At 46.1% G+C, this 128,570-nt stretch overlaps 8 protein-coding genes across 9 annotated transcripts; 5 read left to right on the plus strand and 3 right to left on the minus strand.

Moving 5' to 3' along the window:
* Nucleotides 1-10,120: 10,120 nt before the first annotated feature.
* On the plus strand, nt 10,121-35,498 carry msrab (methionine sulfoxide reductase Ab). The gene is made up of 6 exons (XM_062469709.1): nt 10,121-10,314; nt 14,326-14,394; nt 14,651-14,770; nt 17,381-17,485; nt 27,409-27,515; nt 34,458-35,498. Exons 1-6 carry the CDS (start codon nt 10,140-10,142, stop codon nt 34,638-34,640), a joined length of 759 nt encoding a protein of 252 aa, XP_062325693.1. The 5' UTR covers nt 10,121-10,139; the 3' UTR covers nt 34,641-35,498.
* Nucleotides 35,499-55,360: 19,862 nt separating this feature from the next.
* On the plus strand, nt 55,361-56,718 carry id3 (inhibitor of DNA binding 3). Its single transcript, XM_062469867.1, has 3 exons — nt 55,361-55,772; nt 56,005-56,086; nt 56,594-56,718. The coding sequence occupies exons 1-2, from the start codon at nt 55,476-55,478 to the stop codon at nt 56,056-56,058; spliced, it is 351 nt and encodes a 116-aa protein (XP_062325851.1). The 5' UTR covers nt 55,361-55,475; the 3' UTR covers nt 56,059-56,086; nt 56,594-56,718.
* Nucleotides 56,719-60,303: 3,585 nt separating this feature from the next.
* e2f2 (E2F transcription factor 2) lies at nt 60,304-70,136 on the plus strand. The gene is made up of 7 exons (XM_062469240.1): nt 60,304-61,085; nt 66,291-66,390; nt 66,660-66,879; nt 67,020-67,181; nt 67,331-67,445; nt 67,571-67,778; nt 67,945-70,136. The coding sequence occupies exons 1-7, from the start codon at nt 60,822-60,824 to the stop codon at nt 68,244-68,246; spliced, it is 1,371 nt and encodes a 456-aa protein (XP_062325224.1). The 5' UTR covers nt 60,304-60,821; the 3' UTR covers nt 68,247-70,136.
* Nucleotides 70,137-70,728: 592 nt separating this feature from the next.
* LOC134026463 (mitochondrial basic amino acids transporter) lies at nt 70,729-76,916 on the minus strand. 2 transcript variants are annotated; one of them, XM_062469238.1, is made up of 5 exons: nt 76,603-76,916; nt 75,221-75,264; nt 74,283-74,326; nt 73,961-74,044; nt 70,729-72,911 (listed from the first exon to the last, which is right to left on the minus strand). In XM_062469238.1, the coding sequence occupies exon 5, from the start codon at nt 72,909-72,911 to the stop codon at nt 72,147-72,149; it is 765 nt and encodes a 254-aa protein (XP_062325222.1). In that variant the 5' UTR covers nt 73,961-74,044; nt 74,283-74,326; nt 75,221-75,264; nt 76,603-76,916; the 3' UTR covers nt 70,729-72,146. The 2 variants fall into 2 exon arrangements, with proteins under 2 accessions (XP_062325222.1, XP_062325221.1); XM_062469237.1 differs by lacking the exon at nt 74,283-74,326.
* Nucleotides 76,917-77,754: 838 nt separating this feature from the next.
* Nucleotides 77,755-80,598, plus strand: slc25a47b (solute carrier family 25 member 47b). Its single transcript, XM_062470467.1, has 6 exons — nt 77,755-78,060; nt 78,218-78,261; nt 78,368-78,439; nt 78,526-78,708; nt 78,887-79,148; nt 79,265-80,598. Exons 1-6 carry the CDS (start codon nt 78,024-78,026, stop codon nt 79,540-79,542), a joined length of 876 nt encoding a protein of 291 aa, XP_062326451.1. The 5' UTR covers nt 77,755-78,023; the 3' UTR covers nt 79,543-80,598.
* LOC134027206 (tryptophan--tRNA ligase, cytoplasmic-like) lies at nt 80,580-84,944 on the minus strand. The gene is made up of 11 exons (XM_062470465.1): nt 84,813-84,944; nt 84,347-84,478; nt 83,995-84,202; nt 83,798-83,906; nt 83,533-83,652; nt 83,176-83,358; nt 82,849-82,949; nt 82,381-82,493; nt 81,911-82,084; nt 81,587-81,727; nt 80,580-81,117 (listed from the first exon to the last, which is right to left on the minus strand). Exons 2-11 carry the CDS (start codon nt 84,458-84,460, stop codon nt 80,959-80,961), a joined length of 1,422 nt encoding a protein of 473 aa, XP_062326449.1. The 5' UTR covers nt 84,461-84,478; nt 84,813-84,944; the 3' UTR covers nt 80,580-80,958.
* wdr25 (WD repeat domain 25) lies at nt 84,928-95,310 on the plus strand. The gene is made up of 8 exons (XM_062470464.1): nt 84,928-85,257; nt 85,468-86,167; nt 86,390-86,504; nt 89,350-89,497; nt 93,184-93,314; nt 93,480-93,650; nt 93,921-94,061; nt 94,537-95,310. The coding sequence occupies exons 2-8, from the start codon at nt 85,473-85,475 to the stop codon at nt 94,756-94,758; spliced, it is 1,623 nt and encodes a 540-aa protein (XP_062326448.1). The 5' UTR covers nt 84,928-85,257; nt 85,468-85,472; the 3' UTR covers nt 94,759-95,310.
* A 1,064-nt stretch (nt 95,311-96,374) lies between these two features.
* Nucleotides 96,375-120,727, minus strand: LOC134027204 (uncharacterized). The gene is made up of 8 exons (XM_062470463.1): nt 119,024-120,727; nt 116,532-116,560; nt 107,133-107,294; nt 106,538-106,604; nt 101,525-101,632; nt 100,212-100,295; nt 98,419-98,702; nt 96,375-98,237 (listed from the first exon to the last, which is right to left on the minus strand). The coding sequence occupies exons 1-8, from the start codon at nt 120,701-120,703 to the stop codon at nt 96,971-96,973; spliced, it is 3,681 nt and encodes a 1,226-aa protein (XP_062326447.1). The 5' UTR covers nt 120,704-120,727; the 3' UTR covers nt 96,375-96,970.
* Nucleotides 120,728-128,570: the final 7,843 nt, after the last annotated feature.

Here is a 128,570-nt window from a genome sequence, read left to right on the forward strand (position 1 = left end):
CCTTTTAAATCTGGACCACTGTGATTGGTTCCCATCGCTTCTAGAATACTAGAACAGGAAGGAATACTGCTGAGGTAAGAGAAGATCCTATAGAAGAAGAACAAACGGATGAGTATTTCCCCTGTATCCTCTGTCTTCTTGTTGTAGTTGTTGTTGTTTCGTGTCCTTCCTCTGGTGTTCCTCTGGGGGGGAGAGCAGGGATGCAGGGGACAGAGGGGGGAGCGGGGTGCTGAGGGATGCTGAGGGTTTGGGAGGCAGGCAGGTACCACGCACGCATGCAGTCAGAGAGGACAAGGGAGAGAGGAAAGCAGGGAGACGGCTGGATAGGTGTCAGTCGTTACCCCAAAAAATCACCAGATTTCAACCCAAATCCCCCCACCCCCCAAAAAATCCATTAATATCTGCTCAAATTCAAAAGATTTTTTTTTTTAAATGTACATATATAAGCCGAGAGGTATATATATGTGAGGATCCAGGGAGAGGGAGGACGAAGGAACAGGCAACACGCTCACACACAGACACACTGCGCGAAACTAAGGCACGGGCTTCAATTTATGCTCTCTGGTCGACACCACCCCCACCTCTCTCACACACACATACACACACACACACATGCATACACACACACTCACACACTGCGTCCCGCCCCTATCTGCCCCTGTCCCTGTCCTGTCCCGTCCTGGATGTGAGGCCCAGCTGATCTGTGTGAGGGATTAGCTAGCAGGGCCAGCTGGCAGGGATTACACAGGCAAAAGGGGTGGGGGGAGGGGAGACCCTCTCTGTCCTGCACACACACACACACGCACATCCATGCATCCATGCATGAACACACATACGCGAACATGCATGCTTGCACGCACACACACACACGCTTGCAGGGGAAGCCTATCATTCGACGTTGCCGAAGAGGAGGTTTCTAATAAATGTATGTAAATATGTCGGAGCCCCACAGTGGAAGGGTCATTTCACAATGCAGGACCTGACCCCTGACCCCTGACCCCTCCCTGCTCCATCATCCACGGCAATCAGCGGATCTCGGGAAACGGCCTGCTGCCATATCACGCTCCACAGCACACAAACGCTTTAATTTAGCCTCCACTTTATCCGGATATCTGTGCTCCTATCCTTAAACCTTCGTTTTTAGATTTTGTTAAAACCTCTGTAAATATTAACCCCTTTTTGACTGCACAAATGTGGCGGAATTGGGCTGTATTTTTTCGATATAAATATTTTTTTATCAGGAGTATAGCATATATATTTTAGGGATGTATAATTTAAGACCTGTTAGCCACAGCCATAGCCTTCTATAAGCATGAAGCTTCATACTCTATGCGAAGACAGAGACAGCGGCTTTCATTTTTTGTTGGACAGGCAAAGCACTGTAATAAAATAAAACATTTGATGGCAAAACACAAAAAAAAATCATGTTGATGGTTTGCACAAAATAAATGAATAGCTTTACTCATTTAAGGGAATTTGGGGAAAATATAATTAGATCATATTTTAAGTAGTTAATAACCTTACTTTATCTAAGTGATTGGTTGTAGCCCATGATGTGTGGTTGGGGTGATGTTGGGTCTGTCATGCCAAATCTGGTATGGCTGAACACAGAACCTTAGTCATTTGCATGAAAAATCCCTGTCTTGTTCTACATAATTATATCATTTGGATGCAGAAGAAGTTAATGTCATCTGTGGTGCAGTTTCCTTCAGGAGGCACAGTAACTGTCTCAGCGCAGGCCATCTGATTCAATGTTATTTTCTGAGAAGCTGAATGTCATATAGAGCCTGACTGTGTTCCCTTCGGCTGTCACCAGGGGTTACAGCTATAGGAGACACACAAGCACACACACTGCATATCATGCGCACACACTATCATGCACGCATGCACACACCCTCACACACCACACATCCCCACACACACACTCATATACACCCCAGCATTGTATCGAGAATGATCTTGTGAAATCAAAGAGACATTTGGAGGGGCCTCGCAGGCAAAAGACAGCGCTAGGATTTTAGAGCTAAAACACAGACATGCCATATCTGTGACCTAAAGGACAGAAGTTGAGCTCTGCTCACATGAGTAATAATGAATTACTGTCAGAGTGGAAACACACGGAAATACTATGTTTGTATTTACACCGTGGACAATGTAGATGAGTTTTGAATCTGTGAATAGTGTGACTAAGACGATGCGGCCTTTTAGATGTGTGTAAAACAGTGGGGTTTTGTCATCCCTCTTGCAGGTTATTGAAAAGGGAAACCAAACATGTTTATTCTTTCAGTTCTGGCAACATCATTTCATGGTAGGAAAGCTGTATCCTTTTGTATGAAATAACGCATGCCTGTGTGTACATGTGCCTGTACAGATCCTGTGTGCATTCATGTGTATGTTTCTGTCCATGCACGGGAGGGGCGGGGGACAGATTTAGGATTTCTATATTGATGCTGCATCTGCTATCCCATCCTCCATTTTAGATAGGGCTCACACAGAGACACACTCACATGCACGCACACACACACAGGCATGCACACAGGCCGGCCGGCCGGCCGGCTTGGTTGGTTCATGTCCTGGTAATCTGATGGGGAGATTAGCACATAGGCAGCATTTGAAGCAGGATTATGGTCTCATTAGAAATGACTAGTGCCGTGGATCTTCTCTCATGTGTTAATGTGGCATTACTCACATTCTCATTTCATTCTTGCTATGCTTCTGTAACAGAACAGACAGATAGATAGATCACGGAGCACAGGGAAGGACTGGTCTTGAAGCATATTCTCTCTGACTGGTGGCTGTGTGGATGGATATGAGCGCCAATCAAAACATGAAGTAAAAAATAAAAAAAATCTTCATGTTGTCCATTCTCCTCTTATTGTTTAGTTCTTTAAGATATTACATTTTTCTTGAATAGTAATTTCTCAGTATTTTAAATTTGATATAGAATTTTAACTATTTAGAAATTATATTTCAGTGAACATATGCAAAACAAAACCGCAATTTTATAAAAGTATGTCAGAAGGATGATCCTACATTAAGGACAAATTTGGTGGTTTGAATATTGGTTTCAATACTTCCCTTCCAGAAAATCTTTATGTAAAAACCAAAACACAATTTCTCAAAATCCATACTTGAAAACAGATAGTGTGGAATTCACATCAGTTTTCCAGCACGACCCCATCCATTTACAGTCACATACTGTAGATTTTCGTTGATAGGCATTCTGAATGATGTAATTGTGTGTTCTACTGATTGCAGCTGATTGTGGACCATAGGATTCTGAGCCTGAGGCATTACAAATACAATATATCTTTATCGACACGTCTGAGACTGAACGCAGGAACAGACAGGCTCCGCAACCCTCCTATATGAGCTCACACTGCTAGCTGCAGCGGCTAACTGGAGAATAAAAAGGACATGGCCTTGCGTTATTCTCCAAAATATACACAGTATTCAACTAGGATGTTAGATAGACGTGTATTGTAAGACATATTCGAGGATGTGTGTGCGTGTGCATTGATGCATGTGTGTGCACATGCATGTTTGCTCGTTTGTGTGTATTTGGATGTACATTTTTTATCCATGTGCATATAAAGGTAGCATGGGCATGTGTGTGTGTGTGTGTGTGTGTGTGTGTGTGTGTGTGTGTGTGTGTGAGAGAGGAAGGGACATGAAGGAAGGTGATGGTGGATGGCAGCCGTGGTCTCTGGCTGACACCACAGAGCAGCTCGGCAAAATGGCTGAGGGCAGCATGAGGCGGTGTGACGGCTAGAGGACCAACACCAGTGTGCACCGCCTACTCACAGTCAAGTCTGTTTGCACACACACAAATACCCAATACACACACACATAGATATATACATGTGAATATATATAATTACACATAATATGATATCGTTCCATACACAGACACCTTCACCGATTAAAGGTAGCATGTCTTACACAAGAATAGTGCTAGTTTAAATAGTTGGGTTGTTAGGTAAAGTATCAAAATAACTCAAATGTAAACCTAGTTATTCCTTTGTGCTTTAAGTCAGGAGTATTTACTGAGCAAATTTCACTGTGTGTATATGTGTGTGTGTGTATTGTGTGGACAGCAGTTCATTGAGATCTGATCGATGCCCCGGTCTCTCTAGGTCAGCCACTGATGTGGTCCAATGACCGGAATATCCGTTTCAATTTCATTACCGTGAGCAGTGAGACGACTGAGGGGGAGCTGCATTTGTGTGTGTGCATGTGTGCTGATGTGTAATATGTACATTGTGCACAGACACACATACAGTACACAGTGATGGTCCAACAGCTCAGCGTTCATCACATCAGAGCTCCCCAAACTTAGCTGCTGCTGCCTCTGCATGAACGCAATGACCCAATTCCCCACCCCCATCCTTTCCTCTCCTCCTCTCCTATCTCCCTCCTCTCCTCTCTCTTTTTTCTCAAATAAACCGCTCTGTGACCTACTTCTTATTTTTCAGCATTTTTCATACTCTGATATCATTGTCTGAAAAGGAGAGTTACACTGCAGGGCATCATCAAATATAATAAGGTGTGCGTGGGATATACATTTATATTTACATGATTATTTGAAATTATTCCACAAGGAAATCCTAATACGATACTGTAGACTTTCACTTTTATACATTTTTGCAGTTACAACTTGATCTTAAATGTGGGGCAATATGTTATTTTTTATGGCTTATAATTTGCTCTTGTGCTGTTAGACTTGTAATTAAAATACATGGTTCATGGATGATGTACTTTCTGATTAACACATTTAATAATATCCCTGCTTCTAATAATAACAATATGTCATTGTGAATGTCATAGACGGGGGGGGGGGGGGAGTTGAAGGTAAATCAATTTTGCAGCCTAGTTGAGCAGAAAGAAGACTTGTAATTCTCAATAATAAGCCAAGCCTTGTCAATGGGACACACTTATTGAGATAGGATTGAAGCAGTTGGCATCGCACTACCATATTTTTATGACCGTATATTAAGATTTTTTTTAAGACATAGGCTCACTCCACCGTATCCTGTTCCTCGTGTCCGGCAGTGAAAGACTACACTTAGGACAATTCTGACCCTGATTGATTGAAATAAATACAAGACAAATGGACGAATGGATCCCTTTTGTCCATTTACCACAATTTGTATGTTTTTCTCTGTATTTCTCTCTATGTCTGGTATTCTCTTTCTTTCCCTATCTGCACCTTCCCTCTTCCCCTTTGCCTGGCTGTGCATAGTTATGGGAGCCCTTACACGTGCTCCCTCTACAGAGGAGCTTCCCCAGCACTCCCTCTCTCATCATGTCTCCTCCACACCATAGACAACGTTTAATACGTTCTACAATAATGAGGGAACAAACCCTGGGTTAACATCTCTGGTGTCCAAGGGCATTGGTTGGGCTTGCACCTCAGGACTGACTCCACATGACTGTGTGTGATTACAGACCATGTTGCTATACATCAATTGATATTATCTTCATGAACAAGAGACAGCCAATAAGAGTTATCGTGGTCCCTTGAGGCTCATCTAACGAAACACTTCTGCTTAATCTGGAACGTCTTTGATATGAACCAAATCTTTTCTCCGTATGTCATAATTAGCCTTGTGCTGTGCTTTAGTCACTGACGCTATAACATCAACTCCACCTTCGTGCAAATTCCAGCATCATTTCTAAACTGGAGTAGAAGGGTTGCATGCTGTAGGGGGTCTCTATATGCCCCAAAGAAAAGAACACTTAAACATTGGCCTATATCTTTTATTTCTGTTTGCTCTGCTTCTCTCTCTCCTTCCTAACTAGAATGGTTCTCCCTGGCTTTCAGCTCAAAAGGGAGTGCTCCGCTGCAGGGTGAATTTGCCATTCATTTGCTGAGACAAAAATAAAAAGGTTGTGCGTTTTTTTGTGTTCTTCACATCTTTGTGTGTGTCCCCCCCTGCACAGGCAGGCCTAGCCAGCTTCGGTCTCTCCCCAGGGCGCCAGCACCGAGAGAGCAGCATAGATGAGTTGGTGTGCTGGGGGTTAGTCGACTGGGAATGGTTGTGAGGGAGGATTTTTAAATCTTCATTCAACTCCCATATGTGTAGTTCTTACGAACAGGGCAACACATTTAGAAACATTCTATTACACACTGGCATGACACACACACACACACACTCAAACCCTTGTACTTGCATACACTCACTCTGTTCTGTGTCAATCACACTACATGGTATTTCAGTTTGTGCTAAATCCAGTCAAGCCAAATGATCATTGCTTGTGCTCAAATTGAAGCATTCCATATATGCAATGAATACTGACAAGGAAGAATGCGAGGGGAATATATTATACAATGCAGTTTGAATGGGTTCAGGTTTGTGGGCTCTTGATTGGTTAAGGCTTTAACGAGTTTAGAGGAAAAGTTGGTGGAAACAACAGTCCGACAGAGGAGTTCTGCAAAAAGGATTTCATCCAAAGCCTCTTTTCCAAAGAGGAGGAGGGATGTGTAAAGAAGGAAGGGAGGAATGGAGGGATATGGGATGACACAAGGTCCAGATTAACCCTAATCCCAGGTCTGGTGTTCCATTCAGGGTTTAGGTGAGGTGGCTGGTCTATAGGAAGGCAGCAGGACCAGGTGGTCATGAGAGGGTTAAAACAAGGGAGGGGGGGGGGGGAGGAGGGCGATGGAGAGTGTTGCTAGGGAAGAAATAGAGAGATGAATGAGGAAGGACATGAACACAGGCTCCGGTCAGGCTATATGTTGGTTAGATGGGTGAAAGGATGGAGAGATTGAGGAAACTGATGAATGAATGAAATGCAATGGGTGGGTGGGGGTAGAAGAGTGGAGTACTGGAGGGAGTTGGATAGAGGGATGGAGAAATGGAGGGATGGCCGGGTGGTGACAGTGGCACATGCCTGTGTGTGTGGGATTATGTGCAGGGTGTAATCTGCCTGCCTGCTGTATGTAGGGCAAGAGTGGCTTAGCCCAGCCACTCTTAGCGCGGGTTGCCGGGTAGGGTTGGGGTGGGGCAGCCGGCCGGTTGGGGTTAGGGAGGGGCAGCTGGGGTGGGGGTGGGGTTACGGTGTAGGACTGGATTTCATCTTCCTCTTTGTAGATGCACTTGGGCCTGCAGTTATCTCAGACACCACGACAACTAACATAGAGCGAGAGACAGAGAGAGAGAGAGAGAGAGAGAGAGAGAGAGAGAGAGAGAGAGAGAATGAGGGAGAGAGAGAGAGAGAGAGAGAGAGAGAGAGAGAGAGAGAGAGAGAGAGAGAGAGAGAGAGAGAGAGATGAGAGAGAGAGAGAGAGAGAGAGAGAGAGAGAGAGAGAGAGAGAGAGAGAGAGAGAGAAAGAAAGAAAGAAAGATAAGGAGAGGAATGTCACAGTGACTTAAGTTGACTTGGCTTGCACCATAAGTGGCCTGTATTGTATGGTGTGACTGCATGTGGTTAATGCTTTAGCGTAAGTGACTGAATGGGAGTGACACACATGACCGGCACATCACCTAAATATACAATACTTTGACTATTGGATCATTCACATAACCCTCTATCCTGCACCACACTCTCTCCATGCCTCTCTCTCTCTCTTTCTCTCTCTCTCTATGTCTCCCTCTCTCTCTCACTTCATCACACAACAGCCATGGAGTTTGTCAAGTGTCAATTTGAATATGAAGGTCATCTGAGGCTAATTGAGTTTGGCAAGCAAGTCACCTAATGCAGAGAGAAAAAAATGTCAGATTTGTGTATATAGTATATGAATCTAAATGAGTCTTGTCAGATTTGGACAATCACGTCCACATAAAGACAGTAACACCAATCACATCCCTTTATAGAATAAGTCCGCCCAATCATGCCCCTTTATGAAGACATTTGGGCCAATCACTTCCTATAGACACCTTAGGGATATCTTTCCTCAGACAGAACTATGATGGTTTTACCACCCATTGCCACGACGGCGTAATCAGTCCCTTTGTTTGTTTCGCGCCTTCCCACAATCCCACCTGCCTGGCGAGACGAGGGCTCTTTAGAAACGGCGAGGCGGTGTGATTTATCATTCTAATTACATTCCTAGCGACTAGAGTGAGACGTGCAAAGCAACAATTACACCAAAACGCCAAACAGTTTATTTGTTAAATTGTTAATCAGAGGCGGGTGTAGATTCAAGTTGCAAACTGAGTGTTGCCAGCGAGCAGACATTATTGTGGCTTACTGCATTTGTTTCGACAACCAGACCAGGCCGAGGATGCATAGGCATTCAACCCAAAACTATTTAAATGCTAACAATTAGAAACCAGACGTTCTAAGTCTCTCTATCTTTATTTTTCTTGCTCTCTGTTGCTAATTCAATTAACTGAATTTGTCAAGTTCTAAGTAAATCTAAAGTGTCAGCACATTAAATTAGTAAGATTAGGAATATGAGTTTCCAGTTTCCAGTTCTTCCATTACTAAATGATAACTCTCGTTCATTTAGTTGAAACAGAACACTGGTAATGGTGCCAGAGGACCTCCTAATGACTTCATTCATCTAGTTAACCTGGTTTTTGAAATGGGCCGAGATTTTATGCAACCTACTCTAAACAGAACCACATGGCCCCCACATACAAGCACACACACTCAAACACAGCCTACTGGCACACAAGCCCACACTCACATTGGGAGGATTAATTTATCTAGAGTTCCATTGTAAAACAACTGGGATTGTTAATTCCAGGTCAGTTCATAATCTCTCTGGTACCCACTCACATCTGCAGCCCCCCCACTTTCTCTCTCTTTGTCTCACTCCCTCACCACCTAACAGCTGCCAGCCTGCCCACCCCTCCACCAAGATACTGTGGTAGTATGTGTGGTAGTTTATTCTCTATAGATTGGTTTCTCACCGTTAACCAGAGACTTGGTTACACTGTTCACTATCAGACCCATACACGTTCACGAAAATCCTCCTTGGACTGATCATTTATGATGGAAGGAGACAAAGAGGAGACACACAGGAAATGAACACGTCTGTGCTTCTCTTCCTACAGCACATCCCTCCTTCCTTTTCTCCACAACCCTCTCTACTCCTCTCTTCTGAGTTCCCTGATCATCCAGCATCAACAGGCCTGTGAACTTCCCAGACCTCTTCATCTCTCTTATCCCGTCCACCTCGATCTTCCCCCTCTCTTCCTGTACTTTCTCTCCATTCCTCTGCTCTTTCACGTCTGCTTCCACTGTCTTGGTAATTACCTCACATTTGCATGGCAAAGTCCCCCGAGCCCCCCTCAGCTCCTCCGCAGGTGATTGAGCCTCATTTCCACCACGGCAGACAAAGAGACAGAGGGAGTGAGTGAGATAAAGAGAGAGACAGAGAGAGAGAAAGAGAGAGTTAGTTAGTGACGGAAGAGAGGGGTAGTGGAAGAGTGGGTTGTGGAATAAGAGGAAGAGGTGAGAGAGGTGGAGATCAATTGGCATCCTCTTGGTCATCATTTGGGTTGGTGTGGATCCACTATGGAATGCTTGGTTTAACACTTTTGAGCAGGTCACCCTCTCGATCCGCACAACCCTCACTTCCTGCTGCAAAAACCTTACAAGAGAACCTCACAGAAAATGAACATCGCCACAAATATGGACACAAACAATGCTTCAGGTTCCCTACATTTAAAGGCAAATTTTTCTAAAAGCCTCCATTAGAACCTTCCATATCCTAGTTTATATTTTGCAGATGTTAAGCAGCTGCTCATTTGCAATCATTCCACCCATGTCAATATTTGTGCCATTTTGTTTAGTAAATTGCAGAAATGATTCTCAAGATTAACCTCATACACAAAACACATTAATTACTTGATTTGAAATTACCACACACACAAAAAACTATCCTCTAAGACCATCAGTATTATCAGGAGCACCTCCCTGAAACGGAATGAGAGATGGAGTATGGCGTTAGAAGCACATTTGCATGCTGAACGGCGTGCTTAATGTGGATATTTATTTAAATTTAATTTCTTTCCCGCACACACCGCACTGTAGGCTTTTGTGCCAAAGTCATATTAACCCCTGACTATTTAATATTCAGCGCACGACGTCCCACACGCACGATGAATATTCATATCCATGGCGATTCGCTCGCTGTCACCTCACTCCTCCCTCCCTTGCAACGTGAACGACGCAGCTCAATAGGAATGAAGGGTGTTCATAGGCAGCCATTTTCGCTGTTATTCTCTCAAGCACATAAACAAATCGTCTGGTGCTTTCTTTTCTCCGTGTTACTCGCTGTCGCAGAAATGGCAGATAAGACACAGTTACCCACGAAAGACCGGGCTCTTAAGGGAAGAGAGGAAAAAATGGTCGTGGCAGGTAAATCATACACTTCTTCACTGGCAACAAAAAAAATCTCCTGCCACAAGCGGGAACATGAATTCCACCCCCATATTTGTCATTATTCACCGTATTTGCATAAGCGGCGGGTTCTTTTCGTGGCCAATAAGGGGTGGTCCTGAGCAAAACTAAACCAAGGCATACAGCCCGTTTACTCTTAAATCACTTGAACCCTGTTCTGTTTATCTCAAGTCTGTCGTATGGATCATCATATGTTTAATCACACTGATACTAACACATACGGTACTCTTGTGATACAATCCAATGGATGAGGCTAAACAGAAGTTATGTTTTATGGTGTTTTATGGTTTGAACTGAAATGTTAGCATTATACTCTCACAATGCTTTTCAATGATGACTTATATTTCAGCGTGAGACAGTGAGTTTAGAAGCATGAGAATCTGCACTCCTGATAGAGGCCTACCTATCCATTTAACTATAGGCTATCCTGGTGATGCTATTTCTGACAGTCACATATGTAAGCAGGGCAGGCAGGCTACATTTGGAGGTGGACTCCAGTCTAGTTTATCACCTCAGCCAACCTCCCTGCCTTGAGCCCCTCAATGCATTCTGGGACCTCCATGTTTCACACCATAGCGTCCAGGCGTCCATATGTGCATTATGCGCATGAAAGCTCCGCCCCGTCGTAAAGTCCCGGGCCGTCTGTCGGAGCAGCCCGGAGACGCAGCATGGCGGAAATCTGTTCCTCCCCTCTCACACCACGGGAGGTGGGGTGGGGGGAATTTGGAGACAAGGGAGGGAGGGGGGGGGGGGGGGAGAGAAGCTTAGTCCTGGCTGCCGACTTCTTAAACACATCCATTTTGTTGGCAGTGTTGAATCAGAAATGTAAACAAAAAATATTGTAGATGACAGTGTGGATGAGTGTAATAGTAGATCACTGTATGGGCTACAATCTCCTGTCCCATCTTGTCCTAGAAGTGTGGTATTAAGTATACCACTATCTACTATGAATACCAGTATTCTACTTTGTATACCTGTGTATAGTAAGGCACCACACAGGAAGTATTCTTCTGGGTAAACCAGCTTTATTTTACGGCCACCGGTAGTGTGGTGTTAGGGAAATCAGTATTCTACTGATGCCAGTATTCTACTAGATCAGAGGAGTTGTACAGAATGTGAAGCTCAGGATCTTGTACCAGGCTAAGGGTGGTAGTCCTCGCCATAGCAACTGGATCTGGTTGCCTGGAAACCCATTTGTATGAGGGGAGTATATATGAATGTTCTACCTAGAGTTCCTGGTCTTCTGGCTGTGTCTGTGAGACAATGCAGGGACAGGCCTGGAAGGGCTTGCATTGACCCTGACTGTGGTCACCTTCCTTCTCTCTCGCTGACTATATATATTTGTGGTGAGCTGTGTAAGCCACATGGAGACTCTTATATTTCAGTTGGGTGATTCAGAAGAGATTATTGGACCATCCTCTGTCTTCCATGTTTAAATAGAACAGGTTTCATCTCACCCCACCCTCACCCTCACTCCCATCCTCCCATAGCTGTGTTGTAGTGGAGTTGGCAACAGTTTAAAGCCACAGCTTCCTTCTTCTCCTCGTGCCGGATAGTGTGCCAGCCTGTGGGGACAGAGAGAGAGAGAGGGGGGTGGGAAAGAAGAAGAGTGACTATCACAATGTCACTTGGGGACAAAGTGATCAGCGCTGGGGAATACGACCTCTCGTCTCCAGCCCTGGCGTCCCTGGCATCCCTGAACCCTCTCCTGCCGTCTCTCAGAGGGCAGGAGAACTCCGCTTTATGGGCACGAGATGAAGGAAAGCAGTGGCAAGCCGCCCTGAGAGGGAACAAAAGAATACGCCGGTCCGAAGCACAACTGGACCTGGTGGTTGGTGGACAAAAGACAGGCGGTGACTGCGGGTTTGGTGGAATGCAGTCGCCACTGGTTGTAGGTGCTGGCATGGGCATAGCGACCAGTCCACCACAGGTTGTAAGGGCAACAAACAATGTTTGAATTCCGCTTTAGTCCTGACAGTTTTGCCCCGGCAAACACGGTTCTTCCGTCCCCTCAATAACCAAACAACGAAAGAGAGAAAACAACCGGCCATGTTTTATCCAAGTAGAAAAAATCCTTTTCACACGTATTCTTCTCCTGCGGTATTATGCCGCCTCTTTTGTACGCTCATTCGGCCCTCCCTGCATGTGTTTTTTCGTTTTCCCTCCTGTCTGTGTCCTTAGCTGGCGTATTCAGCTAGTTCTTTATCCTCTGTGCTGGTAGAGAGGTGGGCTGTGTTTCTGCCAGAGGAGTCTGGGTGCTGTGTGGGATGGGTGGGGTGGGTGGGGGAAATGGGGGGTGGGGGGGCGGGCGCAGTGAAAGGAAGTAGCCTGGCACCGTCTGGACTTCTGCCAGGACTCCATTGGAGAAGTGTGTGTGTGTTGTGAGAATGGTGGAAGGGGGGTTGCAAGATGGCAGGATAAGAGTGAGCTCAAAATGAGAAGGGGATGAGGAGATGGAAGGAGAGCAAGGTAGATTCTGGCATGGAGTGGCTCTCTCTGGACACCTCTCTGTGTTGGCGTGTTCTTGGCTCCATTCTCTCTCCTCTTATAATTTTTTTCTCCCCCTGTGTTTGTTTTTTTTCTTCTGTTTTGGACCGACCCAGCGCTCATGTGTTCATCTGCTGCCCGGAGGCACGCCGCGCCCAACGCCAAGAGAATCTCTCCGTCCCTCTGCTACAGTCATCTGTTGATCCTCACCGCCTATTTTCTGGTTTCATCACTTTGGCAGCGTCCACACATCCTTTACCTCCCACTCTTCCCCTCCCTCTGTCCATCCTTCCTTCTCTTTTTCATCCCTCCTTCAGGGTTAGAGTTACGCCGAACATGGCTCCCTGCAATGCTACACGTCAAGATGGACGCTTTTTTTTTTACTTTGAGCAAATTTTTCATAAAGGTCTTACCTACACAACAGTTAGTACTGATAGGGCTACAGTAGGACGTGAGTCCATTGGACCCTGACGTTATTCAGGACAGGGTCACATCGCATCTAACTCACACTGACCAGATTAGGTGAGTTGCGACATTGTGTACGTGTGCGCATGTGCATGGTCTGTAGGCCCCCTGTGGGGGTGTAGGCCCCTTCACTCATGCGGCCCATTTATCCATTGACTAACATTAGTCTGTGCAGTCCAAACCAGCCTTGCTGAGTGGAGATTTACACACTAAGTCACCTCAGTCTTCTTAGCCCTTAATCCTGCCCTCACATCTGTGTGTGGGCTTGTCTTTCCATTTTAGCGTTCTAATTCCACACGGCACAGTTGGCATTGCCACACCAACGCCACCAAGCAGCCCTTACAGACTCCCTTTATTAGGCTTTGCCTTCAGCCCTGGATCCTTCAAACCAGCTTCTTTCTGTCTGTCTGTCTTTCTTTCTGTCTTTCTTTTGGATTGAGTTGGTTGGAAGGGTGTGCATGTGTTTTTATGTGGATGCATTAGAGAGTTAGAAATGGGGGTCAAAACCATTTAATCTTGTAAGCGTCTTCCAGTGTAGACCCAACCATGTTGATCCTGCTTAGCAGCCAACCAGTGCAGAGCCAGGCTGAGCCGGGCCGGGCTGGGATAGGCCAAGCCATGCTAATCTAGCATGGTATCAGTCACTTACCTGGAGAAAGGAGGAGGGAGCGAGGGATGAGATGGGTAGGACCCCTCCTTGAACACTGCCCTCTACTGTCCTCCTCTCCAGGCCATGGTTATTAGGATATTAGGATTCACAACGGCACAATGACTTTGGGTTCACTGTATGGCATATGGCTGGGGGGGGGGGGGGGGGGGGGGGTGGAAACACAGAGAGCACAGAGAGGTGCTCCAGGTATCGTTTAACCTCTATCTTTCTCTCCCTCTCTCTCTCTCTCTCTCTCTGTCTCTCTCTCGCTCGCTCTCTCTCACACACACACTCTTTCTATCCTCTCTCTCCCCTTCTCTGTTTTGTTCGGCCCTCTCTGCCGTCCCTCCTTCTCTCACCCCAACTAGAGAAGCATGCAGTCAATGGCAACCCCACCGTGGAGCCCTTCCCTGAGGGCATGGAGACTGTCCTTTTTGGTGAGACCTCCAACATCTCCACCACCACCTCCACCTTCTCCACAACCTCTGACTCCGTCCCTGTCCCCCCCGAAATCCATAAGTCTTCACCCACACCTCCATCACATCCTCCAACCTGCTGTATCTGGCCTGTCCTTCAGCATCAATTCCCCAGGTGGTTTTAGACCAGAAACACAGAACACTGCTGGCCTAGTTAGTTCATAAGATCCTGTGTGGTTGCTTGGTGAACACGTGTGTGTGTTTCTCTCTGTTCCAGGTATGGGTTGTTTCTGGGGAGCTGAGAGGCGTTTCTGGATGAAGTCAGGTGTGTTCTCCACCCAGGTGGGCTATGCCGGGGGGGTCACGCCCAACCCCAACTATGAGGAGGTTTGCTCAGGTACTCTACACCACTGCCTCCTTAGGATGTCGCAACACTCGAAACCTAAACATTCAACTTTTGGTCAGGCACACAATGTTCTGCAAACTAAGCCTGTGTATCTGTGCCGTTTTACCTTGAATGCAAGGCCTACACTAGCCGCACCGCTAACACAATTCCATAACGCTAACCCCACTTCAAGAAGGTCCAAGACTGAGATGCTTGCGAGGGCGAGGCGGATGAAGAGTGTGTCATGGGTAGAGCTTTTTGCCTTGAAGAGTGTGAGACAGGAGGAGAGCGAGAAGGAGAGAGGGAAAGGAGAAGAGAGGAAGCATTCTAAAACTCTTTGGTCGTCCCAGCAGCCTCCTCTTCATCTGCAGTCAGTTTCCCAGCATGCTCCTCTCTCCGGCTGCAGCCCCCCTCCCCTCCTCCCAGTGACCTACTTGTAGGGATTGGGCTCTTTCCCCCTCTTTCTCTCTCTTTCTCTCCCTCTCTCCCTCTCTCTCTTTCTCTTCCTCCCTCTCTCTCCCTCTATCCTCTATTTTCCTCTCTCTCTTACTGCGGCATTTTTGACTACAGAGATTCCACTGCTGTTCAGCACCACCATAGCCCTTCCCTGCTCTCTCTCTCTCGCTCTCTCTCTCTCTTTATCTCCTTTATTCTGTATGTCTCTTTCTCGCTCTCACGCTCCTAAGACTTTACATTTGAAATGGGCTCATCCCGGTTCTTTTTTTCCCTACACCCAGTGTCACCCACCCCTCTTCCACTTCTTCTCTTACTGGGATTCCTGTCCGTATCCTCCTCTCTCTCCCTCTCTTTCTGTGTCTCACTCCATATTGTCTCCAGGATATGGAGTGAGAGCCGGGCGCCTGTTAGTGATGAAGATAGTAGCCAAAGCTGGAGCCAAGCCCAGTTTTAAACTCCTCTAAAGACCCTGGCTCCCATTCTAGAGTCACCCCTCCATCCCTCAATCCCTCTATTCCCAGAGTCACTCTGGGAGTACTAGCTGCTAGCTTCAGACGTCTCCTCTGCTTGGGGCATTGGAATGCAGGCAGGAGCGCGGAGCGATGGAGAACGAAGGGATGGAGAACCAGGGCTGGCCACTTCTGGCTTGGCTGGCAGACCTTCTGAGTGGAATACCCCCGAGCCAATCTCTCTTCTTCTCTCTCTCTTTCTTTCCTTTCCTCTCTCTAACTTTTATTTTCTCCCTCTCTCTTTCACTCATACACACAGAAGCACTCTCTTTCTCTATCAATCCCACTTTCTCTTTCTTTCTTTCTCTCTCTCTCTCTCTCTCTCTCTCTCTCTCTCTCTCTCTCTCTCTCTCTCTCTCTCTCTCTCTCTCTCTCTCTCTCTCTCTCTCTCTCTCTCTCTCTCTATCTCTCTATCTCTCTCTTTCTCTCTCTCTCTCTCTCTCTCTCTCTCTCTCTCTCTCTCTCTCTCTCTCTCTCTCTCTCCTTCTCTCACTGTCAGAAACAAACTGGGGACCTCAGAGAGTGGAAAAGAGGGAGAAAGGGGTCTGTAGAAGAGCAGGCGTCGCTTCATTGGTGGCTCGTGACAGAGCGGAACGGTACTCTGGAGACTGAGAAGCTGTCAGGAAACGACAGAAAGAGAGACGGACAGGGGACATGGACAGACAGAGAGATGCAGAAATAGATATAGACAGTCCAGAGAAGGAGGGGGGATATTAGAGATGAAGTAAGTTGAAGTTTCCGAGTAAATAGCTACACAGGAGAGAGAGACATCTAGAAAGACATCCAGGAGTTCAGTTGTCGTCAAATGTGTCCTGAAAGTCTAGTAGAATCAGGACTGACTGAATGTCAGCTCTAATCGTAACTGGGTACCTCCTGTGTGTGTGTGTGTGTCCTCTGTGTATATATGTGTATATGTGTGTCTTTGTTCTTGTGTCCTGTGCGTGTATGTGTGTCTGTGTACATGTTTACTTGTTCTGATTCCTTTTCTTGTGTGCATGCACGTGCATGTTTATGTGTCGTTGCTTTCTGGCTTGTTTTCTGCACGCGTGTCTGTCTGCGTGTGTGTGTGCAGTTAGCAGCTGACCCTGAGCAGGCCCCTCTCTCAGGAAGCCTCCAGGCAGCATGTTGAAGCTTGGGGGTCCTGGCAGCTGCAGGCAGGCAAGGGCTGCCCCCAACCGTGCCTGTCTTTTTGGCTACTTCCTGATAGAAACAGTTGCTATGCTCCCACGCTGCCTCAAGCCGTACACATCTCTGAGGCCTTTTTTTCTCTCTTGCTCTTTTTCATTTGCTACTTCTCTTTCCTTGTCCCTCCTTTTCTCTGGAACCCGGCACAAATTCACACAGCTCTCTACAAATCTGTATGGGCTCATATCCAAATACCAGCTAGTCATGCACTAATCTCACAAATCCACACCCATCTATAGATCATGTTGAGATCATAGCAGAGAGGGAGGGAGGGCGAGAGATGGAAGTTAAACTTGTTTTTTCTAACCAAATATCGACCTGTTCCCAGTACACAGATTAAATAAACTGCAGTCCGTGGAGATTCCAGTGATTGAGCCCACTGTGACTGATAGTACTGTACAATGCTTTGTTGGGATGAAAGATGTTGCTTGCTGCTGTTCTCAGCACGCGTGTTGTGTGTGTGTTGCTGCAGGTCTGACTGGCCACACCGAGGTGGTCCGGGTGGTCTTCAACTCCAGCCACATCCATCTGAAGGAGTTACTCAAGCTGTTCTGGGAGAGCCATGACCCCACTCAAGGTAGCACCTCTCTCTCTCACACACACACACACACACACACACACACACACACCTGTCCACGCACGTGGTCACACGCACAAGCACACACGAGCATGCACACACTTGTGCAGGGACACACACGCAGTTGCCCCCAGACAAGACCCTTCCCAAGGGGCACTAGGTGTATTAGAGCAGAAGGAAGATGCTCAGATGACTGTGTCTGTGTTTTATCCATGTGTGTATGTGTTCTATCCTAAGGGAGTTAGTCCTAGCCAATGCCAGAATGTGTTAATGTGTCTGCTATCCAACCATCCATGATAAGGTAGACCAGCAGGGTGTGGGCTCAAATTCAAGCTGCCTGAAAACTACTACAGGTACACAAACATACTGTTCTGTTTTCTGGTGAACTAGACTAATTGCAGTTCTAGAACCTGAGCATGTTCCTTTTTTTAATAAACACAGGTATAAACCCAGGTACATTAGTCATTTAGCAGACACTCTTATCCAGAGCGACTTACAGTAAGTACAGGGACATTCCCCCGAGGCAAGTAGGGTGAAGTGCCTTGCCCAAGGACACAATGTCATTTGACACGGCCGGGAATCGAACTAGCAACCTTCAGATTACTAGCCCGATTCCCTAACCGCTCAGCCACCTGACTCCTTTTGCAGTTCTAGAGTTGGAACATGTCTTTACACCTGGGGGCTTGGTGCTTTAGTCTTACCTTTAATCCTCCTAGGAAGAAGGAGAGATAGATTAATACTTAAAAAAAATGGCCACAGTCATGAATAACCATTTGCTTTGCTCCTGGTTTTTCTCCTCCAGCTCCCCTCCCTCTTCTCCTCTCCTCTCCTCTCCCTGGTTCTCTCCACCTCCGTTTCTACCGCTCTCGGGAGGAGTGGAGGGGTGATGTAAGAGCATTAATTCACCATGAGGCCGAGAGAAGGAGGCACTCTGCTCAGTCACCCAGAAGTGAGGGGTTTGGAAGGGGAGAGAGCGAGAGAAAAAGGGTGGAGAGAAAGAGAGCGAGACGGAAGGAGAGCTGAATCAAAGATTGATGAGGACCGACCTCCTGCCTTTAACCACGTCAGTTAACGCTGATGTTAGCTGCTCATGGCACTCTGTGGCCATCGTCATGAAAACACACCTACACACCTACACACCTACACACCTACAGCAACCAGGTATAGACTGGCTGGGCTCCAAACCCTACAGACTGAAAGGTGCTGAACACTCAAACATTCTGTCTGCAAAGAGCTGCTTTTCCTCAGGGTTTCCTTTCGAGAGAAAACTGTCGTTTGTAGCCTGACTCATAGTTCCTCTTTTCCTTGTCACTGTCACCCACACCCGGGGCAGCTACGGATCAATACACTGATCAATACATTTGCATTTATGTTTCCGCTCAGTTGGGACTGATCCATGGACACTCTTGTTGTCATGAATTGTTAATGACAGTTATTACTGGGGAGTTTTTGTGCGTAGACTCATGCTCTAAAATGCTGGGTGTTGTGGATGCCCTGTAGGTACAGTAGACCCCTTACCTATACGGAACATGTAGGGAACATCAGCTTGAAAACCTTTGGAGAACAGTTTTTGGGGTTCCTAGTGGAACTGTGTCTCCTATAATATTTTGTACCGTGAACCATGTTTTCCCAAATCGTTCCCTCACCGAGTGTAGAGAAGACAACTCGCTCACGTGACTCCGTTCTGACCGCCCCCTTTTCGCCCCCCGCCCCAGCCCCCTCCCAGTCCCCCGTGTGGGTTCACGTGCAGAATCGCTCTCATTTGACAAATGTGTCGTAGAGAGGTGGACGTGGGCCTCAGGCTCTTCCTCGGCGCGTGCTTAAGCTGCAATTTATTCTGTCCACCTAGGAGGTTGTGTTTGAAGAGAAGGGAAGACATTAAGGAATATTCCCTCTGATATCACTGGCTGCACTGATTCGGGCTCACTCACACATGAATGCACACACACACACGCATGCACACACACACGCATGCACACACCCAGGCACACACACGTATAATCACGTGGTTCATCTCAGTGTGTGTGTGTGTATGTGTTGAGAACTCTGCCTTTCTGCTTTGCCTCAGTTCAAAAGGGTTTCAGTCCCAACAACGTGATGTCGAGCTGCGTCTGCTCTTCCAATCACGTCTTGGATAGCAACATTAACAGCCAATCAGAAACTCCCAGCAGCCTCTTCTTTGTGCCCTCTTTCCATATTCAGAAACAGACACTGTCTGCTGGTTTTCCCCGCTAGGTTGCAGAAAGAACAACCCTGTACACAAATTACAAGTTTGTTCTGTCTTTCTAACACTGCAACTCGTACAGTAAATACATACACACACACACACACACATATATATACAACTACACACAGTGTGGTGATCAAGTGATCAAGGCCATAATGTGGCAGCTGCACCAGTCAACAACAGAAACTGCTGTTTTAAATTCACACTTGGAGTTTTTCCTCCTACATATTGCCATAGGAAGCTGAAAACTTTTCATCTAAATGAAGGGCATGTTTTCAGGATAGAACAATCTTTGTGAACAAAATTCACCAAAAGTAGGCTATTTCTAAAACATTTAATTGGTCCAAAAGCTGTGAGACAAGAAGTTGCCAGGATAGTCTCTCATTTCAATAAACGCTCAAAAAGCCTCACTAGAATTGCGCAGCTATGTTAAGCTATGCTAACACAGCATACGTCTTATTATCGCACGCACACACACATGCTTTACGTGGACAGACACTCATCAAACACGTACATGTGATACATACACACAATGGGATGCACACACACATGCTTGCGGTGCACCGACATGCCAGCCTTGGCTGTTGGGATGTTCGTTACTTCCTCGTTAAAGTGGGACCCAACCCCCTGTTCCCTGAGGACCCTGGGGCTTTCAGGCTGTCGGGAGGATAAGAGCATCTTATCTCCCCCTTCCTTACCCCCCCACCCCTCCCCTCCTCCTCTCATTCCCCCTCCCCCTCCTCTCATCCTCTCACCCCCCCCCCCCATCCCGTCAGCACATCCGCGGAGCAGCGCTGCGAGTCTCCCGTTCCCCCAGGCCGCTCGCTCACCCTCACGCGCGCACACATGCGAACACGCGCTCCTCTTTTATCTCTTAGTCACTCTCTCTCTCCATCCGTCCCTCCCCGCTCCTCCCCATCCCCCTCCTTCTTCTCCCTATCTTCCTCCATCATCTCCCTCTCCACCTTCATCCCAACAACCTGGGTTTCCTCCCCCCCCTCTTTGTTCCTCCTTCCCTCCCTCCCTCCCTTTTTTCGCTCTACCTCCTCCCTCCTCTTCTTTGAGGCCATGCAGTATTTATGTCACATACGGCTGATGCTGCGTCAGTGAGCAGACGGCAGGAGGGCATGCCGACGCGTGCACACACAACATGGCCGACGCTGTCGTCCTTCGATGGGAGCGCGCTAGGTGTTGACAGCCAAATCAAGACTGCTGATCACAACAGACGAGAGATGCGTTGTTTATACAAGCACCGGGCTGACTAAAGAGCCAGCCTCTTGTCATGTTTGTATTAATGCCTGTAAAATGATGGTACACTTGAGAAGGATTATTTAAATGTTTCTGTCTTTTTCCACTTACGATTGCTGCTTTGCCTACTATATGTGAGCTAGCTTTGCCACAGCCAGACAAAGCTGTCTTATTTCTCTAAAGGCCATTGGAAAGGCCGTGTATCTTAAGTGGTATGAATGGAATCTGACCCATTTGATCAAGTACTTTCTTCCATCAACTGTTTTTATACAAGCCTATCAATCCATGAGCACTTCATAAACTTATATATATATATATAACCCTGTCATATATATGTATATGAAGAAACACACACACCACACACACACCACATACACACATGCACATACACACATGCACATGTTCCCTCCAGCTGGAAAAGACACCCCAACCCCCCTTTTGGGGAGTTGCGTCCCCGATGTCACCACATTCGTCATTTTAGGGGAGCCCCTCGTATCTGCAGAGACCCCCAAGAGGGTTGACCTTGACCCCTCACCCCTGCCCCCCAACCCCCTCCTTCTGGTTGGCTGAAAAAGGCCCGCTCATTATCTTGTGTCACTTCATTACAGCTCCACAACTGACAGGTCTAATTTATGGAGATTGCGTGGCGAGTGGGTGGTTGAGGGAAGAGTGAATGTGTGTTTGTGTTGTGTGTGTGTGTGTGTTATTAGTGAGTGAGTGTGTGTGTGTGTGTATAAATGTCTGAAGTGTGTGTCAGCGGTTTAGTAGCAGCGAAAGATAGGAGTGTTTACGCAAAATATTGCAGTTACGAATGTGTGCTTTCTGTGTCCATGGTGTAATTTCAGTGTGTGTGTTTTACCTTTCTGCAGGAGAGACGGGGAGAGGCAGTGTGTGTAGGCAGGTAGAGGCCCGGTGTGCTGATTAGTAAGGGTTCCCAGTCTCAGTGAGGAGCATACTAATTACCTTCTGAAGAGACAATGAGACAGACACAACCAGACGCTCTGTCTCGCCACACACAAACACACACACACACACACACATCCCATGTCCACCCCCAACCACACATATACCTTGCTCAGAGCGGGTGGGATGGGGGGGGTCAGGGCCTCATTTGGTTGGTCTGTAATTAGTCATCTGGCTGGAGGAGGGGAAGGGGTGGTTGTCTGGAGTCTGGAGGTATATCTGTGGCCCCAGTGGAGTGGGACGCCTCACAGTCCTGTGTTAGGCTGGAGGCTGGAGGCTGGGCCTATTAAAACTCCCCTCAAGACTCAACACAGCAATCCAAGTCTGACTGACATACGACACTAACTACTGTTTACAAGTCGAGATGATAAAGGTTAAGGAAATTACAAAACCAAAACAGAAGAAGGGGCGTCTCGATAAGACTTTCTTTCAGAACACACACACACACTCTCAGTTAGTGTTTTAGGGTAGCCCTAAACATGCAGTGACGGAATCCGAAGAGCATCTTCTCCTGTCTGTTCCTATGATGATCACAGCATAACCTAACACACACACCACACACACACACACCACACACTGCTCTGCTGCCACAACTAAACCCCTCTACCACTTCACTATGCTTAGCTGCAGGGCTAGGCTACTAAACCCTTAACTTGTGTGTGTGTGTGTGTGTGTGCTGGGAGGTGCTCTCTCTACCACCCCTGCTCCTACACTTCTTCACGTCAGCAGCAGCTTACATAAGAAGGGCAAAAATAGCAGCGATCTCTGCTGGCACGCACATAGCAGTAGAACACACACACACAGCAGTAGCACACACACTTAGCAGTAGCACAGAGACATGCACACAAGAGTAGCTCACACATACTCAAACACAGCAGTTGCACACACACACACACACACACACACACACACACACAGCAGTGGACACACACACATAGAAGTAGCGCAAACTGCTCTAGTGCACAGGCCACAGTACCACCCTTGGTGCTATCCTAGCAACAGGGAATCACTGCAGTTCTCGCCACACACACATACACACATATTTAAACCCTTTATCTGTAAATGGCAGGGGTTGCCATGCACAGCAGAGACAACAGAAGGGACCCTGACTGTCCTGGTCCAGTCCTGCAGCTCAGGTGATACAAGTTCAGGTGAGAGAGGCTGTTGAGAGAGGCTGTTGAGAGAGCTGTTGATAGAGGCTCAAGTGATAGAGGCTGTTGAGAGAGGCTGTTGAGAGAGCTGTTGATAGAGGCTCAAGTGATAGTGGCTGTTGAGAGGCTGGTGATAGAGGCTCAAGTGATAGAGGCTGTTGAGAGGCTGGTGATAGAGGCTCAAGTGATAGAGGCTGTTGAGAGAGGCTGTTGATAGAGGCTCAAGTGATAGAGGCTGTTGAGAGGCTGGTGATAGAGGCTCAAGTGATAGAGGCTGTTGAGAGAGGCTGTTGATAGAGGCTCAAGTGATAGAGGCTGTTGAGAGAGCTGGTGATAGAGGCTCAAGTGATACGGCTGCTGAGAGGCTGGTGATAGAGGCTCAGGTTATAGAGGCTGTTGAGAGAGGCTGTTGATAGAGGCTCAAGTGATAGAGGCTGTTGAGAGGCTGGTGATAGAGGCTCAAGTGATAGAGGCTGTTGAGAGAGGCTGTTGATAGAGACTCAAGTGATAGAGGCTGTTGAGAGAGCTGGTGATAGAGGCTCAAGTGATACGGCTGCTGAGAGGCTGGTGATAGAGGCTCAGGTTATAGAGGCTACCGAGAGAGGCTGGTGATAGAGGCTGCTGAGAGAGGCTGGTGATAGAGGCTCAAGTGATAGAGGTTCAGAGCTCCGGAGCATCAGAGAGGATTCTCTTGTGGGCCGGTGGTGACATAGAAGCTGGAGATGACAGGCTAATCTCAGCACTTACAGAAGTTAACAGGATAAAGGCCTTTGTGTGTGTGTGTGTGTGTGTGTGTGTGTTTGAGATGAAGGATGGCAGGTTGTGAAGATGCCAGAGGAGACTTAGCTGTCCAGGGTCAGACAGGCTGTAGGTTCAGCAGAAAGGGGAGGGGGTAGGGGGGCAGGTTAACACACTAACACCTACTGTACAGAAGAGTGTGCCTGTTTCTCCGCTTTCCCCCTCCTCTGTTTTGAGATGTACTATAATCGTTGCCATGGCACAGAGAATGTGTCGCCATGCTCTCCTAAATGAATGGTGCATCATCATTTCAACCCCCACTTCTTCTACCCTTCCCTCTCTCTCTCCCTCCCTCTCTTCCTCCCTCCCTCTCTCCCTCCCTCTCTTCCTCCCTCCCTCCCTCTCTCCCTCCCTCTCTTCCTCCCTCTCTTTCTCCCTCCCTCCCTCGTTTGCCATCCCGGTCTTTTCATAGCAGCCGGCAGCCCTTTTAATCTGATTACCTTCTTACCGTTTCAGACCCTTTTTTGCCGGCAACTGAAAAACACAAATCTGTGCATAATGCCGGGCCTCCCCCTTTACTCCCTCCTCACACACCCACCCACCCACCCACCAACACACACACACACACCTACACACACGCATGTGCACACACACACACACCCACACACATGCACACACACTCATACGCATAAGTAAGTACATGCACACACACTCCCACTTATATACTTATTGCACATGCACACACACAAAATATGCACCCAACACAGGCGTCCTATCCACCATCAGTGGCAAAATGATTGGTGGAATGGAAAGAAAGAAAAGCAGAGAAAATAGACAGGAGAGGGAGTTGACAGGAGAAAGAGGTGGCTTTTAGGCTGTAAGAAAGCCTGCAGTATGAAGCTATGGCTGTCAGGGTGTGTGTGTGTGTGTGTGTCTGTCTATGCGTGAAAGAGACTTTGCAGAGAACTGAGTTGCTGCAAAATCTCAGAGGGGGATTGTAGCCCCAGCAGTGATGTGTTATTGGTGAGTTTGTGTGTGTGTATGTGTGTGTGTTAAGGAGAGTAGCTCCATCCATCTCCCTGACGACTTCCTCTCTGCTACCCACAACCTGCCTGTCTTGCTGCCTTTTAAAAGGGTTTTCATTTTTGGGCAAAAGAGAGCTACTTTTACATTAAGTGGGGAGGTTAGGGGTGTGTGGATGTGTGGATGTGAGGGGTGTGTGGATGTGAGGGGTGTGTGGAGGTGAGGGGTGTGTGGAGGTGAGGGGTGTGTGAAGGGGTGAGGGGGTGTGGAGGTGAGGGGTGTGTGGAGGTGAGGGATGTGTGGATGTGAGGGGTGTGTGGGGTGTGTGGAGGTGTGGGGAGGTGAGGGGTGTGTGGAGGTGAGGGATGTGTGGAGGTGTGGGGAGGTGAGGGATGTGTGGATGTGAGGGATGTGTGGAGGTGTGGGGAGGTGAGGGGTGTGTGGAGGTGAGGGGCGTGTGGTGAGTGGGGAGGTGAGGGGTGTGTGGAGGTGAGGGATGTGTGGAGGTGTGGGGAGGTGAGGGGTGTGTGGAGGTGAGGGGTGTGTGGTGAGTGGGGAGGTGAGGGGTGTGGGGAGGTGAGGGGGTGTGGAGGTGAGGGGTGTTTGGAGGGGTGAGGGGGTGTGGAGGTGTGGGGAGGTGAGGGATGTGTGGGTGTGTGGAGGTGAGGGGCGTGTGGTGAGTGGGGAGGTGAGGGATGTGTGGAGGTGAGGGGCGTGTGGTGAGTGGGGAGGTGAGGGGTGTGGGGAGGTGTGGGGAGTGGGGAGGTGAGGGATGTGTGGAGGTGTGGGGAGGTGAGGGGCGTGTGGTGAGTGGGGAGGTGAGGGGTGTGTGGAGGTGAGGGGTGTGTGGAGGTGAGGGGTGTGGGGAGGTGAGGGGTGTGTGGAGGTGAGGGGTGTGTGGAGGGGTGAGGGGTGTGTGGAGGGGTGAGGGGGTGTGGTGAGTGGGGAGGTGAGGGGTGTGGGAAGGTGAGGGGTGTGGGAAGGTGAGGGGTGTGTGGAGGTGAGGGGTGTGTGGAGGTGAGGGGGTGTGGAGGGGTGAGGGGGTGTGTGGAGGGGTGAGGGGTGTGTGGAGGGGTGAGGGGGTGTGGGGGGGTCTTGTTAGGTTTGGGCTTTGTGGGCGTAGGTCAAGAACCTTCTCAAAAGGGTGGCGTGGTTCTGAGACCCCTGCCCCTCCCCTCGCCCCCTCCCACCCTCCCTCCCTCCCCTCACCCCCCATCAGCCCCTCTGCTTTCAGAGGCAAGGCAGCATGAATTATGCATGAGGAATGGGGAGGGTCTCATTAATAATTTCTCAGCCCTTTGATGGATGGAGGGAAAAAACAGGGGTCCTTAAAAATGAAGAGAGGAGAGGGAAAAAAGAGGTGAATTTTCAGTGTGTTTGTTTCTTCTTATTTTAGGGGCCCTTGCAGGTTGTTTTGAGAAGTTAGGAATGTCCTGCTATTTGAAAGAGACTGAGTCCCTTTTGGATGACTAATAATCCTCTCTATAGTTTCATTATTTCAATATGCTTCAAAGCCTCTTCTCTCTCTTTGTATTCAGTGACGTCTTACCGCTTCTAGAATGTTCCAGTGTTCCGTCCTACTCTGGTGGTGAGGCACTAGCGGTTGCCGTAGAGGCCAGTTAGGACCTCAGGGTCATACAATAAGGTCACGGGGGTAGAGTGATGAGCCAGAGCAGCGTCGGGCAGCCAATGGCAGAGCGGCATTGTGCCCTTTGATGGAGGGGCAGCCATGAGCCTGGTCAGAGAGACGAGAGCTGGGGGAGATGGCTGGCATCCAGCACTGCAGAAATGGAGGGATGTGGAGGAGAACAGAGAACGAGAGAGGGAAGGAAGAGGGAAATGATGTAAAGGCAAAAAGAGAAAGAGGTAGAGAGTGTACCGTAATGACTGAGGAGGTGGAGATGGAGAGCAAGGTTGGGGAGTTGAATGAGATATTTGGAAGGAGGGACAAAGAGAAAAGAATGAGAAAGATATATTGAATAGAAGGAGGGAGAAGGTGATATAAGGTTGAATAGAAGGACAAAAACAAATCTAAAATTGAAAGAAAGCAAGAAAGAAAGAAAGAAAGAAAGAGAGAGAGACATTGAGGGGGTGGGTGATGAGAGCGAAAGAGGGAGGAATGAGAGGAAAAATGGACAGACAATCATGGAGGGGCTCCTGCTTACCTCAGGATGACATTTGAAAAGCAGAAAATAGACCCGAGCCATGTGTCCGCTTACCACAAAACACACAGCCTCCTCGCTGGCTGGCTGGCTGACTGATGCAAAGCTGATGAAAATGATGACAGTATGGTTATGAATATGGGAAATCAACACACGTACGAGTGAAGTACAAGATGACACAGACATGGCTGACATACTGTACCACAATATGGCATTTTGTCTACACCATATGTACGTTTGTGTTCATGTCTGACGAGTTCTGCATGTTTGTGTCTATGTCTCTGTGTGTGTGTGTGCATGTCTGTCTGTGTGTGTGTGTGTGCATGTCTGTCTGTCTGTGTGTGTGTGTGTGTGTGTGTGTGTGTGTGTGTGTGTGTGTGTGTGTGTGTGTGTGTGTGTGTGTGCATGCAGGAATGAGACAGCAGAATGACAGAGGGACCCAGTACCGTTCAGCCATCTACACCTCCAGTCCCGCTCAGCAGGAACTGGCTCTAAACACCAGAGACACCTACCAAGAGGTACACACACACACACACACACACACACACACACACACACACACACACGATCCACACCCCTCACATAGACACACCACTCGCAGACACACACACACACACCACATACACAGCACACGTCTACACATTACACACCACCACACAGAAAGACATACCATACACACGTACTACACACGCACGCACACACACACACACACACGTCTCTGAGGACTGCAGAGTTCTACCAGAAGGCACTGATACCTAATCACACAAGCACACAAACACAGATGCACAGGGGTGTCAGTCGTGTTTCTCCTATTTGAATGACAATACCAGAGGTGTGCTTCTGTGGTGTTCACCTCTAGCCTAGCACATCAGCTAGTCAAGCCAAGCCACTCACCCCTAACCTCCCTCACCCTCCTCACCCCTCACCCCTCATCCATCCATAAGTGACACCCAGCATCCCCTCCATCCCCAGAGACGAGGCGGGTCAGTAATCCATCTCCACATCTCCTGCTCGCACATGTGTCCCTCTGTCCATCCCTTCACTCCTCCACCCATCCCTCCATCCCTTCACTCCTCCACCCATCCCTCCATCCCTTCCTCCTTCTTTTCATCCCTCCCTAAATGGGATTCATAGGAAACGGGATTGCCATGGTTACTGACGACTCCTGGGGTCATGGAACAGGGGACTGTCAGGTTGCCGTGACAATCCCCCCCCCCCGCCCCCAGACTTGGCCTTGGGCAGGGGTGAGAGGTCAGGGGGGATGGCAGCTGGGTCCAGGAAGAGGAGTTTAGGAAGGAGGTTGGGGGGGGGGGGGGACGCAATCAGACCAGAGGGCCAAGACTGATGGGTTGTCAACGGCCACAGACCCCGCCCCCTTGGTGACCTGCGCCCCTAAACCCCCTCCATACACACACGTGCCGTGACCCCCTACAGAGTACCTAGCCCCGGGGCCCGGGGGAAGGACCTTCTGCCCCCACACGTGCCACAGTCCCTGTGGGGTTCAGTGTCATAATGCCGCTGCGTCACCAGCGGCTGTCACACGGTCACCTCCCTGTCAGGGACTGACTGATCTGACTCAACTCTGACGGGAGGGACAACAGTCCTGCTGACACACCATAACTGTCAACCTGTCCCCTGGCACTAGTTTCCCCAGATGGCAACTGGAACGTATGGCTCCACAGTGCGGCTGATAATACACACACTGAGCCAAAATGGATCCTCGGTAAAGCTGTCTTTGTGGTTGCACCTAGCAGTGGATGGTTAGAGAGGCTTCAAGAGCAAGTTAGTGTGTAAGAGAGTGTGAGCAGGCTTGTGTTGCCAGGTCTTATATCTAATGAGTGGAGTCTGTTGCATAAGAATTGCTAGAGATGTAATAATATATGACTTTGCACCTCATTATGAGTACCGCGTATGCATCTGTGTGTGTGTGTATGTGTCTGAGTGTGTGTACATGTGTGTGTGTACGTGTGTGTGTGTGTGTGTATGCGTGCCCTCCAAAGGCCTGGCTTGTCCATAGAGGGATGTGTTTGGCTTCCTGTCAGTAGCAAAGAGAGAGTGGGTGGAGGCTATTCAGATGATTCGATGGGCATCTGAAGACCCAGATTCTAACGTACTCCAACCTGCCAGTTTGCCACACACACACACATACACACAGCCCAATGAATAATTAAGCTATACAAAGACGGTCTTCTGCAGGGCTTTCAGTTTCTCAACTTCAGCAGTGGGGCAAAAATAAGCGAGACAGAAAAGCTTGTTTAAGCGCGAGAGCTGAGAAGGGAGGGGAGGAGAGAGGGAGGACGAGGAGAGGGGGAGGACGAGGAGAGGGGGAGGACGAGGAGGAGGGGGAAGAGGAGACGCGAAGGGGGGTTCTCTTTAATGAAATTTGAAATTTGTGGAACATCAAAGGCTTCTGTAGCAGAGCGGCTGTGGCAGCGGAGCAGAGGAGCGCAGCGCGCTCTATTCCTCTTCCTTTTTTTCTCTCCTCTGTCTCTCCTCTCCCTTTTTTCTTTTTCTCGTATCTGTCTCCTCTCTCTTTCCTCTCTCCCTCTTTTTTTCTCTCCACTTTCTCTCTCTCTCTTTCTCTCTCTTACTTTTTCTCTCAGCCTCTTTCTGTCTCTCACTGCATCACTCTTCGCTGCAGTTTCTCCCTCGAGCTTGGGGGAAGAAGGGAGGAGAGGAGGGATGGAGGGATGGAGAGGGTTGATTAGGAGGAGAAAGCTTGGTGGGGGGTGGGTTAGGACAGGGTAGAATGAGGGAGTGATGGAGGAGGTGGGGTTGTTCTGTGCGTGTAGAACAATGTTTTTTATCAATCCGACCAGAGAGAGAGTGTGTGTTTGTGTGTGCGTGTAGGGCCTTGGTGGAGCAAGTGTGCCCTCTGATAAGACATCCCAACTTAATGAGCCGTAGGGGGAGGAAGGATTGCGAGGAGGTGGAGAGGGGGAAGAAGAGGGGGGTGATTGGGAGCTAAAAGTCTTGGGGTGAACCCCGGGGTTCTTAAAGGGCTGACTATCTCTCCATTCTCCTGGGGATGGTATTAACATGTCGTTTACCTACTTCTTCCATCTCTTTTTTCTCATTCTGCCTCCATTGCACACAATTAACCTCCCCCTCTCTGTCTTCCTGTCTCTCTCCCTCGCCTCTCTCTCCCTCCATCCCTCTCTCTCTATCTCCTTACCTCCCTCCCTCCCTCTCTCTCTCTCTCTCTCTCTCTCTCTCTCTCTCTCTCTCTCTGTCCCTACCTCTCTCTCTCTCTCTCTCTCTCTGTCCCTACCCCTCTCTCTCTCTCTCTCTGTCCCTACCTCCCTCTCTCTCTCTCTCTCTGTCCCTACCTCTCTCTCTCTCTCTCTCTCTCTCTGTCCCTACCTCTCTCTCTCTCTCTCTGTCCCTACCTCTCTCTCTCTCTCTCTCTCTGTCCCTAGCTCCCTCTCTCTCTCTCTCTCTCTGTCCCTACCTCTCTCTCTCTCTCTCTCTGTCCCTACCTCCCTCTCTCTCTCTCTCTCTCTCTCTCTGTCCCTACCTCTCTCTCTCTCTCTCTGTCCCTACCTCTCTCTCTCTCTCTCTCTGTCCCTACCTCCCTCTCTCTCTCTCTCTCTCTCTCTGTCCCTACCTCTCTCTCTCTCTCTCTCTGTCCCTACCTCTCTCTCTCTCTGTCCCTACCTCCCTCTCTCTCTCTCTCTCTCTCTCTCTGTCCCTACCTCTCTCTCTCTCTGTCCCTACCTCCCTCTCTCTCTCTCTCTCTGTCCCTACCTCCCTCTCTCCCTCACTCCGTGTAGCTTCTTTCTCTCCATCGCCTCCACCTACAACTCAGAAACACCGAACGTAGTCATATGTATTTAACATTTTATGTTTATTTTTTTCATACAAAGTCACGGCGAAACACATCAGAAAATCCTTCCCAAATCTTTTCTCTATTTGATCTTGTTTGAAGCACCCTCCGAATAATATACAGTGTTTGGATTTACCGCTGCGGAGCGTTGACTTAGCCCTACATATGAGATTAGTGGGTACAGCAAAGCTACGACCTAACTGGAGCTGGTCCCATCTCTGCAGTTGATGATGATGCCACTGCACAAAATGTAGGAGCACTCGCTGCCGATTAGAGACAACCTAAAATGGCTGCCTGACCCGCTCTGAGAGGGATGAGTGAGTGGAGACACACCACACTCTTTTCCTCCCGCGTGCACAGATGCACACACACACACACGCACACACACACACACACACACTGTGCAGTTCACGGCATGTTTCGCTACGTTTTGTTGTCTTTTTTCTTTCACTCTCGGTGTGTTGAGCTTCTAAATTCTGGCCTGACACGGAGCTGCCTCCGTCCCTCTTTTTCTCTTCTCTTTCTTTCCTCTCGTCTTTAAATCTTTATTTCACATCCTCCTTTAGGTCGGCAATGCTCATACATTTCTGGTAGATTCTACGCAGAACCAATTCTTTATTTCTTTATGGAACCTAGATTTCTTCACTACCCTTACTGTAACAGATGTTTTATGTTTCTGTTATGTTTCATGTTAAACGGTGGTATTTCTTTACATATTCCACTGACGGCCGTAGAGGACTGGGATGTAGTGTTTTGTATGCTAATGATGATGGTGATGGTGGTGATGATTATTATATAAATGACTGTGGAGGGATTCTCTAATGTCCTTCAAATGAGTCAGTCAGTGTCACTGGTCTCCCGCCCTCTCTTTCTCTTCCTCTGTCTTCCTCTGTTTCGCTATCTGTCTCCCTGCCTTAACCCCCCGCCCTCTCTTTCTCTCACTGGCTTTCTCCCGGGTATAGGGGCCGTCCGTAGAGGATGGATGGAGAGACACGGTGGAGGATGTGTCTTTTTTTCTTCTTCTTGTCCTCTCAGTGTGTCACGTCATATTTGCATCCAGGGTCGAGCGTTTGTGGCGACGGTGAGGTTATCTCGCTTGGCTGCAGAGAGGGAGAGCAATGAGCCGTAGTCACAAGCAGGAGAGGGGGGGGGGAATAAAGAAAGGGATGATCAAGAAAGAGGGGGTCGATGGAGGAAGAGAGAGGGAGGGAGAGATTAAAAGGAAAGAAAATTGAGAAATAGCTGATTGGGAAATATGTGGAGCGAAAGAAACTGAGAGAGAGGTGAGAAAGAGAGAAATGGAAAAGGGAGTTGTTGAGCCATGCACGTGTGACAGGGGACTCTATCTGACAGGCGTAAAGAGCTGACTCACCCAAGACCCTCTACTTCCTTCCTACCATTACTGAGGCTAACGTTGACCGTAGCATCTCACCCCGGGACACTCTCCTTCCTTCCTACCCCTACTGAGGCTAACGCTAACCGTAGCATCTCACCCCGGGACACTCTCCTTCCTTCCTACCACTACTGAGGCTAACGCTAACCGTAGCATCTCACCCCGGGACACTCTCCTTCCTTCCTACCACTACTGAGGCTAACGCTAACCGTAGCATCTCACCCAGGATGCTCTCTTTTCTCCCTACAACCATCTCTTTGTCTCTTACATTCTCTTTCTCCACACATCTCTTTCTGACCATCACAAACACGCAGTCTCTCTCTTTCTCTGTCTCTCTTTCCTTTTGTTCTGTCCTCTTTCTGTCCAGCAGAAACTTCCTCTATCACTTTTTATTTCTCTTTCTTTACTACATCCTTCCCTCTCTTCAGCCGCAGTGAGCAGAGCAGAGCGAAGCCACACAGGGTCACAGTCAGCGAGACAACATGCATTCTGATTTATGGATTTAAAATGGCCGCCCGCCTAGCCGCTTGCCTGACTGCCCGGCGTGTTGTGACTGCAGTAAGCTTGGTGGTGGACTATACTCTCGCTGTACCAGACAACAAATCGGACACAGTGTTCCCTTCACCCTCTGCTGCCCTCCAGCCTTCTCTCTCTCCAACCACTGGCTAATTAGGCCATGATACCACCATCACCACAACACTGCTCACAGAGGGCACAGGATGCTCATTGGCCATGGACACAGACCAGGAGGAAGTCCACCTAGATTTGATCAATTGAATATGTTTGTTTTGGGTGTTTAGGAGACCCATCCACAATGAAATATTTCTACCTAACTTTGCATTTGCTATATCACAATTGGCTGTATGCCCAGTTAGATCTATAAATCTCTGGTAACAATTTATTCCCTTTTAATTTAAAGTTTTATCCGTTGAGCTCTCCAAATATGGCCTTATCTGTTTCCTTAGTTGTCGATAATTGCAGCATTGCCCAGTAAGGGCTGATGGAGGAAGGACTTCTGTGATGGAGGGAGGAGGACCATTGCTGCCCTGGTCTGTTTCTGATGCTCCACATCCGCTGCATCAGTTCAGCCTTGACAGCACTACAAATACTACACTGCCACCCTGTGGCCAAGGATGAGCACTGCATCACATGGTTATTGTTCTCCCTCACAATACGCAGCACAGCACTACACAGGATCAGGGACTGGTTGTTTAAGCCTCGACAAAGCACCAGTCCAGACTACATGGCACAAATTACTCGTAAAGACTTAAGATTGCTCTTATCTATTTGGTGTACATCTTGTGTATCCATATTCTCCTCTGAGATTTCATGAAGAAATCCAGCAAATAACAAACAAGCATGCCTTTCGGTTCTACTCTGGGCTGTCCTCTGGGGTGTTGATCTTTAAAGGCTTCAGGATGAGCTGTGTGTAGTGCTGAGGCCTTGTAGTTGTGCGTTGAGGGGCGAGTCCCACTCCTCCCAGTAGGGGAGCTGTCTGCCTGATTGAAGTGTCTCTCCTGAGGCCTCTCCTCTCTGTAGCGGTGCTTGAGGACACCTCAAAGACCGACACACTGATGCTCTTTCATGATCGGTCCTTCAGAGGTACTCACACCCCTGACAGATGGACGTCAGACACAAACATACCGCCAAACACAAACACTGCCTGTGTGCTTTCATCATTTCCTCCTTCACATGGATCTAGTCCCCAAAGAAATCCCTCTTCCATACTTGTTTTCATGAACTCGAGGTATCAACAATAGCTACATCAGACAAGACCCATTAGGCAACCTACTTACTTTCAGTCAGTGAGCACAGTGATGTAGCACACAGGAACTTAGTCCCTTTGTTCCCTGTTGCTAGGTGAGTGGAAGGGACTTTAGGTCATGGTCATACCCCTGTAGTTTCACTACCAAGAGCCAGTGTTGCAGTACATCCCAGCTGTCATAGACTGGCCCCGTCACGTGACACCCGTCTTACTGGATCTCCTCTGTGCCTGCTCCTCTGAGGCAGTGTTATAAGAGGAGCGGATGAGGTGTGGTCACTTTGCGACGTGGCTGGTAGATACAGACTGTTGCTTGTCCCACTGAAATACTGTTCAAACTGTCACTTGTGAACATTGATCTTTTGCTTTACTTTCTACATGTACTATTTGTCCGACGGGATGGATACAAGAATCTACTAAATGAGTCAAATGTTAAATGTGTAAATATGTAACAAACACGGGCTGTTTGTTTGTGTTAGGTGTTGAGTGAGAAGGGGCATGGGGCCATCACCACGGAGATCCTGCAGGACCAGAAATTCTTCTACGCAGAGGACTACCACCAGCAGTACCTGAAGAAGGTGCCCAAGGGGTACTGTGGCCTCAAGGGCACTGGGGTCTCCTGCCCCATAGGAGCAGGGGCTGGTGACAAGGACGAGCTGTGACCTGGGCAGGAGGAGAGGAGGAACATAAGGGAGCACAGAATGGAGTTTAACAGGCTTGACTTTGATGATGACCAAACCATAATTATTTTTTTTATATTTACTTGAGCAATAACGACTCAAGTATTTGTTTTTAGGCGTACTCTTGATGAAGATCTAGTCTACAGACTTCTGATTGACACTTTTGCATTTCAGACTGCAGTGTTGTCAAATAGCCAGAAGATGTCAGTATGCCCCAAATAACATGAATAACTCAAAATGAAGATTTTATGTCATTCCAACAGCAGATAATACATTCTACATATGTTTTAAAACAATGTTGTGTTTCCTAATCAATATAGGTTATCTCTGTAATTGACTTCTGATCCATTTTGTATTCTGATCCATCATGTACCAAATATTAGCAGTTTCGAAAGTTGTTTCTTACATTGAACAAGGATGTGGCAAGACCATTCCTCTCATGATGTAGCTGGGATCACACATGCCTCTGAGCAAGAACTGATTTCTACAAGCTTTCTACAGTTTAGTTTTTCTCAGATATCTTTTTTCAGAAGAGTCAATTATTGAGATTGATTATGTCAGATTCCCAGGATTGTTTGTTTTGCTCTTGCTTGTTTGTCTTGCACTTTAACCTTTCCACCTAGTGCGCATAGCAGTCACTGCACATAAATGTGATATCCAGCCTATAGAATGAAGGATGATTGAAAGTACCAGCGGGTACAAGCAGCTACCTGCCCCACAACACATACAGAAGTCACTGTCAAATTGTATCTAAATCTTCATATCTCTTTAATTCGTTTTTCACAGATACTGGAATGAATAATTCTAATTTGTCTGTTTCATTAGTCATTGGTAACTCATTTTACAAAAAGAGAAATATATATATAGAGAGAGTGTGTGTGTGAGTCATCTAAGGGCAGGTCCCTGTGTCACCTGTAGTTTAGTTACAGACTTACAGGATATGACTCAGAGTTTGTTTCAGGTACTTCCACTCTATATACTCACAACACACAGATGATTAAACATGCAGATGAACATACAGGAGCCTGCATGGGGGTATGTTCACTCTGTTTATGCTCTCACGGTGATTATTTACCCTTAGATGAAGGCACACCTGTTTCTCAGCCTGGCTTACAGTACATTCACAAACACTCAGATAGACAGTATGGTGAACCCACTCATACATACACACATTCCCTCAACCACACACACAATCATGGTTAAACTCAGAGAAATCAAAAAAAAAAAAAAAAAGAAGAGAGAAGAAAAAAGAGTTTTGGGCTACCACAGTAGTCTGATTTCACTTCGCCCTCATTTTCTCTCTATCTCTCTCTTTGTCTGGGTGTGTGTGTCACTTCCTGACACCTGTGTGTAGGTGTGGACTATGGGGTGCAGGTGCATGCTCTCAGGGCCTATTTTAGTATTGGGGCAGATATTTTTGCATGTGTCTGCATGCAGCCCTGTGTGTATGTGTGTGTGCGTGCGTGTGTGTGTGTGTGTGTGTGTAACACCTGATTGTATCATGCTGTGAGACCTGGTCGGGATAGCAAGCTGTTTTGGTTCACTGTGTGCTGTAGCAGTAGAGTTGAAACAACAGAGAGAGAGATAACATTTGATATACCTTAATAGTCTTATCTTGGTGTTGATGTGGGAGTTTAATGTTACAGAAGATCCTGTGATTTTCTGCCTCATTGTAAACAGAGTTTCCGTGATAGGCTGCCTAGCCTTCTGAAACCAGACCGTTCCCAGTTGAAAATGGAGTTACAGTCAGACAATCAACAGATGCACAAACAGATGCACTCACAAACATTACCAGACAAATGTACAAATGTGAACAGCCATTTTGGATTTTTGATGACTTTTGGATATGTGAAAACAACAGGAACTGAAATTGAAATAAATAGAAATCTACTGATAGTCTGTAATGTGTTTCAGTATGCTAGTGTCGCAGGGCCAGACTGGACAGTGTGAAACTGTCCAGGTGCAAGTGTCATTCTGTCTATCTCTTTCTCTCCCATCCCCTATCTCTCTCTCTCTCTCTCTCTCTCTCTCTCTCTCTCTCTCTCTCTCTCTCTCTCTCTCTGATGAAGACACTCAGCAGTTATTTCTGGGTTTCCTGTGTGGGGGGTGTCTGGGCTGGGCGGTGTGCGGGGTGACAGGCTCCCAGGTGCAGGCTGCTGTCAGAGGCAGAGAGGCAGGGAGGAGTGGGCCTCGAGCCAGACTGTCAGGGCCACAACACGTGCAGGGTCACACTGCACCCCGAGGACTGTGGTGGGGGTGGCATCGAGGGAAGGAGTGGGTGGTGAGGGAGGGAGGAAGAGGAGGAGGAGAGGGAGGGTGTAGAGGCTGTGCTATGCGTGTTGAAAGTGGACGGGGAATTAGGGGGAGAGGTGTAAGTATGGCGTGACCGTGGTCAGAGGGAGGAGAAGGATGAGAGGATGAAGGGTGGATGATGGCGTAGAACGGATGAGGCGAAAAGAGGGATGACGAGGGATCGGAGCTGGATGATCTTCTCTCTTTTTCTGTCGTCTTTCTCTGAAGTACGTCCCAGGGTGCAGAGGTCAGCTGGTCCAGAGAGGGGGACCCAGGCTGCCGGTGCTCCTGGCCCCGGGCTGCAGATGCTCTTCCCCAGACAAGGCTGCGCTTCTCTGGGCAGGACAGAGGGCCCGCTGTGCTCTGGCCTAGAGCTGTGGTCTGATGCCCCGATTAGGACCCAGTGCCTGGGGATGGGAGGGATGCAAACACATCTGGCATCTAGATTGCGTACGCACACTCACACCCACACATTCTCACACACACACACACGTATAGATCCAGGCATACACATGCAAATAAAAACAGGCAGGCACACATTAATTTACACACACATTTTCACATCTACACGTGGCACTCTGACCCACATTACTGCTTGCTGAAATGGGCATATATTCATTTTTTTAAGAGCCAAGAAAAAGTTGTTGACATATTTTTGAACATCGGTCACTTTCTTTTTTGAATTCCAGAACTCCAGACAAGTGTTGATGATGTAACCAAAGCTGCAGGTGTGAGAGTCAGTTGTTTATGAAAACAATAGAACGTTCTAGAACAGCTGAGGTGAGGGTTCGTGTGTGGTGAGGATGAGAGCTGGGCTGGGGAGCGTGGTGTTCAGAGGTGTTCTGTACATCACAGGCTGTGCGACACAGCAGGATGCGTGGGCGCTCTCCTCCGTATTAGGGTGCACAGGGTTTGTCTGTGTGTGTGTGTTTTAACAGTTGCGTGGGTGCTCTTCTCTGCATTAGGCTGCTGTGCAGGACGGCGGTAGCGGTTGGGCGGGAAGTGTGTGTGTGTGTTCACCTCTGGTAAACAACATGTACCTCTCTGCTTGTGTTTCAGCTCTTTCCTACGATGACTAATACACCTCCAGGCTCCTGGGTTGCCAGATTCACCCCAACGTTACCATGGGGGAATCCTAAACAAAGCTTTTCTAAGGGGGTTTATATCTGGCATCCCTGGTTAAGATTTGATGTGGGTTAGACTAGTATGGTTTGGAAACATTTTCAAGACGAAGAAATAGATCACAAGTTAGGTATGAATTTCCAAATGGTGATGTATATCTGTCTTTCTCTTTCCAGGTACATTAAAGTCTGTCTCCATGCTCATGTGTGTGTGTGTTTGTGAGCGTGCATCAGTGTCACTGTGTGCATATGTGTGTGTCTTTCTTAGGAAATGTAGGCTGTGTGTGTGTGACTTTTTGTCAAGGCCTATGGAATGTGTGTGTATATGTGTGCTTCTTAGTACATATAGGCTGTGTGTTTGTGAGTGTATGTCAAAGCCTTTTGGAGTGTGTGCGTGCATGTGTGTGAGTGTGAGTGTGTGTGTGTGTGTGTGTGTGTGTGTGTGTGTGTGTGTGTGTGTGTGTGTGTGTGTGTGTGTGTGTGTGTGTGTGAGTGAGTGTGAGTGTGAGTGAGTGAGTGAACAGTCCGGTGCAGAGGCGTAGTGGCGGTGTGGTCTTTGTGCCCAGCTGTGCAGTCATTAAAGAGCCATCTGTGGACAATAGGCCCTGTCTGAGATCCTCCACAGCCTGGTTCCTGCCCTGTGTGTGTGTGTGTGTGTGTGCACGCGCACACGCTGTATGTGTATGCCTCAATATCCTCCTACATTCAACAGCCCATTTTCCTGCTGACCAGTATGTCCTTTTTTAACAGGAAGTGATTCTGAGGCCAAGGATTTCATTTTGATCAGTACAATATGAGAAATCTTTGATGTCAAATGATACTTCTGTCCATGTGGTCCCGTCTCTCTCTTGTAATTCTAATATTTAATTAGGACAAAACCTACGTGCAAACAGTGAACAAACCTAACAGATATTCTCTGATTGCTAAATGAATTACAATACACACATTTCAACACCTTGTCTTCCAGAGTACTTTGCTGTACATGTCACCCTTCAGAAGACAGAGAGTTCACACGCTGTCTCTGCACTTCTGTGTGTGTGTGTGTGTTCGTCAGCCTAGTTTTTCTGTATGTCTGTGACACACAGGTCTGCTAAGTCTGCAGATTTAAATCTGATGGTTCAGTTGGAATCGCAGGGTCGGGTTTAGCTGACTGATAGAGCTGAAGATAGAGAGGATGTCACGCCGGTGTGTGTGTTTGTCCCTGTCAGAGAAAAAGCTTGAGAGCAGCCGACAGAAAGAGAGAGAGGGCAGGAAAAGAGGGAGACAGACGTAGAAAGGAGAGAAAGAGATAGAAGAGGAGAGATAGAGCCGGCTGCATCAAGAGGAAACCATGTTTGACGCTTCTCCATGCAGCTGCTCCCTAACACCCACTCTCTTCCTGTTGGAGTGTGTGAGTGCGTGTGTGTGTGTGTGAGTGTGTGTGTGTGTGTGAGTGTGTGTGTGTGTGTGTGAGTGTGTGTGAGTGCGTGTGTGTGTGTGAGTGTGTGTGAGTGTGTGTGTGTGTGTGAGTGTGTGTGTGTGTGTGTGAGTGTGAGTGTGAGTGTGTGTGTGTGAGTGTGTGTGTGTGTGTGAGTGTGTGTGAGTGCGTGTGTGTGTGTGTGAGTGTGTGTGTGAGTGTGTGTGAGTGCGTGTGTGTGTGTGTGAGTGTGTGTGTGAGTGTGTGTGTGTGTGCGTGTGTGTGTGTGAGTGTGTGTGCGTGTGTGTGTGTGCGTGCGTGTGTGTGTGTGTGTGTGCCTGCATGCCCACGTGTCTGTATTTCCTTTGTACTCTCATCCCTTATTTATTTGATAGTGACAGAGCAGCTGACGCAGTAACCTGTAGTCAGCCAGGACCGGTGGAGGCCCTTTGTGTCTTTTCACAGAAGTGGCCTCAAAACTCATCCGCTACTGGAAACTGGTCTAGCGAGCTGGAAAAAGTTGAGGTGAATGTGTGACTGCACACAGGACACACAGGACACACACATACATATATATACAAGTGTTTACGCACACAAGACACACACACACACACTCAACAGAAGTAGTACCATCAACACCTCTATTCTTGCTGCTGCTCTGTGGTGTTGTGCAGTGAGAGCTGGAAGCTGTGGCTTGATAACGCTCAGGGCACCCTGATGTGTTTGTTGTGGTCACATGCAACGAGTTTCCATTACAATGAAACTACACACACGTAAAGCACACACATACACACGCATGCATGCGTACGCCATCAACGACTAGTCTGCTAATGACGTGTCACATCCCGTTCGCTCTCTTGTCTAACTGTGGCCCATCTCGCTTTCCATTCAGGTGGCGCGACTGTTTCTCACGTGCACACAGACACACACACGTGCACATGCAGGCCTCAAAGGTCCAGCCTGACCATCCAGAAAACAGTCTCGCGCTGTCTGCCAGTATGTGGTCTCAGTCCTCCGTCTGCACTCATGAGATGGTTGATATACTAAAGATGTAAGTTGTATTGAGCCTAATAAAACACGTGTGTTTCTAACTGTGTCTCTGCGTCTCTCCAGGGGCCGTGAGAGAACAGAGGGAGAGTGTGAGTTGTGGTGAGCCGCAGACCAAAATAACTATGGTACTTATTTTTTTTTTAAACACATGTGCTCCCACCCACACACAGAGGCAAGCACACAGACACACACTTAGAGAGTGGTAACAGACGGGCAATGTTAGGCGTTGACAGACAGGTGAAAGTGGGTAGGGATGAAGGGATAGAGGTGGGAGGGCTGGAAGGTTGGAGGGAGAGAGGATGAGAGAGAGGCAGAGGGATGGATGGCTGACTTGGTGCTATCTAAGGCCACCTGGGATTCAGGCCAGGTCATGGTCACTGCTTGTTTCTCTGTGGTTATCGTCCATCTCTCTCTCTCTCTTTGTGACTGTGTCTCTGTCTGTCTTCCTCTCTGTCCCTGTGTCTTTCTCTGTCTGTGTCTCTGTCCCTGTCCGTGTCCCTGTCACTCACAGACGTTCTCAGCCTGTCTCCTTCTCTCTCTCCCTCAACCCTCCCCTCTCTCTGTCTCTCCCTCTCTCCCTCCCTCTCTCTCTCAGGAGAGTGGCGGCCCCTGCATCCTCCCTGTCATGCTGGCACAGTGGCATCATTCTAAAACTGGTATTAGGCATTTCCTGCTGTGTCCGTTGGCGGGTGGAAGTGTGTGTGTGTGGGTGTGTGTGTGTGAGTGACTGTGTGTGTACGTGTGTGTGTGTGCGAGCGCGTGTGTGTGTGTCGGGGCGGAACGCACCTGGTCCGCGCAGCTGTGGGGATCCTAGCAGGGGGGAGCAAGCGAGAGATAGAGGGAGAGAAAAAGAGAAAGAGAGAGGGACGGGAGGGGACGAATGAGGCCCTGTGTTCTGCTCGGGGGCCCTGTGAGCTCAGACACAGGGAAAGACAGAGATCACACAGTAATCACTGTAACATGTGTGTGCTTCAAACATGTACTGAAAAAATGGTTCTGTTATGTTGGTATGTTTATCTTTGTGTCTTTACATGTGTTCATGTTTGATGAAATTAACACGGCAAACCAAAAAACTACATCACCGTTTTTTTTTCCATTCAAATGTCATCAAAAACAATACAAATAGACAAAGGTTAGGGTTTTATGTTCAGAATATCAGAATATCATGACAACGCCATTTTTAAAGCACAGACAAAGTGTTAGATTATATGATTTCAAGTTAGTCTCATGTAGGAATGGTTTTATTTGAAGGAAAAACTAACTTTATAACTCAAACCAAACTTTAGTAAGATGTGCAATAAGAGGAACATCTGAAAACATGGTCGCTTTCCTTGAACACAAGTGAAGAACCGTTGAGAACCTTAGCCCGCTGACCGTTCTAGGAGCAGTGTGTCGTAACACCCAGGTTCCCTATTCTAGAGACCCTCATCACTTTTCCTGTGTTGAAACATGACTGATATGACCAACAGTTAAGAACACATATTTACAATGTTTCCCTGAGTCTAATGAAATCACTCAGATGAGACGAATCATTATCAGGGATATCAATTTAAGGTACATTTCTTCAGAGTAAAATACATGAGTCCGTATACATTGTGTGATCTGTCGAGGTCTGGTGAACCTGGGTATACATTTTTATTTACTTTTTATTTGTGCTTTTTTCCATCATTAATATGCCATTGAGTCATGTCAATAAAACATCTTGGACTGAGATGCTTCTGCAGAGGTTGTTTCCTCTCCAGCTTCTCACCCAGTCATGTCCTTGTCTCTGAAAGCCTAGATCGGGTCTGAAGGTATAACCGTGAATACAATTTTATTTGGATAACTCAATGTTACAGAGAGCTTCACCAATGCCCATAGATCGGCACCTATAGCCAACTTAAGCCCTCAAGGAAGACAAGGGAAAACTCCCAGGAAAAAGCAGAGAGAAAAGATTGAAGAAACTTTGGGAGCAGCAAGGAAGTTTGTTTAGCCTCTTGTGACACTGCAGGTTGATGTGAAAGGTCCTCTCAAGGTTAATCTAGGACAGACGTACACTGAGTTATAGAAGTGTATTTAAAGATTACCAAAGGTTTTTTGGGATGCAGTTCCAGAACGTTCTCTGCAGAGGGAGCAAGGATTCTGGTAAAACAGGGAGAGCTGAGGGTAAGGCCCACAACCACTGCACTTACATTGGCAGCTGTGTGTGTATGTGTGTGTGTGTCTGTGTGTGTGTGTGTGGGGGTGGGTGGGTGGGTGGGTGGGTGAGTGTGTGTGTGTGTGAGTGTGTGTGTCTAGTAGACTAGAGGCTTGTTTCACAGCTGGGCGAGCGGAGAGCGATCAACAGGGAAGAGGTCACATGACTAGGTCAGAGGTTAGGTCAAAGAGATGGATGACAGAACAGAGAGGAAGAGGTGGAAGGAAGAAGGGTAGGATGAGGAGAGGAAGAAGAGGAGATGGAGGATGTAAACAAAGAACAAGAAGCAGAGGAGTAGAACGGGACAAAACAAGGTTTGGATGTTTTTAAAGACACACACACACACACCGGTTCACACAACACCACACCACACCTGGATAGGATAGGTGTGTCCGTGTGCAGGACATTTGATGATGGTCGGCTGCGTGGGGTCAACATCAAAGCAGCCAGCCAGTCGAGAGTTCATTGGTTCAGATCCCATTCATACTGATTACACTTGGACACAACTGGTGTAACCTTCCCCCAGGATAAGCTATGACCCCACTCCTCCTGAGAACATACTTACTGGGAAGAACTTCTAAACCAGGAAACAAGAATCAAAATCACATGCGTTGCCATGCATTAGTTTATCACTGGGATATTTGGCCTTTTCTTCTCTCCCATCCTCTCCTTTGCTCTCTTCTCCTTTCCTCTCTTCTCCACTCCTCTCTGTGTCTGGGTTGGTTTATTACAGGGGGATACTTTATGACTAAGAGGTGACTTGACTATTACATTAAGCATCCACATGCATACACACACACTCCCAAATAATAATTTTCACCTGCTATTTAGAACACACGTTAACCTTTAATGTTTTTTAAATGTCATCTGACCAGTCTGCTCTATGCTGTTGGCTATAGTCATTACAATTATTATGGTTGCGGCTGCTAACCTAACAAACAGAGCACTGTCCCTTTCACCAGACCCATAATGCCACTGTGTACAATTGCTATAAGCTAATCACATCATGGGCAGTTGTGGTTGTGGCACTAAATATACTGGAGACAACAGGGGAAGGCCTCAGAACAAAGATGACAAACAAGAGTGCTTCCCAGAGTTAGAAGCCCTTGGAAGAACCGTCATGGAATCTTTTAGGCACAGACATAGCTCCTAGCTGGCTCAATTGAAGGGTTTTTATCTGATAGTTCTTCACAAGGACAACTTAAAGCACAAAGTCTGTATTGTTGGAGAACGTGAGATCCTTAACTATGACAATTTGGAACAATTGGACAATTGGAACTTTCAATGTAAAAAAAAAAGAGACAGTTCTGAACATTTAATTCGACCACTGTTTCAAATTGCCTCCATTATGGATGTGAATCTGCACAATGAAAAGTGTGTATTTCTACTGATCTTTCCCGTTGATAGGAGGTCACAACACCATGGTCATTTTACAGCTGTGAGGTGTTTTCTCAGTCAAGATTCAGGAGAACTCTCACTGATTCCTTTCTTATCTACATCCTCATTGCTTTTACCAATCAGGTCCACAAACTGCTACGCTGTTGTTGTTGATGATTGTTGTGGGTGGGGTTCTGATTACCTAGCTTGAGTGACCACTTCACACACACAAACACACGCACACACATAAATCTTTCAGAGTTCAGTCCCCTCTTCCTTATCTGTTCAACTGTAGGTCTAAGCCAATCAGACGGCTCACTGGTCAGAGACACGCGTTAGCGACTCTCAGTTCAATTAGCTCAGCATGAGGTCCAATTTTACGCTGAAGCCTTTACTACAACCCATCTACCATACACACTCACAGTCCCCCTAAACTCCAGCTATGCCCCTGTTTCACTATATCCCTGTCAATTCCGTCTCACTCCATCGATCGTTGCTCCCTTTGAAGGAAACAAGGGCCGAGAGGGAAGGGGGAGGATGGGGGGGGCATCTAACTTTTGTTGAGGGAGGATGCAGATGAGGTAAGATTAGGGTGAAGGTATGAAAAGGCAGAAGGGGGGGGGGGGTTGCTGTGTGTGCAAGGTTGAAAAAAACAGAAGAGTGGGGAGGGTGGTGAGAAAGGGGGGGTGAGGTGAGTGTTCTCCACAGTATACACAGTGATAGATGGGTGCTCAGATAGAGAGATTGTATCAATAAGACTGAATGACCTTTGACCATGCCCGTCAGGCCATGGTGTAACAGTGTCAGCACTGCTGGTTTCCATGTTAGAGGGTTAATGTGTTGCTCAATGTGTGTGTCTGTGTGAGTGAGTGTGTGTCAATGTGTGTGAAAATTCTCCTTTGTGTGTGTATGAGTGTGCTTCGGTGTTTGTGGACAGGGGTCATGTGGTTAAGACAGGTTTGTGTTTGTGAAAGAGACTAGTCACAACAACAACACATTTTGACCTGCTGTGAGGTCGTCTGCAGTCGCCAGTCTGTCTGTGCCTCAATCAAGTCTCTCTCTGTTTCTTTCTCTCCTTCTGTCCCAATTCTCTCTTCAATTAACATTAGCGTTGAACACACAATCCAGATAAACTCATTACAGCATGTTACTGTTGGCATGCAACCTTCTGCATTGTTGGCTTAGTATTGGCTCTGACATGACAAAAGAGACCTTGACTGATATCGATCTCTGCAAGTGCAAATGCCGGACGTTTTTACGACATTCTGAACCCCCTTGGAATAGTAGAACATAGCATAACTCACGGCCACCCTCCCATGTTTCAGTATCATTCTATCTTTCTATCTTTCTCTTCCACTCTGTCGCCATCACTCTCTCTCTCTCTCTCTCTCTCTCTCTCTCTTTCTCTCTCTCACTCTCCCTCATTCTCTGTTGTTTTTGTTGTCACTTGGGGTGAGGCTGAGGGGGACAAGGGGGCTAAAGGGAGAGAGGAGGGGGAGGGATTGTGTGTGTGGGGGGAGGGGTGGGTGGCGGCAGGAGAGAGTAGGAGGAGAGAAGAGGGGGAGGGAGAGGGAGAGGAGAGGGAGCCCTCTGCCCTCTGTGTCTCCAGTCTGTCTGCATCAACATCTGGAGCTCACATCAGCTCTCCTCTGAGACTGGCACTGAAGAGAGGGGGAGGAAGGTGGAGGCGGGGGGGTGGGGGGGTGGGGGGAGGTGGGGGGAGGTGGGGGACAACCATGAAAAGGCGGAGGAAGAGGAGAATGGGAGGTGAAACAGCAGAGCGGTGGAGGTGAGAGGGGGCGGACAGGCCAGACGGACAAGGTGGTGGAGGTCCAGAGAAAGAAGCCCCACGCAAAGGGAAGGGGGAGGAAAGAAGGGGGAAAGTCTGGGAGAAGAAAGCTGGACCCACCACTACCAGACAGACCGAGACAAGAAAACACTCAGGCTTTCATTTCTCATCCTCATTAAACACATACTCGCACACACACACACAAACACACAAACACACACACACACTGTGGATCATTCTGCTTAGGGGGGGTTTGAATTTCCACATCCTTTTCTAATAAAATTCAAGGGTTGATATGAAAAGAAAAAGGCCCATGAATGTGTAGGTGTGTGTGCAGATGCACACAGGTCTACTGGTTTGCTGCTGTGGTAGAAAACTGGCTGTGGCAGGAAGCTGCACAACCTGTGATCTTTGCAAACGCTAATGGAAAATGTACTCAGATACAACAACTTTGTGTGTGTGTGCGTGGTGTGTGTGTGTGTGTGTGTGTGTGTGTGTGTGTGTGTGCGTGCGTGTGTGTGTGTGGTGCATGTGCATGTGTGCATACTTATTTGCGTGGATGCATGTGTGTTTGCATGCGTGCATGCAGGTGTGTGTTTGCCTCATGAGAAAGAGAGATAGAGGTGTCCTCTTAAAATAACAGTGTTTCTAAAGGCTATACATAGACATTAAATACATCTGCCAGGGTTTAGACTGTCACAAAGACCTTCTCTCTCTGACAGATGCGTTCTCTCTCAGAGATAAGAAACTGGGCTTTGCAAACAAGCTAATAGCAGATTGCTAATCTTCAGACAAACCTTTAGACTCTCCAACATTTCTTGAAATATATCTTCTATGTATCCTCAACTTCCTGAAGTCTTTGTCCATAACAGCTTGACACAAAAGACAAAAAAGGAAATTGTCAAACTGCTTCTTCAGTTGCTCCTCTATCCTCCACATCAGATGGAAACAGAAACATCACTTTTGCTTTGTTGGTATGCATGCTTTTCAATTGGTCAACTGCAGATCACCTGGTCACAGAACTGTGTGTGCTGTGATGATGGGCAAGTCAAGCTGCTTGAAGACACTTTGACAGAGAAGAAGAGGCTATACTAAAGTCACTCTGCCACTCTCCCTCATGGTCATTGTATGTCTTTCTACCAAACCAGGCCCACTCACCAATGACTTGACTACTGATCTACAACAGAAGCCTGGGTTTGGACACTCACCATCAAGTAAGTATGCAGTGTGAGAAGCCTCCTACCTTCGCTCTCTCTGTGGTGACGTCTCTGCTCGGGTTGCCGACGGAGTGTTCAGCGAGTCAGGACACCCTGACCTCCAGTTGACCACGAGTTGACCACAGCGATCCTGATTGATCATGTCGGAGCCTCCGTATCTGTGGCTTCCGATGGGTAGGTCACCTCTGTAATCTGATCGAAGAGAGTATCATCATCTCTGACAACGGGAGTGGATCCACCTAGATCACGTATCGGCCACGCTCAGTCAAATCAAAGTCAAATGACTAGAGGGAAATGAATGGTGGAAGGTTTCTTCACTGTGTAAACACATATGGAAGGTAATAGAGATACGGTCTGTTGAACAGTGAAATGTGTTGGCTGGAGCTTTGCTTGCCTCTCTTATATTGTCATAAGTAACCCCAAAAGTACTGAAATAGACTGCATAGGAAAGTTCTGCATAAATGTAGCCCAGCCCACCTTTCAGTTGCAGTCCAGGATATAGCTTGTGCCGCACAGGGAAGGGAGAACAGGGGAGGGAGGGAGGGAGGGAGGGAGGGAGGGAGGGAGGGAGGGAGGGAGGGAGGGAGGTAGGTAGGTAGGTAGGTAGGGAGGGAGGGAGGGAGGAACAGGGATGTTCTTGACTGTGGCATCTCCAGCAGCTGTTTCCCTCAAACCCGTCTCCCCCTCCCTGACCCCCCTGCCACCCCCCCCCTCCCCCCCGCCCTCTTGCCTCACAATGGAACCAATACAAAAGAACAGGAAGTTCCTCCCGTTTACTGGGGGCCAATCAAAGACATCATTATTCCTGTGTCACAATTTTTACGGGAAATAGCAGCAAAAAAATATGCCAGCTGTGCAGGCAGGCAGGCAGGCATACCGCGTGGTATTATTGTCCTCTCCGCCTGGTGGCTGATGACAAAAGGAGACACAGACCCATCTCCACCATGCTGCACAGAACTGCTGTGTGTGTGAGTGTGTGTATGTGGAGAAGGCAACGTCAAGGCACACATTCTCTCTTTCTGTCTCTCTTTCTCTATTGGCTTGCATCTCTCTCCCAGGCTGGGTTATCATTGTGCGCAACGTGAAAAGGGGTCCCCTGCTGAGCGCACGCCGGGCTCCATGGTTCCATCCTGAACAGTGCGATTGTATTAACCCACCCCCCCCCCCCCTGCAAGGCGAAGCGGGGCGCATTCACCAGCCCCTTCCGTAGAGCATCTGTAAGACCTCTACTCAGATTACTGCGTAAACGGTGGATCCAGGTGATGTCTAACGTTTTCCAGATGTGGTGGTAATGTCACCAGGAGGTTAGCGCAACACTGAGTGTTGTTGTTCTCTGAGGAGGCTGAATAATCCTGCTTTTTGACCAGGGATTACATCCAGCTATGTTAGGATGACAGCCTGTGTACTGAGATACATTTCTTATAAAGGTTTCCATTTGATTGGGTCTCCGTTTCTTTTCGGAACAACCAAGGTCAGTTTATATGAAAAGATAACAGCAAGAAAAATTCAATTGCTTTAAGGTTTTAAAACCATGTGACTTCCTATTCCACTTGGCTTAATTGACAGGGTGTGGTTGAGTCATAGTTATAAACCTATCCACCAACTCTCTTCGTCTCTTTGTCTTTGTCTCTCTCTTTCTCTCTCTCTGTCCATCACTATCCCTGTCTAAAGCCGTGCAGACGTCTGGAAGACAATGATTAACTCCTTCAGTCACCTCGTTGACACAGGTGACCACCACTGAGTTTATTTAACAACCATTAGACGGCTGTTGTGAGGGGGATAAGCACACACACAAGCACATACATACATCCATACATACATACATACACACACCTAAATACACACACACCTATATAGAAACACACACTTAGAGCCATACAGACCTCCAGATAAGCACACACACAAACAAAGCAAGATGATGTGCATTGTCATATCAGGTTGATATACCATGTTTCGTGTCAATATTTTACTATCAGCGAAGACTGTTGAGAAGACCGTTGAACCAAATGAACTTAGATTAGATCCATGTTGTGACGACACACCCAATAACACTGACACGCCACACACATTTGCTAACGTACACACACAGCATTATTTGAATCCAACACAGTGGGATCATTTGGGTCATAATGTACCACTATCTGTCCCTCAGTTTGTAGTCTTAAGGCCCTATCGCTGTTGTCCTTTCTTTCAAAGGAGGCTGGAATCTTGTCCTTCTTGTCGAAGCTTATCAGTGTGTTTGAAGCTTGTCTTTATCTGGGCTCTGTATGTAAAGGTCAGCAGCAGGAGACAGACAGTTATCTCCTCTGCTCTCTCAACTGGAGGACACCAAAAGATCAACATTTTGCCTCTACTTTTACTACTTTTATTAAGTCATATTCCACGAGAATAAATTGCACAGTTCAATACTTAGTTAAATCAAATTTAATAAATGGTCGAAACTGTTTGTCTTCGTGACTACATAATATTCTGAATGACATTCTGAACTGAAGGAGCTATAAGATACTACATGGCCGTTCATACCAGAACATTTCCCCCTGCCATTTCTAGTGGCAGCTTGTGTGTGTGAGTCCTGAGCTTGTGAGAACCTCGTTCTGTGGTTCATCCCTATTTTGGCCTTGAGAAGGAGAGAAGGAAGGAACATTTTTAGGAATCTTGAGTGCCGTTGACCCCCGTACACATGGAGACTTCTAAGTTAGTGGTGAAGGGATATTTTGAGCAAATTACAGAGTGGTCAGAGAATGTTAGCCCTAGCAGGAAGTGAACTGAGTACAATACACAGATCAGGCAGGGCCAGGCCCACTCACACACATACACACACATACTCACACACACACACTTACTCCTCCGCACACACGTGCGCACACGCACACATTTCCAAGCAATGTTTAACTAGTTACAATGAGTCATGACTGGTATCAGGGGAGAATCAAAAACAATGTACTGTTCTGGTTCCACGTCTAAATGTGATCTCATATCATCCTCACTGTCACCATTTGGGGATTTAATCATCGTCGTTATCATCCACAAACAATTTACATTTTCTAGTGTCATAGTTCTCTGATTTCTCTTTACAGAACTCCACCGTGTAGACTTCTGTCCATCCTGGGTTACATGCATAATGGCGTGAATACCATTCACTAGGCCCGTAATCTAATATACCCAGGCAGGCAGGCAGGCAGGCAGACAGGCAGACTGGGTGTGGCTTCTGTTTGATTAGCTCACTGGCTCACTAGTTCGTGCAAGACCACTTAATCAGGTCACTCCAATCCCAGACCCTTATGCTCCCAGCCTGTGACCGTCTGGAAGGGTCTGGGTGGGGGGCGGAGGCGGGTGACAGGGAGATGGGGGGGGATCAGTGACCCAGATTGGTGAAGGGTGAGTAGTTGTGGTTTGGGTGGGGAGTGAGGGAGGTGGAGAGAGGATGGGAGAGATCAGCTGTGCGTCGCCTCAGAATCCCAGATCACTTCATTAGCAGGAACAAGTATGAGATGGGAATGATGAGGCGTGTGTGTGTGTGTGTGTGCGTGCGTGCGTGTGTGAACATGTGGGGCTGAAGAGGGCAAAGAGCGTAGTTGGATGGGGGTAGGAAAGGAGGGGGGGTGGGAGTAACCGCTGTGGCCCTTCTTATTTCTCAAGAACCCTCTTGACCCAGAAACACAACACACACACACACACACAACACGCACACCACACAGGTGCAGAGATACCCACCAGAGACCTCCTGGCCTCCCTCTTTGTATCTCTCAGAGGCCTGACCAGCTGAACCCCTGGCAACAGCAGGGGCTTTTCCCTCCCTTTCTTCCACTCTTTTTTTTATCACTCTTCTCTCTTCTCTGTCTTCCAATTTGAATACCTTAGTAGGACAGGATCCTTGGGTTCCCTCTGTTTGTGTCTGTCAGTGTACCTGCCTGTCTTAAAGTCATTCTGTGTGTTTGTCTACCTGTGTATCTGCCTGCCTGCCTCCCTGTCAGTCAATCAGTCTGTCTGTCAGTCAACCAACAGGAGCAGAGTAGTCTCCGCACAACACATCTCTCTGCAGTCTAGTCTAAAGACGTTGTGGTCAATTTGTAGTTTCAAGGGAGGAGAGGGTTGCAGGCCTTCTGGTGATCCCATTCATGTAAATCCGATATTCAAATACTCCAGATGTATTCTCCAGGCTGAGTTTCCCCCTATTTTAACCTTGCCTTGTCTTGTCTGACCCTGGAGAGTTGTTGTGTCTGTCTGAGACGCTCGGGCTACAGCCCTGGGATGTGACATGGAGCTAAGTGTCATGCTAAGGCCCGGACGTTTCTGTTGAGGCACAGACAATCACTCTTACTTACTAAGAATGTGTGCAAACAGTGTGTCCTTAACCTGACTCAGGAGATAAAGCACTGGAGACATGTCACACTGGTCCCGCTGCCAGAAGGAACAAGTCCCTTGTTTTTAGATCAACCCCTAGGTCAGGGCCATGTAGCTTTGGCCTTCTGTTACTGGTTTTTCAGACCTCTGTCGCCTTGCCTCCCTGTTGTCAGTGTTGTCAGTGGTCCGGTACAAAGCTCCATCTGACAACAGGATCAGGGTGATAATATTCCCACGCTTAGAATCAAGAAGACAAGCTAACTGTTCAAAACCTGACGGAGGTCTTGATTTTGAAGAAAAGGGACAAGAAGTTGAAGAAGTGCACTTAGGAATAGTTATTGTATAAAAGCCTTCTTTTCAAACCAAAAATACAATTTAAGTGTTGGAGAATGGATTTTGTGATATGGATTAAGGTCAAAGTTATATTTTAGTATTTTTTAAGAGTGATCTGGCCAAGACAAAGCAGCAGCATAATAAAAAAAACACATAGGTATAGACCGAAAACACAGAAGGAGACAACATGAAGAACTCAGCATAGGGAACTCATATTTCAAAATAGAATTGTATTTGAGTCAGATTTGTAGCTAACAAGGTAAATTAAAAACATTTGCATCTCAAAGAAAACTGCCTTTAATTCTAAAGATTTTGATATTAAAGCATTTAACAGGATTAATTCTTTGAGTTTCAACTCATTCTGCAAAGTATTCATGCCAAAGGTCCAGCTTGCACAAATGTCTCTTTTCCCATGTCCGTACGGGCATTTGGAGAAAGAAGTCCAGAGAACGCAAAACATATTATCCGGCCCTTTAGCATGATAAGGATGCATTTAGTATGGTAACAGACCAAGAATTGTCTTCTGTACTGTTTAAAGGTGAACCAATGACAGAGCCAACAGTAATGTCTTTCCAAACAATATTCTGATAGTGAGAAATTTTACAAACAATAATCATATTCCATAATATGACAGGTGACAGATCATAAAATGATAGCCTAAACATTGCTGTAAATGAATTTTCTTTTGACATTGTAAAGGAATCTCTTTCCAATTTAAGACCTTTCAAAAACAGGGCATTGGAATCTCTGGACCTTTCAAGGCTGAACACATCTGAGAGATCTGAGAGAAAGGACAGAATGAAATAGGGGAGTAAGAGAGGGAGGACAGGGCGTCCGGATGACACAAGGGATAAGAGGAATTGAGTTTCACTCTGTTTCTTGTCACTTAATTACCCTGTGATAGTTGTGTGAGAAAAAGACACCCTTCTGTATACAATGCATGCCTTTCCAAATAACAATATGTTGGTGTGGCCCTCTCTCCCTCCCCCCCCCCCCCTCTCTCTCTCTCTAAGTTGACCCTGGACTCTTTTTCTCTCCCTCCTCTCTGTTGTCAGCAGTGGAGAAATAGAGACGCTTTGTTGACGGCGGATTAGGAGACAGCGCCTTGAAAGGTTCTCTTTGGGTAAAAGACGAGTGGGAGGCGACAAGGGTTAAGGGGGAGGCAAGCAGGGGGGGAGGGTCGGCGCTGCTAATTATGCATGGCGATTGTTGATAGTTTGATTGTCTGCGTCCAGCTGCACGGGGAACTGGGGGAGAGGAGAGGGCGGGGATGCGGAGCGAGGCAGACTCACTGACGCCAGGCTCGAAATTCTCCCATCCATTGAAAGAGAGCCTCGATTGTGTCGGGGCCTTTCCGACAGCGCGGTGCGAGGGCACCTGATCCCTGCCCAGACGTACCAGCGTGTCACGCAGATTCAGAGCTCTGGAATCCGCCAATAAAACCGCGTTGCCCAAAGAATGTACTTGCCGGCCACTATACATAGGGACATTATAGAATAATAGTGACTATAGAAAAATATGATAGTAATAAGAAATGGTAATGAATCTGACGATTATACTGTTGAATATTGTTGTTACTTACATGGGCAAGTATATAACCGATATATATATAGACTATAACCTGACATATTTATGTGCAAGCTAATAGGTCCATATGAATTATCAGCCCATGAGTTTGTCCACTCAGCAAATGGAAATAGGATTTTTCCCACCAGACCAGAGATTATAGGACAATATTTGTTCACCCCCATCTCCTTGACATATTTAAGAAAGATATTTGAGGCCAAAGTCTTGTTTGGACAGCAGTTGCGTTTACAAAATATGTTTCTAAAATAGAAATGGACCAAAACTCCCGGTCTCACGATACAGCCTGAGTGGGGTTGCTCTTGAGTGGGGTCGCTGAGTGACTTCTTGTCAAATACAGAGGTCAGTAGGTGGGAGGACGTTGCCAAGCGGAAGGCAGTGGGTAGTAACCTCCTCACGCTGACATGAACATCTGTGCGACCGCTGCATTTGGGACAGCTGCAGTTGGGATTAATGCAGAAAACGTTTCTATAAAACTGAACAATTATCAAAGTTCCCACAGTCGAATCAATTAAGAAGGATATGTCTCTTCTATCTTTGATTGTTTTTTTGTTTTGTTTTTTACATTTGGAGACAAATATATGCTCTATTTCTTATCAGTGTGCCATAGATCTGAACCAGAAATCTAATCATCTTTTCCATGTCTTGAGAGCTATCATGTTATTTTGAAATCTGTAATATATGAAATAACATGCAATGAATTTGTCCTAAGGAGGTTAAGGTTAGCTCTACTAAAAAAGACTCATATCCGCAATGCAAGCAGCAACAGAGCAGAGGAAAGGAGGCGGGCTCAGAGCGCTGAGTGGCAGACCCAGTGCGCGACGAGGTTCTGGTCAGGGCGGGCCGTCTGCCAGAGGGGCGCGTTGGAGCGAGCGGGTGAATGGATGACGTCGGGAGCCTGGCGCCAGCATGTCTGGGACTGGCGCGTTAGATCAACACAGCTGGGGTGGAATAGGACACACAGCTGGCGCGAGGGTGCATTCCTCCACAAAACAGGATTGTGAGAAAAGGGAAAATAAGACCAAATAGGAACAGAAGAGACGTGCTTTGATGTATTCTAAAAATGTAGGGTTAAAAAGAAAGAGAACAAACTTATAAGTGCTCATTATTAATTGCAAGGTTTGGTGTGAATTTGAAACCAATAAATGGAAATGTTCTCAACGAATATAACACATGTAGGTTTTATTAAACTTTCTTTGAGGTTCATTGTTGAATTGTTCAGATAGTATTTGCTGAACACGATCTATAAGCAACTACAGTCTACTGCACTTATCAGAAATCATAACAGAGGAGCAGACATCGATTGTCTGGTGACATAATCGTAAAGCCGCTCAAACAAATGATAACATAACGTAGGCCGACATAAAACATAATCTTATTTACAGTCTAACATTACCGATGTCCCTGCGTCAACCTGCCTAGAGGAATAGTCCATCCCCGTGTGTAAACCCTGTATATTACCCATATGTCTACATTTGTATGATCTTAAAAATCATGTGCAAAAAACTTTAATAAATACACCCCTTCTGTATTTAAATCCCTTTTAAACTGACGACAGGAAGTCTCCAAGTCATTAGACAACACATTGTTGTTATGGTCGAATTCGGCATTGGTGGCTTGAATTTTATCAACTGAAAATGATCCTGGACATCTACATTTGTCTTGTCTTCATTAGTATGGCATTGAGCTTGTTTCTTAAACAAGTTAAATCAGGGATAGGCCTATGTGAGCTACACTTCATTCACTCAAAGGCATGTCTTTTGTAATGCAGATGGTTGTAGAACGGCAATTAGGCGTCTAATTGCTTGACAATCCCTATGTGCATCCTAAAGGCATCAAGAGGATCCCAAACTTTACTTCCTCATTCCTCCAGCCTCCCCTTGTAGATTATACTACGCACAGCCAATACGAAGCCAGAAACTCTTCAGGGCCTCCATGACTACCAATCAGAACACCGGAGTTCATTTATTTGTGAGAGCGGGGCGGTACCTTGTTTTTAGCTGTATAAAGACCATGCTCGCTGCGTTCCAAGGGTACTTTCGCTGTCGACTGTTGAGAGAGCAAGGATTGATCGTATCTGAATCCATAGAGATCAAACACCCGATTTCAAGCTGAAGACCCAAACTCACACACGCATCATGAAGGCTATCAGTCCAGTGCGGTCGGTCAGAAGCTGTTACGAAGCCGTGTGCTGTATCTCGGAGCAAAGCCTCGCCATCGCCCGGAATAAGCCATCTCTGGAAGAACCCGTGGGTGCGCTGTGCGACATGAACGACTGTTACTCTAAACTGAAAGAGCTGGTTCCGAGTATACCGCAGAACAAGTCCGTGAGCCAAGTGGAGATTCTGCAGCACGTTATCGATTACATTTTTGACCTGCAGATTGCGCTTGAGGACGAGACGACAGCCACACCTGAAATGGTCCTGTCACTAAAGGTGCGCTTGTCTCTATCTCTCTCTTTGTTCGCATTTATCCCTGTAATGTTAATACTTGTCATTGTCTGGCCTAGCAGTGGACAGAAAATTGTAAAAAATCAAGTTTGCACCACAGTTTTGTATCATACATTGTGTAACGACAATGACAACTGCTGCAACATGTTACTCAACCCTTGCACATGGCAGAGAAGTGACACAGTGACTTATAATGTTCCCATTTCTTCACATCCAGGCGGCAGACCTTGCATGCAATTTCTCCAAAGACGATGGTCGGTTGTGTCACTAAAGGAGTAGAAGCAGAACTTCCACATATGGTGTGTATTAATCTAACCGTCTCTTGTGCCTAATGCCTTATTGTTGTTTTCATTAAACCTATTATATCATAGACATAGAGTATACATTATATAGTATACATTAGTATTGTGTTAAAGCTGTCTTGTTCAACTGCTGTGTAAACTGGGTGGGATGCAAGTGTTGAATCAGAGAGGCAACACGCTCCCAGGGGAATACAGTCTAAATAAATTAACGCAACACTTTTCTAGTTAGTAGCTGTATGGGCATTGATATGCAGAGAGAGTAGTGTCCCCTGCTCTTTTCCCTTGACCCCCCCCCCCTCCTCTCCTCCTCCCCACCAACTCACCATGGTTGCCAATTAGGCAGCCCAGTGAATGTGTAGCGGATTCATCGCTATCTGCCTGGGGTTAATGAAAGTTCCACGCTCGGCGCCAGTCTGTCTGCTCTCCCTCTGCAGGGAGGGAGGGAGCGTGAGAGAGAGAGAGAGCAAGATCTGACTTAACTTTTCTTCCTTTCTCTCCATGCAGGTGCAGGGAAACACATGTCTCCACTTCACTCCAGGCAAGAGGACAAGAGGGGCAGAAAGGGTGGGATAGGTATTTGGAGTGGAGAGAGGGGGGATAAAGAGAGAGAGAGAGAGAGAGAGAGAGAAGAAAGCGGACTGTTTTCTCGACGCAAGATCAACCTCCTGTTCTCTCTGTACAATATCAGTTGGTGGCAACCAGACGTGTCCACAACACCAAAGCTGAAAAGGAACTGAAGTGACATTCTCAAAGCTACAGCACCACTCTCTCTTTCTCAATCTGCGTTCATCCCCCTTTATCCTTCAATCCCAATGAGTGTATTTGAATTTCAATCATTGTAGATTTTTTTTCTCCACCTTTCTTGTTACATTCCATACCCAAAGTCTCCGGACTAAAATGATTTAGTTACACCCCAACCCCTTTCTTTCTTTCCTGAACAGTCTTACAGCATGTCACTTAATTCTCTTCTTGTGTTTCCTTTGTTTTACCCAAGATGTGGAGAATGTTAGAAGTGATCATGTACGTAGTGTGTGAGGTGTGAGGTTGTTAGGGTTCGAATGTGGAATTGGTGGGGTGGGTCAAGAGGGATGGGGGCTCGGGTCTTAATCAGAACTCTATACTAGAGTTGATTGTAAAGTGTTTGTAGGGATTATGCATTTCTACAGACAATGTTGAGTTTTATAAACTTTTTATAAAAGTGTGTTTTTCTGTATGTTCTTATGTAATAAAATGAAGAAATGTTCAAATGTCTCTCAAATGATCTAGTTTCTCTGCACTATTAATAACCAATTGATCATTGTCATACTTTCCTAAAGAGATCAAAAGTGGTGATGTGCTTCTCTGGTTACCACCTAGCACCCAGGATGTCTTCAGTTGAATTTTGAGGTATTGTGGTTAGAAATCAAAATGAAGGGAGTTTCCTGTATGTATATACATTTTTCCATAAGCAGAAGCCAGGATGTCTGCACACCCCTTAGATTAACCAGACATACACATGGGTGCCCTGATGTGAAGTGTTCACCTGGTTCCTTCCGGAGCACTTGTAGGGTGATACTTCAAGTGGGCACACGGGGTAAGTGGGTACTTTAAGTACCCCTATTCTCTAGGTATGTATGGGGATGCAGACTGAGGCCTTGCACTGTTGCCTCACAGCGAGAAAGTCCTGGGTTAGATTCCTGCTTGGGGCCCTGTTCGGTGCTCAGGTGTGTTATCTTCTGGGCCTTTCAGTGTGGAGTTCACATGTTTTGGAGTGTTTCTTTCACAAAGAACCCCAATGAAAACATGCAGAACAGATTGTGTTCCTGCCCATGTCTCTGGCCAGGCATGAGGTGAGCTCTCTATATCCTTGATGTAGCTGACTGCTGCCCTTGGAGGAAGGACAACATGATGGGGAAATTAGGACACATTTCATTGGATGATACTTTTCCATGTGTTCCCAGTGTTGTGTGCGCATGTGTGTGTTACTACTGAATGAACAATGTAAGGTTAGTTTTCAACTATAGAAACAGTAGGGGTTATAAGAGCTGGGGGGTTTAGATACCTTAATGGAGGGAGAGAGAGAGGAAAATACATGCAGAAATTGGAATTGAACCCAGGCTGCTGCATCAGGGCCTTCGCCCATATGTAATGCGTTCTCTGCAGTGAGCCATTGAGGCACCCAAAGAGATATTACATGACATTATTATCAGGGCTTTGGCTTTTTGGTCTCATGACTTTTTCTGAAAATTGGGAGTCATAGTTGCCTTTGCTCACCAGTGCTGCAAGTGAATGACTCACTGACTGGGGCATACCCAGCGCAGATCAGGGTTGAAGAAATGGGGACATCAATGTCGAAGCTCTGGGTTGTTTCACATCTAAATGGTGGGTGGGGAATGTTTTTGCAATTCCACCTATGCAGAATTTATGCTGAGCACAGGTCTATGTCCAAAACATCTCACTTGAAACATTACAAACATGAAACAGAAACGTCATGAGTGGATGGCTAATACATGAGCAATGGATTCCTACTGACTTTACCGTTGCTACTGGTAATCCTTGAAAGCCTCCAGAGGCTTTACTGGGAACTGCGGACATCCAAGTCTGTATTGTCATACTGGTAGGACTCATTTGAAAACAGATGACAGTTGGTGGTTACATTTGGAATTGCAGGCCTGCGGTAAGAGACAGGAGCACACTTACCCCATCTAGTGGTCTTCCACACAGCAGAGACCTAGAGCGTTAGTGCTTATAACCTCAATGTTTTGGTTGGCAGTCTAGTTTAGAATCAGCTTACTGAAAGTAAAAGATGAGTTATATCTCATGGCGTACATGATTGAAAGTACAAGGACTATTAAAACTGTTGACAAATGACAGCTGAAGTGTTCCTTTAGTTACAATTGTCTTACAATTGCCTACAATTTGTCAAGAGGGACATTGACTGGATTTGTATTGTGTCTGAATTATTCAAATTTGTGTTACAGAGATCACAATATTTTCTCTGTCTCTCTCTCTCTCTCTCTCTCTCTCTCTCTCTCTCTTTCTCTCTCTCTCTCTCTCTTTCTCTCACTCAGTTTTTTTCTCAACCACAGTGCTCTGGGTTGCTGTTGTGGTATTGATCAAATTCCACTTTGCACCACAAGATGGAGATATTTGAACATGTATCGAACAATGCCTCTGAGCACTACTGGCCTAATGAAAAAAATGTACTTCTTAGGAAAATGTTATGGATACGTCTAATGTAATAATCTACGCAAAATAACCTTACAAATAAAACGCAGACATGAGAAATATTAATCTGTAATAAATGTATGTAACTCTCATTACAATACAATACACATTACCCACATGTGGGAAGTGCTTCACTGTTTCTACTTTAAATCTGGTGGTTTTGCTGATGGGGACTAAACTGCCTCCCACACTTCCTGGGTTACCCCTCTGTCCCTCCAGGGCCTTAAGGGGGCTATTGAGATTTAATTAGCACATTATGCAAGCACACTGACATGCCACATCATTCCTTCTTAATGTGAGTGTCTCCAACAGTCATCACCTCATCTGACTTGTATGAGATTGTCCCAGGCTCTCCGCTGGAGTGGGGTTGCAATTGACGCCATGGGCCTCACAGGTACTGTGTAGAAACGGCAAGGCTATGTGTGTCATATTTCTCTAGAGGGTCTGGCATGGGGGTGGGGGCACCTCATTGAATCATGATGATCGATCACCTTCTACGTGAATGTGGAAATGTTTGCTCTACACGTTTATTTTTATGATCACATTTGTGCCACACAATTCAACAAATTACAGACTTCTCACTTGTAGTTTGGGTAAGATGCTCGTTTCAGATAAGGATTACGGATTTAAAGCAGTTTCCACAGAGTACATAATTAAACTATTTTTTAGTTACTTGTGCCCTTTGTCTTTAAAATATTGTAAAAAGATTAGTGAAAAAGTAACGTTGGAGTTTTTTTTTTGAAGAATTATAATATATGTGAGAATATGGGATAAGCGACATGTTTTCAAATTTGTCATTGTTCTCAAAAATACTACACAAATCATACTGCTGCCTCTTTATGGTTTGGCACGCCCAGATCCAACTGTTCTATGCAAATATTATGCGGAGAAGGACAATCCGAACGTGCCGCTGGCCAACCAGGATCGAGTTCTTACCGCGGGAGATCTAAATTTCGCGGGACCAAGTTTGGCGGTAAAAAGTAATTCTTGTAAGCTCCCGTTCTCTGAGTGACAAGCCAACCCGTGTAGCTGGACAGACAACGGCTACAGTCTCTGTTTCCGTAAACGAAGAATACTCTTAATAATTGGAAGATCTTGCAACTCAAGAAGAAAACTTTTACATCTGCTGATTTTAGACTTTTTATATGTTGGACTGTTTATTTATTTGAGAATTCAGCTTATAGCAATAGACCTCTGTACTTCTTTGGACAAAGGATAATATCGGTTTCCCTTTACAAGCAACTGAATTGGATTCTTGCATCATAATATTTTTTTACTGTGCGAAGGATAACTGTAGTGCATATATATTATACGTATGCATTTTGCACGGATAATATAAACAAAATAGCTGCTTTATGAAATTGCAGTTTAGTTTGAGAAAACAAAGTAGGCTATCCTTTGCCATAGGAAATAGCCTACAGCTCGTGAGCTAGTAACTCATCGAGTCCAGTCATACTCCTCGGTGTGCAACTAGAACAAACCCAGCAGTTTAATTGCAACGATCTCTTCATTTTAGTACATCAAAATGATCCGGATGCCCAAAGGCATTTCTCCTGCATCAGGTAGGGGGGCAATCGGACTGTCCTGCTCGCAAAAGAAAGTTCTTTCGGGAGTAAAGACAGACTTCTTCAACACCGGACTCTCGAGTCCACCGATGAGTTCGGTACCGACAGGATACTTCACTCAGATATGCAACACCACAGCAGCGGAACAAAGGGCGAATTGCCTTTATGCAACCCCCCACGGACCTGAGGCCAAACCCATCAGAGCATCCTCCGGTCGACTCCCGGTAAAGACCCTGTTAAACAAAAGATGTACCGGCCACAGTAATGTGTAACTGTATAGCATACAGTGATGCCAATGTATTGTGTTCTAGCTAACTAGCAAGCAACTACAGTGTGGGCAGACTTTATTCCTCATTTCCATTGGTATGCATGCATTTTACATTTTGTAGTCGCCTGACGTACTCTTAGATACAATATAGAGTAGTCAGTGTGCGTTCACGTGAATGAATGGGATAGTCATCTTGTTTTGCGCTGCAAACGAGCGAGAAACTAGTTTTACTGTCTCCCTGACATTTCTCCTCCCGCTGCCGCATCGCAGCTGTAGCTGACCCCCCCCCCCTGAAAGAATGGAAGGATGAGTTGCTCTCAGTGGGGGGGGGGCTGGGATAGTGCATGGATAGATAGTCCCTTGGCTTATGTGTCCCACCACCACTAGTACCATTATAGGGTTTAAGTTTGAACTTTTTGATCTGAGGAGGAGAGATGTCATATCTACAGAGAAAGAGAGAGAGGAACTGGTACTTTATTTCTCAACCGGCATTTACCAGAAAAAAAAGCGTTTTGCAGTAGTCCAGGGAGTGCCCTTCAGCTGTTGAACAATAACCACACCTAGCCTATCCAGTCAGCACCTGTTAGGTCATGTAAAGGCCGTCAATCTGTTTGTGTCTCTTTAGGGTCACCGCTGGACAACTGCTGTGTTGACCTGCATCTGTGTAACTTGTTGACCCTGGGATGTAAACCCTGCTGTGTGTTATGTTGTGCTGTGTGTATTTTAAATCTCCTCGTCCCCCACTCGCCTGGTTACTACAGTCTAATGTTTCAGGAGTTGTGAAGTATAAAAAAATAAGCCACTTGTGATCTATTTGTCACGTGACCTTTCAGATTAAAGTTATGGCCCAGGAGCAGCCATCTTGTTTCAGCCTACACAATCTTCTCAGACCAGCTATGCGTGTGTCAGGGGGGTGGGTTAGGAAGATGATGTAGAATACAGCCCCATGGACATCAGAAGATAATAACATACACACCCAGTGTGTTTTCAGACTGATAGTTTGTGAGTGTGGGGGAGTCAGGTGGCTGAGCGGTGAGGGAATCGGGCTAGTAATCCGAAGGTTGCCAGTTCGATTCCCGGTCATGCCAACTGACGTTGTGTCCTTGGGCAAGGCACTTCACCCTGCTTGCCACGGGGGAATGTCCCTGTACTTACTGTAAGTCGCTCTGGATAAGAGCGTCTGCTAAATGACTAAATGTGTGAATATATGTGTACAAGAAGCAGTCTCTCATTCAACAGTCTGTATCATTAAGACCTATTTGAACCATACTGATAGGACACTAATGCCATTTTTATTATATTTTACCAACTCAGAAAGTAAATGAAACTGAATGTTTGACCCTGTTCTTATCAGCTATTACTTAGATAAGAAGGCCATGCCTGGCTGACTGCCTGACTCCTGTCATTTCTTAACTACAATCATTAAACAACATCATGATTACAACAGGCTGTAAAAAAAACAGTTTCCCAAGTCCACCGGAAGGCCTATTCTGGTACTGTCTTGGAAAACCACAGAAAGAAAGATAGAAGAGAGATGTATGTGTCAGAGAGAATCGCTGACTTCCTTGTTTCAGTCCCTCTGAGTGACTCAATCAAGCCGTCCATCCATGACTGGTGGGGTTAGAGAGATGGAGCCTAACGGTACATTAGGAGGTCAAATATGACTGACACTAAGCAGGCTTCATGTGAATAAACTCTGGTTATCCTGAGACATAGAGATGATTGCCTGTTTCCGTGCTAATATGTGATCGTGGCAGGGGTGAAGATTGAGGGGGTTGTGGAGTATAACTCTGCACCCGCTTGTGTTTCCTGTATGGGTAAAAGTCCATATTGATGAGTGTTTCTGTAAAAGACAGCCACCACAAGAACCATGTCACACCAAGTTGCCAACACTAGGCCTGACTGCCCTAGTCCTATCCCCAGCCACCTACCAGAGACTTCCATTGGGGCTTTGCATGGGGTGTTAGGGTGTGATTGCCCACTTAGTAGACTTGTTTGTAGGATATGCTTATCTTGGTGCTCCATCTTCCTGCATTTCCCCCTTTGTCCAAGGCCCTCAAACATGCTTCCAACCCGGATGATTTGCATTTCAAAGTCCCCTTCCCCACTCTCCAGCTCCACAAACAACCAGCTCAAACTGAGCAGCTCCTTCTCACCACCTCCTTCTCTTCCTTTGGCACCCTAACATTGTGTACGTTTGAAAGGTCAACTCTTTAATAGGTTGTACTGGAGAGGCATAAGGACACTCGCAGGATAGCATGATACTCGGTGTAGGTTTTTCTAGGCATTAGGGTTTGATGAGTGAGATTCATGTGGGTGAGACTGCTCACACACATCTCTCATCTGACTGGAACATGTGCAACTCCTGTGAAATATAGACAGTAAAATATTCCAAAGCAGATAGGGAGAGACTAGGGGGAAGAGAAATATGGGGAAATAGTGGGGGAGGGAGAGAGAGAGAAATAGAGAATGGTGGACACACTGACTTACATAGCTGGACTCACGTGTGTGGGTGTGACCTGGGTGACACCATGTTATCTGTATGTTGCAACACTAACTCATTTATGTGTGCTTTGAGGTAGAGAGGGAAAGCTCAGAATTAGTTTCAGACATATGGTAATATTCTGTAAATAGCAGTAGTTAGGTATTTCATGTTTCTCTGATCAAGGAGTTTGTACATACAGTTGTGTGTGTGTTGAATTTGTTTTCTCAGCATGTTTGGCTTACTGTGGGACAGACAGGACATGTCTTTTCTCTGAAGCTGTGTTTGCACAGTGTTGACACAGCCTGGGAGCTTTCATTCAGACAGTGAGGCCTCCCTGCAGCTTTCTCACCAACAGCTGCAGGGCACAACGACAGACACTGGTGCAGGAAGTAAGGCCCTTTCTGCTTCACTCAGCAACCAACACAAGTCATAAATACAACTATTCTGAACTGTCTGTATTGGTCCCAAATACTGGTGCTAGGAGTTCTGGTCAATAGGATGGAGACAGACCAAGCTGCATAGAAAAAATGGTTGAAAGCGAAAATAAACTTCCACCGTCTGTGCTTTCTGTATTTGACACTCCGGCTAATTCAGCGAGTTGTGGTTGGACAACAAAAGATTCTGATCCCCCCAGAGAGGTCTGAATGGAGTGGTGACAATTTTCTTGTTCATTCCGTCCCCTCCTTCCTCCCCAGGGCAGAGTAGCTGATTTACTCCTGCCTGACCACAGACTGGGGTTTTGTGTCTCCTCAACTGTGGTTGAACAGGTTTCCCAGTGAACGTGTCATTACACGTCAACTGTAAAGTGTGTATGTAAAGTACCATATAGGACACCTAGTACTTCCTGTAGCTCTGGCATTGCTAGGCTGTGCTCAGTAAACGTTCTCTACTGAACTTGTTAAAGTTGAAGTGAAAGTGGAATGTGCGTGTGGAAGCACTGGCACGTTTCTGCTTTCAACACACACACACACACACACACACACACACACCACCTGCTGCTCTGTCCCAGATGTCGTTCCTAACAGGTGGACTTGTCACAGAGGACACTGGGACAATGGTCTCCCCCCCCTCCCCCCCCTTTTTTTCCACTCTCCTTTTCACACTCATACCATTTTCCTTTCAGATTTGCTGAGGCACAAATCTACAGCTGAAAGCAACTACATTTCTTTGTTCTGTGTGGTTCTGTCTTTCTGTCCTTATTGAGCCATGCCTAGAATTTATTCCAGTGTTCATAACAGTCGTAGTGTAAGGGATAGACACATAGGACCTCACTGACAGGATTAATCTTCTGGGTTAAGACATGTGTTGCCCCTAGCTATGCATTCACAGCATGTGCTGAATAACCCTAGTCATCATGCTGAAGCAGAGCATAGTCTCATTGGACGTGTGTGTGCTGAGGGAAAGGGGGGTCTAGGGGGTACTAGAATGGTGTTTGTGGGTCACATGGGGGGTTATGGTAAAAAGTTGTGTTTTATCCATGTCAGTAACTCAGAAGTAGAGGAAAGTGGTGAAGTAAGGAAGGAGAGACGGAGAGGAAGGTGTGAGGTGAACTGTGCCCCCCCTACACACACACTCACCACATCCTACCATCAAGTGCTAATTAGCCGGCACCGTCTGGATGAAATCCTACACCTCGTAAGATCACTCAACCGTGTGAACGCAAAGGTAGAGCTTCAGGGGTGTGTGTGTGTGTCTGTGACTAGGTGTGATGGCTCTGATCTGAGAATATGTAAATAATTGACAGGGTACCGTGACGATCATGTGTCCTGCAAGTTAACGCGTGGGTAAGTGTGTGTGTGTGTATGATGTATTAAGGATTACAGGCAGGTGACCAATGGATTGAAGCCGTCTCGTGGCAGCAGTGTGCGAGACAGGAATGTGGCAGCCTGCCTGTGTGTTCTTGAAAGACAGAGAGAAGAAAGGAGAGAACGAGAGAAAGGAGGGAGGTCGGGGAAGGGGGAGAAATGCAGGCCGAGGGGATGAGGGGAGTCGTTGAGTGAGTCCAGGGATATTCCGGCGTTTGGCGGGCGAGGGTCGGGAGGTGGTCCCATGCACATGCACACACACTAGCCCACCCCCCCAACCCCCTCTTGAAGTACTTGAGAATGTGTGAGGGTGCTTTGTTCTAGTTCTTGAGGACCTCTGCTACATTTACAACCCGGTACTTTTCAACAGCCCCTACGAATCCCGTTTCTCTCCTTAGCACAGACGTGACAGTGCTGTGGATGGGCTGGGCTCACTGTATAGGCCTCCTCTAGCACACACATGATCTATAGCTCTATGGGGCCATGTTAAAGGTCAAAAGGGCTTGTTAAGTATTCAGACACACAAGAGCCAGTTTCTACAGGCTATAGCTGGGATATTATGCCATAGGACTCAGCTCCTTTCCAACAGCTTACACTTTTATTCAAAACTCTCTCAAGGCCAAGAAAGGACATTGTATCGTTTTTACTTTAGTTAAAGCCAGTCTAAGCCATCAAATGCTAAGGTTATACCATGTTCCCTGAACAGCCTAACTGTTTGTTGGAGCGTGGAAATCTCTAGTCAATTCAATTCAAAGGACCTTACAAGACAAACAAGTATTTTACCTTGTCAAAGTTACAGGGAGGTAAAATGTATTGAGCGCTTCACCGACAGTCTCTCATAAAAGTCCTGCATCTTTGTCGCCCCCTGCAGGCCAAGAGAAAGCTGGACCTGGAGGATCCTCTGTACCTGCCAGACTTTAGGACACCAAAGGGCAAGAGCAGCGCTGCAGCCAGGATCCCAAGCCCCCGCAGTGAGTGTCTGTCTGTGTCTGTGTCTGTATCTGTATCTGCGTCTGCATCTGTCTGTCTGTCTGTCTGTCTGTCTGTCTGTCTATCTGTGTGTCTGTCTGTGTCTGTCTATCTGTCTGTGTCTGTGTCTGTTTTTGTGTCTGTCTATTTGTCTGTCTGTGGCTGTCTATGGCTTCACTTCTGATTTCTCCCCTTGCCACGTCTTCATCTTCTGCATAACTCCAATCCCCCGCCCAACCACAAATCCTCCTCTTGTGTCACTTCCCCTCAGCCCCTAAGTCTCCAGGTGAGCGCACGCGCTACGACACCTCCCTGGGTCTGCTGACTAAGAAGTTTGTGGGCCTGCTCAGCGAGTCACCAGACGGGGTTCTGGATCTGAACTGGGCTACCGAGGTGCTGGAGGTCCAGAAGCGACGCATCTATGACATCACCAACGTTCTAGAAGGAGTCCAGCTTATCCGCAAGAAGTCCAAGAATAACATTCAGTGGATGTAAGTAGACTAGACAGGAAATACTATCATAGACACACCATGCCGTGGAGGAGACTTTTCTAGAGACATCTTTGAGACCTTTCTGTGATTATGATACAGAGGTGGATCTATCTGACTGAGGGTGTGTGCGTTTCGTCCAGGGTGGGTGGTGTGTTTGAGGGGTCTGCAGGCGGAGGGGAGAAGGCGAGGTCGCTGAAGAGAGAGCTGGCGGACCTGGACAGAGCGGAGAACGCTCTGGATGATCTGATCCAGTCTAGCAGCACCCAACTCAAACAGCTCACAGAGCACAAAGACAACCAGAGATATCCTTTCAGTCCAAAAACTGCTTCCACATCCCCATGTATGGTCTTTATGCCTGTCTGTCTGAGTCTGTATGTTGGCGTGTGTTCATTGTGTTCACCTGGACGTGTCGGCTGTTCCGGTTGGTCTACATTCCTTGACTCTGCCCCACATTAGGTTATGTGACCTATCAGGACATTCGTTCCATTAGCAGTCTGCAGGACCAGACGGTCATTGCTGTCAAGGCCCCCTCTGAAACCAAGCTGGAAGTTCCTGAATCTCCGGGGGTGAGTAAAGATCTCAATATAATTTTTAGTAATTTTTAGTCTAGGACTAGGCTTAATCCATGTCTGGGAAATTGGGCCTAGATGTTTATACTAATCCTAAACCCTTCCTCCCTATCCTCCTCCAGGGCTCTCTCCAGATCTACCTGAAGAGTAAGAACGGGCCTATTGAGGTGTACCTCTGTCCTGAGGAGGGTCTGGAGGATGCCAGTCCCGTCAAGAGCACTTCCACCCCCAGTAAGGACTACCCTAGCCCCCAACCTCACCCTCTGGGAACGCCTGCCACCCCCACCACGGCAGCATCCAATTACACTGTCAAAGAGGAGCCTATGGAAGGTAAGCTTTTTTGGGGCTATAGTGAGGGACAGTGTTTGGTAGGCCTTATTATGAAAGTTTATAGTATTTGTTCTTTAGACACATGTTAACTGTTCTTGAGTAGTATGTCATTAATCCACTCGTCTCCTGTTCTCTTCTCCCCACTCCTCTCTTTTCCTCTCCACAGCTGCCCTCACCGCACCTCGTCCCCTGCCCCCCCCCAGCACCCCCGGCAGCAGTGCCCTCCCGCCCCCCAGCGGGAGCAGCTCTCTGCTGGACGTGGAGGGCCTCCTGGGTCTGCCTCCCAGTCTGCTGCAGATCACAGAGGACCAGCTCCCCGGCCCCTCTTACACCCCCGACCCCAACGCCCCATTCGTCAGCTTCTCCCCACCCCTCGACCAAGACGACTACCTCTGGGGCCTGGAGGACGGAGAGGGTGTGTCTGACTTCTTCGATACCTATGACCTGGGGGATTTACTTCGTAGCTGAGATAGAGTGAGGGAGCACGATGGAGAGGGATTCAGGGGAATGTATCTGATAGGGTGGGATTGATGAAGAAGGGGAGAATGCGACAGAAGGAACGGGGGAGAGATGGAGGAATGAGCTATGTAGACTTTACACTATGAAGCCATGCTTTGCTTTAGCCATGTCTATTTGATGTCAGTGAGGCGTTGCCTCTAAATTCTTCATGCAAAATGTATATATTTGGGGTTCAGGGGGAGGGGAGGGTTGCATGCACTGTCCAGTCTTCAAAGCTGTTAATGTGACTAATTTGTAAAGAACAGATGGCTTGTTACGGTCTAGTGTGCTAACTGGTAAGACATAGCAGCCATCTTTTATGCATATCAAATAATATAGCTGGGGCATTTGGGAGGAATTGGGTGTTTACATTGAAAAACTCAAATCTCAGGAATTCTTATGCTCTTTTATTTTTGAAAGTCAACATGTTTTCTCCACTGTTGGACCATCAGCCTCTTTGGCAATGTATCATGTCAGCTTTAACTCAGTGGCTTCACAGGGTGGTATCCATGCTTGTTTAGTATGTTACCACCCAGGTGTAAGATACCAGGGATCGCATTGAACCTGTTCAGGAACAACTCCACCAGCCTTTCAGTCCTCAACACTTAGTAACATCTGACGGGATAGGGCAATGCCTCAACAACCTCTTCTCTGATAGGTGGAATTTCCACCATATTGTTTATACTTCTCCTACTCTGTCAGATCTGTATGTGTTTAGAGGGTTGTGGCTGGTGGCAGTTTCTCCATAGGTCTGTGGCTTATGTGGTGTATTTCCCACTGATCCCAATGAAACTAAGGTATTGTAAAGTATTTCATAGCTGGTTGTATGGATAAGGTCCTCCTCTCAGACATGATCTGGTTGTCCAGGTGAAACACTTCTACCTCCCTCAGCACTCAAAGGTTCATAGCTGACCAGGCAGCGTTTTACTGTTGCTATATTATCAACATGTGTGTGGGTAACGTCACAGATCATGACCTTGTATGGATCCATCAATCAAAGTTATGTGAAGTCACCATATCTACCTAGTCTTTGATCCTTTGCTAACCAGGGACAGAAAGTTTGGCAGCTAAGTTTCTTTTTTTTGGAAACTTCTCTCTGTCTATCAATGTGAATTTGTATACAATTGTTTGCGTTAAATTGCTATATATTTCAAAGGAAATCATTCCGTAAGTGTAAAACAGTAATATGCAAACACCTGGCTCAAATGTGTTTTGTTTCCGGGAGTCAATTTGGAGTCATTTTGTCTCCCTCTGCAGTTGAAATTGATGAATTGTTCGATTTGAACCCTCCCCATGCATCCACATGGAGAACTTTTTTTCTTTTCTAATGAACACTTTCCCCAATATGTGTGGTAGTTTAAACTAGGTAAACAAAGGGCAGAAGAATCACCCTCAATGTCTCAAAAGCTGTGAGCCCTCTTTTTGAGACATACCTATAGAACTGTTTTCTAGACGTTTCAGAGATGGGATTACAGTTGAGCTCCTCGCCAGTCTGTTTCTGTCTTTACCCTGTGATGTGGGTGAGGTCAAAATGTCCTGTCCTAACAAAACTTGAAATTGTGTGTGTGCGTGTGTAAGATTTGAAAATAGATGTGATTTAAGGTGTAGATTAGAAATTCTGAATTAAGAAAATGTATTTTTTCCAATAAGCATTATTTTTTTGTACCTGTACAGAATTATTTTGTATTTATACTTTTTTTCCTGAATAGAATTGAAAAGTTGATGAGGACCTCGGTATAGAAACAAAACGATTGCATCTGTGACTTGAGCACTTAATATTTTGTAATATTGTGTGGTCTGTTTGAATTGAATAAAGAATTAAAGCCATGGTGTACATGTGGCATTCTGCACTCCTTGTTGATGATATCATGAGCAGACCCAAATGTCTGATGTTAATCTCAGCAGCTGCCATGACAGAATGACTCAGTATGGCATCATATACTTTTAGACAAGGTGCAGTTTGTATTCAAGCATGTTTGAACAGTGTGGCTACAGTAAACAAGAAAACAAGATAACATTGATGACCTTTCTATCCAGTGAAATTGGTACATTAACACACCAGGTAGACAAAAAACACTTAATAGCTTGAGCGTCACTGTTTGTGTGCTGGTCGTCCCTGGAAACCTCCTGACAATGAAGAGCATGAGAGGTTGACTTGGTCAGTAGGTCAAAGGTCAGGATGGAACAAAAGGAGACGATCTCTGTTCTAGAACATGTAGAACACAACCACAGTTGCCTAGCCCAGGGACCCACCTGCAGTACAGGCATCTAAGCTATAAAAGACAGTAGTGCCCAGGTAGGGTTAGTTTCATCACCTATTTGTTTTCTAGAAGAGACTGTTAAAATGTGTGTGTTTGTTGTAAATGGTTCAATTGGATTCACTCAAAGCCGTGTAGCACTCTTAGTTCTGTCAGGCCATCTTGTATTCAAGCTAATAATCAGGGAAACAGACTGATCAGACTTGGTTTAATTTTACCATCGGTTCACATACATTACACAGAATATTAAAATGTTGGCAAATATTAAAATATTTGCCAGTCTGAGATATACATAAGACCTTGAGTGTAAAACACATTTCTAATCGGACCATTAGTCCATCCCATGGGACTTGGTTGGGATGCAACCGAATGCCCAACCTACAAGGCCGTAACTTGATGTAGTGGCTGTCAAACTGTAAGAAAGAGAGAAAGACAGACAGACACGATCCAAGTTCACATTCTACGTCTGTATGACGTATCTGTGCAAACAGTCCAGTTATTGTGCCATTAATTCCACAACCACATTCACTAACGGGGTAGACCACATTTTAGTGGCTTGATTCTGCGCCTAACAGACATAACTACTTGATTCTACTGAGAGGAACTTTCTAGCCAATAGGAATACACTTAGTTGTCCTGAGTGTAACAACTTCAACCCTTTGTAACTTCTCACTCTTAAAAGGTGTGTCAATCAGTTGTGTCAGTGTCAAAAATATAAAGTGTAACCAAAAAGCATAGTGTCATTCAACTGTAAGAAAAATGATATACTGAAACCATTAGCAGCCCTTCCATACTGCATACGTAACTTTTTGGTCTACTGGCAACAGCACCATGGACATGTCACAGCAGAAATGTGGCTTGGCTTTAGTATCAAGCCCTGTTCACATTACTTTAGAACATAAATATCCAGTGTAGTAAGCCACAGCTTTACCAGCCAACAGTCTGGTACCAACACTGCCCCGATACTGTCAATAACCAATGGTTTCACAGTTTCATTCTACAGGCTAGGGGTTTATGAAGATGTTTAGTTTACTAGTAAGTCAGGTGGATCTTAGGTGAGATACATACTCTAACTCTACCATAGGATGGAGTAGTTAAGGCTTCTGGAACAAAACATCCTGTCATGAGGTGAAAAGTAGTGACTAAATCCACGACATGCATGGACATGCTCATGGGTGTGTTCTTAGTAACCTTTTCTTTCTGTCTTTCTGTGAGATTGCAACAGTAAATTTCCAAGTGAACCAAAACAACAATTAAATAAAAAGGCTGCCCTGTACAAGACAAAAGGTCAGACATAAGAGGGATGCATTGTATTTACAAGCATAGTCTCCATGTAAAGATATAGACTTGTTTTGTAAAAAAAATGTGCCTATGTTTTAAAGTTTCAACCCAGTGGTGAAGTTACACAGACAGCGAGAGGTTGTGAGCACAAGCAGATCATGGGACGTCAGTCAGGGACCAGCTACTGTCCCATACCATGAACCATAGGAGGCAGAACTGAAAACACTAATCCTAGATCAGCATTAAGCTCCACCTGGCTGTTCCTTCTCTTCGCTGGTGTTCAACCACCCAAGCCCAGCAGAGGGCTCTTCCACCACCATGACCTACAGGTTTATATGCTGGAGGTCTGGGATTGGGACTGCAGTGCGTGGGTGACAGGGGGCTCGCAATCCTGCATGCCCCTGTCCTCTCCGTCTCGCATGTACATCAGGAATAGAGTCACAGTGGCAAAGGTGGTGGCGTTCACGGGAAAGGCTCGGAGCAGGGTGGAGGTGAGGCCACGTGTGAATACTTTCCAGCCCTCCTTCTTCATGCTCTGACGCACGCAGTCCGCAATGCCATTGTACTGGTTCACCCCGCCCACCCCGTCGGCCTGGAGGCGGGACTTGATCACGTCCACGGGATAGGTGGAGAGCCAGGAAGCGATGCCGGACATCCCGCCCGCGAACAGCAGTTTGAGGATCATGTAGGGGTCGTCTGGTTCGCAACCAAGCGAGCGCGTCAGCGTGTCATAGGCCAGGAAGTAGACACCAAACCCAGGCATTTCTCGCATTAGCGTGGTTGACATGCCTCGGTTGATGCCTTTGATGCCTTCCTTTCTGTATATTCTAACCAGGCAGTCCAAAGAGTTCTTGTACAACTTCCTTGAAGGCTTCTTCTCTCCTGTGCCCTGCAACTGCATGCGAGTCTTTGCCAGCTCCATGGGGCAGCAGATCACACACTGGATGGTGCCGGCCGACGCGCCTGCCAGGAACTGATTGAGGGGCGTGTCTTTGGCCAGTTTGCGCATGGCGTTGCCCTGGACACCGAACACAATGGCATTGATGAAGGTCAAGCCCATCATTGGTGAACCAATGCCCTTGTACAGACCCAGCATCTGAGGAAAAACAAGCGACAAGTTAGCCTCACAATTATTACAGTAAAAAGGCCACAATAAAAACATTTTTGATTCTACATATATTTTTGTAAGAGCAAAATGCTCTAGGACACGGAGAAAAGAAAGACAGGATCACTTTGTAAACAGATGAAACAACAGAAGGAAAAGGCACAGAAGAGTGGAGGGAGGGAGGTGAGAGTAGATAGGAGAAAAATAATTGGTAGAGTAGCTTGGAAGGGAGATCAAGTTAAATGACCCTGAGCATTTTGGCACTACTCTACTGATCATTACACAGGCACAATCATTTTCATTTCAACAGATGCTGACTTGAGTAAACATGATTCTCACAATGGTAGCTTTAGATGGAAAAGGCTTTACTAGCCTGGTTAGAATACACCAACTACACACAAACATTGACCAATTTATTTAGTTTTCAGATACAGTAGATAATGCTGATTTTAGAGCAGACGTCTTATGGGACCGCATGTAATTTAGCTAGCAAGCTACTGAGACCATAAACTGGCAACTCAAAATGGCACAGTGTATTAATCTTAATATAGCTCAGGCCTGCAGTGTCCTCACCGACCCCCAGCTCTTGATGTGTCGTGCCACCACAATTTCCAGTCCCCCCCCCCCACACTTCACAGCAGCTTCTTTATTACTGACTTCCTTTGAGGACACACAGAGTAAGCTAATGAGAAGAGAGCTAATGAGAGAGGGAGCTCTGTACTTGGAAGGAGAAATTATTCAAATGTGAGAATTTGAAAGAACCTTGACTGACCAACTGGCTGGTTCACGCAAGGGCCAGGAACCAAGGGGGAAACTAGACACCGGCTCCACCTACGGCAGAGTTTTGGCACTGCTTAGAGCACATGGCCAGCCAGCCCTCCTCGTGGCTGCGTGCAATGGCGTCTAACAAGAACATTCATTAAATAAATGTGTGTATATATATATATATATATATATATAGCAGTAGAATATTGATATGTTAAATGTGTTGCTAGGCTACAGACTTGCTGATACTGACGGTCAAGATGGCGACTACTCACAGACTCCTGACGTATGATGGACTGGAAGCAGTGGTAGGTTCCACGGTACAAAGGCTTGTCCACATTCTGAACTTGAAGTCTGACCTGAGCACGAGAGAAAGCAACTGATGACATATATGCCAACTAATAGACATGCAAAGTAACAGCAATAGGTAACATTAGGTACACAAAACAACTATCCAAGTACATATAATTCGACAGAGAGAGAGGAAAGGTGTTAGGGGTGCAACATGGGTGAAAAATATTCTGCCGTGCTTGGATTTCTGTTTCTCTGTATTTCACAAAACAGGACACAGGGGAGAGACAGTATGAATATACTTACTAGGTCCCACTTCCGTGGAGAGGTTGTTAATCCCTCATCCTCATCTACAACAAAGTGACACTGGTGCTGTTAGACAGCCCACCCTCAGCCCCTGCCCTACCTCACCCTCAGCCCTACCCCACCCACAGCCCCTGCCCTACCTCACCCTCAGCCCTACCCCACCATCAGCCCCTGCCCTATCCCACCCTCACCTCTGCACCATCCCACATGGACCTACTATCTGACCATCTAATAAGCAGTAGTTGTCTGATATGATTGGTGTGTGAGCCCAGGTGGCTGTTTTTGTGTGTGTGTGTGTGTGTCTTCCAGACAGACATATTAATGGTCTAAACTGATAAAACATTGATGCAAAACATACTAAATACTGTTAATATTGTGCTATGACTTAATTACACGTTAAGTAAAGCAGCAGGTGAACACATTACATGAAATAATTGAAAGTTAAGAATGCGACTGAAAATTATTACTTCTAATTCTAAACTGGCTCCCAGCACATATATACTTAGCAAAACCATCAACCACTAGCTGTGGTCTTTAAACTGCCCTAGTTTTACAGCAGTTATTTTTTAAGTATCTGGCATTTCCTATGTTTAGGGGAAGCAAAGGTGTTTTGTGGTTGCACTGGTTAGCATTATAGGTCTATCGGATACATCTAGGTCACTTGTAAGAGGCTGACCCTGCAGACGTGTTGGAATCACCAACTGTCTAAACATGAATGAAGCCCACAGACTAGGCTAATCTGGCCTGGGGAATAGGAATCAGGACAAGGGACTACATGTATCTGTGTAAGCCCAGCATTGAAACAACCTAAATAAAAGAATTCCCAACTGGAATGTCACACTATGAAGCTCATTCTGAATATCACAATAACAGAATCCCATCTTGAAAGTATCTGTAACAGAATCCAACCTTTACTGCATCACACAACAAAAACTCACCTTGACTGTATCAAAGGGATGTCCGACCAGAACACCAGCAGCACCTGAAAAATACAAGACAAAATGCTACCTAAAAATGTATGTTTTTTTTTGTGGGGGGTTGGAACGGAAACATGCACATATTTTGTCTGTTGGTTTGAACATCTACAAATCTCTGTGGCCAATGAGTTTATTAGGTTAATACATGATGCAGCCCTGTCTGAATTATGACTGGTGAGAGCAAGTTGAATGTACAAGTGTATCATTTACATTTAGTCATTTAGCAGACTCTCTTGTCCAGAGCATCATACATTTTCACATTCTACTGACCAGGCAGTCAGATATGCATGCAGATAAACAAGCATGCAGTTCAACTGTCATTGATGGATCGATGAAAACATATTCCGTGTCCTTGAGACTTGAAGCTTCTAAATCTAGGAATACATATTTGATCACAAAATACCCTAATACTGCACTTGATGTTAGAGTCACAAAGTATATCAACCTTGGCATTTACACAGCTAAAACAAAACAAAGATTAGTCTTTTTTTGTTATGTAACGACACTATACTACTCAAAACCAAAGTTTACTTTAACTGTTCCAAAGTGTTGATTAATCCAACTTTCATCACGGATATCACCACTTCCAGAAAGTCTGGTTACACTATACACCATGCACTTTCAGGTGGACAAAACTGTATGAAGATCTATGAAAAGACACAAGTGATCCCTGTTTAAGATTGTATTACAATTTTCCCTTATACCGATTCAAGGCAAAAAAGGTACTGGAATGTTGTTTTCAAGAACTAACAAGAAGCTCAATATGACAAGCAAATGTGTGTGAGCAAGTTCAGAGGAATACCGACAGGTTGGTTGTTTGACTTGCCTAAGATACCACCGACATTTTTTAAGTGGCGCATTTGACCGGTTTAAGGGCAAATCGTCAGGAAATTATGCATGTCTGAAGAGACACTAGAACCCGGCGTGAGAGTATCGGTAGCTTGCTAGCTAAGTACTATGCATGCTGTTCTGGTTCATCACTTTTCTTATGCAACTGTGTTTTCTCGTTATTTTCGCCACCATATTGGATAGGTGACGATCACAAAATTAAAATCAGTAAGTTTTAATAAACTAACCTTGGACATTCATTACTTGATAGTTAACTACGCAATACTTGCATTAGCTAGCTTGCTAATACTGTATGCAAATAATTGTCTTTCAATGCGACTGCGAGGCGGGCTCACACTGCCAGCGGGACATCAAACAGCCACGTAGGAAATGTTGCCAAACTGGCTCCCAAGTAAGCTGTTGAGCTAGCTGTAGATGTTCAAAATGTTATTCATTGGAGAACTATTGATTGAAGATTAATAGATTCAAAACGTTGGCTAACTTCAGTTACTTACCTCCTATGCACCCCGCAGCGAAGTCCATTGCCATTACCTTAATGCTCTTTGATGCAAAATGAGGGATAGGCTATCAATTTTATCGGCAATCTTCGCAGGTGAGTAATCTTTGTAATCTAGCTACAGTACGTTTAATTGACAGTTTAGCTAGCCACCTATTTAGAACAGTGCCTGGCTTGAGATAAAGCCCAGCCAACACGGTCTGTGTTAGCTGCTACAGAATAAGATATGTGTACTTAATGAAGTGACTCTCTTCAATTCTCTTCAAGAATGTAGATAGCCACACCACCAGTTGATCTATCCAGCTCTTTATATTTCTGAGTTCAAACAAGTGGGAGGGATACAGTTTGCCCTATTTGGAGAAAGACTTTGTCCAATCGGATCGCAGTGAGCAAGACAACACCCCCTCTGCCTCTCTGTACACCTCTTCATTTTTGATTTGCAGTCTAGTTGAGCGTGGAGCGCTGCAAAAAAGAAGAAGCTTGATTGCGTATTTTTTGTTTACAAACCGCTGCTAATTTATTATCATATTTGTTCTGAGGTTATTATACCTGTCTGACCAGAACCGAGTATCGTCAAATTAACTGTTTGGCGCTAATGTCCCATCACCTGCAACGATGTGTGGAGTAATTTAATTTAGAACATTTAGAACATTTAGTGCGATGGCCAGACGATCGCACTTCTGTTCACCGCTGTGGGTTTAAAGCAAGGAGTTGGTGTGAGTCCAGCAGTTTAATGACAATGAACATGGGTAGACCTGCCCTCCCCATAAGCATACTGTCTCCCCCCCCCCTCTCTCACACACACACACACACACACACACACACACACACACACACACACACACACACACACACACACACACACACACTAAAGTGTGGTGAAACTAACCTGATAATAATAAAACTATTATCAGTCACCAGATGGGACCTCTAGTTTTTTACCCTGTATATTTGTATGTAAGGATGAGGCTTAGAATAAAATAAAATTGAAATGCTAAAAGGAAGGTAAATTGAATACATATATACCATATTACCATGATCATTTTAAATTATTTTAACAATTGTACTGATTGGGTCATTGACCCATACAGCATTATCTATGCTGTGGCAGTTGTTGCACCACGAGTCATGGATCACTGTGACACAATTCGTTGCTCTTTTGACGTTTTGACCTGTGCACCGGTGCCGATAGCAAGTATAGCATGCTAGCATGAATTGAGGTCGTTCACGGTCATTAACTGTCTTTACCAGTTTTACAATGCATATTCGGATAATGCCTTTGAATATCCTTAAGTTTTGAATGGTCAGTCATATGACTTCCAAAATTAAAGATCTGTTAGAGATCGGGAACGTAAAGCTATCTTAGCTAGCTAGCTAAAGTACCGGGTACAGTAGACAGCGGATGCCCGAAGAAAAAGGATGCATTTAGCCGATTTCGTCGCTGGGTCAGTCGGAGGTAATTTTGTGGTTTATATGAATAGACATACATGGTCGATCAATTTAGATATTGATGACAATGAACGAATAAGGCATCTCCTCGCCATTTAGTTCCGTCTGTATAATAATATAGGGATTCGCTACTTAGTCTAATAGTAAACCTTTGTTGTCAATAGGAGCGTTTGGAGTTGCTGTTGGGTATCCTCTGGACACAGTGAAGGTATGGATTTGCGTTGATGCCAGAAGAGTAGCTAGTTAGCTGTTTCTATTGTCCGTTGTGTCAGTGATTTAATGTAAATTGTCTTGGTCTTATCAAATCATTACAGGTGAGGATACAAACACAAAGGAAGTTCACGGGAATCTGGCACTGCATCCGCACTACATCCAAGACAGAAGGGGTGAGTTCCTTATTCACCATAGTACATTCTGACATTTAGAGTTGGGTATCATATCTTCAGAGATGGAATGTGCCCTACTTCTCCAGGTAAATGGCTTCTACAAGGGCATGTCCATGCCGGTCACCACGGTGTCCGTCAGCTCCTCGGTGGTGTTTGGTACCTACAGGAACGTTCTCCAGTGTCTCCGTCAGCTTCGCAACTCCAGGCCAGACGCTCCTAATGCCAAGCTGGACATCTTCCTGTCAGGAATGGCTGGGGGGGTTGCCCAGGTAAGCTAAGCTTCATGTCAGTAGGCTGTGTGTGTGTGTGTGTGTGTGTGTGTGAGGGGGGGGGGGAGGCTGACTGTGATAGTCTTTAGTTAACAAATCAAAAATCAAATATACTTAGTTCTTCCTTTCCTTGCTCTGCCTCTCCCTTTCTCCAATCCTCTCCCCCTATCTCCCCCAGGTGTCGGTGATGTCTCCAGCTGACATAGTGAAGGTGCGTCTCCAGTGTCAGATGGTTCCCTACCAGGGCTCAGATGCCCAGAAGCCTAAGTACCGTGGACCAGTGCACTGTCTTCTGACCATCGTCAGAGAGGAGGGGGTCCTGGGGCTGTATAAAGGGGCCCAGGCCCTGGCCCTGAGGGATGGACCTTCCTTTGCCACCTACTTCCTCACTTACAACCTTATCTGTGAACAACTTTCACCTCCTGGCACCAGCCGGCCAGGTAAACAAACAACAGAATCAGTTACATTTTGACCTGGTGGCCTTTGTAGGGAATACATCTTCTCTGAACACCCAGTGGGTGTACTGAGCTTGTGATGCTCTGTCTTTTCTCTCCAGAGTGGGGGGTGGTGTTGCTGGCAGGTGGGCTGTCAGGGATGTGTGGTTGGTGCATCGGCACCCCCATGGACTTGATCAAGGCCCGTCTGCAGATGGACGGGATGGGTGAGCGGAGGTACAGGGGCTTCTTTCACTGCATCTCCCACAGCGTCCGCACCGAGGGCCCGGGGGTCCTGTTTAAAGGCCTGACCCTGAACTGCATACGAGCTTTCCCCGTCAACATGTCCGTCTTCGCCATGTACGAGGTGGTCATCCGACTGCTGCGCACCGCACCTTAGGCCTTAAGGGTCAGGAAGTTCAGAGACCTTATCTAAATTGAACAGTGATTGATTGAGAGGAGGTTCTCCCATTTTTTAAGTTAAGTGGAAAGGGGGACAGTGAAGGTGTTTTAAATGTTTTTGGAGCTGTCTCTACTGACAGGAACAATTCTTGATCAGAGTGATGAGCGAGAGCAATAACCCTGTTCTCTCTGTTGCTGCTATGTACTGTGTATCAACACTATTGGTGCCAAATTGCTCTTGCACAAAGTGACCATGATGTGAAGGAACTGAAAAACATATCGCCTGTCTAACAATTTGGTAAACTATTTGCACATTGTATTTAATTTTAGGGGGATAGGTACTATTCCTACTGATGGCATTCCGTTGTCATATTTAACTGGTTTAAGAAGGTGCTTTTTCTGGAAATGCAACACCCATTCCTTAAAGCAGACATATTGGACCCAACAGGACTGGTTTGATGAAAACATGTATGCTTCTCTACACAGCTATTAGCACGCTGTTCATGTCAGATCAGTGAATTGTTTAATGCAGAATGGAAGTTTTCATTTAGAGAATCTGAATTTGGCCTTATGTCTCATAACACTTCTGTTCCAGGGAAGGGTTGGGCAATAGTATTCAGCATTACTAATATAATGAAGTCAGTCTAGGTCTGGTACATTATTGCTGTTACTGGAATCAAACAGTATCAAGTCAAACATTTACCTCATATGAAAGGTGGCAAATACAGTTTTACTGTAAAACTGCCTTATGGCATACCTGTTAAACCAGGGCTGAATCCCTGTAATTAACTGATGTACTGTACTATGCACTGTTCTATACATTTCTATCTAGTATTCTACAATTTATCCACTAATGTTGTACAGTGGTGTGAACTTTATACTGGGATCAAACTGTCAGTGTTCACCTTGATGTGAAAAACATCTTTCTTGGTATACCTAATCAGATTGCCGTGTAATTTGTTGTGTGACTGACTTAAATATAAAAAGTGTTTATAGTGAAACAAAGAATATATTGTTAATATAAACTGTTTAATTATTTGATAAAAAACTGCAATCACAAGACCAGACATTATTGTTTTATTCACAAAAGTGTTGTTTTTCTTCCCATGCTTTGTTGAGCTGAAATGTTTCCATTCCAGATACTGCAGTGACAATGAGCTGCAGTTGGCAAATCTGTATACAGCAACACATTAGCCATTATCTGGCATCATCCTGTCCCTGTTGTGGTCAGCATGTGATGTAAAGGCGAGCCGAGTTGGACATGCAGCTTCATTCAGTGTTGGGATCAGTCCTTTCAGACTTCCTGGCCAAACAGGAAGTGACCGTCTGAGGTAAAACAGACCCTTACGCAGATTAACTTAGCTTCTTCTAAAAGCACAGGCATTTAGCAGATGATTAACAGGATAGCCAGAGGTTAATATTGGAAGTTTAGAGGTCTGGGTGTCATGAACTTTCTCACTGTCTCCTCTGTGACCTGTTTACGCCTCTCCTGGTGAGCAGTAATCATTGGCTGCAGTGTCTCAATCAGTATCTTCTTCAACTCCCCTGTTAGCAAAGCTCCACTGGTGTAGTCCTGGAGGGAAGTTGAAAAAGAGAGGTAGTTGGAGAGACAGATAGCACAAGAGGGGATAGAGGGAAAGTAAAATGATGATAATGATGGAGACAACGAAAGATAACAAAAGGAAGTCATGAGTGTGTGCTCAGTACAGAATACATCAAACTGATTTATCCCGGTGGTGACAAACATTGTTCTTGGGAGCCGTAAAATCTTATCCGGAACAAAGTGATTTTGTCCTGTGTTTGTCACACGAGATATATACGGTTAAAAGCCGTTCAATCTATATCTGAGTATAAAAGACAATCACTGTTATTAGTCAGGCTACAGACCAAATATAGCTCTGACATGTATATGTTCTCTGACAGCTATCCACTTAGTTGTCTCTGCAAAACTTTACTTCCTAATAGCGTCCTACACCCTCAACTCACTCCTCTTTTTACCTCCAAATTTCCCCTCTTCATTTTCCCCTCTGCCCTCTCCATACCTGTCGGATCTTCTCCAGCTGTTCGTCGTCCTCCAGGAAGAAAGTGAGGTACATGAAGGAAACATCTACGTCCGGGTTCCCTCCAAACTTCCTGTGGTCTTCCACTGTGTCCCGTCCCCCCGAGAAAGCATGCTTGTTCACCTGAGAGACCGGACACAGTCAGTGTGAAGTGTCAACATGTCGGTGTTAATAGTAATCAGCACTTTTGTGATGAAATGCAGCCAGGTGTTGTTGAAGAAGTATAGGTCAAGAAGTATAGGCTTTTTCACAAATGTGAAAAAGAAATCCGATGCTCTTAGTGGAGGAAGAGTCAAGTTCTGTCACCTTGTTCTTGATCTGCTTGGGTGTGTCTGTGAGGAAGATGGAGGAGTTGGCGTCACTGGCCGACATCTTGGTCTGAGCTCCCTGAAGCGCGGGGAAGAAGGTGGAGTGGAGCAGCGCCGGCTTGGGGTACCCGATCCTGGGAGCCACGTCACGGGTCATCCTGAAGTAGGGGTCCTGGGGGAGAGAGAGCCAGAGGGGAGGACCCCGTCAATCTAAGTCAGGGTGGAGGAGAAAAGGAGGGTGTAGCTGTGTCGCAGGGAGAGGGGAGAGGAAAGGAGCAATGAGAAGGGAACGATGAGGACTGCAGAGCTGTGCAATGCTGTAATTTAAACCCAGACACAAAGCCTCAGTCTGGGATCAACTTAGTATGGATGGAACATGAACACCACAGAATCAGAAGGGAATAGTGAGCTACTGGTTCTGGATGTGGTTGAAACGACATGCATAATCATTCGCTGTGTGAGTCTAACCTGATCAATAGCACAAGGGATGAGACACTGGACGTCTTTCCTGCCTTTGAAGATCTGAGGGAAAGAGTTGCTGAAGGATGGAGCAGCCTGGATGGCAGGGAAGCTAATCTTTCCTAGGTGAGGGAACAGAGATATGTTGAGAGAATTAGAGAGAGAAACAGGACAAAAGACCAAGAGATGGGAGGAACAGTTTTACAATGATAAGTTACATTTTGAGACTATATTAGTGTTTACAATGATTCTGCTTAATTCCAGCAGTCGGACTTTAACCAACCGCACCCTTCGCACTGAGCTCCCCAGCAGCAGTGGACAGGGTCATGCTGTGGTCTTATCACACTCAAACGTATCCTTAACAGTGACATAGTTGAGACTCCCATAATCTTTCACAACCTTGCCCTTTACAAGTTCACCAGCTTGGAATTTGAGAAACATTCGGGTTTATCATATCTCTATGGCTGCCTGACTCACCAATGCAATCGCTGTCTGTAAAACCGAAGATCCCTTTGACCTGGTTGAACGTGACGTGTTTTTGGATCTTGACCACGTTTCTGTAGAAGTCTGGAGATGCCCTGTGGAAATCCCAGTGTCAGATGACAACAGCACCCCCATGTGGATACACATTGTCTGGGATCAAGCCAAGCTCTGAAGGTTTTGACAACTAGTTGGAAGGCATGTCAGTGAAGGGGATACAACTATAGTAAAGTTTGGCTTTGAAACATGCTTTGCCAGGAGATATTGTTAAGTGTGGGTAGGAGTAATATCTGTTGCTATTGTTCTCTAAGGTAGGCATCTCACCCCATGTAGTCAAGGTCAGAGAATATGAATGTTTTGTCAACGTCGAAGCCGCAGGCAATGATGTCCTTGGCATTCTCCACTGCGTACCGGTGGCAGTCCTCCAGAGATAAGTCCTTCCACAGGTACTTCTCATCATCCGTCAACTGGATCACCAGGGGGATGTCAAACGCATCCTGCAGCCACCTGTGGGACAGGGGAGAGGGATGGAGGGGATGATGGTTAGGTACCTTCGTTTACAGCTAAACCCTGAGCTCAACTCGTTACAAGACTGGGTCGAACGGGTGTGTTTTTTAAATTTGTTGGAGTTGCGTGCTGATCCATTGTTATGTTGTAGGTTTTACTGGTTCGTGGGCTCACTTGGTGAAGATGAAGGGGATGAGGTGCCCCATGTGCAAGGCCTCTGAGGAGGGGCCTCTTCCTGTATACAGGTAGAAAGACTTCTGCTTCTCATAAGCGTCCAGCACCTGGTGCATGTCTCTGCAGTGGAAACAAACACACCGATCCTCAGATGACCCCATGTGTGATAACATCAAATACAGAATGGTAGTCACTCTCAAACATTCACATACTCACTCTCCCACCCGAGGAAGAACCCTGTGATAGGTAGACAGCTGAAACTGACCTGTGTGAGAAAAAGATGCCTCTGCGTAGGAAGCGGTGAGCTCTCTGCCCCGAGACTTTCTCAATCCTGTCCACCAGCTCCTGGTCAACCTTACTGCTGCCGAACCGCACTGGAGACACAAAACGACATACATTTGTATGACTACCACACACATAGTCTCACACAAACCCCATATCATGTTTAGGGTCAGGGCTGACCTATGAGCTTGTCGTAGTCCACTCCCTTGGCATTGCTGGTAGTGACATTCCAGGGGTCCACTTGGTCCTCCCCGTCCTCCTGGGGCCCATTGTCCTGGGTGACTGAGGCCTCAGTGGGAGGGCTGCCCTGTTTGTAGTCATTGCCTGTCAGCAGTTTGTAGTCCAGCTTTAGCTGCAGTAGCAGCTGCACAGCAGCATCAACGTCAGCCTGGGGGTTCACAACGCACTATGAGGAACATATCTTTAAGTCGTAACCACCCGAAATGGGACGTTACCGACGACGACTCACTGTTCAGACATACAGGGCACCACTGGACAAAAGGTACAGCAGGTCACATGATTAAAATCTTACTTTAGGAGCTTTATCTGATTTCAGAGCTCGGACATTGTCCCCTTGTTCCGACAGTTTGTGGTAGAGCTCCATTGGGGTGATCCCTCCTGCGCCGTCTCCCTGACACTCAGTCATCTTCTGTCTGGAAAATACCTGGAGCACAGCGCAAGTCACATCAGTGCGCTGACAAGCCATATCGTGAATATATGTATTAACTGTGTCAATGGCATGTCTATGGCATATACGATAGCTTATAAAGCTTCTTATAAAACAACATGATAGCTAGGCTAAATAAATCACTCACTGCACTCTTGTGGACTGACGCTATCAGTCACTCATCTGACGTGCAATATGTGAGCATGGTGGCGATAACATGTTCTATTCACTGGCTTTTGGGCATCTGATTGACCAAAATAAACCCGTTTGGAGAGACATAATTCACCCAACATTATTAGTTTAACTAAACAGCTTGCCATTTAAACCTCACCGTTATATTCTTTTGACAGCAGGTTGTCTCCTCATTCAACTTGCATCAGCTCAGCAGAACAGGTGTTCGGCTAAAATGAGTCCCAACAAAACAAGCGCTGTGTTTTGACTGTGATCCGTTCCGGACTGGCAGTGCAAGAGTTTTGGCGGAAGAGATGACTCGATCCTGAGTCTGTATAACGTAGCTTTAGCGCAAGAAGATAACACCCATGCGAGAAAATTTAGAAATAACTTTTATTTTTTAAGTGTTTTGCATGGTCTAGCTAGCTAATGGTTTAGCTATGGCTAGCCACGTCCGCTTGCGACTCCCAAATCGGAAATCTTTAATGTATTTGGGCTTTGAAAGTAGGCCATGGATTAGTGTAATATAAATGTTATCTTCGCATCCGCCTCTCAGATGTGTTTGGAACTTGGACGTTACCGCAATTTGAGCTAGCTATATGAAGGTGGGTATTTTTGACGATGTGTGCAATACTCAAAATATTCGGCAGATGACACTAATGTTTACAGCTGACATTCTGGTATCATGATAGCATGGTCAGACACCATAGATCAGAGTACAGAGAGGGGTGAGCAGGAATAATAATATTAGTGAACTATTCCTGAAAATGTTTAAAAGTTACTGTACTGTTTCTGTCTCTATTGGCTTCATACAGAAAAAATGCACAACATGGCCTCACTGGTGACCTATGAGGATTCTGATCCGGAAGATGACTCTGTAGAGGATGAGAAGAGGGTACCCCCACTAGCTACCAAGTGTGCTAATGTCCAAAGACCATCCCAGAGATACCTGGAAGTAGTAGGCTCTCACTATGGCCTAATACCTCACCCACAGCCAAACACCCAACAGTCAAACCTGTGGACAGAGACTGCACTGGGCTCCTCTGAGACTGTAGAATACAGCACCAAACCATGTTTACTTTCACCTCAGAGGATCCATACCCATGAGGAACAGGTTAGGAGGAGGGGAGACTCCCAGAATCCTCCCAGACCTGCTCCTCCATCTGTATCCTCTGGGACCGCTATCAGCTGCGCTGTCCCACCTCCATACATCTCTCTCCTTCCTCCACCCTCCCAGAGGCCTATGGGCGTAGCCACTATAAAGAAACAGCACCAGCCCCCAGCTGGGATAAGACCCTACATTTCCAAGAGACAAAGGCTGGCCACTCCAGGAGACCGAGATGGACCAGGCAGTTACCTGGATAAGGCCCCAGAGGATCAGACACCAAGCCTACCCAGGGAGGATCAGACCCCAGCCTCTAGAATCCAGGCCCCAGCATCCAGGCAGCTCTCTGAGGTGTCCGAGATAGTGCGACCATATCTGGGCCACAGGCCTGGCAAGGCTCAAGTCCCAAGGTAAGAGGTAGATGGTGTTATGAAGTCAAATGTACTCGCTCCCAGAACCAGAGTTGCCGGACAAAGTTTTTATTTTGAATGACATGATAGATTATATCACAGCATGAGATGGATCCAAAAAGCGTCATTCTTAGAGCACACGTGGGCCTTGGAAACCTTGTAGAGTTCGAGCTATGTATTGCTACATTACTATAGATTTCTTCTCTCCATCTGTCCCTGCAGGAGTGTGCAGCTGAGCATGCAAGCCCACCTGGGCCCTGTGAACACAGTCCAGTGGTGCCCTGTCCCTCACATCAGCCACCTGCTGCTGTCTGCCTCCATGGACAAGACTGTCAAGGTAATGTCACAGTGGGCAGCTGTAATGACTGGCTGTAAATGGCTACATGCGACAGGTAATACTTATTCATTACATGAGATACAGCATTGCATCATGTAGAACCCCTTCCGGGATACGTTCTAGGCCAGGGGCCTGGGTCTGGCTAATGCGCGTGTTTGTGTGAGTGTGAAAGTAATTCACACGTAGTGAAGGTGTGAACGTGTAAAACATGTCAGCTAATTGGGTTTTCACTCTAATGTACCTGATGTATCTGATGTACAGTGTAGAGGGTTTCTCAGACAGGCGCACATCACAGAGGGAGAGATGGGGATTTCATATCTGGCAGTGAAGCACAGTCTCCTCTAACCGGCTGCCTTCAGAAACACCTCTGTCAGGACCCCAGGGCTTTCATGTCCTCTACTTCTCCGGTTTTATTCTCCTCTCCCCCTCTCTCCTCCTGTTCCCACTCCATCTTTACTCCTCCACCCCCTTCTCTCACCACCAAGTGGAAAAAGCCATTCATCCGTTGCTGAAGAAAGGTCAAGTGATCCAGGTGCAGATGACTAAATATTTCCATCCTGAGAGGAAATTGCCTTTCTCTCGTGGCGTATTGCAGAGCATTAGCTTGCAACCCAATGGGTCTCGAGGTATAATTAACAATTTAAATATGCATGAGGGGATTTGCATATTCATGAAGGAGCCCCGGTGTGCTGGTATGCCTGCCTCCTCTGGTTCCAGCAGTTGCAGCCCAGAGCAGATGGTTGAGGGCCCACGAGGTTTGGTGAGAGGAGCGTTCCCTTTTCGCCAGCTCATTGACTGACACTATGATTATTTTCCTGGTTCAATCATTCAAAACATCAGGCTGCTCAGGAGACTAATGGGTTTGAGGAATTTACTTTGAATTCCATTCTTAATGATTTTGTACACTGCAATGTGGAACACTGAGTGACAATGCGCCGTAACATGAGAGGTTAAATTCCCCACCACACACTGCCTACTTGGTTTAGTCTGAACGTCTGACTGTCCACAGAAGGTTAAAAGCCAGTTTGTTTGATTGCTCCCATTGCTATGGTTACCGCGGTTGTTAAAAAAGCAGTTTACTTCAGCGTTTTTGTTTTAATTACTGAGGGAAAAAGCCCATTAGAATGCTGATTACAGTGAGTCATCAGAGAGAATGCACTCAGCCTGTCTGTTCAGTGACCGGTGAAATGGATAATGAAAAAGTTAGAGTAAGTGTTCAATTTCCTAGCATAGATAATTACTGTGCTCCTGAAGGATCCATGGTTGTGCTTTGTGGGACCTGTAAGAAAATATTGTTTTTCTTTTTTTGTCTGGTTGTACTTGAGCTAAAAAAAAGTGGATAGATTCAGGCCAAATATGAATGATCTGTAAGCATTCATATTTCCTCAAGAGGGCAGTGTTTCCCTATGTCTAATATCTGCTTGAAACATCATCCATGTTTCCAGTAGTCTGTCCTAGTATTTACCTATAATCACACTGGTATTTTTAAGTTCCATAGACTTTCTGCCTAGTTGAACTAATCTAATGAAAATCGTAAATGTAATTGATTTCAAACCCTAGCCTAAGGCTTCAAGCTCCTCAGTAATTCTGTTTGGTAAATACCCATTTCCTGGATGGATCTGTCAGTCCCAAAGCCTGAAGTGTTGAAGCTGTCATACTTCCACATGCTGTTTTAAGATGTGTCTGTGTGCAGCAGAAGGTTTCAATAATGAAACACAGGCAGAGAGAATTTTTCAAAGCTTCTCTGTGGGTCTGGGTCTTGGTCTGCAGATGATGACCTGATAACATTCTCATCGTTATCCGAGCTTCCTTACCAGAACCAGACCACCCACTCAATTTGAGAACCGCCCCCTCCTGGGGGCTGAGCCTCTCTTCTTAACATCCAACAATCCTCCCACATACCTTTATTGGGCCCCCGGTACCTGGTTAGTTCAGAAGTTTGCAGCGGCTGACAGCTAACTCCAGGTTTCAGAGAGCACATTGTTATCCACCTCAATTGCAGTCATGTTTGTGTCTGCAGCTCATCTCCTGGCTGAGACTAGATCAGCGCTATGGATACATTTCTTGAAATTAACCAATTGGTATTCAGAATTCAACTGAGCTTGCACTTCTAGGACTGATCCATACATTTCTCATGGGGCATCTTTAGGTCAGTCAATCGCAACTCAGGTATTTGAAAATAGCAATTGACCCAGTTTGGTTTTAAAAGACTCATCAAACTAGTGAAGCGTTAGACAGCTCTGTCACACTTCCATCAGGATGCTGCCAGTGACTGATCTGCCTCTCTTATGACAAAATCATTACCCTGTTTCTTCTTGCTATGAATTGATTTATAGACAAACAAAGGTAATTAGCCTTTTAAATAAGTTGGAGGAGAGCTGCTTTGCATTCAAGCCTTGAAATAACCCTTATTTCAAAATACATTAAGGCAATTTGCCAGTGCTCAGTGATGCGGCACATTTGGTTAGAATGGAATGCTGTTAATCCGTCTGATACTGTTGTTGGAAGGAGAGAGGATGGATGAAGGCAGAGAGAGTGCTATACAGAGACAGTTTATGATTGTTTGTATTCTAAATTGATTTTTATTTTGCTGACAACCAAGCCAGTTACTATCCCAGCCTGTCCCTGTGTGACGTTTGGCCAGTTATCACTCATGAGAACCCTTCTTTTATGTTTTCCTCTTGACCTATACTTTAATATATCATTTAATTAATTAAGTTGAATGCTAATGAATAATTCCATATGAAATTAATGACTAGTATTCATGTACTCATGTGTAATCTATTAGTATGTGAAGTGTAATGTATTAGTATTTGATGTAGGCTATTGTGATCATGTATTGCAGGTCTGGGATGCAGCAGAGAGTGGGCGGTGCCTAATGGTTTATGCCTCCCACACTGGGGCAGTGAGAGCTGCCCATTGGTCACCCTGTGGGCGCCGAATTCTCACTGGCTCCTTCGACAGCACCGCCATGGTGACGGATGTGGAGACAGGTCAGCTGTGCCCCTGTGAACCAATCAGTGAATTCATTACGATCTTGATTTGAGACGTGATATTGAGATCTCCTGAAAATACTTTCATCCCGAAAGGGGATATCAAATGCTACCATAGATTTCTTTAAATAGTTAATTACAATGTACTTTTTTTATTTTATTTTTTGTTTCATTTGGAGAGCTTAATAATTACTCTACATTAGCCGACTATTCCTGCTGTTTCCTAGCATCGGGCTCCCAGATGCTAACCGATCGGAAGCTCCCTGTGGCAGTCTCTTTGGTCACTGAAGCCCAATGACTCTGATCTGCAGTTGTGCACTTCCCCCTCCATGGGGCTGTCAATTCTGCCAATACAGCCCACGGATAATAGCTTGGCCTGCCCATTACATACACCGACAGCCAAGGGAGCAGCTCAATAAAAGACATATCACCACAGGCCATGCCAGCATGCCACACTAGCATGCCCCCACACAGAGCTGACGCTCTGCCCAAACATGTAATTGTGCCAGCTACCCACCCCTGTCTATCAGCAGTCTGACCTTATCTTCAGCTGATGCTATTGAGTGTGTGTGCTTTACTCTGGGGCCTGATGTTGACCACACAAACATTTCAAAACACACACACACTCACACACTGATAAAGACTCATGACACTCAGTGATGCACACATACCAGCACCAAACAGGCGGAGATAATTATGATATCTTCTGAGGCAGTAGCTAGGTTGACCGTCACACATTAATATAAATGTTATTAACCTAGCTTGAGGCTGGGAGCTAGACTCTAGAGGCTGGGGCACAGGGGATTGAGACCTGGGGGATTGAGGCTCGAGGCTACACCAGAGATGAGGCTGGATCTAAGTTGGGAGTATTTTTTGCTAGTGTAATGTGACTCCCACTGCCATTTGTATGCATGGTGTAGTAGGAGTGTCTTCTAGGGGGTTCTTTATCTGCTGTAGCTCAGTTTCTTGTTTTGTTGACAGGGATCCTGCCGGCAGTTCTCTGGGCCATAAACAAACTGGTACAGCTTTGTAGAAAGCAATCAGGAAAAGTTGAGAAATGGAGCGAGAGATGAAGGCGGAGAGAGATTAGGGTCCTGATAAAGAAGAAGACATGGAAGGAGTCAAGGAGAGTGAGAAAGAGAGATAGAGAAACTTGGTGTATGCATGTGTGTGTGATAGAGAGTGGAGTTGGAAGAGACCGAGGTAAATTAATTTCCTCTGAAGGGCATTGGTGAGCAGTGACAGCTGCTGCCCTGCTGTCTGAGTCTGTTCCTGGATGGCTCACTGGCAGAGCACCACAGGTAGAACCAGAAATGACTTCTGGCAGGCAGAAAGGAGACTTGCCTGCTGAAGTAAGAGGTGGAGGAAGAGGAGGAGGAAGAGGAGGAGCAGGGATCAGATTACAAAAGCCTTTAATGTTGTCAGCCTTTCAAGGCTAGGGAGATTGCGATCCTCCTCATTTCCCCTCTCAGCTAAGCCAATTAACGTTTCCTTAATTAAAACGTGAAGGGCCTTATTTATTATGCAAGGGGCTGCGAGTTCTCACCCCCCAAACATGTGGTGGCGTCTGATGACAGATTAGTCCCAAACTCTCCCACTGGTGCTACGGGAGCCCAATTAAAGAAGTGGGCCCCATGCCAGACCAGAGGAAACATCCCATAAAACTTTGTTGTCGTCAACAGCAGCAGCCCCGGAGGCTGGTGTTAGACTCCGTCCCTCTCCGCACTTCTAATTCATACCACTTTTCCTTCCCTTCTTACACCACTTTGGGCAGGCCTCCCTTGTATGCGAATGTGAACTTTAATCACATCGTTTTGTTCAGGTCACTTTGACGCTGTTCCGTGGAGTCTTTGTTGGTTGTTAGATTAATGAATGCCATTAGGGTCTGAGTGCTCATATACCTAGCCTCTGACGGATCAGCTGCTGTTGGTCTGGATTGTTTCCCAGTGAAAGGTTCCACTGATCAGTTCTTTCCAGAGGAACTTTTGGTTCGTTGTCACGCCCTTTCACGCTTAATTATATTTAAGCTTCTCTGTGTTTTTGTTTTGTTTTGAAGCTCAACATGAACATTAATTGAATGAGAGCAAGCCTGCAGACAGCCGTTGGCTAAAATCTTTTCTCCTTTCTTCCTCCTAAATCACCTCCCCTTTGTCAGTCTGGAAGTATTTATCAGAGAAATGTTTTCAGTTATTGGAGATTGGAGAGGAATCATGTAATTGACATGGTTTGGAGCATATTTCAAAAAATACCAGAGATGCTCAGCATTGCTTTCTCTGGTTTGTAGATAAAGGTAATTGGCTTCTAGTTTTGAATGCTTCAGACTCTTTGTGCCAATACATTAGCCTGATTGGGTTTTCCATATGGCATAATACATGTATGCTATTTCCAAAGTATTCTTTTGGCATGTCATTGAAATCCAACAACAAATGCATGCCCTCTTCCTCCAACTAAGTATTAGGGATTGCAAGCTTGCGCTTCTTTCTTCTGCAATGTTTACATTTATGAAATGAAAGACTGGAATGTCTTTGTATGTGTTTCATGAATTTCAATAGTTATGCTGACTCTTGACTGAAACCTGTGGCCTTAAAGAACATCATTCATGTCATATCAGTCAATTTGCGTTCAAATTATATTATTCATCAGGACAGTATGATATAGGCTACACCACAATATTTATGAATTGTAATCCAATGACCATAAACTAATCTAATGGATTCCAATCTGTGGAGAGCTTTCCTGTAATGAACAAAATCAAACTCTCAGCAACTTCTCAGCAAACTGTGCATCTGGGAGAACAAATCTTGTTTGTCCCAGTTTCTCTGTATCCCAGTCTCTCTGTATCCCAGTCTCTCTGTATCCCAGTCTCTCTGTATCCCAGTCTCTGTATCCCAGTCTCTCTGTATCCCAGTCTCTCTGTATCCCAGTCATTCTGTATCCCAGTCTCTCTGTATCCCAGTCATTCTGTATCCCAGTCTCTCTGTATCCCAGTCTCTCTGTATCCCAGTCTCTCTGTATCCCAGTCTCTCTGTTTCCCAGTCATTCTGTATCCCAGTCTCTCTGTATCCCAGTCTCTCTGTATCCCAGTCATTCTGTATCCCAGTCTCTCTGTATCCCAGTCTCTGTATCCCAGTCTCTCTGTATCCCAGTCATTCTGTATCCCAGTCTCTCTGTATCCCAGTCATTCTGTATCCCAGTCTCTCTGTATCCCAGTCTCTCTGTATCCCAGTCATTCTGTATCCCAGTCTCTCTGTATCCCAGTTATTCTGTATCCCAGTCTCATCCCAGTCTCTCTGTATCCCAGTCTCATCCCAGTCATTCTGTATCCCAGTCTCTCTGTATCCCAGTCTCTCTGTATCCCAGTCTCTCTGTATCCCAGTCTCTCAAACTGGGTTTCGCTGGCTGGTTTCACAGGCACATCTTCTAGTCTTCATATTTGTGCCCAGCAGAGCAGAGAACTAATCAAAGGAGAAGTTTCACACTTTAATGCATGTGAAGTTGAGGATAATTGATACGTTTGAAATGCCTGTGTGTCAAATGCTTGTCAGATACAATACTGTCCATGATGAAGAATTTAAATTGGGTTTGGTAAAAGATGGTCTGTCGAATGAATTCATAATTATCAGGCAGTATTTGTGTATGTGTGTGTCTATGTGCGTGGTGCTGTGGGTGGGTGGGTGACTCGTCAGGTCAGCAGATTGTGAAGGTTGGGACCCAGTTCCGCGTGATGTGTTTGGCTGTCCAACCCAGTGACCCGGATGTGTTTCTGTGTGGAGGATACAGCCCAGAGGTCAAGGCCTGGGACTCGCGCACCGGCAAGGTCTGAAACATGGACGGAACCCGGCCTATGAAAAAACTAAGTATTTGTAGACACACTGTGATGATGCTAGAACCACTGTAAGACCATGTTTACCATCCATTCACGGATTCACCCATTCATGCATCCGTTCATCCGTGCCATCCATCCATGGTTTGTGTGCGTCAGGTGGAGAGTGTGTTCCGTGCTGGAGTTCAACAGACCCTGGACGTCCTCTTCCTGTCTGGAGGAAGAGAGTTCATCAGCAGCTCTGACTGTGTCAGCCGGGACTCTGCAGAGCTCACCCTCATGGCCTGGGACTTCCGCACCACCGCCAGGCTCTCCAACCAGATCTTCCATGTAGGACATGTTGTCCCTCCTGTGTTCCTCCACACAGCAGCAACTACCTAGACTCAAAGGCTCCTCTGTGTTTTAATAGTTCACCAGTATCATTGACCACACAGATCAAACGTCTTGAAACCTTGATGCATCCATCCATCCGCCCATTGATTTATCCATATATCAGTCCATCTGTACATCATTAACCCGTTCATCCTATACATCTATCCATCCTTTCACTCTCTCGTTCTGTCCGTTTTCCCTTCGTCTGTGGTCTGTCTGTGTGGCCAGGAGAGATACACCTGTCCCAGCCTTGCTTTGCACCCCGTGGAGGAGGGCTTTGTGGCACAGACCAACGGGAACTACATGGCCCTGTTCTCCGGACAGCGCCCCTACAGGATGAACAAGAGGAGACGCTATGAAGGACACAAGGTCAGTGGTGGGTGGGTGTGTGACTGGTGACCTGCAGGGCATAGGGGTCTTGGGGGCAGTGGGGCACGGGGGCCCTGGGGGGCATGGGAGCGATACGCAACATCCTCTGATCGATAGCTGCACACACACATCCATAGCAACACACATAGCAACACACACTGATCCATAGCAACACACATAGAAACACACACTGATCCATAGCAACACACATAGCAAGCAACCCACATGAATCCATACACAACTCCCACTGATCCATACACAACACACATGCTGTGACATAATGGTGTTCTGCTGACATCATTGAGGTTGTGTGTTTCCTGGTACTCAGATAGTGGAGTAGGTGAGTACCTGTGAGACTTTATGGAGGCTTTATAATAATACAGTGCTGTGATGGTCTTGCAAACTAGTGTAGTAGTGCTGTAATTATAGATAATAATGTAGCCACTCAAGTGTTTTCCTGTTGTCGGTAACCCAGGTGGAAGGATACGCAGTGCGGTGTGACTTCTCTCAGGACGGAACTATACTGGCCACAGGAAGCTCAACGGGCTCTGTTCACCTGTACGACTTCCAGAGCTCTCGGACTCTACACATTCTCCATGGCCACGAGCATCCCTGCGTGGCCGTGTCCCTGCACCCCACACTCCCTGCCGTGGCAGCCACCTGTGACTGGGGGGGCCAGGTCAGGGTGTGGAACTGACCACTGAGGAGACTGTTTGGTTTGAAGCCCCTAATGGTTCCTTTTGTTTTAATGGATACACCCAATTAATGGATGGTGAAAGTAAAGTTTATCAGCCCTCTTATAGTGAGAAGAACAAGGGTAAAGAAATCTCAACACCATTTACATATCAAAGGGTGGCAAACTGACCTCGTTTTACATTAGATCTTAACTCCCCCACAGATTCTGCAACGAGTCAGCCTCTAACTTTGCTTTATTAGATATCGGCTGTCTGTTCAGTTCATGAGGACGTGGAGATAATTGTCTTAACATGAAAAGACTGGTGATCATTTGCTTATGCTTATTTCATGAAGATAGTTTGCGCTCTCGTTTGCAGACTGTAACATGGATTGCATCCTCTGTGCTCCAAAAACTTAATGTATTCTGTTACCACGACAGCTAGGCTCATATCGCATTTCTACATCACAACAAACAGGCTTAGTAGTTCTTCAAAAGAATGTCAGCCCTATTGCGCATCCCTTCTGTCAAACTATGAAAGTATGAATTAAACATTTCCTAGGACAGAGAGACATACTTGATGGTTAAGTATCTTTGTGAATGTTTTACGGTCAGTCTTTGTTAAACCTGAGCTGCGTGTATCCGAGTGTCACATCCATAATCCAGAACGACTGGAGGAGAGACTGCATACTGTGCCTTCAAATTGATCAATATTATTGATCTTTTTTCTTTGAATTCATATGACATCTTATTCGATTTCAGTTGCCATGATTCATTGGACAAAATGTAAAGATCGAGAACAGCGATGATCATGCTGGTGTTGGCCTATTGGCCAAAGAAACCAGGGAGGCGCTGTTTGTTTCTCCTCTTTATTAGGTAAATAAACATACAGCAAAAATATAGAAACATGCATCAGACAGGCAGCCAGCCAGACAGGCGACCTGCCGCTTCTTGTTCAGAGTGTTGAGGTAGAACAGGACTGGACAACATCTCTTAAGGGTTCAAACATATACCATTAACAGAACCAAGGTGAAAATATCCATAGTTATGATTATATGTTTATATATATTTTCATTTTTTACATCCACAACAAAAATACTCTGTTGATGGGGACTCTAGTGGCCTTTCACCACTCCCCTCTGTGCAGTAACAAGCTTACAGGCTAACCACTAATACATACTGGGCACGCTGGTGGCAAACAGCACCAAACTGTTCACCTAGCTGGGTTGTAGCAAGGCTGTTGCTAGGCTGTAACTGTATTGATTGTTGCATCTGTGCTGCAAATTAAAATGTGGTGACTGGAGCTATATCAGGTGAGCCTAAAGGTAGTCACAACAATTGCTTTTATCTTGCCGAAAGCAACGTGAGCTAGCTTCAAAAACCTGTCTGGTGGTCATGTCTGGTTTGTGTGTTTAACAGTAAGAACACATTTACATACATACAATATAATACACCCAGCTACTGAACAAGATTAAGGCAGAATATTATACTAGTTTCATGGGATTTGATTTTATCACTAACTTTCAGTTCATGCTCTACCTGTGTCAATCTAGATGACTAATGGAGCTGTTGTAATCAGATAGAGATGCTGGACAGGGCACTACTATGTATGGTGTAAAGTATGGTAATAAACTATCAAATATGCATGTCCTTTGTCTCAAATGTGCACTTGTGTCCATCATAATCAACAGATTTCTAACAGTCCATGTAAAAGCTGCCTCAAATTTACGTAAAAAAACATCTGCACGGTATTAAACTGTGTGGCTAGTTGGACATATGTTGTATTTTGGGATTCTTAAAATAGTATCCAGTTTCTCTCACAGAACAAAAAATATAAATGCTTATTCATACTTGTTGACACTCTCCACATGCATTTTGTCAGTGAACAGATGCGGTCGAGACTGGCATGGCTGTTTGCTGCTTGGAGCCAGCGGTATAATGTGCCGCCTGCTGCTGGTTTACCCTCCGTTAGTCACACTCCAGTGGTTCTGGGAGGGAGATACCACCATGAAGGACTTGTAATGAGATCCCACACCATTAAGCTGGATACAGTGGCGCAGATGAGACGCTACTTTTATAACGTCTGGAAATCAAAACAATCGTGTTGAATCGAGACTGCGGGGTACGTGCTGTGGGCAGATTACATATAAAATGTTTTTACTTACACCCCATCCCAACTTGAAACATTAGGGACGTACAGTCAAATACTACCATGCATGAAAACACAAGCTTGTACTCAGTTCAGCAGGGTTCCGTAGAGCTGTGCCTTGGTCAGACTATCCTTCCTAGTCAGTCCTGTGCTGCCAAATTTTTGGTATCTTGGAGAAGTCTTCTCAGGAAGTGCAGGGCCCAGGCTGGAGCTGGGTCGAGGCCGGGGCCCATGACTGGAGCTGGGCCTGGGGCTGGAGCTAGGCTTGAGGCTGGGCCTGGGCCTGGTGCTGGAGCTGGAGCTGGGCCTCTCTCTCTGGTAGTGCTGTATTTCGGTGGCCTCCAGTGACCCTGCTTGTAAGGACTCCGCTGAGCTGTTGGGGCTGACGTCGACGTAGTCCTTTTTCACAGTCCCTGACACACTTTCCTTCTCCTTGGAGCTCACTGAGAGGAATAGGCTGCACTCAGAGTCTTGGCTATCTTGCTTGGTCCTGTAGAGGATCCCCTTCTCCTGCTTACGATGGCCAAGACCAAGTTTCGGACTGGGGCTTGGACTTGGGCTGGGACTCGGGGAAGGGGGACCAGCAAAGCTGTGGAAGACATGGTCCCCCTCCTGGAAGCTGCTATAGAGAGGGCCCTGTTTGGCCTTGGCCGGGCCCATGGCGAAGTGCCTCTCTGAGAAGCTGTAGGGCGACACGCGGCCACCCAGGTCACGGAACGAGAAGCTGCTGAGTTCATCGACGCTCAGCTGCCTCCAGCGCGTGCTCAGGTCCTCCTCAGAGACCTCCACGTCCCCGGGCGGAGTCTGGGCCAGTGCCGAGGCCAGGTCGGAGTTGGTGCCCATGCTGTGGGAGGAGGCCAGGCGAGGGGAGGGAGAGGGAGAGGGGTGGTAAGGCTCGCTGTAACAGGAAGCTGTCCTGGTGTATGCCGGCGAGGCGATGATGCGGCCTCCGGTGCCCGTCTGGGGGCTCCGGGGCGGAGCCACGTTCTGGAAGCTGAGCGACTTGGGGAAGCTGTCTTTGTCATAGCAGGACATGGTGTCCTTGTCGTAGGAGGACGTGCTCTTGTGTTCGTAGTCATCACGCCAGTCCATGTAAAGGCCCTGGTGGGAGGAGGAGAGCGTGCTGCCAGGGTCTTGAGCTTCCCCCTTCTCGTCCGAAGCCACACTGAAGCTGGAGTAGGAGCTGGAGGCCTGGAAGGAGGTGGGGCGGCCCTGCAAGAAGCTGCCTGACATGAAGGCCTCCTCTTCTGGGTTGCTGTCGGTGGAGAGCTGGGCCTGCAGGTGGAGGCCACCATGGACATCAACGCTTTGCCTGCGCTCCTGCCAGCGCTCTGGGCAGTATAGAGCAGTGTCGCTGCAGAAGGAAGAGAAGAAGACAGAGAATCGGAAGAGGGGTAGACTCAACAGATTTGTACAAATACAGATTGTTTTCATTTAGACACTGTTGCATTGGACATTTTATTCATTTTGCAGCTTTTAACCAAAGTAGCATACACACAGAAGCATGCACGTAGAAGGCATGTAGTCCAACTAACCTGCTGTACAGGTCAGACATCTTGTAAGCCGTGCGACGGTTAAGATGATCCGTGCTTCCTGTCCCCATGTCGTTAGACAGGAAGTTGCTGTCCTGGGGGGAGGGGCTTGGCGAGCGCGTAACTGGGCAGCTGCTTCCTGGCTCAGGCTTTTCCAGAACCTTGGCAATGATCGCCGTGGGAACGGCATCAGAGTAAGGGGAGTGGCACATGGCCATAGTGACGCCACCACTGTGCCCGTGCTTCTCTATGTGAGTGCTCACCCTCTCCTGGAAGTCAACAGGCAGCTGCAGGGGAGGCGTTGGGGAGAGGAGCGGAGGAGAGAAGGTGAGAAGATGTCAGGCAGAAATAATAAAGGATCAGGACGAAACTTAATGTTTTTGGGGGGGGGCTGGTGTGATATGATATACCACTATCACAAACAAAGGTGATACTGTAAGCAATTTTCGAACAGAAGGTAGTATTCATAAAAAACTGCTGACAGCTTATGTATTCCCTTACCTATATATAGAGTACAGAAAGTGCAAAATGTACCATCTTTGTTACAGCACATTGTGGATGATCACCGGCTTTTACTATTTATTTTTCTCTCTCTCTCTCTTCCTCATACTTCTCTCTCTCTACCTTTGAAGAGTTTTTCTTTTCAAAAACTGCTCCTCAATCCCCTACATGATCATGACTCACTGGCTGGTCAGCCTCAGGAAGAGCTTCAATCATAGACTGGTCTCCCCGCCCCACACAGGGGTCAGGAAGAACAGGGTTATTCATAGGGGTTCACCTCTTTAAATCATTGGTTCTTTCTTTCTTACTTCTTTCTTCCTTTCTTGCCATCTTCCCTCCCTTCTCCTTTATTTATCTAATTCTCTCTATCCTTTCTCTCTCTCCTCGTTACCATCAAACACACTAAAACTCTACGGGGAGCAGCTCGGATTCAAATTAGACTCGTGCTCTAGGTCTCCAGCTGGGAAAATAAAAAGATAAACTACCGAGTTGGCTTTGTTAGGAAAGAGATGCTGAGCATGAAGCGAGCGCCCGTTTGAAGCCAAAGCTATTTATAGAAGCCTGCTGCCTCCCCCAGAGACGACTGAGGGGGAAAGTAGGTGAGACTTCAGGGCGAACACGTGACTTAACACACAACAACTCCCCTCCTTTACTGAGCAAACTCAGCACGCATTGATTTCCGAGCTCATAATTTGCAGATTTATATTAGTGTGGAGAAACTCACACAGCGGGTTTTTTGCACAATCATCAGTTTGTCTTTGGGAGGGTCGGGGGTCAATGCCATTTATTTTTCTTCAGATGGGAATTGAACAGAAATTAATTGAAAAATCTAATTCTAGGTTGTATTATTTAACTTTACTCGACATGAAGGGATTGGACCTCTTTGGATCGACTAGTCTAAAATGGCAGAAGTGCATAAATACGATGCAGCCTTGGAATCAGGGTGGTGAAGGAGGAGGATGGAGGAGGGAGGGTTTGGAGGAGGACTCATCTCTGACAGCTGGTGAGCACAGCACTGTGAGAGGAGAGGGGAGAGAAGGGAGAGCAAGGGGAGACGAAGCGAGGACGGAGGAGATGAGGGAGGGTGAGGAGAGATAAAGGGAGGACGGAGGAGATGAGGGAGGGTGAGGAGAGATAAAGGGAGGACGGAGGAGAGGGGGGCTCACCTCAGACAGCTGTTGAGTCCCGTCGTGAGAGAGAGAGAGGGATGGGATGGGAGGAGGGTCAGGGGGGAGGGAGAACCGAGGAGGGCGGAAAGGGAGGAGGAAGGAAGTGGAAAGGAGAATGAGACTCACCTCAGACAGCTTGTGAGCCCTGTAGTGTGACTTGGAGCACTGCAACAGTTGAGCAGCCAGATTACAATCCTTCCTGTACAGGTCCTGGTGGGTAAAATATAGATGGAATTACACAACATCAAATTCTTAGAGATGTCATGACTAATACTGCTTATGGCATTTGAAACCTAATACATGTCAAATGAGGATTTCAGATATGAACAGTATTGTAACCCTTCATAAGAAATGTTAAACTGTCATACCTCTTCATTGGAAAGTGAATCACTGTGAACATGGAACCAAGGGTGTTGAGTAGTGTTCTGTTGTTAGAATGGGCCTCTACGTAACAACACTTCAACCTTCATTAAGTGTTTATCACAGTCTGTCGATTATTAGAAATCACCTCATGCAAAAGAACAAATTAAGCCCCCACAAAACGTTGCTCATCAAATAGATGAATGTGTCCGCAAGCTGTTTTTTCATTAGCAGCCCCACTCCTGGCATTTCTAATGGGTGTCAGTTTCAGTCCTAAAAAGGGAGGCCAGTTAAGGACAAGTCAATGAGAACCAAAAAACATCAATCCTGAGGACAATCCATGAGTTAGAACACCATTTGTTTTGTTTTTACCAATCGGACCCTTGGGGCCACTAGTGAGGCCAGAATTGTATTAAAAAGTCAGAGGACCTTTCTCGGTTGTAATACCCTGTTCAGCTTCCCTGACTCAGTCACTGCTAATTTTATTAGCAGGCTCTGAAATGGCCTCTCTGCTCGTATACACCCTCCTCCTCTAATAAGACCACTCTTTCTTTATGCCTTTGTCCCTCGCTCTCTTCTCTGACACCCCCCGCCTCCCTCTCTCTCTCTCTCTCTATCTCTCTCTTTCTCACATCTGTCTGTCCTTCTCCAGCTCCCTCTGCTCCTGGGTAACACTGCAAACCTGACAGCCTGCTCATAAACATCAAAGCTTAGTCTTTGATGGGTTCAACCCCCTCACCAGTTAGCAGTGACTTCTTTTTCAAAGTGCTACTTTTTCAACTGAGGACAATTGCAGCCCTAGACTGTGTAGAACTGCAGTTTATCATTGATGTCTCTCTTCCTGTCAACCGTGTTTTGGGGAGAGAAATACTACCTGTCTTTTCAAACTAGTTTGATTATACGTGGTGGATGAAAACTTCAAACAAACCAAAGAATATATAAACAAACAACAAACATGGATGTTTCTGAATGTAGCTCTCCATGCGTTTACTAAAAGTACAGCTCTGCTAGTTCTAGACTGAGAAGTCAGGAGGGAAGGCTGGATCATTTCTTTCTGCTGTGTTTTTCTGTGGACTCACGTTGTCATCTCGAAGCTTCTCTATGGTGAGCTTGGCCTCCATGAGGTTGTTGTTGAGAACAATGATCTCTCTGCTCAGAGCTCGCTTCTCATCGTCATGGTGCTGGGTCTAGGAGACAGGAAGAGAGGGAGAGTGAGAGAGAAGGTGAGGTGAAAAACAGAGGGAAGTGTGAGAGGAAGAGGATTAGGGAAGGAAAGGAACAAAGGAGATGATAGTAAAGGGAGGGAGGGAGGGAGGGAGGGAGGGAGGGAGGGGGAGAGAGAGAGAGAGAGAGAGAGAGAGAGAGAGAGAGAGAGAGAGAGAGAGAGAGAGAGAGGGAGGGAGGGAGGGAGGGAGGGAGGGAGGGAGGGACGGACAGAGGGAGGGAGGGAGGGAGGGAGGGAGGGAGGGAGGGAGGGACGGAGGGAGGGAGGGAGGGAGGGAGGGGAGCAGACAGTTAGTAATAGTCACAAGATTGAGCCAGAAGCAGGTCTTAATTAAAAGAAGATTACACTTGCCAGAGTCCACATCAAATCAATTACTCTAGAAGAGAGGGAGAAAGTGAAAATCCTTGTTGAGTGCTGAAGGGGTGGCCGATTGCGCTTGACAAAATTGTATTTGAAATGCTGTCTCTTTTTAAAAATCTCCCTCTCCTCTTCTCCCTCCCTATTTCTGTCTTTCTAACTGTCAACTCTCAGTCAAACACAAATAATGCATCATTGACTCCTCCACCTCTCCAATTTTCAATTTCTCGATGGCTGTTGTTGTTTTGAAATACGGGGGCAGAGACCAATCTAATAGGCAGCAATTACTTAACTTGGAGCAATAGCTCAGCATTGATATCATGGATCCATTCTTTCAGTCACTCATTATTTAGTAATAGCAAGTAGCTCTGGCATTCTCTCCCTCTTCTCTCTCTCTCACTCTCTCTCTCGCTCTCTCTCTCGCTCTCTCTCTCTCTCTCTCTCTCTCTCTCTCTCTCTCTCTCTCTCTCTCTCTCTCTCTCTCTCTCTCTCTTTCTCTCTTTCTCCTCTCCCTCGCTCTCTCTAGAGTACATGTTGAAGTCATATTTCTCTTCCCCCTCCTACGTACAGTAGCAAGCCGAGGGGCTGCTTCCCCTGCAGCAGCTAAAGCTTAATCCTAGAATCAAAAGTATCTGCAACAGGGAATCATCAGTAAAGGTTTATGGCAGTCCAGGACAGTACTCCCTACTCCCTACCCTCTAACTCCTACCACCCACTCCCTTGCATCTACCCCCTAGCTCCAACTCTCTAGCTGTAACTCCCTGGTTTCTACTGCCTACAAACCACCTCCTTATCCCTTATCTCATCCTCAATAGCTGTTACTCCCTACCTCCTACTCCCTACTCTCTAGCTCCTACTCACTACTCCCTACCTCCTACTCCCTACTCTCTAGCTCCTACTCACTACTCCCTACCTCCTACTCCCTTCTCTCTAGCTCCTACTCACTACTCCCTACCTCCTACTTCCTACTCCCTATTCACTACTCCCACACCTAAAGTCGGGTTTAGTCTTTTTTCTATCAGGGATTTTCCAACCATGAATTGGCTTGAGTTGGAACAGTGCTCTCTGTCTTCCTGCCAGACACTGCTGTGGGGAGTGAAGCCCACTGGCTACAGAGCCAAACCATCACTTTTATCACACTCTCTCACATCAACTTAATGCTAGCATTTTTATAGTCAACAAAACACACACAGACACACACACCTCCCCCCACACACACACACACACACAAAACACACACACAGTCCTGGCCAAAAATCAGTTTAGGAAACAGTCCACATAAGCCATGCAGAAATTGGAGGAAGGGATTACCATATGAGTGGGATTTTATTCTATCTCGAGATAACCAGACTGTAATCACTGAGAGGAGAGGCAGTGACTCATCGCTCCGCTCACTAACTCTTTAACAGCTCTCTCTCCTGTGACTCGCCCTGTGGTGCAGCATGGCGCATCAAAGTACACTTCCTAAGGTGATCTACAGTAATCTTTTCAGGGTGGAAGCAGGTCTGTATGGACATTACAGGAAAACCATTGATCTCCTTGATCACGACACAGAGGACAGCAGTGTCTGACATCACTGACACATGTTGTCTTTGTCTGTCAGAGAAGCCAATTAGACACTTTTTCTCGCTTTCACCTCCACCACTGCACCATCTAATTACACCCGAGTGATAAGGCGGAGGTGTTTTTCTGACAACACCTCAAATGAGGCTTTTATCCTGAACTCCTGAGTGCAAAATGTAGATATGTAATGGGTTAGGGGGAGGGGAGAAAGGAGGTTTGCAAAGCTACTCTCACATTCACTATTGATCTTTTGAAGAGAGTGTTTGGGTGAAGGTGTGATGGGAGAGGAATTAGTTGGGTATGAGTGAGCAGGAGAATACTGTATGCCTTAAAGTTAGTTACCTAACCCTACACAAACAAGCACACACATGCACACACACACACCACCCCTGCCATTTAGTTAGTGTGTCTCAGTCGAGATGCAGTCTTCTCTGGGCAACAAACGGAGCTCAGCCCCCTTGAGACATAATTACTGAAGTGTGGAATAGGGAGAGGGAAATGGAGCACTACCCATTATGCAGTCATCTGACAGAAAGAGAAAAGGTTAGAATGTGTAACCTTACAAGAAAAAAAACTATCCCTCTTAAGAAATAACCACCTGACAAAGTTTCAAAGCATTAGTTTCAAAATTCTACGAAATGCTTCATGAAATTCCAAAAGAAACCTGCTCACACTTGGTGGTTCTAAGGTGCCATTAATCACAGCTACCTGGGATTCTGATCTCCCTTTTACTTTACTTTTGATGCAAATCCCCCTTAATCCACTGCATAAATATAATACTTAAAAATAATTGTGTATACCTGCTGCATTGAGCCTGTGGGCTGCTTTTGAAACACTTTACTGGTGTGTTTTCGTCCCATTCCACTACATTCTAAACCCTATTCTGATTGGTTCTTGTCTCAGCCAACTGCATTTTAAACCCTATTCTGATTGGTTCTTGTCTCCGCCAACTGCATTCTAACCCCATCCTGACAGATTCCATCAAGTATATCAAGGTGCTTTTTGCTTGTTTTTCTTTGCCTGCTCTACAGAAAAATCTCATTTTTTGTGACCTTCATCACACATGGTTGTGTTTCTTTAGTACCTTTAAATGCGGGTTTGGTTTGATGAAACCTGTTTGCAAATAACAAATCCTATTAAGGACCTTTGTTGTTCAAATATTATTGTATGACATTATAAAGAAATAGTGAGCTACACCATGTACCACATACCAGGATCCTTCTTCACTATAGGCATACAGACAGGCCTTCCTGTTAAAAATCCAATCTTGTGCAAAAATCTGTTTTTGCAAGATGGGGATATATGTGATGTGTGTGTGAGAGAAGGACACATAGTGAGAGAGAGAGAGACAGGAGAGGGAGAAAGAGAGGGAGGGAGGGAGGGAGGGAGGGAGGGAGAGAAGGAAGGAGGGAAAGAAAGAAAGAAAGAAAGAAAGAAAAAGAGAGAGAGAAAGAGAGGGGGATGAGGGAGAGACAGAGACAGATAGTGAGCCTGAGAGATAGAGAACTGATCAATAATAATGTATTAGGCTCCTTAGTCTTTTTCTCAGTGTGACGATACAACAAGGATTATTGAGGGATACCACAACCACTGAGGGGTTGGATTCCATTAATGTGCCGACCAGCTGCTGTTTTGATGATACCTCAAGTGTATCATGTGGACTGTTTCATGGATTTAGCTGTTCTTTCCAGGACCTGTCTGCCTACTTATGGAGACATGAGACACACCATGTGTCACACAGATAACTGTCGTCATAGTAACCATACTTCTCCCCATGGTGTAGGATTTGTACTACACTACAGATTTACAGGTTTAAATTGCTTCTACGCCAGTACAACTACTGCACCTTTACATGTAATTTAGCACCTTTGATGACACGTGGTGTCTAATCAATCACCGGAGGATTGGTGATGGAAAACTTATTTTCACATACAGTATAGTACTGTTCTGTGAGGTGATCCATGGCTTCTAAAGACGAGGATATAATCTATGATAATCCAGATTGGGCCTGAAAATGGACCTGCCTTGCAGCATACTCTGTCTCAGTGTGGGGATGCATGCTGTAAGGGGAAAGGCAGACTGTAATAGTTTTCTAACAAGGTTTGGTGGCGAACCAATCATTTTGAACATTGATTGCGCACCGTCTCTGATCATGTAATTGCTGTGAGAGTGGCGATCGATCAGGCCTGAGTTCTCATCTCCGACCGCAGACCACAGACTCCATGGGGAGATGAAGGGGTTGAAAAATAGAAAGATGAAAATGGAGACAGAGTGATAGAATGGCTCAAAGGACGGAGTGAGATGGATACTATGGATGGATCGATGCATTCATTTCTCGGGTGATTATGCTTTGTTATCAAGTGATAACCTGTCACTCTCCTTCTGTCTCCTGTTCCTCTCCCACCTTCCATCTCTCTTCTCTCAAATGTCTTCCTTTGTCACTCAACCCAAAGTTTTCTTCTGTCTCCAGTCTGCCTCCAGTCATGTCTGCTTCAGCAGGAATCAAGGGTCTCAGCTTCAGTCCAGCATCTAATCAGAGGCTTGCTGTGTGTGTGTGTGCATGTGTGCCACTGAACAGCCACTGAACTACCAAGCTGTGCACGACTGGTAACCCTTGCCAACAGGTCGGCAGGACCCTATAAGTCTACAACCACATAAATATTTTATTTCATGGCCTTTTTTATTCATATAATCTAAAGTAGATAAAAATCCCCAGAAGTAAATGCCACAGAGGCATGCTGGGGGACCTGAGGAAGACAATAACCATTGAGCTATCTACTTGTTTATTTGCCCTGCTGGGTCTGATCTAATGGAGTTGTTAGGGGAAAAGGTAAACAGGATGCTATCTGTGGGACAAAGCTACAGTCCTCTTTCATCTGGCATTATGTTGCATCAGAGAGCCACCACTCGGAGCTGCAGAATGTCTGTGAGTGTTCTGGAGTCTTACCGTCCTGTGCATCTTGTCCTCCAGATCCTGGTTGATCCTCTGCAGCGCTGCATAACTGCTCTGGATTCTACAGGACGGAAAGAACAGCATTATCATGGAGATGGATCAGGCTCAATCCTCCATAAGCCTCGGTAGGATCAGTATGTATAAGCTGCCAAACACACAGAACTACTTCATTCAGAGGTTCTCTCTAAGAGTATTTAACAGTCTCAGGCAATGATCCAGATTTGAAGATCACTGAAAGCAGAGTTCCGGTGCACAGAGATACTATTAGAAGGCTTGGATGGAAATGCCTTCAATGCCTTCTAAGTGGAGCATGTAAGAAATTAAAACTATAAAATGATCACAGTGGGTGTGAATGAATGTTCTTTTATTTTAGAAAACACAGAGGACTGTTTCCAAATGCCCAAAAGACTCCTGCTTGACTCATCACTTAGATACTGGAGTTTCAAACCCATTTTGCTTAGTATAGTGTTTTGTCATCTACAAAATATGGTGAGGGTAAGTGACTCGGGAGTTGGGAGTAGGGAGAAGGTTTGTGGTTGAGGATATGGTCACGGCAACGGTCATGGTTCGGTTCATGTGGGCGTCTCACCTGCGCAGTTTGTCTGTGAACTTGTCCAGCTCCTCCTGAGCTCGACGAAGCTCCGTCTCCAGGTACTGGCGGGTGGAGTCGAACTCTGACTCCACCATCTCTAGCTTGTGGGTGGTGTAGGACAGACGCTTGCGTAGGTCCTCCTTGTGGTCATGGAAGGAACTACAACAGACAAGCAGGAAGTAGGGAAGCAGTTTGTGGTTAGACATTCACTATTGAGTAGTCTGTGGTGGGATTTAAGCTTACAAATTAAGGATGATTTCTATATTTAAATCTATGTAAATGTCCATTCAATACTTACAATTGCATTTAAATTGTCTATGTCATTCTAACACACCATCAACATTAACATAAGAGGCAGACAGAACAAGAGAATAATGGATTGAGTGGAAAAGGAGAGATAGGTGAAGAGAAGGATGTGAGAAGAGTTTATGAGTGTGTATATATGTATGTGTGTGTGTGTGTGTGTGTGTGTGTGTGTGTGTGTGTGTGTGTGTCAGTGTCTCCCTCCCCGCTCACACTGTAGATAGCCGAGAGAGCCAAAACCAGAGGCTTCAGGAATCCAACTTATTACAAGAGCTTGGTTTCCACTATGAATACATGTGACGTGTCCAATAGTCATAAGAAGGGTTTAAGATAAAAAATGACCAGTGAGTGAATGGGCATGTTCACCAAGACAGTGATATACTGCAGGAGCATGGCTTTGAAATGTAAGAGGTATTTTGGTGGGAAATAATCATTACAATGATGGTCGGTGGCAATGAAAAGTTCACACCAATTTTTCTTACCTTCTTTTCGGGTGTTTGCAACCATTTCTCTGGGCTTTGAGAGCTGTTTTACCAATATATATCTTTTTCATATTTTATTCTCTGCCTTGGCCTTCATGTGAGTATCACTTCTGCTAGATGGGATATGTTGATAGGTTGCGGCCAAGTCTGAAGTCTAACCATAAAGCAAGCCTGGCAGGTCTTTATGGGGGTGGCATCGTGTGGCAGGAAGGATGAGGCTATCTGGGATCACCCTGCCAACAGAGCAGAGAATCACAAGTTTAACAGCACATTCACTTCTGGTGCCTCTCACAGGAACAGGATGCTGTCTGGTTGTGAGATAGTGCCGTGTCTTGGTTGTTAGGGAGCATTCAGAGATGGTCTGGTCCTTGATGGGTATATGGATGGTGCAGTACAGGCAATAGACACAGTATAAAGTATCCAGGAACATAAGATATTGTCTGGAGATCCTATAACCAGGCGAACCAAACATCCCTAGCCAATGCAGCTCCACTGCTGCTGGACAATAACTCAAAAATAATTATGCTTGTTCATTCCGTTTTTTTTGGTTGAAACACTGAGCTAATATATAATGTGTGCGGGTCGATGTTGGCTTCAGAAACTATCAAGCTACAGAACTCCTTCTAATCAAGATCACTGGATAACCTGCAGGCCACAGCCAAATTCAATCTGAACACATTCTCAGATCATTTAGGACTCAGCTCACATTACTGTAGCATATTTTTGTTAGAAAACAACCTCACTGCACAGTTTAAAGATAATCATCTTGCAATTATCTCCAACACAAGACCTTATCACCAATGCAGTCTCCTATTAACTCAACAAAAAACCCAATATTGAAGATATTCACAAAGCTTTGGAACATTCTCATCATCGGTGCTTAAAGAGCCTGTGTGTGTGTGTGTGTGTGTCTGTGTGTGTTTAAACACGGTGGCGATGGCTGCTCCTTATCTGGAAGTCACAGGGCAATGGAGAGAGATAAGTTGACATATTCTCTGCCGTAAGAAATTGATTGTAAAGAACGTGCAAACAAACACAAAACACGCTCAACAGACCCACAAGTAAACACATACACACAAACTCAAAACTCACACACACATACCCAACAACAACATGAAAACCATCCCTGGTGCAGTGTTGTAGCACTGCCAGTCCTCTCTGCAAATGACAGCAGGGAAACAATGGACGTGGAAGGCCTAGCTACTGAATCCTTCTGTGCTGGTGTTGAGGCAGTAAACAAACGAGCCACTGGAGAAGCCATCCTGCTCGCCCATCCTCTGGAGACCCGCGGGGAGCTCGTCACGACAGCACGGCTGAAGGAACAGAGCTCAAACCAAACAAAGCAGACAACAGAACTGTGGTGAAGCAGGAGGAGTCCTCCTCTGGTTCTGCACCACAAGTAGCACGTGTCTGGTGTGACTACAGGCTGTTCCTCAGCACTGACCACGGTGTGACAGTGTTAGAACTATGCTCTTCTGGTCCTTGATTTTCTGCGACACTTTCTGCATGCGATGGAGTCACGGTGTACAGCCAATCATAACAAGTGCATTTCATTAAGACAGTGCAACCAAAGCTGCCTGACCATTATTCATTTCATTTTCATTCATTCCTCACCTTTCCATCTCCAATTTGAGCTCAGTTAAGTTAAGCCTATATTTTCGCAGTTATTTTGATCAAATATGTATTACCTACGCCAGAGACAAGCACACAAGCTTCAATGTCAAGCCCAGAGCGGTTGTTTCTTTCAGTAAATATGAAAACAGCTGTTTAAGTGATATATTTAATGTGTAAACACCACAACTGGCATCCATCTTGGATCGACTGGTTTGGCCCCTAATGGCTTCGGGAAGTGATACAGTACCAATTAGCCACGAGAAGGATGAGACAGAGCCACACAAATAGCTCATCTATCACCCTACAGCACCTGATGACAAAATTAAAGTTTAATGACCTGAAATGTATTCATTACTCACATTGACACTGTGAAAACCAGAAAACGACATGAAGAAGAGTTCTGATGCAACTGTGCAGAAACCCAAGTCTCTAGTCTTCTCCACAGGCACAGACGTAGCTCTGTGGGGATTGGTCACAAGAGGAACAACTAAACAACACACAATTCCAACATGTCGTGTACGGCTCAAAGAATGTCTCTGTACTAACCTTTCTGACTTTCAAAAACACACAAGGCGGTGAGACTGAAGACAATAAACAGAAAACTGGACAATTCCTTAAGAAACCGAGAGCATCAGTGCAGTTCCATCTGCACATCCGTTGTCAACAACTGTCAACTGTCACTTGTCAACTTGTACATCTAAAACCTGGCTTCATGGCTTCCTGAGACTGAATATATGATACCACTTGGCTGTAGTACTGTATCACTGAGAGCTCCCTGGGATTAATTATTTTGTAGTGAGTGAAGTCTTCTCCTGCTGTGATATGACTCACAGAAACCTCTCCACTGTCAGCTTCCCATTTCCCCAAATCACGCTGTCTGTCATATTGATATTACAGAAACATGTTTCTGTGTGTGTGTGTGTGTGTGTGTGTGTGTGTGTGTGTGTGTGTGTGTGTGTGTGTGTGTGTGTGTGTGTGTGTGGAGGAAACAGAAATTCAATCAACACGTTGTATTTCAGGTGAGTCGCAAATCCAACTCCCATCATATCACAGCAGGGGAACACATATGGGGAGACCTCAGAGAGCTCCTACTAACGTGTGTATGTGTGTGTGTATCTGTGCGTGTGTGTGTACGTGTGTGTGTGCGTGTGTGCAGTGGCAACATTTTTTTTGCCGTCATCCCATTTTAAAATGAGGGCAAAAATAAAAAATCTACAATTCCTTATTTTTTTTATTGTAAGTAATCTGGAGAGCTGGGCATGTAAATGAGGTAGCCTAGGTCCCCCCCAGAGTCCCCTCGTGGCTACGCTACTGATGCTTGCGCGTGTGTGTGTGTGTGAGTGTGTGTGTGTGTGAGCGTGGGTGTACATGCCCAATTCCATCTCTGACATAATCTCCACTGTGACAGTATGGCTGATGCTCTGTGGCAAGCGGCGCTCTCTCTAGAGAGGCTGGCACTGTTCCATTCCCTGGCCTTTGAGGTGAGGTCATCAGCTCTGCAACACCTCATGGACCAGCGTGCCTTTGGGTCATTGGACTGCAGAATTACACTCCTGCCTAGGGGACCTGCTCCATACAGCCAGACACAGATTGAGTGCTAAAGTGAACAGGGCGGGGAGAACATGACTGGAAGCCGTGGAACTCTAAAGCGAAGGGAAAATTACATAGCTGGCTGTGGCTAATATGTCCCTGTCAGAGCACAGTCTGAGGTGGAAAACAGCCCTTGCTGGGTTTTTAGAGTCCAATTTGAAATCACTTTGTCATGCAGTGTTAGGTGGAGACAGGGATCGAACTCCTCCATGATAGATATGTGTGGCTTCACTGCAACGACACTGTGGTGCCAGGAGAGAGAACCGCTACCCTGAGATACATTCTCTGGCTGTCATCAGGACTGAAATGTTGTTAAATGGCGTGTGAAATCCCTCACAAACACACAAGATTAGAGTTTTGTTAGTACTAGGTGCCACAGGAGAGATTTAGCTCATTAAGCAAATGCCGGAAGGCCGGTGGACTGGGCTGTTTCAGTGGAAGTGTTGTTCCAGCTCTGTCATATCCTCCTCTGTCTTAACACATTCCCCCTTCTGTGGCTCATGGAGCCAACAGGAACAAGCCATGATTCTCTGCTGCAGCTTTCCTCTCCCCTTCTATTCCCTTCCCTTCCCTCTGCTCCTCCTTTTTCTTATCTGCAAGGGAAAGTTCAGGAAATTAGAAGGAGGAATTTCCCCATGTGACTAGTCGCTAACGTGGAGCTCACTGTGTAGTTCGGCATCTTATCAATGAGTGAGAGAAGCAGGTAGGAGGTAGGACAGAAGGAGGTAGTGCAGCTGAACAATAAGAAGCGCTGGATCAACTGACACATGATGTATATATGATAAGCCCCACACTACCTCACATTTACATGAAATGTCTTAAAATGTTTTATGCATGTACATTTTCTATGTTTTTGAATAAATGCATCTGCTGAATGACAAAAATGTGACAATGTAACATGTATTTTCACCAAGAAGTGAAAAGACAAAGACTCATACATGCCTCCTGTGACAGTGCTGTCCATGGGAGATTCTCGCCTGTTCCCGTTTGGCTCGCAGTGTGGCAGTAGTACTGAATGGAATCTGAATTCATGGCATATGTGATGCCTCCCTTTTTAATCGGTTGTTTAACATAAACAGCAAACCCTCCAAACCCTCTTCATGTTGGAATAACTTCACTTCACTGCTTTTCTGTGACCCAATTAAATACAAAAAAGACAAGGTGTGTGAGTCAGCGAGCTAAGTGCTGTTCTGCTGTGTTGAGAAAGCACTTTGTAGACACTATAACCCATCGTGGAATAATTCTGCTGATGTGGGAAGAGTAGTCCTTGACAATAGTCAATGACGTATCTCAAGAAGAAACGACTATCAACTCCTTATCAGTTGAAGAGAGAATTGGACCAGCTGTTCCATCCACTCACACCCACACTCCCTCTTTAAATGTCTGAATACAAGAGTAGAGCTAAAGACAAAGAGAAAGAGGACAATAGCCAACAGACAGTAGTCAATCTACATACTTTTACATGATGTCTTCATGTCATATTTCATACTAAGGTTTGGTGTAGCCTGTCTTTGTGTGCTACCTTAGAGAAATCAGCTTTCACTCAAATCAATTCAACCCAGGCTTAGGTTGCCAAGACAACACCAGTCGTGACATACCTGTGCTCCCCAGAATACAAGCCAGAACAAAGAATAAGCTTCCACATTGCCGGGAACAATATAACAAATGACAGATTGTGTCAAAAAAATAAAAAGAGGATTTTTTGTTGTTGTTGTTTAAAGTACATTGAGTGTCAGTTGAGTAGGGTTTGGATCCAATTCCATTGTGCAAATTACAGTTTAATTAATTAAAGACTGAGTCATGCAAATTAATCCATGTCGTATTTATACTCAGAACACAACTATAGTAACTAAACACATGTAAGGACTGTAAGTCTCAATACATATCTCCTGCGGCTTACAACACTGAGTTATACAGTGTAAAACAATTACAACAGATTTATTTCCATGGCTCAGTGTCTTACATGGCTAAATGCTTTAAGCAGAAATAAAGGCATGTCCACCTAGCAGCTTCATGTGGGAATGAGGATTTGTATTCAGATTCTGCCTTTAAGGAGGTTCAGCATTTTCCCTTCCAGCTCGTTTCTATTCGTCATCCAACTCCCACACAAGCCCTGGTTTGGAAGAGAGGTCATGGTTGGAGCTAGCGTATGTGCTTGTGCATGTCTATGTATCCACAATGTATGTGTGTTTGTGTATCTACAGTTTGTGTGTATGTCTGCCAGTGTGTCGGTCTGCAATGCTTTCAGTCTGTAGCAGGTGGAAGCCATGCAAGCAGCGATGCAACATATAAATGTGTTGTACAGCTGATCTAAAAGGCTAGAAACGTCTGGGCAGCGTCCTTCAACTCCCAGCCCATAAACACACACCAGTACACAAGCAAACATACACAGACATACGTATAGAGATCTCCTCTAAACATGAGACCTCAAAAGGATGAACAGTAGCTCCATGATGCTCTTCACGCTTTGTGAACGCTCTTTATTAAAACGTTACTCACTATCTGAAGGCCTGAGCTCCCATAGCTGATCCTGTAGGCTGCAGCATGGCGAGCTAACACAGTCTCAGCCGGGGCAAGAGTGCTGGTTAGGGTTGGGTTTCGGCTCTGAGGGGGTTTGGGGAGAGGATCTTGGGCTCCAGGTGCCCCTGGGGAGGCACTGAGGCTGGGCTAGCCCTGCTGCCTGAAGGCATGATGCAAACTAAAAAGGCTTGTGAAAGGGCCGACACCTTTCCAATAGTCTGGACGTGCTCTGCTGCTCCCTGGAAAGCTAGGGGTTAACTAGCTTTAACTCAAACATGGTTCATGTCCACAAGCCAGCACCTGGAGGTGAAGTGTACCTCCCTCGACACTGCCGAAGGTAATGGACTGTTTATGCTGACTCGGACATTATCAGGCTGTTTGAAGGCGAGACTTGAAAAAACTCAGGTAGTAATTGACTCTCTTCACAGCCCACAATCACTGCTGTCCATCCCGGCCCAGCTTACGTGCGACAATTATGGATTTTTGAGACAAGTGTGCCGAGTTTCATCTGATGAGAACAACTTTGTTTCTTAGTACAGCCATTCACACAGACTCTCTCTGTGTTCTCGTACTGAGCCTGAGGATCATAGCTAATATTTCCTCTCTCACAAGATTAAAGATGCAACAGAATGGAATTTACCGAAAACAATGTTATCTTATGAAGCGAAAACAAGCTCACTGCTAGCTTTATAAGGAAAGCTATTGTTAAAGACAACTATTGAAGACAAAGGCACACACAAACACACACACACACACACACACACACATACACACAGACTCCTTTAACTCGTAATCGTTAATTAATCGTTTAACCTTTTCATGTTCCTGTTAAATTTGCCTGAAAACGCCTAAACAGCATACCCAAAGTAAATTGGAAGCTGTTCTTGAACCATTTGGAGTACATGCATGTAAATGATCTCTTTTGAAAGCTGACACTCTGAAGTTATGTCCCCTGTTGTCAGGACCCCTGTCAGTCCTTCTAGTGTTGAGTAATAGAAGCTTGAACACAAGGAAAGTGAAAATTTCTATTTCCGCCTAGATTTTGTTTTGAAAACAGAGGCCTGAAGAGGCCTAGAGGTGGTAGGTATTATCTGGAAGACTAAATTGGACCACAGGTTGAAGCCTTACCCAATTCAAATCAAAAGTCAAACATAATACCACAATATATTCATATTTGACACATGTTTTTATAAGAGTACATCCAGGAATTTTCTAAAAGGGTCTTTTGGAGACTCCAAAATGACCCTTTGTAACCAAGGTCAAGGTCAAATAAAAAGGTATTATTTTTCATAATTGTTATCTCTGGCCCATCTCTGGTACTTAGAAATATCATATATAATAGCTAAATCCCTAATTAGTAATACTGAAACACAAAAACTGAAGCATGAACACATTGGAGTGCTTTATCTGATTCCAAGGATTGGCGCACAAAGAACACTGATTCTGTCAACCATATTGCGCAATCGACTGTTATTTTGAAGGCTCCACAGACGCATACAAATGAGGTATTGGCATTTTCAGCTAGCTGTCAGCTACAAGGCTAACGAGCTAATTTCAGAGCCAGTCGAAGCCAGTTCGAGAAATTTGTTTAGAACGAGTGTGGGGGGGGGGGGGCGGGGGCGGGCAGGACGCACAGACCTAGTTGGCTTTAGAGGGCTGTCAACGGGGCATGGAAGCTCCTATTGGGTCGAACAAGGTGTCAATCAAAAGGGGAGGGTTCAACGGACATTTTGAGACCTTCATTTTGTAAATACTCCGTTGATAAATCGGAGAAAATAACACTTTTATGTGAACAAGTTGTTTCTTCCGTCGGCTAACTTGCATAATGAAACAAAGGATAATGGCTATTCATGAACGTAAAACATTGTATTTGGACGAATTACTTTACATGGTTAGATACTTTGAACCCTTGGGACTTACGCAGATCAAGTTTTGATGGCATGATTTGCACACCTGGACCTATTTGAACAACTTAGGGTGAGTACAACTTTTTTCTTTGGCATTGTTGAAGGAATGTTCACCGGAAAAAGACGTTGACTTTGCTTGCTATTGCGACTTGATCTTGAATTGGTTTATTTCAATGGAAGCACAAGAATCGTAGCTTTCCAACGATGTATAACATGTGTAGCGTCTAAAAAATATATTTTTTAGAATTTAGTGCGTCGTAACTGAGGAAGGGGGAGGCAGCATTTTTGTCTCGCGGGCGAAACAGGAGCGTAAACAGGTTAACTGCACTCTCATCTTATGGAAGCTTCTGCTTCCGAGTCTGACACATTCTACCCGAGCATGTTCTTCAGCAACACTGTGCTCAATGCAACACCTGGCAGTGTTGAGCTACCCTCTCATTGAAGCCCACTGTCAGCACCACACAGACACCAAAGGCACGGTACACCGTAACTAGCAGAGCAATTATGATCATTCTGCAACACAATTATGATCATTCTGCAACACATCTGAATGGCATGACAGCAATGTATTTACCTTCACAACACAGCGATACATCCCCCCATACACACTCTCACAAACACACTTGCTTCCTTTTCTTAAATCCCATACTTACCGTTTGTATGCTTTGCGTCTCATGTTCAGGGAGAAGATGACAGCATGTGTGTGTGTGTGTGTCGGCTGAGAGCAGCGTGCGTTATGACTAGAGCAAGGGGGGAGGGAGCAGAGAGCTGAATGAAGCTGGAAGGAGTGGGAGGGGGAGAGGCAGGGGGAGGGGGAGATGGAGAGGGAGGGGAGATGGAAAGAGTGAAGAGGGTTGGGGGTGGTGTGGGGGGGGCGAGGGGGGTTGGCAAGAGAGAGGGAGGGAAAGAGAGAGAGAGAGAGAGAGAGAGAGGGGAAGAGAGAGGGAGGTAAAGAGAGAGGGAGGGGTAAAATGTCCTACCTTGCATCAGGCATCTCTCCATTTGGTTCCTGAGGAACAGGAGAAAACAGATGAAACGTTGCGATGAGATGCACATAGACATACGGGAGGATCGCCTCTCCAGTCTGGTCCCTCGGCCTGCTTCTGAGTGTTGTTAACTCATATGTATATACAATATATGTATTATACAACTGTCTACCCCAGGAAGACACTGAGACACGGGGAAGGGAAAGGTGACAAAGGATGTATATGAAAAGGACAAATGCTGTGGACTGTTCATTAAAAGTGAGTGCCCCACGGCCAACAGTGCACCAGTGAGATACACTAGACAGCGAGAGAGAGAGATGAAACACTAAGAGGACACGAAAAATGAGGCTGAGGCGAGAAGGCAGGAAGGAAGGAGACAAGAGCAGGAGGGAGTGACAACTTACAGGTGATGAAATGTGTTGAATATCACACACACAGATCACCTGATGCCTCACCAGGAACCATTGTTTGTGTTTGTATCAAACTGGTTATGCATAAGGAGAGTGAGTGTCAGTGTCTGATGTGATCTCCTGGCCATGCATTATGAACAACGTGGATCACAAGGGAGAGATTTACATCCTCACATACACACAAGACTGCAGCTCGTGGTGCAGAACCAATTACTCAATACATCCAGTGGATGTGATTCTAGAAAGAGCGAGGGCAGAGCTGCTACGCAACAAAAAACTATTCGGTTACTATTACAACAATCTTGTTCACTTCCTCATTATCATTTAACTGTTTGGTGTGTGTTTGTGTGTGTTTTTGTGTCCTTGTGTGTCTGTGTGTGTGTGTATGTATGTCTGTGCTTGCATATGTTTACGTATCATTAAAAGTGTGAATAACACAGGATGACTCATACTGCTGGATGAGACAGCATGCTAAACGGTCTCTCTCTTTCGGTCTCTGTCTCTCTCTTTCGGTCTCTGTCTCTCTCTCTCTCTTACAAACACACACACACACATATATAAAGACAGTGCATGTACATATATACATATATACATACATATACTATACAGTATACACAAACCATCAACATGTCATGTGCCAGGAGGGATGGAGATTTGGAAATAGAACACACAACAACAAACTACAACTGGAATGATTTTGGAATGTTCAACCCCGGTGTTCAATGTGTATAATTGGTAGGTATGTGTCTGTGCATGTGTGTGCATGTATGTGTGAATGTATGTGCATGTGTGTGTGTGTTCACTCATCCGGTCCTGAGGCTGCAGTAGGACTTTGTGAGAGGCTGTGAGGATTGTCTCTCCTCCCTACAGTGAACACCCACTCACACTCGGAACAGTTGCTAGGGAGCTGCCTGCCACATAGTGAATTCTAATCAGGCAGCCACAGTTTAATATGTTCACCAAGTCCACCACACAGCAGACAACAGATAGAAGAATACAGTCACTGTTGAAGCTAGTCTGTGTGACAGTAAGGCTGGGAATGGTTCACCTGGAAATGATGTTTGAGTGTTACAGTGGGTCTTCATCGAAGATATTACAGTATGTCAATCAATGTTGTTATTTATCCATGCTGATCAAAGCTGGTTAATAAACATTAAGACAGACAAGTTTTGTAACATGAGCTTTTGCTCGTGAAATTGAGGCGTGCCCATCTAATTCCTTGACATCCTTTTTTGTTAATTTCTGAGAACCCTTGGGGAAACATTTCTCAATAGCCCCACGAGCAGTTTAAGAGTATAAATATTTCCCAACTCAGATCAATATTTTTCTGTGACTAGTTTATGGACTGCCTAACGGGAAAAGTATATGCCTTGCATGCAAGTTTTCATCACAGCTTACAGCAAGAAATCACTTCCCTCATAAAACAAATAACTAACATATTCTAATCCCTTCAGTAATATTATATGGCACTGAGCAGACCATTAAAACACAGCCAGAGTCTAGGTTCCTCCCCAAGTGTGGTTTTGTACCCTGTAACTGCCCGACAGTCTTTCGAGCCGTAGATCAAAAACAAAGCTGGAACATGGTTTCCAATGAGTGAGGAATAATTAAAGTGTGGTTGCAACAAGTGTCTCAGCACACGAATCTGTGTTTCAAAGTCTTCAACATGACAGAGAAAAATAATTAATGGTCCTCTCTGTAATCATAGTCCATTTTCTAATAATGTACAGCTCAGATAAGAGAGGAATCGGAGATAAGAGTTGCTGCCTCTGGTGCAAAAGGGTCTGAGGTATTCATGTAGCACAAATAGTGCATAATTATAATGATAGTAGGAAAGATAATGCTCCTCCAACTTTAGAGAGACATAAGGCTCTCTCCTACAATTTCTTTTCCTTTACTTGCATTTTTTTTTCACCCTAATTCTTCCATAGGGATCCATGTCAAAATGTCTTCAGACACATGATCTCACTCTGTGTAGGCTTTAGTGTCATGGTCTAGAGGAGATCACCATAATCATGTGAGTGGATATAGGGTATATGGTACATGAGCTCAGCCTAAATGACATGATCTACTCACAGAATTGGCGACAGGTCTGGGCAGGGAGGTGGACCTGAATGGTACTCTGGGGTAACCCTCAGGCCAGCTGAAGACAGGACAGGGACTGTCCCTGGGGGACCCCCTCTCCATGCCCCTGCTGAAAGGCTCAGGCCTTGCATGCCCTCCTCTTTTCTCCCTCTCCTTGCCTCTGTCCCATAATGCATCTCTTCCTTTGTCCTCTCTTTCCAGGGATCCGTTAGCCTCCAGTTCGTCTCGTCGTCTCAGAACGTCTATGTCTGTCTCCAGGTAAGCCTTCCCTGAAGGCTCCGAATAAAAGTTCTCCTCCCTGACCCTCCGCAATCCTCCTTTTCCAGGTTGCAACTCTCTCTTTGGGTCTTCTCCAAACATGAGCACCTTCTTCAGGCCTCCTTTCCCATGTAGCAGCACCCTGTCTTGGTCCTCCCCAGGTAGTAGCACCTTGCAGCTGGGAAAACACCAATTCCGTTTGTGGAAGTCTGCAGGGTCATGCTCGTTGATGGTTTGGAGCACAGAGTGGCCTCCACTGCCTGTGTCACACCAGGAGGCTGGAGGCGGAGGTATGATCGGTGGGCCTGCTGGGTCCTTGGGAGGGAGGGGACTGAAGGGTGGGTCACCTCCAGTCCCCAACACACTACATGCCACCTCATCCAGGAACTGGGAGAATTTGAGGCGGTTCTCCAGCCTTTGTACCCGCTGGGCTGAAGGGGCAGATATGCTGCTCTGGTTGGGCTGTGCTGTTTGGTTTTGAGGGGACTCCTTCCGGTTGTGGCTGGACTGGGCTGTCTGTTTCTGTCCTGGCTCTTTTCGGTTATGACTGGGTTGGGTGGGTTGGCTCTGAGGTGAGTTCCATCTGGGTGGTTTCTGAGGGATCTCTTTTTTCACAGTGGGCCATTCTGGAACTTCCTCGTCACGGCTGTCAATCCAGGGCCCAGGGTCATCTCCCAGGGCGGAGAGATCCAGGTTCTGGTAGATGTTCTCGGAGTCACTTGCGGAGGTAAGGTCATCGAGGCGAGGCCCAGAACCGGCCCGGGCCAAGAACACCTCCTGGCTGTGCTGCTTGATGGAGGAACGCAGGAGGCAGGTGGCACCCGAGCTCCAGCTGTTGGTGTCCCAACTGTCATCCTCACTGGAGCTGCCACTGCGCAGGCTGGAGCTGGAGCCCTGCAGGCTGGGGCTGCGGAAGCCGGGGCTGGTGCTACGAAGGATGGGGCTGGGGGAACTCAGGTTACGAACGGGACTGGGGTTCATTCCGTCTCTGTCGTTGTTGCCCAGTGAACGTTTCAATCCAGAGATCGAGCCCATTAGGCTGGGTAAGGATCCTTGAAGGCTGGAGAGAGAGCCAAAGAGGTTCGGAAGATAGACTTTAGTTCTGGATGCAGATGAGTTGAGGCTAGATATGGACCCCTTGGAGCTCGAGTTGGACGAGTGGAGGCTGTTTGTTGATCCCTGGAGGCTGGGGATGGAGCCCTTTGGAGAGTGGAAGTTGGAAAGAGAGCCCTGGAGGGTGGGGGAGGAGAGGCTGGAGGGACAGCGGGGTGGCGGGTCATCATCCTGGTCGCTGTGGCTGACGGAGAACACGGGGCAGGAAACGGTGGAGGAGCAGGAATTCCTCTCCTGGCGGGTTGAGGCGGTCTTGGGCCTGCTGGGTTTCCGTGGAATGGACACCGTTCCATTGGTCATCACACCTCCTCTTCTTCTTCCTTCTTCTCCTTCTCCACCCCCTTTCCCCCTGCCTCCTCCTCCTTCTCCCCTCCCCAGCTTTGCTGCGCCGTTCTGCATCCTGGTCTGAGGAGTCATCAGCCCTCCGTCGGACAGGGACTCGTACAACTGAACCATGGGAGCCGAGGGTCACTGATTTTCTAACAGCTTTCTGTCCCACTGAGCATCAGTCTATCTGTCCCAGTGTCCCACATCCACTGGCCTCCCACGATGCATTGCTCCACCAACATCTGCCTGACACAGTTAACACCCCCCTCCCCCCCCCCCCTCCCCGAGCACAGTGGTGGGGAGAAGCTGGAGGGATCGACTGTCATGTGTGTGGATGTGAACCAGACCTCATTTCACCATGGACAGACTGACTCTCCAAACATGATCCATCCTGTCATACAGCACAAGGATGTAATAGATCATCAAGTGGGACGCTCTGCATGCTATTTTGGTCTTTAATACGTGTATTGATATGGGCTTACCATGCAGCGGAGCTCAACAGTTTTCCAGGTCAGTGGTTCGTTGTGGTGGAGAGAGATTGATCACGGATACCACGTGAAATCTAGAATGGTCAACAGGAATCAGTCTGAGTGCCATTAATCAATGTCTCTATGTTGATGTGTTAGTTCCTGCCTTAGGGTGGCTGGACACAAAAAAAGGAACATTAACATTCAAACTTTAGCCACATTATTGTACGAAAAAAAACGAAACTACTTTTGAAACACAGGATGAAATCCAATCTCTTTTGTGGCAGCTATAGGGGATTCTTACCCAGCAATATGATGTGGGAAAAAAGGGTTACCATGTTGAGATGAAGAAAAAGCTCTGTGATTCAGTCAGGTTATTGGAAGCAGACGAACAGGCAAACATGACTCATTTTTAGATACAATCAAGGGTCAAGTTAAGGTTGGGTAAAGCTGGACCAGAGCCCAAAATGTTCAATTTTGTCCAATAATCTGCTTCTTGTAAACTGAGCTTCATGTTTACATTTACATACATTTACATTTAGTCATTTAGCAGACGCTCTTATCCAGAGCGACTTACAGTAAGTACAGGGACATTCCCCCGAGGCAAGTAGGGTGAAGTGCCTTGCCCAAGGACACAACGTCATTTAGCACAGCCAGGAATCAAACTGGCAACCTTCTGATTACTAGCCCGATTCCCTAACCGTTCAGCCACCTGACTCCCCATGTTTAGAATCCAGGTGTCCAGACTGAGCTACTTAATATATGCTGAGCTGGCATGTCTCATCCTACAGTATCTGGGGTCATCACACTGTGTTCCACAGCACTGCACACCTTCACAAGGGGCTCCTGTCTGCAGGATATCTGCTCCCTGCAGCCTCTCAGAACAGATATCCATGGATGAGGGGAATATACATGAACATATCCAGACAGGAGTACAACCTGACAGTTTCATCCAAAACACCTCCTGCCCATCACCACTATCCAGCTTCCCCCTCGCCCAGTCCCCCCCTGCACCCCCCCCCCCTGCCCTCGAGCCATCCAGTCCCCCATTCCTTCCATGAACACCCATTCCTCCAGCCCATATGCCCTCCCTGCACCCCTCCCTCCAGCCCCCCAGTCCCTCCCTGAGTTACTCTACCTCTCCAAACCTCCCATCTCCCTCCAGCCTTCCCTCTCTCAGACCTGCCCTGTTTTTTTTCTGTTCCCAAGACAGACTAGTGCCTGTTGGGAATGTTCCAGTGACAAGTACAAAGTACCAACAGCAGTGATGCGTTAGTATAGGCAGGCATTGCTGCTTGACTCATTACCAAGACATGTACACAATACAATCAGCCCCCCAACTGCTACGATATATAGCCTTCTGTACCCCACTGTGGCTGCACACAGCTTCAAGAATACAAAATCTATCACAATCAGGCTCAAAACAATAGTCTAATCTCAGCTCTCCATTAAACAAACCACTTGTGTTGTTTTGTTTTCGCCTGTTATTAACGGGTGTTGAGACTCGCTGCCGTGTTCTCAATTCCTGGGTGTCAACATTGATGTCGCCATGGCAACAGGAGGATAAGGAGAAGGCTTTAGATCAAACTGAGAGAGAGAAAGAGAGGGGAGTGGAGAGAGGAAAAGAGAGGGAGAAAGAAGGAAAAGATAGAGTGAATAATTTTGTTTAAAATCCAGTACCTGATAGGTCAGATAGCCTTTAACAACCCTGTGATGATATCCCAACAACAGTGTACTCTTTCATGTCCAGCCTCATTTAAAGTAAAAGAAACAGCATCATGTTCATTTCAAGAAAGAAGAGAAGCTACTGAATTCTGAACAGCAGAGCATATTAGTGGAGTTCTTAGACCATGTACTGAACCGTGATGCAAGCCAGCACCAGACATCTGAGAGACCTGCTGTTGAAGATGATAGTAAAAGTATGACAGGCAGGTAGGGTCAGTAACATTGTGGATTACAGGTGGTTTCAAAGATCAAAATCCCTTCATACGTTCCTATCTGAAATGTTGCATCATTTTGCTTGCTTTGTGACAGTACTCTCTCTCTCTCTCTCTCTCTCTCTCTCTCTCTCTCTCTCTCTCTCTCTCTCTCTCTCTCTCTCTCTCTCTCTCTCTCTCTCTCATCCAGGCTCATAATATACTGTACAGTAGCCAAATGAGATGTTTTAATGTATGCAACAGGGACCTCTAGTGGTCCCACTCTGCACAGCCGTGAACCTAATGAGACCATTACCAGCTACGAGCCACTTGTCCCTGCTGCCTGTTTCACTGGCAGACCATCCTGACACAAACAACACAAGGAAGCCGATCCCCACTGCGGGTGTCTTCCTGTCACTTAGCAGGTGGTGTGATCCCTGCATCTCAGCCACTCACGCACAAGCACACACACACGCATGCACACACACACATGCACGCACCCGCACGTGTGTGAGTGAGCACACGTGCGCACCCGGAGAGGAACGCCTATACCAGATGTGTTGTGACGCAGTGTTGTGTATTCTATTTATACCCTGCAATTACACTGTTGGGTGCCAGGTTGGACACCCGTAGGGACCTCTGAGGTGGGAACAGTATTCATTAACCATCTACATGATCAACGTGGCTCCTTCACAGAGGATAATAAACATGTTTTAATCAACGCAGGCGTTCTGTCTGTGTGTCCATGTGTGTGCGCGTGTGTGTGTGCCAGTACACATTAAACAGCCGTAGTCATGACATAACGCAGAGGAAGCAAGCTTGTTTAAAAAACATTCACTGCATGAATCGACAACTTAGTTTGGTGAGGCTATAGAGCCTGAAGTGACCTCTGCCCTGGTGCGCAGCCAGGCTTAGCCCAAGCAGACCCACTAAAGTTCCACAGGATGGATGAAAACTCGAGCCATTGCTCACATAAACCTGGGTGAATCCACCACATGTTGCTATGGAGACTGGGGATCCTGCATATGTACGAGGATGGCATGTTCCCTCAGAGGGCACAATTATTGCTCATGACCAGCCGGACGGCCAATCGGATGACTCACTGGTGGGCCAATGGACAGAAACCCACATACTACAAAGCACGGCTTGGCACAGAAAATAACTTATTTATCAAAGGCGTTTTTTCATTCTTAACCAGTTGATTCTTGCTTCTGTACTGCAAAAGTAGTAGTAGTACAACTATTGCAGTGACCTACACGCTATTAGGTTGCAGACTGTGTCTGAGGTTCCTGTATCGTTGTAATTGATGTGTTTTACAATACAAGCATTCACACACAGAGAAGCAATTTAATCAGTTGACACATTTTTTCTGTACTGCACTGTGTTGCAGTGCATTGGTTTCAAAATATTATAATAAAAGCCACCCAGTTCTTAATTGTCATGCTTGTCTAAATGAAAAAATAAATTATTCATAACATATGAGTACATGAAAAATGTAATGTAAATGTAAGTAATTAATTAAACTAAATTCATCAACTTTTTTAAAATTCTTTAACTCACACATCCCGTCTTCCACACACACACACACACACACACACACACACACACACACACACACACACACACACACACACACACATACACATACACGGGTGGGTGGGTGTTACAGGAACAGTTCGACTCTTCCTCTGTGGGCTGTTGCTGAAAGGCTGCCATACCATTAGAATCAGAATCAGAATCAGAATGGGATTTATTCGCCATGAAAGTTTGCACAGACAAGGAATTTGCTTTGGCAAATTTTAGAGTTGTGTGGCATCCAACTATACCCACGTCTTGCTACAAGTCTGTCTGCTAGTTGGTCTGGAGGTAGTCACACCTGATTCACATCAAGCAATGTAACCTAAAAGCATCTTTAAAATGGGGAGTGCAGGAAGTACCATCATTCAAGCCCTAGAAGGCCAGGCAGCTTGCCAAAGGGCCATCTGACTCATCCGCTGTTTGAATATGAATGGAAGCGCCCACTGTGGTCATCAAACAGGACCAGATGGTGATAATATTAATAACATGATATTATACAGTCTGCTACAGTAAAATAGATGCAGAGTGCTCCATTCACATCCCTTCACAGGCAGTCCACCCTCTCTTCAAACAAGAGCAGGACCAAGATATGAAATATCATGTTTTTACTGCTTGAGTGGATGGGTGGATTTTGCTGAAAGGGCGGCAGTGGCTCCGACAGTTAGAACGTTGTAGTTTTAAATGGAAACATGGTGCTTGGAGACATTCAGTTAATTACAGAAGGTTTGGAGTGAAAAGAGATGTGCCTGCCTGGTCTTTGGCAGCTGTTCATACTACCTAGGAGGTGTCTGCTCTTTGGATTCACACAATAGATATGAAGACACATTTTCTCTCTCTTTACAACAGATGTCCTCCTCAGAGTTGGAACTTAAAATCATTTTTGACTGAAGCCAAATAAACCAAATAGATAGTCAAAATTGTCAAATCGAAGCATATGATTCGGTTGTTACTTCTATGGGCTAAATATTTGTGACAGTGATTGAATTTGATTATTAGAAAATAATGTTAAAAGATTATTTGACTATAAAGGAAAAAATTAGTGATAAATTATCAACTCTGTGCACAGCATTTTCAGTGTACTTTCTGAAAAGAAAGTACACTAAAAATAATAAATTACAGTGGCAACATATTGATTCACATTTCTCACTTTCTGTGGATTGTAACTGATCTAATAAAAATGTATTATATTACTTTATTTGACATTGCTTTCCCTCAGTTATGGTTATGAGAAGCTGTACCTCTTTGTTCAAGTCTAGCACCGCCTGTTACTAATGCCGACCTGAAAGAGAGATGAGCAGGTTGCTTGGAAACACGTTTGCCACAAAGAGAGGTTTATTTACATCTAAAAGCTGCAGCTACACTCTTATCTGTAATCGGTCGTTACTAATAAAATTGTCTGATTTCTTTTTGGGGACAAAACTGTTTAATGTATTTAACATTTTCTATCATGATATCTTGATATCTAACATCAAGTGTTGGTCAAACACAAGGGACTGTCTTCTTTACTGTTTGGCTAAGACTGTGAGACTGTGAGTGTGGTAAAACCTCAACTTCTCCTGTTATCTCCTGCTAGTCTCATCCCTTAGGCCCACCCCCTTAGGCCCACCCCCAGCCTCCGCCAGAAGCCTGCACCCACTATCTCCTCAACTCTCTGCATCACCTCTCACTTCTCTACCCTATCCTTCACCCTCACCACACCTTCCCCCAGCCTCTAGGACATTCCCCTGCATCTATGTTCAGCTCTACTTGATTCCATCCTCCTTCTGACCTCAGTCTAGAGGTGTTTCGGAGCTCTGCTTGGCTCCCAGTGTTTAGCTGTCTGATGAACAGCTCGCATCAGAAGGTTGGGCTGATAATGTAAACTGCTAATGCTGCGAGGAGGCGTGACTTTCCAATAATCCTTTTTTTGTATTTCCTGACATTTCTTGTAATTGCACACTCTGGATTGAAGATTACCCATGACACCAGAACGCCGCTCTGCATTATTCTGGTGGATTTACAGCGTGGAGAAGAGGAAGTCTAATCAAGCTTTTCATTTTCCGCAGTGTCTCTGCCTAATAAGAAACCACGTCTTTGTTCTCCAGTCTCCCACACTGGTCACGACTTTCCTCTGGGCGATTGTTTCTTACACTGACTGACTGTAGACTGCTGGAGGATGAGGATTGGTGTAACTGGGATTTCCAGTTTCACAGAGCAGTGCAGTATGAGATGTGGGTGATTATTGTGGTCTGTTGTTTTTACTAACTCTGAGATGCCAGGTGACTCTGTTGTCATGGCTACCTTGAGATCTTTGCAGGTGCCATGGCGTCTGCGTCTCTCACCCTGAGGGAAGATGAGGTGGAGGGTGGAACTGGGGGTGAAGGTGGGTATAGTACGCTGTCATTAATATATTTACAATGGAATGGAATTTACAAATCAGTATTGAACTGCAACAAACTCATCCCCCAGAATGAAAAAGGCATAATTACATAATATTGTGCAATTTGTCTAGCAGTGGGACAACAGCTTCCTGGTTACACTGGTGCCAGTATGAGTCCAGTGGTGCAAAATGGGGGAAAGTTTTAGAGTCTTTCGATTCTCTAGGTTTAGACAGGATGATGATGAAGCATAAAAGTAGGTTTTACTAACACCATTAGCTTGACAAGATGTCCTATCCTAATGAGGCACCAGATTGACAGTCTACGCAATTACCTGAATCACAAATAACTAGAATCATGAAGAGGCCCAGCACGTTCCGTCCACCGCAGCCATGTGAAAACCTTCCCTACAGCCGTCTTACAGTAATTACATTATGTGTCAATCAAGTTTTATAATTATGAATATGAAAAACCAAAAAAGTATTAATCACATTCCGTGCCTCCACTATCACAGGGCCATCTTGCCATGTCAGGGATTAACCAAGGATGCTTGATGCATGATGCATGGTAGTTCTACGTCCAGTCCTTTAGCACTCACTAATTTGGAATTGATGTCTGCTTCTAGAATCTTCAAAAATTCTAAATGAGAGATTCTGTGCTATACATTCTCGAGGAGTCCTGTGACCTGTGGCCTGAACGGACTCGAACTGAGTGCTCTCAGATGACTGTAGTTGGAGAGGTTGCTGTATGAGACAGACCACAGAAACATCAGAGATTCTGTGAGTGATCATTTATTGGGTTTGAGGTTACACAATCAAATAGCTGCTGGGAAACTTTCCACAGAACCACTCTTTCTCAAATCTGTGTCTGTGATTTACATTCCCCTCCATCACCTCTGCTCTCTCCTGTTCACTTTCTTTCTTGTAATTCTTTATTTGCCTTTTTTTACTTGATTTTCTGTTACTGTATTGACTTCTCCAGAGATGTATGGATATTCTGATAAAAATACATCTTTGTCAGGAAGGGAAGATGGGCACAGAGAGAGAAAAAATATAAAGAATCAGAGAGAAGGGTGGAGAGGGAGAGAGAGAGCAGGGAGAGACATAGAAACAGAGAGTAACAGAAAGAGGCGAGAGAGAGAGAGAGAGAGAGAGAGAGAGAGAGAGAGAGAGAGAGAGAGAGAGAGAGAGAGAGAGAGAAAGAGAGAGAGAGAGATTGGGAGAGAGAAAGACAGAAACAGGGAGGGAAAGGAGGAAGAGAGGAACAGAGATAGGGAGAGAAAGAGAGAGAGAGGAACAGAGAGAGGGAGTGAGAGAGAGAGAGGAACAGAGAGAGAGAGAGAGAGAGAGAGAGAGAGAGGGGGAGAGAGAGAGAGAGAGAGAGAGAGAGAGAGAGAGAGAGAGAGAGAGAGAGAGAGAGAGAGAGAGAGAGAGAGAGAGAGAGAGAGAGAGAGAGAGAGAGAGAGAGAGAGAAAGAGAGAGAGTAAACATGGAGAGGGTCACACTGTGCCTCTACACTCTGT

This window comes from Osmerus eperlanus, chromosome 9 (assembly GCF_963692335.1).
Source record: "Osmerus eperlanus chromosome 9, fOsmEpe2.1, whole genome shotgun sequence".
NCBI lineage: Eukaryota > Metazoa > Chordata > Actinopteri > Osmeriformes > Osmeridae > Osmerus > Osmerus eperlanus.

Excerpts from the sequence above, each read along its gene's own strand:
- msrab (XM_062469709.1), top strand. The coding sequence starts at position 10,140 with ATGAAGGGTGTTCATAGGCAGCCATTTTCGCTGTTATTCTCTCAAGCA. Across the intron at positions 10,315-14,325 it reads GGAAAAAATGGTCGTGGCAG|AGAAGCATGCAGTCAATGGC; the intron begins GTAAATCATACA and ends CACCCCAACTAG. Across the intron at positions 14,395-14,650 it reads CATGGAGACTGTCCTTTTTG|GTATGGGTTGTTTCTGGGGA; the intron begins GTGAGACCTCCA and ends TCTCTGTTCCAG.
- id3 (XM_062469867.1), top strand. The coding sequence starts at position 55,476 with ATGAAGGCTATCAGTCCAGTGCGGTCGGTCAGAAGCTGTTACGAAGCC. Across the intron at positions 55,773-56,004 it reads AAATGGTCCTGTCACTAAAG|GCGGCAGACCTTGCATGCAA; the intron begins GTGCGCTTGTCT and ends CTTCACATCCAG.
- e2f2 (XM_062469240.1), top strand. The coding sequence starts at position 60,822 with ATGATCCGGATGCCCAAAGGCATTTCTCCTGCATCAGGTAGGGGGGCA. Across the intron at positions 61,086-66,290 it reads CATCCTCCGGTCGACTCCCG|GCCAAGAGAAAGCTGGACCT; the intron begins GTAAAGACCCTG and ends CGCCCCCTGCAG. Across the intron at positions 67,779-67,944 it reads CAAAGAGGAGCCTATGGAAG|CTGCCCTCACCGCACCTCGT; the intron begins GTAAGCTTTTTT and ends TCCTCTCCACAG.
- LOC134026463 (XM_062469237.1), bottom strand. The coding sequence starts at position 76,636 with ATGGCAATGGACTTCGCTGCGGGGTGCATAGGAG. Across the intron at positions 75,265-76,602 it reads CGCTGCGGGGTGCATAGGAG|GTGCTGCTGGTGTTCTGGTC; the intron begins GTAAGTAACTGA and ends TGTATTTTTCAG. Across the intron at positions 74,045-75,220 it reads ATCCCTTTGATACAGTCAAG|GTCAGACTTCAAGTTCAGAA; the intron begins GTGAGTTTTTGT and ends TCTCGTGCTCAG.
- slc25a47b (XM_062470467.1), top strand. The coding sequence starts at position 78,024 with ATGCATTTAGCCGATTTCGTCGCTGGGTCAGTCGGAG. Across the intron at positions 78,262-78,367 it reads ATCCTCTGGACACAGTGAAG|GTGAGGATACAAACACAAAG; the intron begins GTATGGATTTGC and ends AAATCATTACAG. Across the intron at positions 78,440-78,525 it reads CTACATCCAAGACAGAAGGG|GTAAATGGCTTCTACAAGGG; the intron begins GTGAGTTCCTTA and ends CTACTTCTCCAG.
- LOC134027206 (XM_062470465.1), bottom strand. The coding sequence starts at position 84,460 with ATGACTGAGTGTCAGGGAGACGGCGCAGGAGGGATCACCCCAATGGAG. Across the intron at positions 83,907-83,994 it reads GGACTACGACAAGCTCATAG|TGCGGTTCGGCAGCAGTAAG; the intron begins GTCAGCCCTGAC and ends TTGTGTCTCCAG. Across the intron at positions 83,359-83,532 it reads ATCCCCTTCATCTTCACCAA|GTGGCTGCAGGATGCGTTTG; the intron begins GTGAGCCCACGA and ends CCTGTCCCACAG.
- wdr25 (XM_062470464.1), top strand. The coding sequence starts at position 85,473 with ATGCACAACATGGCCTCACTGGTGACCTATGAGGATTCTGATCCGGAA. Across the intron at positions 89,498-93,183 it reads GGTGACGGATGTGGAGACAG|GTCAGCAGATTGTGAAGGTT; the intron begins GTCAGCTGTGCC and ends GTGACTCGTCAG. Across the intron at positions 93,651-93,920 it reads TCTCCAACCAGATCTTCCAT|GAGAGATACACCTGTCCCAG; the intron begins GTAGGACATGTT and ends CTGTGTGGCCAG.
- LOC134027204 (XM_062470463.1), bottom strand. The coding sequence starts at position 120,703 with ATGACCAATGGAACGGTGTCCATTCCACGGAAACCCAGCAGGCCCAAG. Across the intron at positions 107,295-116,531 it reads GGAGAGATGCCTGATGCAAG|TTCCTTCCATGACCACAAGG; the intron begins GTAGGACATTTT and ends TGTCTGTTGTAG. Across the intron at positions 106,605-107,132 it reads TTCACAGACAAACTGCGCAG|AATCCAGAGCAGTTATGCAG; the intron begins GTGAGACGCCCA and ends TCCGTCCTGTAG.